Here is a 140105-nt window from a genome sequence, read left to right as displayed (position 1 = left end):
CAGGAAAAGTCTAAAGTTATGGCTGAACTGTCCCAGGCATCTTCTGTTGCCCTAACTACAGATGGGTGGATCTCCAGGGCAACATAAAGCTACGTGACCGTGACCGCACATTATATCACAGCGGAGTGGTACATACAAAGCCCTGTACTGCCCTATATTGCACATTAATTTGTTTTATATGAGTTTTTATATGAGTCTTACGTTGAATGTTTTTCAATGGGCAAAAAATACGTAAATAAATAAATGACGAGTTACATTTTTCTTGTCCTTTTTCTTTTTTTGCTGATCCGAAAATTGATTCGATCCATGACTTAAAACCGTGATCCGATCCAAACGGTGAGTTCTTTGATCCGTTGCACCACTAATAATAATAACAGATAATAGAAGACTGAATAATTGTTGCTTGCTCTGGTGACTCTTGAATTGTGCTCCAACATTTGGATGATAGGTCAGAATTTGGCATAAACAACATCAATGCACGGATCAAAAGCTACTGTTTAATGGTGTCTTCTTGGCATACATCTGAGCATTATTTAACACTAAAGTATTGTAGCTGATCATGTCCATTCCTTTATGGCCAGAGTGTACCATCCTCTGATAGTGGAATCCATCACGGTGATGTTCAAATGCTCCTAATTTTGGCCTCCACATTGACCAAATACCAATCCAACAGAGCACGTTCTGTGATAGAACAGAAAATGCCCATCATGGATGTGCAACCAACAACTGCAGCTGTGTGTTGCTATCATGACAATATGGTCCAAAATCTTTGAGGGATGTTTCCAACATGTTGTTGAATCAATGCTACAAAGATTTAAAGGCAAAACAGGGTTCAGTCCTCGCAAGGTGTACCTAATGAAGTGGCAAATGAGTGTATAGTCGTGTCTTCAGTTTATCTTGGCTGTTTACATCGCCTCTTCAATCTCCTGTTTCTCTTGCTGTGCTTTAGATTTATCTATGAGTCTTTGACTTTCTGTAGCCACTGAAGTTCATCGTTTGTTAAATTATTCTGACACCCCATCCTGCATGTGGGACTTTTTTATTTATGTGTCGAAGTTCTGGCGAGCCTCACTGATGGGGAGGAGAGCCAAACGTAAAAGAGCACTGGAAAATTGGCAAATTGGTGTGAAAAGGGAAAAGTTGTTTGAAATATAGATATGGGTTTTTTGTTCTTTTTAAAAACATTTAAAGCTTTGTTTTGCTAACACTTTCCATTTTTCTGAGCCACTATACTGTGTTGTTTTGGCTAACAGACATTTAAGGTTTCTGCAGAAGCCTTGAGACAGAGATTTGATGCCTGAGCTGATCGGGTTGAGCTAAAAATTATTGAGAAACATAATTAATGAAATAAGAACATTTTTAATATCTCCCTTATCAAAAGGAAACAATAGAGGTATCATAAATCTAAATATCTTTGAAATAAATTATTCCTTTAGCTCCCACCTGTGTGTGTGTGTGTGTGTGTGTGTGTGTGTGTGTGTGTGTGTGTGTGTGTGTGTGTGTGTGTGTGTGTGTGTGTGTGTGCGTGTGTGTGTGTCTCAGTTAAATTGCTATACAGAAGGGTGCACTGCCACCTTCTGGTTAAAATTCAGTAAAAGTTTTGATTCTTTTTTACCCAGAAAATGAATTTGAGTATCTGCTCTGTTTCATTTATCTACTCCAGTGACCCATATTTTAAAATGTACTAATGTTGTTTTGGTTTGTTATTTTTATACATTAAGAAAAATATTATTTAGCCAATTCTCTTTGGCTACTTCTTACAAAAACTGTAAGTTATTTCATTCACATTAGGAAAAAAATGGATTTAAAACTTGAGTGTGTTTGAGTGAACGATACATTGCAGTATGTTAATATCGCTCTTATAGGTTATAAGTTATAACTCTGTAATACTCTCATCAATAACAAATGATAACGAACGCCATCATAGTCAGGCTTTTTTATCTTTTGTTTCTAATTAATTCTAAATAAACATCTAATAATTAAAATATTTATTTTATTATATCAGAGACAGATAAATTAGGTGAAGGTAAAGGGCAGTATTCCCTCTAACGTTGCATTAAGGACCCCCAAAGTCACATCATATACATGCTTTTACCAGTGTCCAAATGTATCTGTTTTACCCTGAAACTGCCTGTGCGTGTATACCGTGTAAAGTCATACTGAAGAAACTGTTTTATGATACATAACAGGAAAACCACACTCACTGTCTCTGTGGGTTAGGAAGTCTTTAAATTATTTTTCTTCTCTTGGGTTCTGCCTATATTTGAAGTCTAGACACGCAAAACGTGCATCTGAGCGAGAGTGTGTGGGCTGATGACAAAAAACAAGTAGTGCATTCTTCTTTCTAATGAACCCCCAGCTCAGAAAAACAAAGCCCCCCACTGTGGTCCACATGACTCAAACTGAGCTTATCGCACTTTTCTGTTTGTGTATGGCTGCTGCAGCTCGTCTCTGATATTAGGACGGTCTGTCTGCAGGTTAAGCCTCCTGCAGACTGTGCGAGTTCAGCAAAGCAGATCATAAGTCACTTTTACATTGATAAATAGTAAAGAAACACATTTCCAGCTCTATTTTTTTATTCTTAGATTCTGCTAGAGTGGCTTTTCATGATTATCAGTTTAAAAGAATCCTTATTTATCTCATGCTGGACTTTCCAGAACAAATAAAGCTTCTGACAAAAAGTTTCATTTTTAAAATTTTAATCAAGTATTTTGTCTTCAAGTGGTATTAAACAACATACATTTGCATCACATAAATATTGAAAGAACATTAAAAATAAGGTAAATTATTCAGTTTTTCTATAGCTTGTTAAACATCAGAACTACATATCAGTTCACAGTAACAGTGCTAAAAACACACTCATGGCTTACAAATTACACACTCACTGATTCTATGTCAAAATTCTACATTAACAGTAACCGAGCACTCAGCTTTCCAGCATTTATTAAATGTAAATATGATAGTCAAATGTACATATTCGTCTCCTTTTATCCATCTACCTTCAGTCTGAGGCTAACATGGCTGAAAATGCATTTGAAAAACAGCAATAAATTATAACCCATTTACTAAAAATAATCCACAAACCTTGTGTTTATTCAAGAACAAAGGATGGTTCTGGGTAGATAAGCTTGTACTTCCTCTGTAATGTTAGCTGGCTCCACACTTCTATTGGTTAGTAGATGTAAACAGTAGAAAGAATATAGTTCCTTTATGCAACTGCTCGCAGCAAGGCTTGTGTTTTGTTTCAGATAGTTATTTTAGACAAGACCCAATGACTTACTAAACAGCTTGACACTACTGTATTGTAAAATTACTGAAACATTGAGCATGAGGTGCATTTGCTGTTTGTGCGGTTATAAACACAGGCTGAACACAGATGTGTGACCATTCAGAAATGCCTTAAATGTGAGTTCTGTGGGGAAACAGAGATTGGCTACTATAAAACCTTTAGTGATGAGCTTAGCTGGTCGTTTTGACTCTTATTGAACAGAACATTGAAAGTCAGTCAGATCCATAAAAGTCAAATTTTCACATTTAACAGACTACTTTCTCTCGTGTTTGGTTGCCACAGTACTGTCCAAAACTCTTGAGCCACCCTTCATCTCTTTGTATTTTGATTCCAAGGAGCAAGGCTTTTTTGTAATTTGAAGTGGTGTTGACCGATAGTTCTCCAGGCTTTTGTATTTTTCTTCAGCTGCTTTTTCACTCATTTTCAGTCCAGTTTAGTATTTTCGCACGGACAAAGGGATATCCAAAGAGTTATTAGCTGAAAACCTGACATATCTTGTCATGTTGTGCAGTGTGTTCTTAAAAAATTTGAAGAAACTGGGCAAGCGAAGACAAACAATGAAGTATCAGACCTAAAAATCTATCATCAGAAATGGTCCCAAGTTGAAGGGTGGCTGTTAAGAAGCCATTTACAAGGACGGGAAACAGGGAGAGAAAGCTGACGTGTCCCAAATTACACAAAAATTAGACGGAAAATCAGTGGCAACTTTTGGTTCTGCTGTAAGTAAAGAAGGGGATGTGGAACGAGGTAGAACAGTGTCTACAGCCAACTATAAAACATTGTGGAGGTACAGTCATGGGCCTGGTTTGGGGCTGCTATAAGGCAGGCTGTATATATTCTGTATTTTCATTATTGTTTGCACATTTCACTAAGCTTTTGATATGTCCCTAGCAAAATATGAAGAAAATCTGACTATGAAATATTTCTTTTCATAGTCATATATTGCTCACCATTGGAAGTTTAATATTGCATCACTTACTTTGTATTAGCATTAAGTGACAGTGACAGCACCAGAGTGATTTGAATCAAATAGACAGTCCTAAAACCTTTGTATTTTATGGAACAGGCCAAAAAGCCAAATGCTCTGTCCCTATATGCAGGATCTTTGGAGAATAAGTTAGTGTAAGGTTGTTTTTTTATTGTGTTCCATATTTACTTTTTACTTTCCATCCATCCATTTTATAACAGCTGGGGCCAGGTCGTGGTGGGCAGAAGCCTAAGCAGAGAAGCCCAGACCTCTCTTCCTAGCTACCTCCTCCAGCTTGTCCAGGGGAACATCAAGGTGTTCCCAGGAAAGCCAAGAGATATAACTGCAACAGAATGTCGTGGCTGGCTTTGTTCATTATTTGTTCCTTTTAGGTAGCAGTAAAGAACGACTAACCCAAGAGAAATCTTGGGTTAGTCGTATGATTGGGTAAAGACAAGAAAAATCTAGAATATCAATACAACGTTTTAATTGAATCCATCTTCATTCAAGGAGTCACTCTTGCTTTGGTTTCCTCCTCCTGCACATTCGAAGGCACGTGAATCGTATGACTGCGACTACAAAGGCTGTCAGCATAAACAAGATGGCCAACAAAAAGCATATAACATCCACAGAATGATACACATACCAGGGCATCTTATAAGACTCGGTGCGTAAATGTGCAGCTCCTCTGTGTCTCATAACAAACTCAATCCAGTAAACTGCAGCATCCAGAGGATGCATTGGTCTGTCTCGGTGGAGAGCAGACAGACGCTTCATGTTGTTTCTGTAGGAGGGATTGTTAAGAACTTCTTGTAGGACTTTGAGGAAATTCTGCTGGGTGATTTTTGTTACATCCACCATTTTAGCAGCTCCTCGAACTTCCATTCGCAAAATGTTTTCAAACTGGTCAAACATCAGGGGAATGCCAATAATTGGCACACCATGGTACATGGACTCATAGATCCCATTGGTGCCACCATGAGCCACAAAGGCTTTTATCTTTGGGTGACCCAGCAGGTCGTTTTGGGGCATCCATTTCACCAGAAGGGTATTGTTCCCCACATTGTTGGGGCGTTCACCAGCGTGCCTCCATACGACCTTTTGAGGAAGCTGAGCAAAGGCAGCTGCGATTTCTGAAGTTATTTCTATTGGCAGACCATTCACCAATGTCCCCAGAGACATCAGGATGAAGCCGTGTTCTCCTGAGCTTTCAACAAACTCCTCCAACTCTGAAGGTAAGGCCTCAGCAGGCTTACACTGAAATCCTCCAATGTAGACCATGTTCGGCATGGTAGGCCTGGGGAATTCGAAGACAAAGTCCACTCTCATGAGCCACAGGTCTACTCCTTGAAGAAGCTGATAGAAGTTCACATCTGGGCCTAAGTACTTTTCTACCATTCTATCATAGGGAGGACACACTATAAACTTGTCAATGCAGGTGTTGAGGAAGTAGTGGAATGTGTTTTTGACTCTTTCAAAAAAGGTCATCTTATTAGAAACGGCATTTCCAGAAGTTGGGACATATGACGTTGGTGATGGAGCAACCACAAAATGACCTTCCCCACTGGTGATCCATCTGACGTTAAAAACAACTGGAAGCTTTAGTTTGTGGGCCACTATAACTCCAACAGGAAGTCCAGGGTCCACAAGAACCAGGTCAAAATTAGAGTCACGTATCTTCGACATTAGAGTCTTGTTCTCAAATATTTCTACACCTAACAGACTAGCTTGTTGGTGGATTTTTGATAATGAACCTATAATTTCCCAGTAAAACTTCATGAAGGCCATCAAAGATGCCCCTTGTTTTTTGATCTCCAGTATCTTGACCAGGAAAGTTACAAAGAAGTCCTGCTCCTCTATGCAGACAGCCTCTGGTAAGGTGACAGTGATGGAGCTGTAATGTGGTGCCTCTTCTTTGACATACCAGCTAGTGGCTGTGCGGACCACAGTGACTTCATGGCCTTTGGCGTGGAGGCTCTGGATCAGGAGCTTCATGTTCACCCAATGGCTGCCATCAACGGGGAACACCAGAATCTTTCCACCCTGGACAGGACTTGGAAGTAGTGACAAAGTCACCCCCAGAAGAAACAGAGAAACTCCTTGAATGCTCCCCATGGATCAAGTCTGAGGAAAACAATATAACAATTATAATTTAACTTTTAAGTTTGCAGTCAATGTTACAAGTATGATTTTATAAGTGATGCATAAATTACATGTTGAATTTCTTCCAACTGGCAAACCTACTTAAGTTGCAGGACCCACCAGATCACAGAATTATTGATTGAGTTGAAAGGGTTGTCTTTTTGAATGGAGCTACTTAGATAGCGTTCTTATTTCTAAGCAGGTAGTTAAAATTGCCTAAACTTGTCAGGTGTGCAAAAATAAAGGTAAAAAGTAAAAAGAGAAGAAAAACAAATACTAGTTCAAAACAAAAAAGATCCCAACAAGACTCTAATCACAGTGGCAGACAATACCATGTCTTTACAGGTGTGCAAATATAACCATATAATGGTAAGACATAGGCATGCATTGTGTCATGACCTGATATGAATGAATGCATCCATGTATGAAGGTTAAATACTTCAAGTCAAAGTCAACTTAGTTGTGAGTTCTGCTCTATGTACAGGACATACACAGAAATGAAATGTCATATCCTCCTGATCCACAGTGTGCATACAGATACAGATTTGAAATTACCTATTAGGTCTCAGCATATTAAACTGAATTACACAAGATACATTAAAGCCTAGATTCTATTATTGCTTTCTATGCACAAATACATTCGAGGCTTACAAGAATTCTTAAAGCTATATACGCTATTGCATTTCTTTATGTAAAAATATAAAGTATCAATGAATTATTAAAAGCCTCCATCCATTATTGCAAGTGAGGAAACATCAGAATGAAAGTCCTTCATGTAAAGTAAAGGCTAAGACATGGAGCATCTTTTTGAGAGCAGATAACTCTGAGTGGGTAAAGAGGTGAGGGAGGAAGTTCACTATAATGACAGCCTGGCTGATGAAACCTGGTGGAACCTCCCATAACTTTTCTCTGGGGTCACGAGACTAAAAAAGCTGTGTGAGGGGTTTGTGGGATCACCCGCAATACTAACAGTTTTGTAGAGGGAGGGAGAAGATTGAGGCCCCAGTTAGCTTCCCTGCTCCATTTACTATATTCTGTGGTTCAAGGTGGTTGAGTCTTCAAACCACACAGAGATGCGGCTGGTGAAGATGCTCTCAATCATGCCTCAGTAGAAGGTGCACATGATGGGTACTAGGGCTGTCACTTGTCTACATTGTTTTCACTGCACCACATACTAATTGAGATACCTCACTTCTGTAGTATGTCTCATCATTTTTGCTGTTGAAACCCACCATAGTTGTATCATCAAATCAAATCACTTTTAGTGTCACGTCACATCACTGGTACACTGGTACAGCACATGTGAGTGAGATTCTTTTCTGCAAGCTTCACAAGTAACAGTAGTGTGCAAAACAAAGAAATGTAAGAAACAAGCCAGTTATAAGAGCAGGAATGTGAGAATTATGAGAATAAATATATGTACAATTTCAGGATGTGCACAAAAAATGTATGTATGTGTGCCAAACTCTTACTGGATTAGATCGTGACAATATCCCTATAAAGTTGCATCAATGCATATTGTTTAGTTTGGACTTTGTTACTTTGACGCCAAAAATAAATATAAATAAACCATAAATAAACCTGCAAATCTAATAAAGAGGTTATTGCTGTAGTGTGGGGTGTGGTTGTGGGTCAGCAGAGTTAAGAGAAGAGGACTCAGCACACATCCTTGGGAAGCTCTGATGCTGAGCGTGATGGTGCGTGATGTGCTGTTGTTGAGCTGAACTGCTGGTGGCCTCTCAGTGAGGAAATCCAGCGGTTAAATACAGGGGGAGGTGTTTCCAAGTGTCTATTAGAGACCCAATACTGTACTTGTGTCTTGGCAAAGACAAACACAATAAACTATTACTCAAGAAACACAAAAAAGGACCGAAGGCTCCGTATAAGCAGGACAGAGAAGAGCCATTGTGTCTAAATATGCCACTTTCTTGGTGTGTGTCAATCAGTCCATGGTTGTTTTTGCCCTAGGCCAAAATAAAATGTTGGAGTATAAGAGTAATGCATCTAACTAGTGCACTCAGTGACTTTCCACTACAGTTGGTGTTTTATGCACATTTTGAGTCATCTGGAAGATCTGCATAATATCAGTGGAAAATCTTCCAGAACACTTAATGTAGGATATATAGTGTGTCACTCCTTACAGAACATTGATAGCGTAATAATGCAATGACACAGTCACATCCAGCAACAACTCATTTAAAAAACTACATGGAAACGATATTTGTAAAGTGAAATATGTCCCTTCAGAGATAACCCAATCAATAATCAATTGGTTTCTATGTAAACGTGTCTTCTTTTCTAAATGTCTTTTCCACAACTTGAAAAGATCTCATTTCACCTTGAACATTTCAGCCAACTTTCTGAGGTTGTGAGCTGTCTGCCAAAGCTGTCTAAAGTTTTATTTGTTTTGTTTTTGTGTTTTTTTCAGGTAGCATGTACTTCAGACAGCTCCAAAAAGCTTGACTTTGGCCAAACAGGACCAAATCATAACATTATTTAGTCCAGAAAACAACATCCATGGACAATTGATGATTGCTGGTTTAGCGCCTGGAGGTCCCTGTCATCATAATGGTGGTCTATTTGTTATTAAATGACCATACTATACTTCAAAGGTTGTATTCAATGTACAAAGCACCTACAGCGTGCCACTGGCGAGCTCACACTGCATGTATTCAAAAACATTGCATTTAAAATGACTTGGAACAGTTTAATAACATCACTTTCTGAGCAACCAACAACAACAAGAGAAGAATTTTTGCCAGATGTGAGAGATCAGTGGAGCTTTTTACTCTGTGTACATGTTGGATCACTTTAAAACTCGAGCAGTTGATTAATATATGTCTGTTTCTCTTTCTCTGCAGTGACTTTGTGTCTGCAGCAATCATGTGACATAAAGTCGCAGAATCTTAGAGGCATGTAGCTGACATCATAGTGGAGGCAGATGCCCTCACAAGATCTTCTCTGGTTATTAAAATAATGGTTTGTCACATTCTGCTCATAAATGCACACTGTGTGCATTAACTCTAAATATACAGTTCTATATAATATAGCATTTTAATTCTTCTTTAAGCCACATTTCCTGTTGTTTTCCGAGGCTATCGTTTGTAAATTAAACCATACTAAAAACCACTAAATGCCCAACCTGTGCTCTATTTATTGCTACATTTAACAGAGATTAAGTAACACCCACACCTCTTTGAACTCTGACTGGATTGGATCATGACATTATCCCTATAAAGTTGCATCACTGCATATTGTTTAGTTTGGACTTTGTTACTTTGACTGAATCTGTCCAGGCACACATAATACTTGCAAAGAACTCAGAGCTTTTTGGAGTAGTTTCTGCTATAGGAGCTCCCTCAAGGATCACTTTGCCATAATGAGATCACACACAGGCTGACCTCACTGTGTAACATGAAATGTTGCAACAAATCAAAGTTCAGGGGGTGTATGTATGTCCTGAGTAATGCCTGCAGTCTCTAATCTCGTCATCGACATTTAGCAGGGATTTTCTAACAAGCTAAAAACACCAAAGAAGAAGAAACATGCCTTTGTATTCAGTTTCTTTTCTAAATGCCAGTTGCTGAAGAAAAAGCAACTAAGTCTTCTGAGTTTATTTCAGAAGTGCTGAGTAAGCATTTGTAATCGTTTAACTGTTACTGTGAAGGATAGAAAGTGTCGTAACCTACCTTAAATGCCTAAGAATGTGGACAAAAGTACTTTAGATCCTCTCTGAGAGAAGGGAGCTCAGCTTCAGAGTGCAGAAGAAAAGAACCCAAATCCTAATTACAGTGTTGCATAAGGTGGGAGGAGTGTGTAACCAGTGGGTTTCATACGCATGTGTGCAGTTTAGGGTTGGGGGAGGAAAGGGAAGCAGTCTTCCTACAGAGCACATACTCTGTGGCACACACACAAAAACTGTGGAGTAACACAATATCTTCTTAAATGGAATAATAAAGCCAGTGTGGTCTTGACCTGTATGAGCTCAACCAGTGAGATATCCCTATTCCTAGAAAGTAAGAACATTCCAATGACAAAAGAAAAAACCTGGAATTGCAAATTCTGGGAGTTTGCAAAAGCTCTCTGCATTCTAAGGAAATATCCTTGAGAGAACCGGTGGGTTGTCACTGGAGTAATGCACACAGCAGCCCTCACAGCTTCCTGTGACCTTAGTGGAACAATACAAAAAATAACATTTTAAAAGAGGTGCAACATTGGGTAGCCATCAGTTTATTTAATCTTCATTTATACAGTTTTTAATATGATTGCATTTGTATAGTAATCAGTGATAATCCCAACACCACAGTGCTGCTGATATACAAGGTAAAGACAGAATCAGACTCATCAGAATGAATGCCTGTTTAATCTAGAAGAAGTAGTATAAATATATAACCTTTAATATCTGGGAACATGTGAAGCTTTTTAGCTCTCGAAAAAAGTGTAGAAAATTACTAGAGGTCAAATAATTAATTACCCTCATAATTACTTACACACAGCCATGGCTAATGGATCAAACCAAAGACGATACCTATGCCATAAAATTTGAGCATAAATGTGATTTATTTGTGTGCATGATATGGGAGACATGATCTTTCTTGATACTAGCAGCAGGGGCTGAAAGATTCACGTTGAATTTTGACTGCTATTAGGTGTTGCTCTTGCCATTTTAGTTTCTTGGAGTCAGAAATAATCATGTAGTGGATGCATCTGTTGGTACACGTGTCAAAAGGCAGCCACTCTCCAAACTTTGAGTCTTAAAAAAATGTAAAAATACAAGTTATAGAAAACGTCTCCCATGATGCAGTTGTTATAAAGGTAGACCTTACCCCCAGAAAACAAAAAAAGGTTTCATGTATCAAGCTGTAAACATCTTTATTTCTGCTGTAAAGTCTGTGAGGACTGGCTCGCTTTTGGAGACAGCAGAGGAACTGCAGAAGTTGCACATGTAAACATGTAAACACTTTCTTATTCATTTTTGAACCTTATAATCCTCCCACTCACCCACTCCTGTAAACCACTATTGCCCATTGATTAAAATATATCTAAAGGATATATTTAGTTTTCGTTTTAATTTCAAATCAAAACCCACAAATGAGCAGTCAACACCACCGTTTAGGGTTTTTCCCTTGTAACTGCAAGATACCAACTTCAGTATTCGAAGCACAGATTCAGACCACCAGAGTTTCATATGAAACAAATGACATAAAACAGCAAAATAATTTAAAGTTTGGTTTCTTTTTCTCTAATCAATAAGGTACCAGGTTTTTTAGGGGCTAAATGTTGATCTTGTTTGTAAAATGGTGTTGATAGCAGCGGAATAATCAGCTGTAAAACTCTGTAGATTTGAGGGAACTGTGGAATAAGGTTGAAATGAACCAAGGGAGTAAAAGTTCATTCAAACAATGAAAGGGTTTCCTCTTATGAGCTGTGACCATGTAGCTGGTAACATTCATACTTTTAGAGTATGTGTGTGAAAAATGACAGAATGTGGTCTTAGAAACTGAGGGCGTTTCCAGGATATTTAAAATGTGTAGCCATGAGCACAATGCTCAGTCTAAATGTAGAAATTATGACACAAAATTTAGCTTTAGCAAAATGTTTATGACATACCCACAGTAAATGTTCTTTAAGTAAAAGAACTCCTTGTGCTGCTGATAATTATTGATTAATTGACGTGTATATCATGTCAGTGTTGCAGCTGGAGATGATTACAATTATACTGCTGTTTAGCTTTGTCTACAATGTTACAGCATCATATATTAGTGGCTTTATGTTTCAAAATCTGTTAAATAAAGTGTAACTGATGCTTTGAAATAAGTTCAGATTAGACACTTGTTTTAATTTTATGCAATTATATAAAAAAATGAATTACTGTTTTGGTAAAACACCAATAAAAAATACTCCGTGTAAAACAGTAGGTTATAAAGTCAGTAATAAACTCAAATCATATTGAGGAGAAATGTAATAGTGCTGAATTAATAAAATAATAATACAGCAGTAATTGCTTATGAAAAGCTTCTTATGATGCTCTTGTTCAGCAGCCTGATTGATGTGAGAATGTATTACCTGTCCAAGCCTGCAGAGATGTGTCTAACATTTTCTGCCTTTTTCTCTATCCTAACCGATGACTGTAGTCCTAACTGTCTTTCAGAACAGGAACCACGGGAGGATTCAGCCTGAAGACTCACTCTGTGTTTAATTATTAAGCATTAGGCTTCCTGATGGTTTGGTCCTTTGTTTATAAGGTTCAAATGCTGTGCTTAAAGCTTAGTCAGACAAATTAAGCCAACCTTTATCTCCTCCCACTATCAATGGGATAATTGTATATGTTTACTCCTGCATCACTGTGCAGCACAGCACATAACAGCAGACAATCTACGCAAGGATAACACAAAAACTGTATGACATGCTATTCACTTTTCTTAAGTTTATTGGAGAATTACTTATTGAACTCATTTTGGTAGCTAACTGCAAGGTGAAAGACAAAACATACAAACCATGTGTGTTTATATGTGGAAAACATAAAAGTGTTCAATATGTAAATAAAGGTTTTTAATAAGAAGAAATGTCTTATAATACCTGTTAAAATCCCATGCAACACATGCAACAATGCAACCTCAAACTTCTTAATGTGTTTTAATTTCATAGACTACACATGCAGAAATTCCTGCCCCGTTCACACAAAATGTGGAAATATTTTGTTTTGAATTAAAGTTTTCATGTTTAAATTATTAAGTCTTCTTAGAATGTCTTCCTGAATTTATTTTCAATCTATTGCACCTGTCAGTCACCTGCTGTCCTATCTGAGTCTTAAAAGTAATTTGTTATTTAGATATGACTGAAATACAATAAAGAAAAACTGGTACATATTAGATAATTAATTTTGAAATATTAAATCTGAAGAAAGAGAAGCTATTTTGACTGCTCTCTTTTTCACAAAGGATCACCATAGCAGGAAGCTCCCCATCTTTGATTTGGCACATTTCTGTTACAGTGGATGCTCTTTCTGAAGCAACCCCCCCAAAAACTTATAAGCATTGCAGCAACAATAGTATTCCAGGACTTTCGAGTTCAGTATTTTAATGTGATTGGTTAAAGACAAGAAAAATCTAGAATATCAATATAACGTTTTAATTGAATCCATCTTCATTCGAGGAGTCACTCTTGCTTTGGTTTCCTCCTCCTGCACATTCGAAGGCACGTGAATCGTATGACTGCCACTACAAAGGCTGTCAGCATAAACAAGATGGCCAACAAAAAGCATATAACATCCACAGAATGATACACATACCAGGGCATCTTATAAGACTCGGTGCGTAAATGTGCAGCTCCTCTGTGCCTCATAACAAACTCAATCCAGTAAACTGCAGCATCCAGAGGATGCATTGGTCTGTCTCGGTGGAGAGCAGACAGACGCTTCATGTTGTTTCTGTAGGAGGGATTGTTGAGAACTTCTTGTAGGACTTTGAGGAAATTCTGCTGGGTGATTTTTGTTACATCCACCATTTTAGCAGCTCCTCGAACTTCCATTCGCAAAATGTTTTCAAACTGGTCAAACATCAGGGGAATGCCAATAATTGGCACACCATGGTACATGGACTCATAGATCCCATTGGTGCCACCATGAGCCACAAAGGCTTTTATCTTTGGGTGACCCAGCAGGTCGTTTTGGGGCATCCATTTCACCAGAAGGGTATTGTTCCCCACATTGTTGGGGCGTTCACCAGCGTGCCTCCATACGACCTTTTGAGGAAGCTGAGCAAAGGCAGCTGCGATTTCTGAAGTTATTTCTATTGGCAGACCATTCACCAATGTCCCCAGAGACATCAGGATGAAGCCGTGTTCTCCTGAACTTTCAACAAACTCCTCCAACTCTGAAGGTAAGGCCTCAGCAGGCTTACACTGAAATCCTCCAATGTAGACCATGTTCGGCATGGTAGGCCTGGGGAATTCGAAGACAAAGTCCACTCTCATGAGCCACAGGTCTACTCCTTGAAGAAGCTGATAGAAGTTCACATCTGGGCCTAAGTACTTTTCTACTATTTTATCATAGGGTGGGCACGCTATGAACTTGTCAATGCAGATGTTGACAAAATAGTGGAATGTGTTTTTGACTCTTTCAGAAAAGGTCATCTTGTCAGATACGGCATTTCCAGAAGTTGGGACATATGACGTTGGAGATGGAGCTATAACAAAATGGCCATCCCCACTGGTCATCCATTTAACATTAAAGACAACTGGAAGCTTTAGTTTGTGGGCCACTATAACTCCAGCAGGAAGTCCAGGGTCCAAAAGAACCAGGTCAAACTTAGAGTCACGTATCTTCGACATTAGAGTCTTGTTCTCAAATATTTCTACACCTAACAGACTAGCTTGTTGGTAGATTTTTGATAATGAACCTAGCACTTCCCAGTAGAACTTCAAGACAGCCATGAAAGACGTCCCCTGTTTTTTGATTTCAAGTATTTTAACCAGGAAAGTTACAAAGAAGTCCTGCTCCTCTATGCAGACAGCCTCTGGTAAGGTGACAGTGATGGAGCTGTAATGTGGTGCCTCTTCTTTGACATACCAGCTAGTGGCTGTGCGGACCACAGTGACTTCATGGCCTTTGGCGTGGAGGCTCTGGATCAGCAGGTTCATGTTCACCCAATGGCTGCCATCAACGGGGAACACCAGAATCTTTCCACCCTGGACAGGACTTACAGTTAAGGACAATGTCACGCCCAGAAGAAGCAGAGAAACATCTCGAAAGCTCCCCATGGATCAAGTCTGAGGAAAACAATAAAAAAATAATAATGATTATTTGAATGATGCCTAAATTACAACTTGAATTCCTTCTAACTTATTTAATGGGCTTGTCTTCACTCCTGGCTATGCTACAGGACCCACCGGATTACACCATTATCAAAAGGGGGCTGTCACGCCCAACTTTTCTGTACAAAAAGAAAAAAAAACCCAAGCTCAACACAGGACTCTAATCACAGCTCCGAGGCATATAATCCCTCATCTCTACATGAATTTTCAACGCACTGTGGGGAGAAATTATTCCTCAGCAGCCAAACTGTTCTTCAATAGACAAAGGTACATTATGACGGAATATGAATTCAGGTATGAATATATTAATTAACTACTGGGCAATCATTAGGTGTACTAATGACCCGGCCCCAGATAAGCGGGGGCGGGTCGCGTGGGCAGCAGCCCAAGCAGAGAAGCCCAGACCTCCCTCCACACGGCCACCTCCTCCAGCTTGTCCGGTTAAACACCAAGGTGTTCCAAGGCCAGCTGAGAGATAAAATCTCTCCAGGATGTCCAGGGTCTGCCTCGGGGCCTCCTCCCATTGCAGAACACCTCACCCAGGAAGCGCCCAGGAGGAATCCTTGTCAGATGTCCGAACCACCTCAACTGGCTCCTTTCGATGTGGAGGAGCAGCGGCTCTACTCTGAGCCCCTCCCGGATGGCTGAACTCCTCACCCTATCTCTAAGGGAGAGGCCAGCCACCCTTCGGAGGAAGCACGTTTCTGCCGCTTATATCCCCAATCTCGTTCTTTCGGTCACTACCCACACTTCGTATCAATAGGTGAGGGTAGGGACGTAGATCGACAGGTAAACTGAGAGCTTCGCATTTACGCTCACCTCTCTCACAACAGACCGGTACAGCGTCCGCATCACCGCAGCCACATCACCAATCTGTCTGTCAATCTCCTGCTCTCTTCTCCCGTCACTCATGAACAAGACCCCAAGATATTTAAACTCCTCCACTTGGGGCAAGAACTCCCGGGACGAGGTCAGGGACGCTTTTTATTTTCATGTTTCTACTCTTCAGTTTTTACTTTTGGGTGTATTATTGTTGGGTCTACCTTACAATATAAAACACCTTGAGGTGACTGTTGTTGTGATTTTGTGCTTCCAAAATAAATAGAATGCTATAAAAGCTATAAAAACAATGCATCTAACTACTGCACTCAGTTACTTTAAAACCATAGTTAGTGTGTTTCTATCCACTTGTTTTATGTACATTTTCACTCAGCTGGGAGATCTGCAAAATGTTAGTGTAGGATATCAGTGTGTGTGTTATCTAAAAGAACATAGAATACTTGTTTCCAATAATACTTTCACATCCAGCAACAACTCGTCCAAAAGACTGCACGGAAAACACGTTTGAAAAGTGAAACATGTCTTTTAATCGGTTCCAGATAGCGACAGGATGTCCTTCGCTTTCATTTCTGTTGATCACAGATAGGGTCAAGTTGGGTCATCGCTTACTCAGATAATAAAACCAAGAATCAGTGGGTTTCTTTGTAAAGGGATGTCTTTTAACATTAGAGGTTCAATCACACCTCTTTGAACTCATTGGTTGATTGGATCTTGACAACCCTTGCAGTTGTCAAGATCCATCATTGCATATTGTGTAGCTTGGACTCTGTTTCTTTGACAAAATCTATTCATAGACACGCAAAATACTTGCAAAGCCCTCAAAACCTTTTGGTGTGGTTCCCGCTGCAGGAGCTCTGTTAAGGATGACATTTTGCCATAATAAGACACATACACACGCAGCTACACTGTCCAAACCGGTTAACATGAAATGTTGCAACAAATCACAGTCCAGTGGGGGGTATGTCCTGCCTGCAGTCTCTAATCATCTGCGTGTAGCAGGGACTTTCTAATAAGCTAAAAGAACACCAAAGAAGAAACACACCCTTGTTTTCTGTTTCCTGTCTGCATGACACTTGCTAAGTAAGCATTTGGACTCAATTAACTGTTAATGTGAAGCATAAGGAGTATGAACCTACCTTCAATCCTCGAGCGTGTGGAGAAAAGTACTTGCAGACTAGTGTGGAAGAGGGGAGCTCAACTTCTGATTACATAAGAAAAGAACCCAAATCCTGATTATTGTGTTACATAAGGTGGGAGGAGTGTGGATCTTAAATATATCCTTAATTTTAATTTGGACTCACAGTCACAACTCACAAATGAGCAGCAAACAGCCACAGCTCTTCCAAACATCCAAGTTTTATTTTGGATGCTTATATTATTTAACTTTGCAGACAGAAGCTAAATTATTTCACAAAAAATACCAGGGTCCCTATTCTTAGCCGACCTGCTGCTAATAGTGAGTTGTGTAACCTTTTTACTGGATAACAGCCCACAATCATTTGTTGTCGTTTTCAGCAAGTCTTACACACGCCTCCTGAGCAATCCCAGCCTATTCTTCTTTGTTCAACCTCTCAAGCTCCTCCATATTTGAAGTTCTTATGGCATGGACTTTAGTCACCCCACAGTTTTTCAATAGGACTCAGGTCAGGGCTTTGTGTAGCATAATATTTCCACAATCGTGTTCCAGTGTGTTTTTTGGCTCGTACGCCTCTGCCTTCTTCCTCCAAGCATAAGCAGCAAAGGTCTCCAGTTTCACCTCTCTTCTCCAGGTTGTCTTTAGCATACTTCAGTCTGGCTTGAAGGTGTCTCTTCTACAGAAGCTGAGTTTTTCTTGACAGCAACCTGACAGTCTATTCCTGTTCAGGGTTCTAGTCATTGTCATCTTTGAGGCTACAGCGGGCTAAGTCATTCACCATTGTCTCTGAAGTTGTTCTGGGGTCTTTAGACACATTTCTCACTAATTTTCTTTCCAGAGTCTTTGAAATCGTGTACTTCCTCCCTCTGCCAGGTGTGTTCTGTACTATGTGGCTCTTGATTTTGATACATCTTATTTCAGTTCTTGACACTTGGAAACACTGAGATAATTTTTATATATCCATTTTCTGCTTTGTGGGTGTCAACGATTCTTTTTCTTGAGTCTAAACTGATGTCTTTTGTTTTTGGCATAAAGCTTTTTCATGTTATAGCTCAAACCCTTGGTGGTTTTTTTATTCTGTGAGAACATTTTTAGGTAACGCTCAGACTGACTGATTTTACAAGCTTTGAACATTACCAAGTCAAAGCATTTTGCCATGGTTCAGTTAAAAGGTTGTTTTTTTAGAGGCCTGATTATATTGATCATGGTAGTTTTTGTTTTTTTCTGAAATAATTCTGTTATTGTGTATAAATAAATACAAATTATTGAAGTTTTTGAAAGAAAACTAGTATTTTTAGAAGTGCTGTGTTGAAAATATTTTATCAGTTAACGAAGCACTTCATTGGAAGGGTTGATAATTTTGTCCTCATTTGTACTTTATATATGACAGTGAATGCTGAAGTTCTTATTAATAGCCTGTTATTGATTATTAACAGTCTAATGGAAAGAAAGCACAGTTTATTGTAAGTGGCTGCAGTCAGAAAAGTTAGCAACACGGCAGATTTGGTTGGATGATCTTATAACTGAGCAGCTCACAGCATTAATAAGGTCAAGGTAATCTGTGTCCATTCACTCTTGTCTGTTGCTGAAAGTGAAATGTAAATGAGACCTGCCCTGACTGTTTAAGGTTTCTGTTAAGACTTTCACAGAATAGTGCCCAAGGTGCTCACTCAGCCATGACATCAGCCATTTTGACTCCCACGGGGTCAAATACAGCTGCTCTTTAACACTTGCAGTCCCTGCTGAAGACTGGGCTCACTCCATAAAATATTTACGTTTATCTTTTTATGAACAAATCAGAAATCACTCTGAAGAGCTGATCACTACACATCAATCACTTGCTGTCTTGAGGAGTTGTTGACTTCTTTGCAAAGTAAAGTTCGCCGGTTTAACTGTTGTTTCTACTGTGTGATGGTGGCTCTAATGAGACTTTAGAATTTGTCCTTAAAAAAATTTTTTTTTGATGTGCCAATCCAACATCCCATACCTCCAACCCAGACACACTTAAAACTATTACCTGTGTTTTTACGCTTTTATGAATTTTTTTTTTTGGACTTCTGGTTAAATACAACGTCACAAATTAACGCTGACATGGTTGAACAGATGTTCTACATCAGCTGGAATTTACTGAGATGGCGCTGACACGGTGGACAGATTCAGTAATCCTATTTCCTTCTTTTTTCTCACTGAAACTGTTTCTGCTTTAAAGAGGTCACGTGTTGATCTAAAGGGAAAAAACATGAGTGGATTCCGGGCATCGCGTCTTTGTGTGAAGGTATGAAAAGGCTCTGGGAGTTTAAAGAGACGCGCTTCGCCACCGGTAAAATGCTTCGTTTGTGCGCTCTGCTCGCCCTGCTCTTTGCTGCAGGCTGCTCGCTGTGCGCTGCGGATGTCGGGACCTTCACTCCGTGCCTGCAGTTCTTTTACAGGTCTTGGCCCCCTAAAGGTCTGGCAGGGACGCCGATCTGCCAGCGTTTTATCAACAAGTATCGGTTCGCCACCCTGTACAGCCGACCCCGCCGCTCGCCCTGGTTTTCCGCCTATTTGTACACAGTACCTGCGGGAAAGAGACCCTCATCATCCTGGAAGTTTGAGCCACAGGTGAGAGTTTGAATAATCCGTGTGTATTTATATTAAAAAGAACAACAAAAGTAATAGATAGCATGCACTATGGTGATTATTGAAGCTGGAATGGAAACAGGCCAAAGTAAAAAAAAACAAAAAAACACAAAAACTAAACTAAACTAAAAAAAAAAAACCGAGTTTAAGCAGAACTTAGACTTTGTGCTGTGTCAGCTCTGCGTGCAAACACGCCGCACAGTTCACGTCTCAGAACTGTTAACCGCTCCAAGTGTGTTGACATGCCAGCGAAAATCATGTGATTTTCGAGCATGTGCGGCAAGAGGAATTTGGTTTATGGGAGGAAGTTGACTCTTGACATAACTACTATAGCGCAGGCTGGCTGGTACACAAGATTTTTGACACTGCATGTTTGAACGAGGTAAAAGATGACTTGGTAAATCCTTTAATCCTTTAATTGTCCCACATTGAGAAAATTGGTAAAAAATTTACTGGAATACACACAAAATGTGTGTTCCACTACAAAACCCCAAAATATAAGCGTCACACAGGAGTTAAATGGGGAAGGCAAAGTAAGATGACTGTGATGGTTTGGTAGAGTTGGAGTGAGCAGAAGCAGAAGAACAAATATTTCATTTGAATTCTGCTTCTCCCAACTTCCTCTTGTGAAGTTTGTTTTTGTCATGTTATGTGATGATCTTTGTACGCTTATCTAATCCTATTTTCACTTGCAGTAAAGTCAAGGCGAAAAGTCAAAGTTTTACTGACAAATAAATCAAATTAATGCAAACAGTCAGCATTTGCAGTATTGACCTTTCTCCTTCATCGCTTCCACACTTTTCTGTGGCATTGCTGAGATCAGTGTCAAGGGTAAACCCTGATTGAGAAATAAATGAATAAAAACTGAAGTGTTAAAGTGTTTGGAACTCAAATTTTGTGCCACTTCCAAACTTTTGGGCCATATCTGTTTAACGGTCCAGTTAACAGGTTGAAAGGGGGATATAACACTTCATTTTTTTCTTTTTTTTTGTGCCGCATATTTCTTGTAGGACACTTTCTCGCTTTTATAATGCAGACTATGTCAAAAATATCCAACACTGGCTCAATATGTGAGACTGTAAGGAAGTGGGGGTGGTTGTAACCCTTTGACTGTTTATATCAAGAAAACTTTCCACGACATCCTGTTAAAGGCCGTGTGATATGAATAAATAAAAGTGTTAAGATTTCTCATCCCAACTAATAAAATGACAAAAAGCCTGAAAGTTCTTTGGACGATAAACATAGTAAGCACCACATGTGCGGCAGGAGATACCTCACTCCCCCACCCTAAACGGAAACCCCCCTGCTCCTCTGATTAGTCAACGGCGGAAATGAAATTGTGACTCTATTTGCCTAATTTATGTCCCCACTTTTGATTTCAGTGTGATGATCTGCTTTGCATTTCGCACTTCTGAATGTACAGAAATCGACTGCAGTTTATCCGGACAAACAGCAGAGGGCACTAGCAAGAGCACTTCTCAATGAGAAGGAGCGATTGGAGCTAAATATGTAAAATAAGTTTTTACACCTGCTTCTAGAAAAAAAAAAACTATCTTACTTTAGTAAATACAGCAATGATAATAATATAAAGCAATGCTTCTGTAGTTTCTCTAATTAGGAAGATGATAGTGCGCAAAAACCCTTGATTAATGCTCAATCATCCAGGTAAGTAAATCTCCAAAAGTTGATTCTGCTCATCTGGACGTAGCGTTTTCAGTGGGAGAAACAATGGGCTGGACCTCCCAGCCCATTGTTCCTTCAGTGGGCTGGTTTCAGTCATTGTGCAAATGTACTGTTTATAAGATTGGGGAAACCTGCAGTCAGCTGAGACTGAAGAAGTCACTTGGATGAGTGACGAAACGTTTCTCCCACTGAAAACGCTACGTCCAGATGAACAGAATCAACTTGTGGAGCCTTAGCTTTCTGCTAATTTCTGCTGATTGGTCAGTTTAAGGATTTTTAACAGGACACTTGCTTGATGTCCTGTCTAGTCCCAGAGTAAAAAAAGTGACATATAAGTGAAGGCCACACTGAAAACATGTTTATAGTCTTGGACTAAAGGCAGTATCAAGTGGCAATGCCAAAATAAACTTCATAACTTAGCATCTTTTATTTTATGAATATTTGCTTATTTAGCATGAGGCTAGGACAAATCCCTCTCAACCGTAGGTGGACTGGTAATGACCAGGTGGTTAAGTTTAAAGCATAGTCCTGGTACTTCCATTGAAGCATTGCTGATAATAGTACAAATGCAGCTTTAGGAGTGTCGACAACATTTTAGCCGAACAGCTTAAAGTCATTTGTGAATTCCGTGAAGTGTAAAGTCTGTAATAAAACCCTGTTTCTTCCTTTGCTGATAAACAGTTAGCCTACCCAGGGGGAGATGGCAACATGGAACAGTTCCCCCCAGGCCCTCTGGATCAGAACATCGTGGAGAGCCAGGCAGTGCAGCTGGACTACATCAACTCCACCTACTCCCGTGGCCACTTGAACCCCAGCCTCCACCACATGAGCCATGACACCCGCTCTTCCACCTTCACCCTCACCAACGTGGTTCCCCAAAAGAAGGGCTCTAATGATGGGCCTTGGGAACTTCTGGAGCACAGTGTGAATCACACCTTAGCAACCTACTGTCTCGGAGATGCCTACGTCGTGACGGGCATCATCCCCTACCGCAATGACGAGCACTGGCTCAAGAATCACCGCGTGGCGGTGCCTGAGTATATGTGGTCTGCCTACTGCTGTCCAAAGTACAACCAAAGTCTTCCAAAAGAGCTAACCAACGCCTTTCCCACGTACGCGGCCATCGGACGCAACGACCCCAACAGCAGCGAGGAGATTGTGCCTGTTGATAAGACGGTTAAGAAACAATTCAGGGGATATGATGTGAGAAAAATGTCCCTGGAAACACTTGAGATGTACTTGAAGGACAGATTCAATACTGTTGTGAGTGTGTTTTATGAGCAGTGCACCGGACCAGACCGATCAGACCTCACAGAAAATACATAAATGATACATAAATGTTGTTTATATACACATTTCTGTGAGGAGAATGACACAATGTGCAAATATTAATGACCACTACTGAAATGATTCATACACAGTGCGCTGCCGCTGAGTTGAAGTATGCACAAAACACTTTAAACCACTAGGTGGTGTCCTTGTGCAATACATGTAGCTGCACATTTCGGCTGAAGTTGTATGTATGTATCAAACTAACTCATTTTCTGATTCTGATTCACTAAATAACTAATAATGATCAGTGGTGTAAGAACTACTCAGGTACTGTACAACAATGCACAGATGTTTTGTTAGCCAAATATACTTGAAGTATCAAAGAAAACATTTCATAACCTGATCTATAACTTCTATATCTTTGCCCCAAAGGGAAAAAGTGGCAATGACTCCAACTCTTACATGCAACACCTATATTACTACATATCGTTCTTTTATTTTTTACTATTGAGAAATTGGAATGTCCTAATTTTCCCTTTTGGATGCATAAAGTATATCCGATTTATCTAACAGCACATAGTATGTGTTAATATGTGCACCTGCAAATGACAGAAACTATAATAAATCGATATAGAAAAGATTTTCATTGCTGCAGTGTTTGTGTCCTAAATCAGCTTCCACTGTCTGAATCAAAATGTTGTAAAATTCCACAGATGATTAAAAATGTAAAGCTTGACTCTTAAAATTATATTCTAACACAGTACTTGAGTAACTGTAATGAATTACTTCCCAAACCTGCTGGTTTTGTTTGTACTTCATGCCCCAATCAAAGTAATGAGTAGCAGACTCAGTCACCTGCTCCACAAGTTAAACCCAACTGGTTTGTCGTTGTGTGTATTTCATGTCAAATGATCACTGACACTTGTGTTTTATCACATCAGACTAGTAAGAATTTATTGCATTTACAGGTAATACAGTAGCACAGGTGTACAATTGGCTACACGGTGGCGTTTCAAGCAGGTTTACTCTGACAAACATGAATCAACAACTCAGTAAGATTGCTGCATGTGGGGAGTGAAGAGCTTGTCCCAGATCTCCACCTTCATGATGGCCCTGCCCAGGGGGGACATGGTACCCTTGATGTCCAGGCTCCCGCCCTCAAAGGTGAGGTCGGAGCCTTTGGCCTCCGCCCGCACGAATCCCACCTGCTCTTTGTTGTAATACATCTCTTTGAACAGGCTCTCATTGCACTCTTTGCCCTTCTTGTAGATTCCCAAGGCAAACCAGTTCTTGTACATGTTATAGTCATATGGCACAGAGAACATTATAGCGAGTGTCTCATCGGCTCTGTTGAGCTCCCTCTTGAACAGGTCGTAGGTCAGCACGCCCACCGCCCCAGTGGCTTTGGCTTTGCCCTTACCGAAGTTGCACATTTCAGTCTTTTGTGGACGTACAGTCGGTTGGGGGGGGCTGCGGCAGTTGCCACTTTCCAGGAAAAGCCTTTAATTTTTAACAGCAGCAAAAGTGAGGAAAAAATGAAAGCAGGAGGCAAAATGTGAAAAAGAATTTTCCTAACTGGATATTTGTCAAGCTGCACCTAAAGCATGTTCTAACTTTAATCTGTACAGACAAAGTGAGCAAAAGTGCATTTATTTTGGACTTACTTAGGGTCAATCAGGCAGTAGTTGTTGGTGAGGTTAGTGATCTCAATGGTGACGTTCCTTCGGCTTTCGACAGCGACAGCCAAAGCTTCTGCAGATTCACTCATGGTGTTTGCTTGTAAAGACTGTGACAGACAGAACAGAAGTGTAAACTGCAGATCTGTGAATGAGTTTAACCAATTGAAATAAAAATGCAAATCCATCTGGAAACCCTCAAATAACTGAGCAGGAATGAAGCATCTTACCTGTCGGGATCACTGGTACGTAGCTGACTCTTGCTTGGACAGATTTGAGACACTGAGTTCAGCTCTTACATGAGTCTCGTTGGGGAATGCGTTGCACCCAAAGGTGTCTCCACCCATAAGCATGCATCCAGCTCCCATGTCACTTCCCATCGCATGTCTGCAGAGGTGTAAAGCAAAGGGTGTAGCTAACAACAACAGCACAGGATAACTGTAGTCTTTTTGTTCTCACACTGCTGTCAATTTGTGAAACTACGAACTGGTTTGTTGAGGTTTGTGGGATTTTTCTGCACTACACCTTTTCTTTCTGCGTCTGTGATTTTGTTTTTCCATTGTCTGCACGAAGAAACAAACATGCTTCGTCTCTGCAGAGGGCTTAGACAGTTTTAGGATTAAAACATGTCTGTTGAAAGGTTGATGAATAACCTATTCCCCAAACCAAACCAACAAGAAAATTAACTTTAAACTTAAAAAGTTCCGATAAGGAGAGGTTATAGTACTTTATAATAGACCCTGCACTCCTAATAGTACTGTGTAATCGCATTGGAAGAACAGGAAGAGTCATTCATCCTTGTCAAGATAAGAAAAGATGTGATACACCGTGGCAATAGGCACTAAACATTAAACATAACTTATTAAAAAGATATATTAAATAACTCAATAAAATTACATGCAATGACAAAACAAAATACCACAGCAGGGTAATGTTATTGGTCTGTATTTGTGTGACTGTGCAGAGCAGATTACAGGAGCAGCATGTCAGAGATAAACACCTGGTGATTTTACAGGGAAATAGCGTTTAGATTAGAGATTAGGATGCTCTAGAAAAAAGCATGCACCCCTAATACTTTTGGGGAGGTTAGGACACTTATTCAATACTATATCATTTGAAAACTTTTATATTAGCTTCATAACGATGGCTCACAACAGTGAAAACGACATCTTAAGGATAAGATAATAAGTTAGATAGTAAGATAAAAGTAAAGACTACAATTTGAGAAAGAACTAATGATGACCACGACTCCCTTTTCCTCTCTTTTAAAACACTCATTGTTTTAAAATACTTATAGTATTTTTTGCAGTTTTATACTCTTTTGTTCCGTCGTACCATTAGTAAGCAGGAAGTGTTGTCAGCAGTGAACTTAAACCCTAACTTTAGAAGAAATTCCACAGTAAATAACTGGAAAATAGTGGGATAAGTCACAGGCTGTGTTAAGGGTTGAGAATGATTAGATACATTTTTATTCACTTTTGCATGCAAACATTTGAAGTCATGTCCAACAATTTATTTTTAGATTAAATAAAGAAACACAGAGGACAACAACTCAGTTGAATTGTTTTTTATTTGTTTAAAGCACCTCTAAATCATAAGGATGACAACTTGCACTTTGGTTTTCAGGAATATCAGCAAATACACTCGACACATTTGTTTGTGAACATTTTATTCTCACACCTAATACAACCAGACTCTTTAGCCCATCCTGTCATACAGCTCCAGTTTAACAATAGCTTTGCCCTCATCGGACATACATGCCCTCACATCCACCGTCTTGCCTCTGTACACCAGCCCTGAGCCTTTGGCCTCGTAGCGGACAAAGTCGCTGCAGTTCTTGTCGTTGTACATGTAGTCGAACAACTTACTGTCGACGGCTCTCGATTTATCAAGGACGCCCACGCCGAGCCAGTTCTTGTAGAAGTTGTAGTCGAACGGCACGGAGAACATGATGGCCACAATGCCATCGCAGCGGCGGTTGCGCATGTCAAACAGGTCGTAGGTCAGCACACCCGCAGCACCTGATGCTGTGTTGTCATCCTTGGTGAAAGAGCACACCTCTGTCTTAGTGGTGCGCACGGTGGGCTGCGGAGGGCTGTGGGCGAAGCCACTTTCCATGTGAACCCTGAAAGGCAGGAGGGCAGAGGAAATGATCAAAGGTTTATTAATGCACTCGATGTAAAAACAGTCAACTGTGCAATATCCTCCTGACTGTTGATGCCATCAGACATTTAACACTGGCGCTGCTGGAGGTGGTGCAAGCTCATCACCTACAGATTCAACAGGACTAATGTTTAAATATCAAAGGACATGCAAATATCATTCTGGCCATTTTTTACACATCAGTAAAAAATATTGGTTACAATTAAAACACAGACACAAGAAACCACAAGGATACAAAGTAACAAATGATGGATGTCATAAATAACTTGTGTGTTAAAGAGTGATAGACGGGTCTTTTTGTCTGACGTTTGATAATTTTGCATCACACGGGCATTGAAACTGAGGTTTTAAAAGATAAATGTCTTTTTTTTTTGTTTAACTGCAAACAATAAATGCTCTCCTGCATAAGCAAAGAAATCAAATACTTTATGCTGGAGTAAAAGAGAAATAGTTTGGGCTCTGTTACTTTGGGTTGACGAGGCAGTAGACGGTGCTGATGTTGGTGATTTCCATGGTGCAGTTGCGATTGGTGGTAAGAGTGGCGGAGTGGGCCTCTGCATTCTCGGGCATGGTGGCGGCTGCTGGTAACGGCTACAAGAAAAACAGGTGTGAGCCATGCAAAGTGCAGCAAAGCTCTGTCATGAAATGCTTTAGCTGTCCTGCTGAAATAAACACTGGAATATGATCTGAAGATGAAGGTAAACAGTCACTATTAAATATCTTTATTGACTAATTTCACAAATTGACAAAAACACCTGCAGAAATGAGCACTTACTTCGCGTTAGGTGACACACACAGGATGGCAGAGAGTCCTCTGAAAACAGGTTGGACTTCGATTTGGAGATGAGTTTAAAGTCACGCCCTCTCTGTCACACCTAACACATGAGCTTCAGTTAAGTGGGCGTGCCTTTCTCTTTCTCTCTGCTTTCAATCATACAGTATGTGATCACTTCACATGTACCTGAGAGTCTGGTAACGAGTGAAGAGTTGCACCCAAAACCTCACGATCCTTAAACCACCCAAACCGGTCCATCTTTGCAGCTGACGTGAAATTCTGCTTTTCTTTGTTTTTTTTTCCACAGTCTGTCTCTTCACAGGAGATTTAACATTCTTGCAACAGTTTCATGATTCATGGTCACAAATGAATTCAACACACCCTTTTTTAAAGGTCTGGATGTTTAAATATTTGTATGTCCTTGCTGTTTGAATCCGCAGCCTGTCCCAACATGCAAAAACTAGAAGTGGCCTCTTCATGGTTCTCATTTGCATGTGGGATCCCCAGGTACATGTAGCTGTCCTCTATGTCTGCAATGTTGCCTTCTGGTAGTTCAGTCCCGTCAGTTCTGACTACCTTCCCTCTCTTGTTATCATCTGAGTACACTTCTCCAGTCCAAACGACATTCCGATGTCATTGGTGATGTCATCTATGTACAGGAGGTGACTGACAACCGCTCCGTTTCGTAGTCAGTATCCATTGCCAGTCTTGTTAATGATCTCACTGAGAGGGTTCAGGCCTATGCAGAACAGCAGCGGGGACAGAGTATCTCCTTAATAGATCCCACACTTGATGGTGACTTGTGCTATGGGCTTGAAGTTGGCCTCTAGTGTTGTACGCCATATCCATTGAGTTCCTGATGAAGGCTCTTAGGGTCCTGTTGATCTTGTATAGTTCTAGGCATTCCAGGATCCAGTTGTGGGGCATTGAGTCATAGGCCTTCTTGTAATCAATCCAGGCAGTGCACAGGTTGGTCAGCCTAGTCTTGCAGTCTCGGGCGATTGCTCAGTCTACCAGTAGCTGGTGTTTTGCGCCTCTTGTATTCTTGCCAATCCCTTTCTGTCCCCGACTCATGTATTGACCCATGTTCCTGTTCATATTAGCTGCTATGATGCCTGACAGGAGCTTCCACGTTGTGTTGAGGCAGGTTATTGATCGGTAGTTGGACAGGACCGGTCCCTTCTTGGGGTCCTTGAGGATCAGGACTGTCCGGCCTTTGGTTAGCCATTCTGGGTGTCTCGCGTCAACTAGTAGCAGGTTCATTTGTGCTGCCAGGCGCTCGTGGAGTGCAGTCATCTTCTTCAGCCAGTAGGGGTGAACCATGTCAGGGCCTGGTGCTGTCCAACTCTTCATACTGGAGACTCATTCTTGGATGTCTGCCACTGTGATGGTTACTGGACGCTGTTCAGGGAGGTTGCTGTGGTCTGCCCTAAGTTCCACTAACCACTGAGCATTGCCGCTATGGGTTGCGTCCTTCTCCCATATGCTCTTCCAGTATTGCTCTGTCTCCAGCCTTGGTGGTGCTGTTCTCTTATTGTTCCCTTGCCACTGAGAGTACACCTTGGCTGGTTCCGTGGAGAACAGCTGGTTTATTCTCCTGCCTTCTATCTCTCTGGTGTACCAAGCGGCTGGCCAAGGCTGTGAGTCGTTGCTTGGCAGTTTCCAAGGCCTCAGGTATGGACAGCTTCCTGTACTTTTTAGGCACCTTCTTCATCGCGCCTTTCTGCAACTCCGATAGTTGGCTAACCTCCCTCCATGCTACCTTGATCTTAGCCTCTAGCCTCCTTCTCCATGGAGGGCACTGCCCCTTGTGGCTGTTCAACTTGTAGCCAAGCATCTCACTGATCACTGCTGCCGTATTGTAGATCAGCTTGTTAGTGTCGGTAATCGTGGTTGTAGGTATCGTCCGTAGTGCTGCATTAACATCATCTAGCAGACCTTCTGAGGGTACTTCCTGTAATCTTGGTAACCGGCTACGGGGGATCCAGGTTTCAAGTTTGGCCATGATCCTATCTTTCAGGTCAGTTCCTCTCGCACTCAATGATCCTTCTCCTATCGCACTTGGGGCTATATATATATATATATATATATATATATATATATATATATATATATATACATATAATTTTTAGTGCTGTTAATAGATTTAAAAAAAATTAACTAATTAATCTCACAATTTTCTGTAATTAATCGTGATTAATCGCAATTACTTGATCAATAGCCTGGCTGCAATTACACTTTTTCAACTTTATATTTAAGCTTGTAACGGACATTTATGCAATATAATGAAGTAAATGGAGAATAAACACAAAGAATGTATGCTTAAATTCAAATTTGAATAGTTTTCTTCAGTCTTTTAGCACAGCTTCTCTCCTGTGAAATGCAATGTTTTTTTAAAAAAAAACCTATATACTAATAGATAAGTATACACTTATATATAATATATATTAGTGCTCTCAAACAATTACAATTTTTAATCAGATTGATCACAGGGTTACTGTGGATTAATTTTGATTAATCACGATTAAATATTATTCATTTTGAATCTATATTAATCGCATTTCATTTTGCATGAGCAAACAGACTGGGGGGAAAAAAAGGAAAATATACGCTATTAACACGTTTGAACATATTAACATTCATGTTAACAAAAAACTGTAAACATTTATCCACTCTCTCTCTGTCACTCTTGGGGAGGCACTTCAAGTCCTTGCAACGAGGAACCAAAGCTAAGTAAAGTACATGTTCTCAACAATATTAATAGGTCTGCAGTTTGTTGCAATCCATTTGGCATTGTGTCAATCAATATGTCCGAGGTAGACTTACTGAGTCCCCGATGCTCTGTGAGTGGTTTGTCGCAAGCTGGGTGATGCGTTAGCCAAAGTGCTATTAGCATCCCTAGCTAACATATGCTTCGCATGAATGTGATATTTTAAGCTGGAGGTGCTTCCATGAAAAGAAAATTCCTTCTTTATCTTTTTGATACATGCTCAATCATCCAGGTAGGTAAATCTCCAAAAGTTGATTATGTCCATCTGGACGTAGCTTCCTTCAGTGGGCTGGTTTCAGTCATTATGCAAATGTACTGTTTAGAAGATTGGGTAACCCTGCAGTCAGCTGAGACTGAAGAAGTCACTTGGATGAGTGACGAAACGTTTCTCCCACTGAAAACGCTACATTCAGATGAACAGAATCAACTTTGTGCAAATGTGCATAATACTTTTTGTCGGTCGACTGTTCCACCTTGTTATTTTTTTAATACTCAAATTTCCCATCGAGAGGGCTAATGTGCGTTTATCATCCTCCATATTGAGTTGATTGGTTCAGCTGCCCGTCACTACCAGATCAACTGCCCATTTGCGCATGTGCGAAGGTAACTCTACGTGGACAAACTGCCCGAAATGCGTTGACAGAAACATTTCAGGGATTTTGAGTCATTCTGCACTCCAGATGCGTTAATAGTGTTACATTTTTTGTATCGCGTTAATCGTGATGATGGCTTAATCTGCATTAATGCATTAATTTTGACAGCACTATTTTTTTCTGCATAACGAATGCTACAAGCATATTTCATATTGAGCATATTTTTAACTGTTACTTAAGCATCATGATGCAATTATTACTTTACTTTAGTAACCTTTCTACAGTATCTTGAAAGTATTTATAACAGCACCTTTCATCAGGGCTGTGTGAATGACTAAATGTGGCCAGTTTATCAATTGTATGCATGGCCAGAGAGGTGCAAAATGATAAAAACGCCCAATGCCATTAATGTCTCAAGCTACAGTACATGTTTGCATGTAGTTTGGATCAATGGCTTTTGTTTTGCTGCATTTTTCTTTTCAGTTATGTTGCATTTGGGCTTTTTTATGAATTTGTCATGTAGTTTCAAGTTTTTGTGCGACTGAGAATGAGTGATAAGATGAAGCACACAAAGGGCCACGGTGACTGAGACTCGTGAGTTGTTTGATCCTGTTTGGTCAGTTTTCGTCTGCAGGGTGTTACCTTGACTACAGTAAAGACTTTGAGCGCTTCCTGCAGACACATTTGTATGACTAATTTAATGTATTGAGTCAGTCGGGGTTATACTGTGTGTGTGTTTTTTTAAGCAATGACTGGTAACCAAGAGAATGAATATTAAATCCTGTATACTTTACCCTGACAGTGGTTGTAAAATGCAGGAAATTTTGTACAGTAATAAATGGTAAAAATGGTAAATGGCCTGTATTTATATAGCGCTTTAATAGTCCTAAGGACACCAAAGCGCTTTACATATCCAGTCATCCACCCATTCACACATACATTCACACACTGGTGATGGCAAGCTACATTGTAGCCACAGCCACCCTGGGGCGCACTGACAGAGGCGAGGCTGCCGGACACTGGCGCCACCGGGCCCTCTGACCACCACCAGTAGGCAACGGGTGAAGTGTCTTGCCCAAGGACACAACGACCGAAACTGTCCAAGCCGGGGCTCAAACCGGCAACCTTCCGATTACAAGGCGAACTCCCAACTCTTGAGCCACGATCGCCCGACCCGCCCGAATACACTATTATTTGTTATGACAGTTGTTTCACAGCAAATACAACTTACCAGCGTTGGGTGTAAAGTATTCCAAAGTAATGCAATACTAAAATCACGTTCTCTATAATGTGGTAATGTAAAGCATTGTTACTAAAGTCTTTAATACTTGTTACTAAATATCTAAAGTGGTATGTCTTTTCTTAGGTTTTCTACCACAGACAGTGGGGCGGTCACCACTGGTGGGACTACTGGATTTAAGATAGTAAAAGAACCTATCAACTATTTTAAACTAACACTGCAGTGCACCGAGACAAGTGTGACCTAATTAAAGGACAAACTAATAAAAACATTAAAACTAGAACTAAAATATCTGAAAGAAGCACAGACCTATTGAACTGTCAGTAAAACACAGCACAAGCAGAGTTGTGAGGTTCAGTTCAGTGACTTCAAATAGCGAAGGTGAGGCCTAGCAGGTCGAGCAGGTGGAAGCTAATACTGAACTAAACTAAAAAATGAGCCTGTTAGAGGTTTCAGGGGACACCTTGAGCCCCAGATGTTGCGTTCTTTGAATGACTGATAAGGTGTGACACATGAACATGTAGTGCTTTCACCAGAAAAAAGTTTAATAAATGATTATTGTTCTATAATAGGAAATCTGTACTAATAGTCTTTTTTTAACGTTCCTATAATCTATAGTTGTTTTAATGCTGACTTGTATTGAGTTTCTCTGTGTGCAGTTGGAGGTTACATAGCTATGTATTTGATTATAACACACAGGAAGGCAGGTGGGACTGATAAATGATAACTGCGTTGCTGCCAGTCTTATTTGTGTGTGTGTGTGTGTGTGTGTGTGTGTGTGTAGCACCATCCTGTGGTCACTGTGTGTATAAAGTCCTGAAGTAAGAAGTTTTTTTAAATGATAATTTATCATGTTTGCAGTGTCTTTCTGACAGTTTCACTTCTGTTCCTGACACTCATTCTATGAACTTTAATGACTTTATACTATATCCATTAATTCATCCACGGGGGGGGGGGGACACCAGTGTACTCTCATTCCAGTTCGAAGCTAGATCATATGGGAAAGGTGGCAGAAGATCATCAGGTGTAAAATCGTTCCCACTGCACCACGATGCCAACCACAGGAGCTCTGATTCAAACCAGTGTTTCAATTTAAATTCAAATCAGTTACGTTCACTGACGCTTTGGCCTCTTTTTGAAAGAGAGCTGCTGTTCCAGGTTTCCCACACCTGACTGCCACAGCTGAACAGTATTCAGATCTTTGTGTGTAACTTTGTATATAGCTCCAGTAAAAAGTGTTCGTAAAGTGTTTTATTTGTTAGTGGCAGCTGGATGAGGAGTTCTCTACCGTTTTTGTTTATGTATATTTTTCTCCTGTTTTGTGGCCAGCCGGGGAGTTTATCTGTATTTAGTATTTTTTGGTTTTAACCTAGAAATATGTGTTTCTTTACTCTCTAAAGAGTCGGGTTATTTGTTGCTTATTTTGGTCTTGGAGACCCTGGCCTTAACTTCTTTCCTTTCCCCTGCCTATTTATGTTAAATAATGTAGTATAATTATAAATACTCCACCGTAAATTTGTAAAATAAATTCATTTGACACATGGTTAGGTTTGTTCGGAGGCTCGGTCTATAGTTAGTACTGCCTATACTTTATCTTACACTCACTGTGTCCCCTAGGCTTTTTACATGCAAGGGGCTTGTAAGATAAGTGGGGGCTCATCCAGGATATTCCCTGAATCATAGTTCTGTTTAATTTTGAGACCTCCTTTTTCTTAACTGCTTATCCACTTCAGGATAAGCAGTTCAGGATCACAAATCTTAGCATCTTCGTGCTTGCCATACTCCCTACCTTACTTCCTTCTACCTAGGCTCTTGCCAGCATGTTCTCTCACTAGTTCCAAATATGCCATCCCCCTCTCCTCCTCCTGTGTCTTTGACCAACTGGCACCCTGTTGGTGCCAGCAGTTGTTGTTGCTAACTTAGACACTGATCGATCAGGTGATCCCATTCTTGATAATCCAGATGTTTAATTTGGTAAAGATTTTATGCCGATGCTCTTCTTGGTGCAGCGCTCCCCATTTATCAGACTTCAGACCAGCACTAGGAGTACGCTGGCTTATACCCCCTCACCATCTGCAAAGAAGCAGTTTTAAATTGCATCTTTAGGCACTTTGTTACTAGCTGTCTGTTGGAAAAACACAGCATTTGTTCCAATTTCTTTGATTGAATCTATGAAAATGTTAAAGATAACAAAGTTTGACAGACAGAAAGTTGTGTTTTTGCACCAACAGGGAAATTCCCAAAGTTCAATAATATCCAGTGAATAATGTTAGAAAAACAGTAAAATAAAGTTTATTTCATTTAAAGAAGAAAATATCTGAAGAAAATCTGCAGACGAATCCATAAAAATTCAAAAATATGTCTCAAGATGATACAGTACCGGGTTTGGGCAGACCTGCTTATTTCAGACTCGTGTAGAACAAAGATGAAGACTTTTGAATTACAAAATATATATAGTATAACACATGGATGTAGCCTGCAGCAAGTGTAAACGAAGCATTTTAGATTCCTGAATTTTAACAGGTTTCAGCTACTGGATGAGCCTTGTTCAAATTATTCAAGGTATGATCTCATGAACCTGAGCAACACACCAACAATAGTGTCCCGGTCTGTCATCGGTATCTGTGTGACTACATAGTTTTGATTTCTTAACTTCTACAATGAAACCAGTGAATAAGTAGGTGTGGACCTGACTAGATACAGACACAATAACCATCACACAGCATTACACATTACTCTGTTTCTAAGAACATCAGCATTTCATTTAAACACAGCAGATTTAAAGTTTCCACACAAAACAAGTCCTGCACATTGTCACTTTACTAGCAGAAGCACAGGAGTGGTTTCTAGTGTTTAACTTTGAGCTAAGGTAAACCTGACTGGAAGATGATAAAACCAGCAAAAACACTGGTAACACTGGTTCTTAAGATAAGAAGGAACTTGTTGAATTCTCATTTTAATACTAACATTAACTCAGCCTGAAGCCCATTGCTTACTCGTGTGTTTGTGAAACAGTAACATGTTTTCATATTTGGAGACTCAGAGTGTGTATTCACTCTATTGCATGAGACACATCAGTCAGCCACAACATTAAAACCACTGACAAGTGAAGCAAGTAACACTGCTTACTGGTGTTAGCTTGTGTACTTGTGTGGTGCTGTTATGCTAACTTAACCGCTTAATGTTTAATTTGTCTTTTAACCGTTTCATGCATGAATTATGACGACCTCAATCAGGATTTTTTACTTAAGTATTTTTAATCATCTTTAGGCATGAAAAGATGAATAAAAATACTTAAGAAAAATCCTGATTGAGGTCGTCATAATTCATGCATGAAACAGTTAAATAACAATAATTACAATGAAACACGTCACACATCTATAGTAACATTAAATGACCAGTGGGTAGCAGGGTATGGAGTGACACATCAGTGTCCAATGTAGTGGTTTATGTGCAAGTATACCATCAACACTGACACAACTACAAGAAAACAGCCTTTGAATAGCTGTCCACTGTAGTGACCACTATGTGTGAAAGGATTAATTCTTATATTTGTTTCTTTTATTCTGTTGTATGGCTTAAATCATGTTTTTCATGATGTGTTTCATTTTGTGTTTAATGCTAACATCCATCAGGTCACAGGTGTATGGAAGCCCGTTTCCGCCAAAAAAAACCAACAAAAAAAGCATCCATAACTTGACATTTCGAGTTATTTTCTCGAAATTTTGACTTGATAAATTTCAAAATTCCAACTTATTAACTCGAAATTTTGAGAAAAGTAGCTCGAAATTTTGACTTACTTTATTCAAAATTTCGAGTTAACAACTCGAAATCTTACTGAAATGTTGCTCTGTAGCTGATTGTGTCTTATTTTAAGTGTAATGAGATAATTTTGATGAGAAATAAGACAAATATACTTGGTAAGGTTTTGAGTTATTGCAGTGCAGGCGACCTTTCCAAGGTTAGCACTGGATTATGTTTAAGCCACATGGTAAATGGCCGAATTTTCAGAAAGATGTTTCGCAGCGATGCGGACGCTGTACCGGTCCATTGTGGTGAAGAGAGAGCTGAGTGTAAAAGCGAAGCTCTCAATTTACCGGTCGATCTACGTCCCTACCCTCATCTATGGTCACGAGCTGTGGGTAGTGACCGAAAGAATGAGATCGCTGATACAAGCGGCGGAAATGGGCTTCCTCCGAAGGGTGGCTGGCCATTCGGGAGGGGCTCAGAGTAGAGCCGCTGCTCCTCCACATCAAAAGGAGCCAGCTGAGGTGGTTCGGGCATCTGATAAGGATGCCTCCTGGGCGCCTCCTGGATGAGGTTTTCCGGGCATGTCCCACCGGGAGAAGGCCCCGGGGCAGACCCAGGACACGCTGGAGAGATTATATCTCTCGGCTGGCCTGGGAACGCCTTGGTGTTCCCCCGGAGAAGCTAGAGGAGGTGGCAGGGGAGAGGAAGGTCTGGGCTTCTCTGCTTGGGCTGCTGCCCCCACGACCCAGGATGGATGGATGGATGGATGTTACCATTCAAATTACGTATCAAATTATCTCTTTCTGACTGAACATCTCTTGGTCGGAAAACCGCAGTCAGTCCAAGACTTCATAGGTCCTCTGACCTTTGATGTTGATACTAATACTGTGGCTTACTCCCACAGATTTCTGAGTGTGAATGGTTGTCTCTCTGTGTCAGTACTCTGACTGGCCACCTGCCTGGAGTGCTACATATTTACACCGATGCTGGCTGTGTTAAAGCTACACCACAGCTACAGCACTTGACAAATGTGTTTGATCTCTTTCTGACTGAACATCTCTTGGTCGGAAAACAGCATTCAGTCCAAGGCTTCACAGGTCTTCTGACTCCATGTTTTGATGTTGTACTAATACTTTGGCTTACTCCCACATCTCAGACTAAAATACAGGGCCGTAGGCTACAATTACCGCCTGTTTTTGTTCTGTCTTGGGATTTGTTCATACGAATAATAAACATATTATTGCTATACAACTACTAGAACAATAAAAACAGCACCACCACCAACAATTTGTACTGCAACCAGTGGAAACAAAACATGAGGTTTACATGCACAACCACAACCTGAAATATTCACCAGCAAATGCCTCTACATGTGGGCGGGCCTTAAAGGTCATTTCTGAGGAAACATGGCTCCAGCGGTGATGGACCCCAGGTGAGTCTTCTCTTCTATCCATTTGTTGTAATTGGTCACTCTGGTGTAAACACCGGGACGCAGCTCTTTGGCGCAGCCGTCGCCCCAGCTGATTATTCCAAACAGGAAGAGCCTTCTTCCGACTTCGCACACCAGAGGGCCTCCTGAGTCTCCCTGCGGGGGAAGAAAAGACAAGCAGTGCTGAAGGAAACTGACAAACCGACCTCTGGAATCAAAGTCGAGACCAGACGTGTGCAAATACCTCGCAGGCATCCTGACTCCAGTCGGGACGAGCGGCACAAAACATGTTATCAGTAATCATGTTATCGTAATAATCCTTCCCTCGGCACACGTCGTCGGCGAGGAGGTTCACCTGAGCCTCTTTTAGGTATTGAGACCTGTACCACAAAGCTGGAAAGAAGAGGAGTGTTAAAGCCCTGAAGGGTGAAGATAACTATGTGCTGCGGTTGCAGAAATTTAAGATGTAGGCGTTTTAAATGAGTCTCTATTTACTTCATTTGTTCTGCTACACTGATAGCTGGTGACTTGTCTTTGTAAGGCTTCCAATAATATTCCCATAACAAAAGAAAAATGAGCACAAAGTTCAGAGTGTGTCAATGATTCCCGACTTTGTAGCCGGTGTGCAAACATTCAGTGGACAGATCAGCTCAACTTGAAACAGCACAAAAGTTATTATTGGATCAAACACATAAATCTGCAAGTAGTTAATGTTCGATTTGCTTCAGGCTTCACTTACAGGTGTAATATTTTAGTGTAGACATACTCGATATACGTTTGTTTCTGTCAGATGTAAGAACAATGCTCAGAGGACTCTCCTCACCGTGACTTTCTTTCCCGTATCCGGCAATGTCACAGGTGAATCCTGGCTGCAGGCTCTGCTGAGGTGGCGGCAGGCAGACCGTCCTCACAGTGCTGCTCTCCTTTGCACATTTACCAAGTTTGGTCTTCAGCTTCACCAGAGCTGCAAGACAGTTAACAACAATCACACCTTTGATTGAATTACAGCTTTAAGAACAAGGCCTCTGAAATTCAAGAGAGTTCTAAAATCTTATTGTAGAATGACTAAATTTGTCAGGTAACTAGATCCTAAAATCCATCTAATGTGGGATGTTGGTTTAAGATTCTTCTTAGGGTCCGAGCGTTTCCATAGTAAAGTAAATAAAGCCACAAGGGGTCACCAAAGTGCTCCACATTTGATTTTGGCAGAGTTTTTACACCAGCTGTTCTTCCTAACACAACCCCAATGGAAATTTATGTCTCAGGCAGGAATCAAACTGTTAACCACAACACCATTTGAAACACTTGATCACATGATTCCCTTTGAGCAGCACTTGCTGAGAGTATGGAGGAAGAATTCCCTTTTAATGGGAAATGATCTGAAGCAGTATCAGCCTCGATGTTAAGCAGCCAAGTATTATTTTAAAGACATTAACCCTAAACCAAGGAGTTTTCGTTAACTGATAGAGGCAAACAGACTAAAATCTGAACATTCTTTTCAAGTTTTTTGAGAAAAAAAACCAGCACGTATTCCTATAAATATTTTTTTTTCTATATTTTAAATTATAGTCAAAGATAAGTGTTATTTCTAACTGTCGTAACTTCTATTTGGTGGATTGACTGTTTTGGCACCTGACAGTAAAACGCACAGAAAAAAGCACAGAACAACAGCTGGGGTGGAAGTGGGTTGCAAAGCAGCTTGCAGATGCATTGCAACTGTGGGCAGGCTTAAACAGTGAGGCTGGAGTAACGCTCTGCTTGATTAAAAACTTAGTTTCAAAAGATGTTTTAATTTGTGTGTTCACACCAATATCATTGTTGAAGTTCCCCTCGTTGTTATCAAACCCTTCGTGGATGAAGATTTTTTCCACCCTGAATTTTTGCTCCACGGTCGGGTTGCTCTCGTTCAGGGCGTTTTTCCCCAGGGTGACGGTGAAGCGCTCTGCTTTGGTGTTATTTCTGAAACACAAATTCACAAAACAAGTCCAGTCACAGCTATTTCTCAGCACCTGCTGCATTTCCAGTAAATGGTCTCACTTCCTACCCGTCGGGGAAGCAGTGGGCAGCTGTGAGGACCCAGCAGGCGGAGATCAGACTGCCCCCGCAGCGGAAAACTTTCTCTCTGGATTTAGGGCGCCAAAATATGGCAGCAATCCATGGGTGGGATTCCACAGTGGCAACTGTTCCGCCGACGATCTTCAGCTGCTTTCTTCTGATGCGCTGGCCACATGTCGTCATCTCTGCAACTGGAAAATGAATAAAAGTTGAAAAGTGTCGCTGAGAGAAGCGAGGAATGGGATTCACAAGCATTAGTGAGGACTCACCGTGCTCTGGCTGGGTGGGGACAGGTGAAGCCACAGGTGGAACTATAAGACAGAAATTGTTTTTTTTAATGCTAAAGATTTGATTTTCCCAGAACATTTAACCCTTTAAACTCTGGGTTATTTTTTAAATTCTCATTGGAGATTTTTTATATACTCTAAGTCTCAAAGTCTCCAGCACCAGAGCAGAGTGAGACTTAAAGAACTGCTGAGAAAATATATTTACGCCCTTCTAAACAAAATAAGAGATTATTTAGCATTTGTGTTTGCCAATTTTCCAAAATTCAGTTACATTTTCATCTGCATTTGGAAAAACCCCTATACTTTGAATCCATGGTGGATTTTGGACTTTTATTCTCCCTCCTGGTCCCCATGAATTTGGCTCCTTTTGCTCCAGTGACTGATGCACCATCAATGAAAAATGCTTCACTGACTTTAATAACAGTCCCATCAGAGAACACACTTACGTGGCTTGAAATTGCAAAGCGGCATATCGCAGTATTCCCACACCAGCTGCAGGTTTTTCCAAACATAACACCACGGACGACGTCTGTAGTGAAGATTTCTGAATAAAAAAAATTAAAAAACAAAACATCCATCCAAGTAAACAAACAGTCCAGCCTGACAGGATTTCAAATGAAGAACATATGCAAATGGTTGGAGTATAAATGATGGAATCTGGCCATGAAAGACCTGAAAACATTTTCTAACCGTCTCTGCTAACACTGACAGGTTTGATATGAGCACTGTCTCTGATTGCTGAGACTAGTTGGTCACAAAACTGGAATCTGTAGCATGAACTGTAATGTTTGGTGTTCAGATTATTCGATTAAAGATTATGGTTTATGAACGCCTGAATTAAAAGAGCCGGACTGCTAGAACAGCTAAAGATAAAGTGCTGTGGTTTTTACACTCGCTTAAAAATATGAAGGAGCCCAGCTGATTAGTGGGAGACACTGATATTTTTTTTTCTTCCAACTATCCAACATTTTGCAAAAGGAATGTGAAACTTCAAAGATCCAAACTCAGACCTGCAGTAGTTGTGCTTCCCGGCGTTGATGTCCAAATGCAGGTGCTGCCTCCTGGTCTCCTCGTCCCACTGCAAACATGTTTGTCCGCTGACTGTTTTAGATGCTGTGCCTTTGTAGTACAGTCCCACTCCCTCATAGCAGTGACTCGCTTTTACTGAAGTAACAGTACGACAGGTGAGGGCGATTAGAAAATCTGAAAACTATCAGTAACGTTTGGTTTGCTGTTGAGCTGCTCACCTGTTTCACAATGTGTGCCTTCAAAGCCATCAGTGCAGAGACAGAACAGGTGTGCACCAGAAATCAGCGCTGGGACCGAGGTGCCGCCGTTGAGACAAATCTCACCTACAAAATAAGACGAAAGCTGACGACACTTTTGAAACCCACATCGACAGCATATTTTGTGATTATGAAATGTGGCCGGGAAAATAAGAGGTCATATAATACAAGGTATAGCAGTAAAACTGACTGGCCAGTTCATTAAAAGAAAGAAGAAATATCTAATCAGCCAATCACAGCAGTTTCACAGCCTACCTGACCATGTCCATCCCTTTATAACCACAGTGTGCCCATCTTATAACGAATGCCTCCAGGGGGATAAGTTGCCATATCACAATCCTCAGATCGAGTAGATAAAATTTGGGATGTGGTGGAACAGGAAATTTGCACCATGATGCTATCATGTCAACACGGACTAAATCTCTGAGGAATGTTTTTAGCGCTTTGTTGAATCTTTGTCAGCAAAAATTAAGGAAGTTCTGACGGCAAACGGGAGTCCAGCCCAGCATTAGTAACCCTGGGCTTGACCCTAACCCTAACCTGACTCAGTGCGTGACCTGGATGTTACTATCTCTCTGATACGTGAGTAAGCGGTGAACCAGCCACAAGTAATCTGGAACAGCCTGTCTGGTTATTCCCAGGTGAGTACAGGTGAAGCTGCTGTATGCTCCAAACCACAGGAACGACCTGGTGACTCACATTAGGTGACTCACCTCTATTTATGGGTCAAATGATCATTTTATTTCTGCTGCTGCGTGCTTTTATTTATTTTACTTTGTTTGTTTTTTATAACTTTATTATAATTATTTTAAAGCTACTGTTTCATTTGTTTTCAGTCGAGTCTTTGTAGCTGACAATGTTCAGATAAATGCTGTTGTTCGTTAAGCCCCTTAAGCCACTGACCTACATTCACATTCTTCCTGTCATACAGTCATGGATTGGCCTCCCACAGAGCCCAGAATGCAACATTACTGAAGCAGTGTGGGATCATGAAACAGACAGCAGCCAACAGCCACACAAAAGCGCTGAATCTCCTACATTAAGCTTGGAGAGCTAATTCAGTTCAGGCTGTGCTGAGGAAAACAAGAAGTCACATCAAATATTGACTTTCAAGCTGTCAAAATATAAATAAATACAGGTGGCTCAAGACTTTTGCACAGTATTGTAGGTAATCATAGGAGCAGCACTTTGTGCTTCCACCTGGAATGAAGTGTGTTGTATAAATACAGCTTTGCTTATTTGCTGCCAAAGTAAATTACACATTTCGTGCTCAGGAGATGAATAAAAGCGTCTCACCTGAACCCTGAGAGGACGAGGAAGAGGAGGAGTGGGGGGGAAAAGCTAACTCACGCCTTCTCCTTTCATCCAGCAGGCCCTGAAAATATTTTAAAAAGTTAAATAAAGCCTCGTGAAAGAAGACTAACATAAAATTGGAGTTAATAAAAAAATAAAAACAGATAAAAATAATTGTCCTCACAGCCTGAGCTGCTGACAGGAAGGCCAGCACACAGAGGAAAAAGCTTCTCATTGTTTTCATGCTGCTTCTCGGCTCGGTTTGAAGGCTTTGCATGAGCGTGCTTGCAGAGTGGAAGCCTCCTCGGGGTTTATTCTGTTCTGTGGAGGGAGGAGTCCTGATTGGCTGACAGCTGGCTGGCTGACCCACTAGATGTAGAGTGAAGAAATAGCTGTTTACAGTACATGTGAATGAGTCATCACTGGTAATCCACACCATCAGTTTTCAGGGAGCATATCAGTATCTCTGGTATGTCAGCCAGTCTAGAACTGCAGGTGTTTACATGCTGAAGGTAACTATAATTGGATTTAAATGAATCATGATGTTTGATTAAATAAAACATGTTCATATTTGTCTGAATATCACATTTCTGCACTGTGTTTGCTTCCATATAGCATAATCTGTTGGGAAACTCACACTACTGATGTACCAAGAAATGGTTTGGGGATTTTAGTGGGTGTGGTCTGACACAAATATGTATATATGTGTATACAGTGCTGTGCTGTCTTGAGTCAACCCTCATTTCTTTACATTTTGCTTCCAAGGAACAAAAACTGGGAGAAAAAGGCTGACGTATGCCAAACTACACAAGAACTGGACTGAAACCCGTGGCAGCAGGTTTTATGGAGTGATGAATCCAAATTTGACATTTCTTGGTTCACAAAAAAAAGTAAAATTTGTAAGGATGAGGTCAGAAGAGAAGTACAACAGTGTGAAACCTGTACAACATGGTGTAGACTCTGTCATGGGTTGAGTCCACATTTCAACGAGTGGTGCTTAAGAGCTTGATGGGATAATTAACAAAAACCACCAATGTCCCAGGAAGAGCTTTAAATGTCCTTCAAGAAGCCTGGAGAACTATTCCTGAAGACTACGAATTTTTTGGGTGGTTCATAGGTCAAACAGGTCGTGTTTTATAGTTTATTTGTTGTTGTCTCTTTTCATTCTGGTTGCAGACCGCAGACCTGCTGTATTTAGCAACACCTGAAACTAGAAAATGTCCAAATTCGCCCCATGTTACAAAGTTAGACTTAAACATGCATTACTTCTGACGCCCAGCAGGGGGCGATACCCATTATTGCAAAAAAAAAAAAATAAGTCAGATTTCACTGCGCTCTATCTCAATTTAAAATAAGTGATAGCACCAAATTTTACTTGAGTACCATCACTGCAAAGTGATTGACAAAAACACAGTGGTGGGCTCTGTACCAAGCTGCAAAACTGGATCATACACAACTAAATATATACGCATTTTTTATACGCATTTTTGCTATTAAATGTAATAATGTGCTGTTAAACTTTAAGTTAAAATAACTCGATATATATATAAACAGTACTGACATTAATTGTAAGTGATTGGCCTGTTTTTGCAGTGAAGTCACTGGATGTCGCTGTTGCTCCATAAACGCCAGAACTCATTTATCCTGACTGGACCTGAAGGGGCTCTGTGTGCGCTAACGGTGCACGTTAACGAGCATCACTTTCCTGCCTTCAGGTGACATGAAGATGCAGGTGACTGTGGCGTCACGATGACGTATTTTCAGTGATCTCTTGAATGTTCCTGTATGTAAACGAAAGCAAACTGAAGAAGAATGAGAAAAGCACGAAGGCAAATATGTACATTAGGATCCCGGAAGTCGCCTCGTTTGGATCCTGTTAGGCTGATGTTGCCTTCAGGGACTCGAGGTAATCGCTACAACTCTTATTGAGACAGATGAGCTAATTAACGATTCTATTAATTTAGGAAAATCCTGATTTTAATTACATATCGCAATAATAAACAATAATTTGATTGATACCGTTTTAAATATGTATTTTTTCCAGGATGGTTTAACATGTTTTATCCGTTAAATGTTGTTGAATATCTTTTATTTTACTTTGTGATATTCGGTTGGTTTTCTCTTATTTTATCTACATATATTTCTATTTATATTTGTTAGCATATAAAACCCTTATTGTTTTATTGTTTTTTTGGTATTAATAATGTGCCTTTAATTCGTTAATACTGAATTTATTTATTTGTCTGTTTACTTGTTTTGTGGCATTTTTTAGCTAACGTGCTTTTAATGCATTCGTAGATATTCGGATAATTTCCATATTTCACATTTCCAATTCTTTCTTTGTTTAACCACAAAACTTTTCATTGTTATTTTATTCATTTTTTTAAAATAACTTTTTAAATAAAGTATTTTATTCGTTTGTTCAGTTTGCTATGAAACGGCTTATAGAAGACTTTGTCTTCTCGTGTCTGTCCTACAAAAACTCTTCTTTTGGGGAGGTTTACTAAATGTTTGGGAATTTTCCATGAAATCATAAAAAAAAAAAAAAAATTCCATATTGCAATATTCCTACGAAAATGCATACACGGATATTACAACATCTCCCTGTTTCTTCATAAAGCAGCTTAGCTTCTTTATTTAAGATTTAAGTTGAAGCTTTAGTGTAGGTTATTTTATTCCACTTTATTGTGCTTGGGTTTCTTTGAGGGGGGTTTATACGTGGCTTTAGCTTCCTCCCAGTTTTGCACAGGCTCATCTTTACTTTGGATTTATGTATCATTTATTTTCACAAATATTCATACTTGTTTTTAGTACAAACAAATAATGAAATGTGTGTTTGAATTAAACACAATCGCGACGTGAGAGTTGTTACGCTGGAAGCAGCATGAGCGTGAGTTTTCCGAGCTGCACCTGAACGCAGCGGCCGCATAGCGCTGTGGATGAGGCAGATTATCCTCCCTGTGGATCCAGGCAGGCAGGCAGCAGGTGGCTGGAGACAGAAAAATGGGAAACGCAGACAGCAAACTTCACTTCAGGAAAGCGGTGGTCCAGCTGACAACCAAAACTCAGGTCGGGGTTTGTTTTCTTTAAAAGGTGACATGAGGAAACTTCCGCTGAGCGTTTGGCTTTTAGCGTTAGTGGAGATGTGGAGATAAAGTTGGAGTGCCAGATGGCAGCGTACGTCACACAAAGTGGAGAGAAAAACCTGAAAAAATCATTGGAGTTATTTCATAAACGAGGATTTTTAAACAGAAAGGAAGCTTGCCTCTCAGAATACGGATTTTTTCTTTTTCTTATGCAGTTTGAGGGACTCCAAACAGTCGTTTTGGACTTTGTCTGTGACGTGATCCTTAAACGGCTTTAATGTGCAGATGGAAATATTAAATGCTGAAGGAATATTAAAGATTGCGTCAGTTTTTGGCCAGCAGTCGTTTCTCTGGCTGACAGGTGCGTTTAAAGGTAACAGGGCTGGACGGGACAGCTGCAACGTTAATCGATTGGTCGAGTGATCGAAACTGCTCCAGGTGGTGTGTGGGTAGTGGTTTGCTGTAGCATGAAACAGATGTTAGGTCAGCTGCTGGTAAAGCTGGAATCAGTGTGTTTATGGGCTCATATGGACTCTTGTGTTCGAAGCAGAAGTGATTGGTTGATTAGCTAAAATAGACAAATCAGAATCAATTTTCAAGTATATTTATCCTGGGTTAAACCTGCATCATCTTTATTTTTCAGTGTTGGTCAGACCGAAGGAGATCTTTAAAGAACTTACTTTGTCTGATTAATCGATTGTTTGCTTAGACATCAGAGTCCACAGACACTCCTGCCTGATCTCATCTGTCAGCCTGGGGCTCAGAGCACATCCGTGATCAAATCCCACCTCGATCCCACCTCTCGCTCCTTCAGCACACCTCACCACTGTCTCACATGACTTCCTCATTCAGCTCCACAGTTCCTCTCTTATTCTTATTCTTTCTCTGATCCACAAAGACACAGTCTAGCTCCTTGTGACCTTCTCTCTCTGCAGCGCTCTTTCTCAGCATTACTGCTGCTCACTGATCATCACCTCTCTTCTTAACCTAGCTTCAACAACTCTGTCCCATATCTTCATGCTACGGCTCATCAGCTACATCCCTCTGTGGTGTTGTACACTGAGAACTGAGAATTTATGAGATTATGAACACAGAAAAGTACATTCTGATTGGCTAGACTATCAGTGATGGAGTAGCCTCCCCAGAGCTTGGAAAACTTGGAAAACTTGACAGAGGATGGAGCAAAAGAAGATCTTTTGGGACGCAAGAGGCTTAGAGAGCTGTTCCTGAAATAAATTACAGAAAGCTGCCTCAGAGAGTTCAGGCTGTGCTGAGGAATAAAGCCAGTAACACCAAATATTTACTGTCAAACTCTGTTTTTGCCTCTTATAACATGTTTGCAGATGTTTCCATAGGTCACTGCTCCTATTTCCTATGGAAATTATGAAGAAAATGAAGGGTGACTCAAAACGTTTGAGATCTTTTTATGTTCAGCCTTTTTTTTATTTAGCTTTGAAATGGTTAATTAGTTAATGGGAAAATAAAATCACTAAGTTATCAATAATGTAAATGATGTTAATTCATTCAGTTGACTGACAGAGAATTAAATGTGTTACTCTATGTGAATAATTTGGATAAGCTTGTTGATCCTTGGTTATGTTTTCTGTGGGCCATGAAGCAAAAAGGAAAGATCGTACCTTCTCATCAACACAATGTATTTAGCAGCAGATGAGCCACATGCGCGCACACACACACACTGATGTTAGTGTGCGTTTCCTCTCCTGCAGCCCGTCGAAGCCTCAGACGACGTGTTCTGGGATCAGTTCTGGGTGGACTCCTCCGCCACGGCTCAGGATGTTTTCGCTCTGGTTCCTGCGGCAGAGATCAGAGCCGTCAGAGAGGAGTCTCCGTCAAACCTGGCAACGCTCTGCTACAAGGTAACCTGACATCCTCAGGACTGGGGCAAGCGTGACTCAGTATCAGGACTGAGGGTGTAATCGTCTTGTTTCTGAGTCAGTTTAGAGTTTTTTGCGCAGAGTTACTTTCAGCCTTAAACTGCTGTATAAATCAGTTTTACTCCCACATGGAATGAAACCTTAAACACACTGCCCTGTGTTGGCCCTCTCTCACATGTTTAAGGCTTTTTAGGACGTCCTCTGTCTGATCTTAGTTGCCACCAGCTGCGAGGACTTCTGTACGTAGCTTTAGAGCAGCTTTTGTCCATCCTGGATACAGTTGGAGACAAAGGAATGCAGCTGTTTGTTGTTCCCACAGTTTGATGGCAAAGGTCAAACGTCATTTATAGAAATGCAGAAAAACAGAGAAACTAAGTCTGAAGATTATTTGGTAGTTTAAGGTTTTAAAGGGCAGAGAGCTGCTTTGGTGACTGGATGAAGGTCATGTGACAAAAAGATGTGCTTTTTAAAAACTCCCGAGGTTTTATTTGGTTCATGTGGAACGACCCATGCTTTTCACTATAACCTCAAAGAAGTAGCTGCTGGACAGAAACAGCTGCAAGTATTAATGTATTTTAGTGCAGCTACCAAGGCTAGCTGGTCATGCATGATGGTCACACTGATTGGGGTTGGGGTCCAAACCCAATTTGCTGACATAGTTTTACACCTACAAGTATGATGAAGTCACGTAGGTTGGTAATAAAAGAGTTTAGAAGAATGAGTCGCTGTAATAACAACAAAGCTCAAACTAATGAGTCCGCTCACTAATCAGAAGCTTGATGCTTCAGTCGCCTGGTGAAAATAGAATTTTCCAACACTTTTTGTGGCCTTTAAATAAAATTATTTATCGGGTGAATAAATAAGAGCATACTTTTTTCTGTCTTGGTTATTTCATCTCATATTTGCACGATACTTGTGTTGCTTTTTTCCCAGGCGGTGGAGAGGCTGGTCCGGGGAGCAGACTCCGGCTGCCCCTCGGAGAAGGAGCGCCAGACCGTGTTGAACTGCACCCGCCTGCTCACCCGCATCCTGCCCTACATCTTCGAGGACGCCGACTGGAGGGGCTTCTTCTGGTCCACCATCCCCGGCAGAGCGGGGGTACGGCGCTGACATCTTTTAATGTATTCATCTACGTGGCTGTTTTAGTCTTACCTATACTGGCCATTTCATTTCATTTATTCCAAGTCAAAACACCAAATATTTGCAGCTTCATTGTCACATATCATTGAAATGATGATATTTATATGTTTTACAGGTATTAGTTGTTTCCACTGGTAGCTGATTAAATGCTTTTAGTAACTTTTCAATCAAAAGTAGAGACAAAAAAGTCAGAATCTATAGTTCATAAAACCGATCTTTGCAAATGAGGAAGAGGAAGAACTCCTGCCACGTCTCAGAAAAAGCAGTTGGAGGAAATCTGTTAGCTTGCAGACAGTTTGTTAGGTTTAATCTGTCGGCTCTGCAGATATCTGAGGACTTGAGCCTCTCTGATATCTCCACCCTTAATAATCTGCGCCGGTTCAAAGCGATGGTTCCAACTGATTTTCAGAACAGACTCTGCAGTGTGAGATGAGATTGCTGATGCTTTGACGTGTCTGTCCAAACCCCTCCTCTCCCTGCTCTCCCCCCGTTTCCCACCTAGGGCTGCTGGGTCTCTGGTTACCCGGTCGACAGGGGACCGCGTCCAAACACTGCCCATATTGTGTCTCCTGCTCTTTCTGGCCAGCGGTTGAATTTAGAAGGGATTGAATGTCTCTTAATGAAAGTGGGGGACTGAAATAAAGTGCAGAGCAGCTGCAGGTTGGAGCAGGCTGATTACTCTGCGTTGTATGAATGAAACGACTCTGTGTGGCTAATGGATGGTTGAACTCTTATATTTGATGATGGATTTATGCTGTTGAAAGATACAAGTGGACAGTGTTTGGAAAAACCTGTGTATGTGGTTTAGAGTTAAATGTGATGACCCATCCATCATTTTCTTGTCTGTTTGCTCAACATGAAGCTAAAACCAGCAGCTAGGTAGCTTAGCCTTGAATAAAGTATAGATACAAGGGTAAAATGTCAGTTTAGCTCATAATTTCTCTTTCCAGGACACAAAATGAGACGTAATAAGAATGACTTTTGGTTTATTTGGGTTATGTCCATTATGCATGCTTTTTGGAGTGACAGCAGCTACACTCCAGGTGTTTCCTCCATTTTCAGGGATCCTGCTGAGCCAGCCAGTGACTTGAGTTAGCGAATAGCAGTACTCATCTTTTAACTCAAGACATGACAGAAAAAAGCACATTTTTGGAAGCTGGTTTGGTTGTTTTGTCCACCAAATAAACAAAAAAAATTAGACCTTTTTTGACACTCACGGGCTAATGAGCTGTCTGTCACACAGAAAAGCTTTACTAAGCTGTGCTTATGGGGACCATAATTTCAAAGATAATCATTGTGCTATAGTCAATAAAATGTAATGCAAGCAATTAACCCTATAATGTCATCAGGAATAATATTGCTGAGTTGATATAGCAAAGGAAATGAGGGTAATTTTCCCAAAGATTTCTATAGAACTAGACTTGACCGGAGTATTCGCCCCTTGCTGGCCATAATTAAGAATAAACTTTAAGTTGATGGGCCATTGGCTTTACGCTACATGTTACTTTCTATATACAGTCTGTGATTTAAAGCAACTAATTGGGACTCAAATGACATAAAAAACAATTCTGAAATGGATCCAGAGCAGCACAAAGACAACAAATTGACTTACCAGCAACGATACAGTAAAAGTACCATAAGAGTCACAGCCTCAGCTCTTCTCCCTCCAGCACTTGGACTGCGATGTTGATGATGAAGGTCGGCCTCTGGCTGAGTCCCTGCTGCTGGCCATTGCTGACCTGCTCTTCTGTCCAGATTTCACCATCCAGAGCCACAAGAAGAACAGCCCGGTGAGTCTGGCAACCCCCCGCAGCACTGACCATGCAAAAGTAGCCTTACTCATTATGTAACTGGTCACAGCTGCCCCCTCCGTAAGCCTGGTTCTGCCCTGTGTTTCTCCCTGTTGAAAGGGTGTTTTTCCTTCCCACTGTCACCGAGTACTTGTTCGTAGGAGGTTGTTTGATTGTTGGGATTGTTGGGTTTGAAATATTTAATTTCTGGGCTTTTAGGGTCTTAACATGGTATTTGTTAATTAACACTGAAAACAAAAAGTTCAGGTAGATAAAGGATTAGACATATAAAAATATTGACCTGAAGGTGGTTTGGAGTTATGCCTTCCAGAGTCGTGGTTTGTTTGCTTTGTTTTAGCTATGAATCGTCAGCCGTGTCAGCACTTTACAGCTCATATAAAAGAAGTAAGCCTGTTATTTACTCCTGTGGCAGCACCTCTTAGCGCTGTTATCTCTTAACACAAGCTTCTCGGGCGGTAGCTCAAGTTAATGAGTGACTCTGTGGGACGCGAGGAGAGGGGCCATGTTTGGAAAGGGTGGAAACGTCTTTATTGTGCTCAGCAAACATTCAGACGTTTGAGAGACTGGGAGGTGATCTCATCAGATGACTCCTTACTCCTTGCTACCTCACGAGGAAATGTTAAAATCAAGGAAATTGTGCAGGAGAAGGTGGAAAATAGCCAGCAGCTGCTGTTTGTTCCCACCTGCCCCAGTGACCTCTGAGGCGTGAAGCAGGCGTGTGCACAAAGAAACACATGGCTGGAGGGAAACCTCATTTGGGCCTTGAATTTCAGCTTTCACTTCCTGGTACGGATTTAGTGATGCAGAGGTCAGACGCCCCTGCTTGCATCTACAGACCCTCCTGTGTGACACGAGTGGCTAAAACATAAAATCTCAACACTGCACAGCACGTAAATAAATGTACTCATGCAGAAAGCTCGCTTGTCTTGTGACCTAAGTAAACACTTTCCTAATGAGTTTATGGTCTCCATTATGAGTTTTAAGCTTTATTTATTAGAAGTTAATGTTTTTTTTTATTGTGGTTCCTTTTAGAATAAATGAAAACAATAAAGGAAGGTCTGCATTACGGTATAATGAGCATGCAGTGTCCCTCGGTCTCACGGGTTTCAAAAAGAATGAGATAGCAACACTGCTCAGCTCAAGGCTTCTCACTGCATACACTAGTCAGTGGGTGACGTGAGGGCTGCTATGTCCATCTTTCACATACAGTCTGTGTGTATCCTATGCTCATCAGAGGAAAAGGATTCAGTGACCTGCTTCCTTTTTGTTTCACTTTCAGATGTTTGGTGTAGGTCCCCGTCCCGTACTTGGTTTGGACACTTCTTCAAAGGTCTAAAATAACTTCCTTTCGTAAAGAAAGTGACTTGTGCTGAACGGCTATGCAAAGCTTTTGCTTTTAAAGAGTATCCCACGCTTCAAGAAGCACATCAGAGTTCACTGCGGCTGGCGTTTGACACCAGTGAACTTCGCTGTGTGGCGTACGTGGCACTGTCAGTTCACTTACAGCGTTAGCACCTTGTCACATCTATTCATAAAGCTGTAGTTATCTCTGTGGAGGTGTTACATGCAGATATTGTCAGCAGAGGGCTTAGCTTAGTCCATTTTTTTGACTTGCATGGTAGAAGTAGGTGTGAACACAGTCCCGGAGCTCTGTTTAGACCTCCAGCTGTGGACAAGAATCCACGTCTGTGAGTAAATGAGCCTAACACTCCACACACCGCCTCTCCCTCCAGGTGTGAGGCGGGGGGAGGAATGCCAAGTGTGTTAGAGAAGCTCTTGGCGTCACAAACACACAGACAGTACATTCCTATGAGTCAAGCTCCACCTTTCAGTGACCTCTGTGGCCCCGCCTTGAGAACGACCGTTCCTGCAGAGGTCACGTTTGCAAAGCTGATATCAGAGAACTTTCAGCTTCAAGTCAATTCATAATCAATTATCAAACCTGGCATCAGTTCAGCTCATTAGTAATTTCAGCTCTTGGGGACCTTCGGGAGGTGAATCAGGCCCTGATCACTGAATGTTTTACCTGTTGTCTCTGCTGCAGGATACAGCTGATGACATACGAGCCATAGACAGCTGTGAGTACATCTGGGAGGCCGGCGTGGGCTTCGCTCAGGCACCTCCTCTGAACTACGTCCACGACCTGAACAGGTGAGACTGCAGCATCCTTTCAGTGCTGGTTATCGCAGTGTTGGCTCATGTCTGAGCTTACATGTATGTAATCAATACTGATTTGGGCCCCTGCACATGTGGAACTAATGCAAAAATGTAATCAGAATTAATGTGCCTGGGCTGAGCGTCTCGGTGCGGGAGTCTTTTTGAAATTTTGGAAGAATCTGTTTCATTGAAGTCAGTCACATCCATATCCAACCAGTCTTAGCTCCACCTCTGCATCCACACTCGCCCCAAAGAGGCCGTTGCTTTGGAAAAAGCACAAGTCAAAGTTTTTCTCTATTTATACTCTGTTTTTGTCATCTGATCCAGATTTGTTGGTTTCAGCAGGCCAAGTGAAGATTAAAAAGATGAATGTGACCAGCCAAACAGAAAAAAACCTCACGTGAACAACAAATCAGTATTGAGCGCTCCTGCTTGCGCTCTAACAGCTTCAGCCTGGACGACGAGCCGTTTCTTTTTAATTGCCGTTAATAGAAGAAACGATGTGTTTGTTTTCTGTATGCAGTAATAAGTAAAGCTGTGCTGCTGAATTTAATCTTCTAAAATGATGAACCTTATTGGAAACCCCCAGATTAGACATCACTACAGATTCCTGATTATAATCATTCTTTTTCTATCTCGCAAATTCAGTTTGTATCAGGCTGAATTCACCTACTGACATCCCTCCATCCTGTGCTAACGCCCTTTCCAGGACAGAGCTGCTGAAGTTACTCCTCACCTGCTTCTCTGAAGCCATGTACCTTCCTCCCTCCGCTGAAAACAAAGTCCTCAACCCCTGGATCTCCTTCTTCTGCTCCACAGACAACAGGTGACTTTATACCTGACAACACCTCACCAGACGCAGTGAGATAACCTCTCTCCTGTTGAATTGCACTCTCTGCTTCTCTGTTTTAACGTTGAATTTATTAGAAAATCCAAAACCTTTGCGACAGTGAATTCATCCGTCTTAAAAACTAAAAACAGGGAATACATTTAAGGAGTGTTTGTAGGTCTGTGTACAGTAATATTTGACATACAGAGCGGGGGTATACATCACTACAGCCTTTCATTCATCCTCGTTAAGCTTGTGCAGACTCACCTCCACCTGTTTTTCGCAGACACGCCCTGCCTCTGTTCACCTCCCTGCTCAATGTGGTGTGTGCCTACGACCCCGTGGGCTACGGCATCCCGTACAACCACCTGCTGTTCTCAGACTACCGAGAGCAGCTGGTGGAGCAGGCGGTCCAGATCCTTATCGTCACCCTGGAGCACGAGGCTGGCTCGGCCGCCAGCGCCGCCCTCCAGGCCCTGGACCCCTCAACATGCCCCTCAGCTGAGGAGGAGCAAGAGGTACATACAGTGAGTAATTAATCCACATATATACAAGTATATTTTTTTTAGTTTATGATTTAAAATATAAACACTGATGTTGATTTATTTTTCAGCCTGGTGGACCTGACAACCTGTTTGTGAATTATCTCTCCAGGATACACAGAGAGGAGGTACTGAAACATCCAGCCGTTCAGCAGCTAACAGCATGATCCTGTGGGATGTTTATGAGTGTGTGTTCTCTTTGTTTGTTCATCAGGACTTGAGCTTTGTCCTTAAAGGTCTGGCTCGGCTGCTCAACAACCCTCTCATCCAGACTTATCTGCCCCGATCCACCAAGAAGATCCAGTTCCACCAGGAGCTGCTGATCCTCTTCTGGAAATTCTGCGACTTCAACAAGGTGCGAGCACGAAATGCAACAGGAAGCCAAGGGATTCACAGGAAATGAGAATATTTCATCAACAAAAACAGCTGCTTATGTGCAACCACGATGGTTAGGTCCTAGTGAACTGAATGTGGAGAGCACAGTGTGTTTGTATGGGACATTACTGATACTGACTGAAGTTTTTACTGCTAAATAGATAAACAAGCGTAAGTGTGGCCCTCACATGTAACCCTCATTCAAAACAGTGTTTAAATGGCAGAATGGGGAAAAGGAAATAATCAGGAGAAATGAGAACATTTCGACACAGTCTGTGGTAAAATGCTGCCCCCTGCTGGTGAAGGCTTTGATTACAAAAACACATCATGGTTCTGTGTTTTTCCTTTTTATGATTGGTGTTCATTTTGGGAGTAAAGTCAAAATTTCAAGATAAATTTTGAAGTAGTAGTTCAAGAATTAACTGAAAATATTTTTTCTATTTTATTTCGTAAAATACTGTTACGACTTTAATCTTGAAGTAGCACTTTAGTATAATGAAATTAACAATAGTAGTAATAAAAAATAAGATCCTAGATTAAAGTCGTAATTTCACATCTTTGTGAAAAAAACTTTATTCTCAAAATAAACAAGAATAATCAAAGTATTGGATTCTTCTCAGTTTTTCTTAATGTGGACTTAGTCCTGGTTCATAGGTGTGTGCGGGGCAGACAGAATGGAGAATGCTGATGAAGTTGTATGTGTAGTGGAGTAAAGTGGAGCAAACAAGCCAAACCTGATTTTGTTGTTTTTGTGTTTTAGAAATTCCTCTTCTTTGTCCTGAAGAGCAGCGACGTGTTGGACATGTTGATTCCCATCCTCTTCTACCTGAACGATGCCCGAGCGGATCAGTGTGAGTCACGTCTCCGTGCGTGTGAAACATTAAATATAAATCTGTATAAACTGTCATCGCTCCCTGTGTTACAAACAAAACAAAACATTTCCCCTGTGCGCGTCTGCAGCTCGGCTCGGCCTCATGCACATCGGCGTCTTCATCCTGCTGCTATTGAGTGGAGAAAGAAACTTTGGCGTCCGTCTGAACAAGCCGTACGCTCTCCGTGTGCCCATGGACATTGCTGTGTTCACAGGAACCCACGCCGACCTGCTCATAGTGGTGAGACGTTATGGCGTGAAATAAATGAGAGACTCTATTTCTTACATATATCCACGAATGAAGGCAGAAAATCCTGTGTTTGGCAGAAAGAAACCGAGGGATGGAGCGCACTCTTGGGTTAGCGAATTATCAGTCACCTGGTAAAACATGCCCGGCTTTATTGGCTTTCTGGATAGTACTGAGAACTACAAAGTGCTAACTGGACATTTCAGTCAGGAAAGTTTTAACCTCTGTAGTAGATCAAGAAAGACACGGTCCGTTTTGTGTCTAGACCAGGGGTATCAAACCCCAGTGCTTGAGGGCCAGTGTCCTGAAACTCTTCCATGTGTCCCTGCTGCAGCACACCTGAATTAAACTGACTGCATGCTGAGGTGGCAGCACCCAACCCTGCTCAAGTACATTTAAATAAATGTAAGTGTTTGGAAAAATGTACTTCTAAAAGTACTTTTATTGCACCATGTTCATTCACTCCTGGGCGTCTGTAGCATGAATCAAGTGGCTGAACTGCATCCTCAGCATGCAGTCAGCTTCATTAGAGTCTTGCTAATGACCTACTAATTTTAGTAGGTCATTAAGGCGGCCCTCGACGACTGGAGTTTGACACCTGTGGTCTAGACTGGATATAAAAGATGGATGTGTGCAGGATTCTTATGCAGTTATCAGCTAACGATAGCAAACTTGGTTAACGATGCACATTTACAGATATTTAATTGGTGATAAGTGATAGAATAATAAGATTCACACAAAGTTCAGAGGCTCCAGTTAATGGTGCTGAGGCCTTGCAGGGAGGTAGATCGCCTGATCCTCCAGCTTTCAGCTTTACCAGTATCTGTGGATGGTTCCTGTTACTGCAGCAGGTATTTAATTAACGCAGAAAGAAATTGCAGCAACAACCACAAAAAACAAAACAAAAACTTGGATTAATCTGATTTTTTGACTTTGTATTATAAATACATTTTAATTTGACCTGGAATAAAACGTTTTCCCTCTTTTTAATTGTAACTAAATGTCATGTACATTCTGGTCTTGCATTTTCAATTAAATGCTCTCCTAAAGATCTCAGGACATCATAGTTTTTTGCGTTTTTATAAGACAGGATATGTTTTGTGGTTTGACCTTGTGATGGAAGCTCGAGTGTTTTTAGTTTTGTTTTCAGTCTCCACTGATTTTGTTCCAAGTACTTTGTCATGTTTAGATCTTCCACAAAATCATCTCCAGCGGACACCAGCGTCTCCAGCCTCTGTTCGACTGCCTGCTCACCATCATAGTGAACAGTGAGTATTACAGTGCAAATGCTGCCCCCTGGTGGAGGAACAACAGAGCTGCTTAAGCCTTGGGATGACCTTTTGTGCTTCCACAGTTTCACCTTACCTAAAGAGCCTGTCCATGGTGGCAGCCAACAAACTGCTTCACCTCCTGGAGGCCTTTTCCACGCCCTGGTTCCTCTTCTCCTCGCCACAGAACCACCACCTGGTCTTCTTCCTGCTGGAGGTCTGCAACAACATCATCCAGTATCAGTTTGATGGTGAGAATGCAGACACGGGCTCATCGGTTTGCAGGTCACTGCTTTTGCCCAAATAACAATCTGAACCCTCCTTTCACAGGTAACTTCAACCTGGTGTACTCCATCATCCGTAAGCGAAACGTTTTCCACCAGCTGGCCAACCTGCCGTCCGACACGGCGTCTATTCAGAGGGCCCTGCAAAAGAAGAAGAGGACGGGAATCTCTAGGACGAACTCTGTAGAGAATGAGTCCATGGAGGGCTCCAGACCTGCTGTACCCGCCGAGCCCGGCACACTCAAAGCCAGCTTAGAGGCCACTCCAGGTAGGAAGTAAGATTACTGAGAACTACCAGTAGAAATTCAAATAACGAGGATTTTTACTTAGTCTATATCTGGGGTTTCCAAAACGTCGAACTGTTCCTTTAAAGGCCTTCTTCATGCCATTAGGTGAAATTAGTCCTTGCAAAGTGAGCTGGATTGTGTTATGTGTTGTAGGAATCGATAAGATAACAGAGAAGTCTCAGGTGAGTCAGGATGGAACGATGATCACTGTGCCGCATTCGGACTCTCCGCACACGTCTAAAAGCAGCATCGCAGCCGGAGCCAGCGACAGCGAGTCTGAGAGAGATCACGAGGTGAGCAGATGGCTCGTCTCTCACACACACACAGAAGTTTAGTTGCTGCAGTTAAAGTGTTTTATTTTTTGGTGTTAGGTTAACCGCGCGCAGTCGGAGTCGGCGAGGAGTCGACTGTCGAGCGTCTCATCAACGGCTGCGTGGAGCGCTAACTCCGACTGGGTCAGAACAAATCCTTCATCTGCTCACATTTACCTTCCACCTTCTGTTCCATGGGTGTATATTCTGTCATGTGACGTCCTCCATCATTTAGGTCTCCTTGTGGAAGGCCAAACTTCCCCTACAGACGATCATGAGGTTGCTGCAAGTCCTGGTTCCTCAGGTGGAGAAGATTTGCATCGACAAGTAGGAAATCCCTCAGATTTTAAACTAAAAGATGCATTATGTGATAACTAATGAATACCTGTATTAATTAATGAGCAGCACCAGGCAGGGTTGGAAGAAACAAACCAAAACTGTCTTAATGCAAAGTTTTTGTCTGAGACCTGGAATGTTATTATAATAGATAACATGAGCCCGCTCTACAGTTTAACAGAATTCATTCAAAACTTTTTGAGCCATCGTGTTTACAGACACAATGAATCACACACCTGCAAACACAACCTCCTTGGTGGAGGTAATTTTTGAATCATAAAGCTTTAGTTTCTGCCTGCAGTTGTTTTGTTTGACCTGTAAGCTTCACTTCTATATTTAATCTCTGAAAACATAAACATAAATAACCTCATTTATGTGTCTGTATGACGTTTATTACAACAAACGTGCACTTTTCTTTGAAGAAAGAAATTTGTTGCACGTCTGATTACAAACAGTTATTTTTGCGTTCACTTTAATAAACTCATTTATGTGGAGCATCAAACATTTTGATAAATTTAAACAGTAGCACTTTTTACAGATTTATCACATAAAAGTTACTATTGATTCTTCACATTTAGACGTCAGATTTATTCTCAGTGTCTCGCGGTTTATTGTCGTCCTCAGGGGTCTGACTGACGAGTCGGAAATCCTCAAGTTCCTGCAGCACGGCACACTCGTGGGTCTCCTACCCGTCCCCCACCCCATCCTCATCAGGAAGTACCAAGCCAACGCTGGCACAGCCATGTGGTTCCGCACATACATTTGGGGCGTCATCTACTTACGGTAAATAAACCTGCCTGTATTCTTTGGGATGTGTTCAGTGGACTCCTTTATTAGCGTTTTGTTTTTTCTTCTTCTCGCAGTAATGTTGACCCTCCGATCTGGTACGACACCGACATCAGGCTGTTTGAGATCCAGAGGATTTAGAGGAGCTGCTGGTTTATCTTCCTCACACCTGAACTGTTATTAAAAATCAGGACGGCTCATTCTTAATGCCAAGTAATGTAAAGATGAAGAATGTGTAAATGTGTCCAATTAAAGGAAAAATGACAATATCTGGCAAACTCGTGAGTTTTGTAGGACATTTATTTATTTTGCCAAAAATATGAGTGCTTGTTGCTCCGATGTGTGACGACAGGAAGGTAAAAATCTTTAAAAGAATCTCATCAGAGAGCCCGGGGTCCTGAATTTGCTGCTCTACCAATATATCTGCCTAAAACTTTAAAAATGCTTTTTTAAAAACTTGAATAAAATCAGGACGCACAGGCCAGAAGACTGCGAGGTACTGTCATCTCCATATTTTAAACAACATGAAGTTCTATGTTGAGGGGCGAGCTTGTTCTTGAGTTGGTTTGTGTATTCAGTAATCCAGTTTTTGGTTCGTGTAGTCTAAAAGGGATGGAGTCTGTGCGTGTCATGCAGAGATGAGCAGCTCCGTTAAAGCTGCCACTGAGTGCATCCTGTAGAAGACGCTGAGCGGCTGACCCAAATTCATCATAATAAACCAAGTGGTGAAGCCGAAGAACTCTTTTCCCAGCCCGTTCTCGAACTGCGGGTGGACTCCAAATGCAGGAATCAGCCACAGCTAAAGAAGAGGGAACATCTACGTGTTATTCAAATACTGAACATTTTTAAATATTCTTTCAAAACGGGTTCATAAAACACAGTAGTACCATGATATTTGAAAGAATGAGGAAAGCGCAGATCTCTTGTCTCACTCTTTTGGCCCAGGGTTTTGTTGGCTCCTGCTCCTGGACAGTAGGGGGCGCTGATATTTTGGCCTCCAGTAGAGAAATATCTGTCTTTTTGTTCTCTTGTGCTTTTTTCTTCAGCTGTAAACGAGTTTTAATATAAATATGAAACATTTTAATGCCTCTCAACACATCAGTAAAATATACAGGGGCTCTGAGGTGCACAAAAAGAACCATTTCAGAACATATTAATAAATAAAATAAAAAAAATGGAAAGAATGAAAACATGAGATTTCAGAAAACGTAAAAATGAAAAGAATTTTTCTGAAAAGAAAAAGCAAATCCCAAAACACAATGTTTCAGGAAATGTAACAAACAATGAAAATCCAGCTACATCTCAGAAAACAGACTAAAAAAAAACACTCTGAAACAACCTGACAGAAAACCAACAAAACTGCAATATTTTAGGAAATTCAATGACATTTTAGAAAACAACATTTTGGGAAAAATTCATTTCGGACAAGTTAACAGTTATATTACAAATGAAACTTCAGTATTTCTGAATTGTGTTTTGAAAAAAAGAATGCAGCTACCTTGAAAATACTGCTCATCTGCTTCTTCTTCTTCTTCTTCTTCTTGATGCTGAGGTGTGGGTGTCTGTGGAGGCCTTCAATGATGAAGATGTTCTGGAGGATGAGCTCCAGCAGACTCAAGAGGGAGTAGGACAGATCCAGGTCCCCCAGAGGGCCATTGGTGCCCATACCCAGAGCTGCCACCACGGCGAAGTAGCACAGAGCCAGCTTGCCCAGAGCCCCCGCCATCAGGAGGACCACATCCAGCCTACGAGAGGGATTAGGCCCCACTTCATGCGCTCTCCTCTCTAACCTTTGGACTACTAGCCCGACCAGAGAGCAGAGAGACATGATGGGCATGACGACTAAATGATAGCCATAAAATATGAAGAAGGCGGTGAGGCGAAACTCCGGCTGGCTCACATAGACCTGATAGAGAACGAAGGCAGTCACTCCTGCAGCCAGAACCAGGCCCCCAAACACGAGGCCCAGTGTGATCCCACCTGTGCACACAATATATAGCGTCTTCTTCTCAGTGACGTGGTGATCTGGACCCGTTATGCGGCCCACGTTCTTCCACATCACATAGATCAAGCAGCCTGCCATCAGGTAGTATTCTATGTTGAAAGGAAAAAAGATTTCGAAGCCCTTCCTGAAGGCGAGGCAGGCTGTGCTCGCGTTGCACTGACAGGTTGAATTCCCTGCAGGAAGGAAGAGAACTTTAAATACATTCCTTTTAGTTTCGCATCCATCTTGCAGCTACATTAGTAAGTCGTATATCATAATTGAATAAAGTGAGCTCAACCATACAACCTTAGGATCCTGAGTGAATGTGGCCTTTCTTGCAGTATCTACCTGCTAAGTCTGAGCTGTCCCCATCAGGTGGGATTGTGTCGTCATCAGCGAGGCCGTTTCGTTTTCCCAGCTCGATCTCCACGTGGATGCTGTCCTCTGTCACGGCGTTCAGCCACAGCAGTAGATCAGTGGAGAGGATCATCATCAGTCCAGACCTGCAAACCTAAAGTTAGAAATCTCTTTCTCAAAGTAACACATGTATGAAAAAAAAATGCATGATTTATAAAGTAAATTTAGTAATGTGCACCTTGTGATTATCTTGTGTCTGTGAATGCAGTCTTTGGAGTGAGCCCACAATAAATATGTCTACAAAAGGAACAAAAGTTCAGTTATTCAAAAAGGACACACCCGAAATGACAGCAAGCCTGTTTTCATCAGGGAGGGTGGAGAGGAAAGGTGAAGTTATGTAACAAAAAAGAACCGACATATGATCTGAAATCTTAACATGAAAGGGACAAAGATGAGCCTGAGGAGGAGCGCCTGACTTAAAGTGAACCGCAAAAAACGAGAAAAGTTTAGTCAAAGCTGTCAAAGCTGCATCCTTCTACTAGGATACTCAGTGGACCCAAAAGCCTTTCTTTAAAATAAGGATTATTTTGAACTCAAAATCATGCAAAGCTACTCTAGTAGAGTTCAAGAGTGAAAATATGGAGCTAGAAATTAGCAGAATAAATCTGATCACAGAAATAATTAGATGATGGTTCTTAGCAATATCTGCTCACTCACTGGAACAGCTGCAGTCTCCTACAGTCTGGGACTGCACAGTAAATTACACAGATAAAGTACATAAATGATTACTCTAAATCTAAGGCAAATCCACTTCTCCTTTATTCCCTGATAGAAAAGGAAGTCCATCTGCATGTAAGAGAAAATGAGCATAATGTTCACTTCATGTTGGACCTGAGATCAAGTTTTAATCATTCATTTCATCAGTTTCAGGTCCTAATATCTAATTGAGAAGTTCCTAATCTCTGCATTTAACAGAGCTGCATCTTATACCACACTATCAATAACTATAATGTATTATTTGTGTAATAGAAACAAACAAGGAAAGAACACCGTTGAGATTGTTAAAGAAAGCAAGCTGCAACTGTCAGTAAATATTGCTTAGCAACTCAGTGTAAATATCCTCATCACTTTTCCCCTCTTAAAATTCAGACTTGTACTTCGTTTATGTATTTCCATGCACTTTGTATTTTGAGTGCAATTAATAAAATATTTAAGTAATGAAAAATCCACAGTTGCAACATGAAAGATATATGCACATCAATAAATTCATAAATTTAGCCCAATAACTGCCTATCGTGTGCATGAAGTGTCATTTCACGAGTACAGTCACTTTCGACATACAACCCGTGAACTGCTACGCTACTTAAAAAGGATTTTAATGTTTACTTGAGTAAAAGGTCCGAGTACTTTTTTCCACTTTGCAGAAGAACTGTGCATCACAAGATTATGTTTCACTTTTTATGAGCTCCACTTTTCACCGCCTATCGTGAGCTTGAAAACTGTGGTTTGCGCACCATTTCTTCCCACTTCTTAATAATCTGACTAAATATTAAGACTTCCTGTGCCCCCTGGATGTGCTGGGCACCTCCCCGGCATTGATTCACCTGTCGAAACTCCAAAGTCACGTGTCGTGGGCGTTTTGACCCACGCGTCGGAGCGGTGTTTCGAAACACCTGCGCTTCTAAACTCGATAACCCTGTTGTCGAAACGTGAATATCCCATCCCTGTCCATCGCCAAGGACACAGACTTAAGCACCAACAGAAACACCTTCCTTAATGTTGGCTTTACTTTTTCTGGAGAAAGCTTGCTTTTTAAATGCTGTCCAGTCGTCCAATATTTGGAATATAATGACTAATCTCACCATTTTCTTGATTTGGAGTCAACAGGTAAAATTGGCTGAAGCGCAGGTGAAATAATCCCTGTAGTAGAATGCCTGCTGACCAGTGTTGCCTTGGCCACAGAAATGTGAAAGTCTTAGAAATTTGATCCTTTTACTCAGTTTCTCTTCATCAAATGACTTGAACATCTTTGAATCAGATAATGAAATAAAATATTCATTTTCATGAGATGACTGATTGGTCTAAGTGTAGAAAAGAAAAACACTTTTTTCTGTTTAGCTCCAGCACTTAGCTTCCTGCACTCTCAGTAACAACTTGCACCAGTTCTCCAGCCTGCCTTCGGATTTTACCTGCAGAGTGAGAAAAGGAGCCTCCATGAACGGTGAAATCAGCGTTGCAGCAGGCTTACACTCCCTCGTACTCATCAAATAACCGACCCTGAAGACAAACAGCAGCAGGCTGAAGGCAGCAAAGAGCAGGAGAGCCACTGTGACATGAAAGCGCTGTTAGAAAATCCAAGCACACCTTGTGAGCAGTCTGCTTTAAAGATCGAACACGGGAACTTACGGATGACAGGGACCCCCCCGGCGTGGTGGTCTCTGTGCGGGCTTATATCCGGATGTCTCCTGGCCCACAGCAGGTACCAGAACATCCAGATCAGGCTGATTCCCATGAGCACCAGCAGGAACACCTCAGGCTCCTGGTGGCTCAGACCCTCAGGGTTGAAGTTTTCGCCGACCACCAGAGCGGTTCCCAGCAGAACCACATTGAGACCCACCAAACCAGAGATTAGACGTCTCCCACTGGGAACCCACAGCAGCACCGGGTCCAGCTCCTGTTCATGAGTCTGATGATGGTCTGAGCTCTGGAGCGGTTCATCACTAGTGGGATTTTCAGGTGTCCCACAGACGGTATCCAGCTCTAAGTCTCCAGCATCCAGATCCGTGCTCATGCTTTTTCCTCTTGTCTTCAAAAGACACTTGTTTCCTTTCTTTTCAGCTGAAGTTCAGCGTGGAGACATGCGTCCGACAGGGTGCGACAGTCCTCTAATGCGCCTTCCCACGGCTCCCACACGGCTGTAGGTGTGGTCATGATTATAACACTCCTACTCAGGAAATGCATCATATTTACTTTGCAAACTGGTCCTTTATTCACCTGCTGAGCAATTCGGACAAAGTTTACTTAATAGAAAAATTAATGAATTATTAATTAAAAAAAAACTAACAATCTAATCTAAAGGCTTGTAAGTGGTGTTTGTAAGTACACAGCATTACAGAACTGAAATGCATGAACCTTCAGCCCTCAGCCAACAAGTATCAGAGTTTACAAACAAGCCGCAACAGGACCTGACTTACGTGTGTGACGTCATTCTTATCGCTTCGCTGCTTCAAGCTGCTGTAATGGTTGAGCTGATTATTTTTATTTTCACTCTTTAATGACACAAAGCTGTCTTCTTGCTGTGTATGAAGGACCAGTACAGTCATGTGAATCAAAATACAACAAAGCATATGCATTAGTAAATACACTTTTTAATTCTTTATTTAGACATTAAATATGTATTAATTAACCCATTAATAAATATTTCAAATCACAAACGGATTTCACAAAAAATAATTAAACTCTCCACAAAAACCTAATTTCATAAACCATTAAAAAAAAACAGACCTTCAAGATCTTTAAAAAAAACAATTTAAAAAAGAGAAATAAGTAAATGGATTTAAAAATCAAAGATTTATTTGTGACATAAAAAATGGTGAGTCCACTCCTCATTTGCAAATCCATTTCCTCACTGCGTTTCCCTTTCCTGTTAGCTCATGCATTAGATCATATTAGCCCTCTGCCAAAGCAAAGAGCAGAGATGATACAAGTGCACACATTTCTGGCCTCTTCAAAATCCGATATCTTAAGAGTGATGAATATAAACAATTAATGCTTTCGAAGCAGGAGTGCTGTAAAGATTTGCAGGGTCAACCAGCACACAGGAAGAAAGTCTGCGTTCTTTGTAAAATGCTGGATCATGTATGATTTGTCTGAGACCATGTGTCATCATATGGGGATATTACAATATGGCAGCTTTGCACTATGCTGTAAAATAAACCCATTGTCCTCATATGAAACCACTTCTTTGTGTTCAAAGATGATTCCGAGTTCTTATACTTACAAGGTCCAACTAATCTCAAGTAGCAGAAATTAAAAATACAAACAGCAAACAATAATAATAATAATAATAATACATTTTATTTGAAAGCGCCTTTCAAAACACTCAAGGTCACTGTACACAGTAGAGTAAAAAGCAACATAAAAGCAAAGAGTTTACACAATCATAAAAGCATAAAACATAAACAAATTTAAAATAGCCGAATGGAGAGGTTATGTGGGATAAGCTATTTTGAACAAGTGGGTTTTGAGTTGGGACTTAAAGAGAGAGAAGGTAGAGATATTTCTTAAATCAGGAGGTCGGGAATTCCAGAGTCGAGGAGCAGAGCAGCTGAAAGCCCTGCTCCCCATGGTGACAAGACGGGGGGAGGGGACGGAGAGTGAAAGGGAAGAAGAAGATCTGAGACAACGAGATGGGGCGGTGATGTTAACCAGATCAGAGAGATATGGAGGAGAGAGATGATGAATAGCTTTAAATGCGTACAAGAGTATTTTGAAATTGATACGATATTTGACCGGGAGCCAATGAAGCTGCTGCAGAACAGGAGTCAAATCAAATCAAATCAAATCACTTTTATTGTCACGTCACATGTGCAAGTACACTGGTACAGTACATGCGAGTGAAATTCTTGTGTGCGAGCTTCACAAGCAACAGAGTTGTGCAAAAATACAATAACGTAAAACAAGCAAAATATAAGAATGGCTAAATCTGAAAGTAATAAATATATGTACAATATATAAGAGTATATGCATTACTGGTGTAATGCATAGTGATGTGGTGGATAGAAGGGGTCCTGGTGATAATACGGGCAGCAGAATTCTGGATGTGTTGAAGCTTGTGGATGGATTTTTGAGTAAGACCAAAAAGAAGTGAATTACAATAATCAATCCGGGAAGTAACAAGGCTATGGACAAGAATGGCAGTGGCATGTGAGGTGAGAAAAGGACGGAGACGATTAATGTTGCGCAACTGAAAATATGCAGACCGAGTGACATTATTAATGTGTGAATTGAAAGATAGAGTACTGTCGAGGATGACACCCAAACTTTTCACAGAGGAAGAAACGGAGACCGGCGAGTTATTGATAGTAATAGAGAAACTGTTGGTTCTGGATAATGTTGATTTAGTGCCGACCAAGAGGATCTCGGATTTATTACTATTGAGTTTAAGAAAATTAGAAGAGAACCATGAATTTAGTTCAGCTAAGCAGAGGGTGAGGAAGGATGGGGGAAGAGCAGAATCAGGTTTAGTGGACAGATAAAGCTGGGTGTCATCGGCATAACAGTGAAACTGAATATTGTATTTGTGTCCAAGCGGTAGAAGGTAGATAATGAAAAGAGAGCCCGTTCTCACTCCCGAGGCGTAACATCCCGACGTTTTGTCACGTCCTGCGGCGTTCCTGAGGAACGCGAAAGGTGACCTTCCACGTTGTTATGGTACGCGGCGGTTTCCAGCCCTGTACTGCAGCCCTAAACTTAACCTTATCACTAAGCCTAACCATAACCTTATGCCTAACCTTAACCATAACCTTATGCCTAACCATAACCTTATTCCTAACCTTAACCATAACCGTATCCCTACGCCTAAACCTAACCTTATCCCTAAACCTAACCATAACCTTATGCCTAAACCTAACCATAACCGTATACCTAAGCCTAAACCTAACCTTATCGCTAAACCTAACCATAACCTTATTCCTAACCTTAACCAGCACTTTAATGAGGTGAAATAGTGTTTTCTAAAGCGATTTTAAGGGAAAAAGCGAAGATGTGTAGATTGAGTCCAAACGGTTCTCATGTGTCCGCAGTTTTCCGATGTCGTGACGTAGGAACGCCTTGGGTGCCCAAAAACGTAATATGTTGACGATTTGTCACCTAGCGTAAAATGTTACGATTTGGGAGTGAGAACGGGTTGTGAAAAGAAGGGGCCCCAGGACAGATCCCTGGGGCACGCCAGTGGTCAGAGGAAAGGGCTGAGAAGTAAAGGATTTGAGTTGAATGAACTGAGTGTGATCAGACAGGTATGATTTAAACCAGGCTAGTGGAGTATGGGAGAGACCGATGGAGGCTAGCCTACTGAGAAGAATGGAGTGAGAAATAGTGTCGAAGGCAGCGCTCAGATCGAGGAGGATAAGAATGGAAAGTAAACCGGAGTCAGCTGCCATAAGAAGATCATTGGTTATTTTTATAAGTGCTGTTTCAGTGCTATGGGAGGGGCAAAAACCAGACTGGAACTGTTCATACAGATTATTATTAGTTAAATGTGAGTGGAGTTGTGTGGCAAATATTTTCTCAAGAATTTTTGAAAGGAATGGTAGATTGGAAATAGGCCGAAAATTCTCAAAATTATTGGGATCTAGACCAGTTTTTTTTTAATATTGGGGTGATGGCGGCAATTTTGAGGGAAGCAGGAACAGTTCCAGTGGTAAGTGAAGAGCAGATGATAGAAGATATGAGGGGAAGCAAAGAAGGTAGACATGCCTTAACCAAAACTGTAGGAATGGGGTCTAGCTGACAAGTAGAAGGTTTTGACTTACAGATGAAATCTGAAATATCAGTAACCGAGGGGAGCTGGAAAGCAGAAAAACAGTGTGATGGGAGAGGAATTACACAGGAAGAGCTAAATGGAACATCGGAAACCAGGTCTTGGTGTATTTTGTGAATTTTCTCGATGAAAAATAACATTAAAGAATCACAGAAGGAAGACGAGTAAAGGTGAGCAGGTAAAAAATCTGGTGACCTGAAAGAAAAGTTGAACAGTGAAAACAGTATCTTGGTTGAGTCATCTTTTGAACAGATAATGGTGGAGTAGTAAGCAGATTTTGTTTGATTAATACACTCCTTATAATACATAATATGATTATTAAACATTTCCTTGTGCATATTCAGACCAGTTTTCTTATAAAGGCGTTCAAGTCGTCGTCCTTTTGCTTTCAGGAGCCTGAGTTCAGCTGTAAACCAGGGTGCTGACTGAGAAAATGATACAGATTTGGTTTTGAGTGGGGCAACAGAGTTTAGGATACTATTGAGACTAGAGTTATAATAGGAAACTAAGTCCTCTTGGGTGAGCAGGTTATGAAAATGCAAATGACTAGAGAAAGCAAAAGAAAGAGTATCAGGATTGATTTTCTTAATATTCCGAAAAGAAATGGTACGAAGGTTCTTGGTTATAGAAAAGGTCATTTTGACATTGAAAGAAAGAAGCAAGTGGTCAGAAATTAGCAGTTCATCAGCTTTGCAGTTAAAAGGAGTAAGTCCAGAGCAACAAACTAGGTCCAAAGTATGGCCCTTAGTATGAGTAGGAAAGTTTATGTGTTGTTTAAAGCCAAAACTATCGAGGCAGGATGAGAAGTCTTTGGTGAGAGGATGATCACTGTTATCCATATGAATATTAAAGTCTCCCAGGAGTATTATATTAGGGGAAACAGTAGCTATGTGAGTTAGCAGATCAACAAAGTCACTTATGAAGACAGGATTAGACTTTGGAGGGCGGTAAATAACAGTTATGACAGTTGGAACAGGTCCTGACAGTTGACAAACGGGGTTTAGCTGTTAGGAGGATCTGTAATCGGTGAAAGCGGTGATTTTCACATATATTGCAAGAACCTTAACTTTCCCTCAGCTTTAGGCAACATTTCAGCATCTAACAGCTCTTTCTTTAGTCTCAAATAGCTGATTTAATTCTACTGGAGTCAATGGTTATCATTGGGAAAAACATTTAATCACTCATCTTTGATGAGTGATCTCTCCCATTGACAAAATGTCCAGAGGAACTGAACTTTTGGGCATATCCTTACCTAGAAATTAATTATTTCAATAAGACATTTGATTTTTTTTTTTCAGTTGGCATTTCTCTGGCATTATTTTCAGCCTTAGCAAGCAGAAAAACAAACACTGTAAACTATCTACCAATCATCACACAGAAATTATTATTCAGCCAGGCATTATTCTTGGGAGTTTGAGAACATAAGCTGAAAAGAAATGCCAGTTAAGCTTGATAGCGGTGTTCTTTGATGTCTGCTGAATATAACTAAAGTTTAGTATTCACATTCTCCTGCTCTGTACATTAAAATTCAGTATGTCGATCTGCACATGTACGATGTAATGCAAAATGGGGAAAAAAAAAAAACCAATCATTCATTTATGTAAAAACCATTACTTCTCTGAAATATAACTCATGAAACAAGTTATAATTTTTGAATGATTTTTAATTGTGCGTTAAAGCAGAAAGACATTAGGAGGTAAAGCAGAGGACGCAGAGTCAAACATGACTGAGGCGGTCTCTCCTGCATGAAGTCCAGGTTGCAGGTTTTCCTGTGTGGGTGGCTGATGCCAAAAAGCTAACACCAAGTGCTGTCAAAGCCATAACATCCTCTATGAACATGATATGGAACAGATGCAGGTGTTTCCTTATCACCCAGAGGAGTCCAAGTTGTCAAGAACAAACAAACCTACACACACAAATCAATTGAAAATGTAAACATCAGCCAAAATATCAGCAGGGATTTAATAACTTTATGACCTCTGTGAAAATTATTTCCACATCATTTATTGTATTGATCTCAACATTCAGGGCCTTTATTGGGACAGTCCCTACAGAGCATACAGAGAAAATTAATAAACTGAATCAATTTCAGCCTTGGTTTTCAATATAAATATATTTTATTAATAACTACGTTTCCCCATGTGTATTTTTGACTGCATGTAGGTACTGTAGGTGCAGTTAGTCATTGCAATATACTGAATATTCAATGCGAACATTTAACATACTGTGTCAGAGAGGCTGGGATTAGGTAAACGTGGCTCTTGATGATCATCTATGTCCAGTTTAGAATGAATGTGTGCACTCGTCTAATTAAAACAAATGAACTTAATTCAGCAGCCTGTCATCTCTACTCTTTGCCTTGGCAGATGTTTCAGTTCTATTAACTTCAACTACCAGAAAGGTGTGTGGTAACATCTGGGCAGACAGCATTTTAATCACGAGTTTAAAGGCTGTAGGTTGCCGCCATTGCTCTATATATGTGTATAAATGTAACAGGGCTCAGCGCTTGCTCTGAACGGTGTCAAGCTTTATTTGTGAAGAGCATATTAGCTTACTAAAAACGTACCTAGCTAGTACTGCTGGGACGTAATATTTTCATTAGCTAAGGTGATGCTAGTGTTAGCCATGTTAGCATGTTACCTTCTTCGACCGGGGCACACTCGGAGCTTCGGCTCTCCATTTCTCTGCAGAGTCCCGTCATATACTTCATATCTCCGTAAAATCCATTTGAATTATTTATTAATGTATCAATAATTCTTTTTGAAATACTGATTTATAGTTATTGTTGTTATTTCACATTAAATAAATAATACATTACTTTTGTGATATCTAAATAAATAAAATAATAAAAATTATTTATTCTGAAGCACATGTGGAGAAATATTTTAAAAATGGGGGATGATGAATGAGCTGAAAAGGCAAAAAAAAAAAATGTATTCAAAATTCGATCCAAAAATAAATAAATTGCTGATAATTGCCCCAAAGCCACGTCTCTGGGGCAACTATTTTCTCGCAGATTTCAGTTTTAAGTAATTCTATGCTCGTAATGAGCAATGAGGAAAGGCGGTGTGTAGGATCGTCTGGGCCACGCCCCCTGCTTGACAACCAGCACGCCTGGTGTTCGTCTCCCAGCAACCAGTCAGTCCGCCGTTCCGTCCGGCTGCAGGCCGTCCGGACTCCCGGAGTGACAGTTACCTCCACACCCAGGCTTCCATGGAACCGGACTGGGACTGAGCCGAGGTGTCGCCATGAACGACCGGTATCACCGGGCGGCCCGGGACGGCTTCCTGGACGTGCTGAAGGAGGCCACACGGAAGGATCTGAACGCCCCGGACGAGGATGGGATGACACCGACCTTATGGGCCGCTTACCACGGCAACCTGGAGGCGCTCCGGCTCATCGTGAGCAGAGGGTGAGTTCAGAACCACAAGCACCAACACAGAGAAAAGTACTCTAAAAGTTGTATAAAAAATTCTATATATGTGAAAGATAGATTCGTTATGTATTTTGGAAATATGGAAGTCATTCATTTTTAATTGTGATTTACAATATTAAAAATAATTAAATAATAAAAAAACGACACAATTAAAATATTAAAAAAACACTTAAAATAATGGATGGGTGAATGGAAATATATACTTCATATGATTTTTATACTTTAATAAAATTCAAAATATTATATGATATTGTATGTTTTTCTTTCTTGTATTTTACCTACCTCGTGGCAATGAGTTGATGCTGAAGCACAGCGGCTAATCATCCATCTGTCTATCTTAAATGAACGATTTTTCCATCCTCATTCTGGTCATTATGTAACTTACCCATGGGCTTCAATTTGATTCAACTCTTTTTTATTTATTTAGCTCCAAATCACAATAAGGTGAAAACTATAGAATTATTTGACCCCCTTATGAGCAAGCTCTTTGGCGACAGTGGGAAGGAAAAACTCCCTTTTAACAGGAAGAAACTGGCAGAAGCAGGCTCAGGGAGGGGCGACAGCTGGGGAGTGAGGGTAGGAAAACAGAACAAAAAACACACTGCGGAAGAGAGTTAGATATTAATAATAGCTAATGATTACCTAATGGCTTCAGCAGTAAATCTTACTGCTTCAAGTCTGTTAGCCAAGGTTCACTGTAAAACACCACAGTCCAGTGGCTCAAAGTAAGAAATTACTATAAATTACTGTAAGAAAAATATGAAAAGTTGAAGGAGACATAGTCCCAAATCTGAGGTAGTAAATATTTAAAAATGGGTTGCTCATTTGACAAGATAACAAACCTTACCTGATAACTTCTTGGTCTCCAGGTGTGGATTCCAGCCAGATTTCTACCTTTATTAAAAACAGTGACTGTTGATTCAGTATATACACAAGAGTGCTGCAACCTTCCACAAAACTCCAGTGTAATCTAAAGTTATTTCTGTATTATACTGGACAAAATGGAGTTAGTTTCTTTACAGTTTACAGAAATATCTAACCGTGCAGAACGTTCTTTAGTTTGTGTTTAACTGAGAAAATAAAACTGCTCCAACCCCCGTCACTAATCTAATCAGCACTTCAAGAGATGGAGGCTGTACATTTAAACAGCCTAATTGCATACAAAGGTCACTTGTGTGTGCTGGCTATATATTAAATTTGACAGATGAAGCTTGGGCTGATCCGTGACACAGCAGAGCCTTAAATCTGATTGAGCCATTATACACAAGCCATTTTTACACAGCTCAGTTACTGAAACTGACTGGAAGCTTGGAGAAAACAGAGACAATCACAAACAGGTTTTAGGAGTAAGGCTATATTCAGGGCAGATAAGTTACAGATAGAGTAAGGTAGAGTATCAGAGAGCACCGTGTGGAGGTTTTAGGGCCCAAACAAAGCAGCGTGTTTGCTTCCTGCTCTCATAGAAGGAGCATATTAACAGCAGGGCGAGGTGCAGTGTGTCATGCAGCTGGCGGCAGCTTTATAAAGCGTGCAGTGAAGTGCAGGGTACTGCAAAGGTCAGAGTGATGGATCGAGTGCATGCGAAGCAGAGACAAGAAAGCTGAGCAGCAGAGCGGGCATTACAACAAGAGCGACGCTGAACACAACAAGAGGGCAGTTTAAGAAGCAGGAACAGGAAAGGTCATAAAGCTACACTCATCAACCCCACTGACACTGAACTTACAAAAGAACTGTAACTAAAAGTGGGCAAAGTCATTATTTAAAGAACAAATATGGCTCCGATTACAGACGCAGACCTGACTGTACTGCCCTGACTGGCCCAGTTTGTGCTATTCAAGCTAAAACAGCATTTAAGCCTAGATGTGATGTTTTTGCATCATTTTTCAGATTTAAATGTTCCAAACAAATACATTTTAATAACATGAGTAAACACAACACGTAGTTTTGAAATAATGATTTTATTTATTAAGGGGAAAGAAGTTATCCAAACCTAGTTATCCCCTTGTGGGACAATTAAAGGATTATTCTATTCTATTCTATTCTATTCTATTCTATGTTGGGCTGTGTGAAAAAGTAATTGTCCCTCTTCTTAAATCATGAGTTGACTGTGATTAACAAAATTTTTTGAAAGCTGAGTTCAGTTTCCCTGCTACGCCCAGGCTTAAAGGGTTACAAAGCCATTTCTTTGGACAAAGCCAAAGCTTTCACAATGTGAGCCCTTATTCACAAATGGACAAAATCTGAGTGGTGAACCTTCCCAAGAGTAGTTGTTTTACCACAATTACTCCAAGAACACATCGATGACTCATCCAGGAGGTCAAAAAAGAACCCAGAACAACATCTGAACAACTGCAGGCTCCACTCACCTCAGTTAAGGTCAGACTTCATAAGAAAGAGACTGGGCACAAATGGCCTCCATGGGAGAGTTCCAAGGAGAAAACCACTGCTTCAAAGAAAGAACACAAAAGCCAATAAAAAAAAATACCCTCAAGACTTTTGGGGGATCTAAAGCTGACCCAAAACATACCAGCACAGGCAGCTCTGAATGTCAAAAAAAATGAAGGTTTTGGAGCGGCCTGGTCAAAGTCCAGACTTAAATCTGATTGAGAGGCTTTGGTATAACCTTAAACAGACCGTTCATGCAGGAAATCCATCAAATGTGACTTGATTAAAACAATCCTGAAAAGAAGAGTGGGCCAAGAAAGACAATGAGAAAGACTCATTACCAGTATATTGCACTTCTTGCTGTCAAGGGTGGAACAAGCAGTTATTAGAATTGGGGAGCAATTACTTTTTCACATTAGGCCAGGTAGGTTTAACAAGAACTCCCTTCCTGATTGTAAAATGCAACACATTTCTATAAAGAAACAAAAAACATGTAGATGGTTATAACATAAATCACATACAGGACTTTCACTCAGGAAGCCTGGGCTCAGGCCCCTTTGAGAGTTATAGGTTCATTTATGTTTATTGGCCAGGAATACTTGAGATAGGAACATTTTTAATTCCATGCATTTCTTTATATATTAAAGACTGAGACTAGTCTTCAGAGACCAAGAGACTCTTCACTAAATCAGATGCTAGAATCAAAGAACTGAAAAGAATATCTTCTGTAGAAAGTCCAGATTTTTGTTTGGTTATATTGTCTTTTTGCTTTTATGTATTTTTTTTTTACTTTATTTTGTTGCCTTTGCCATTTTACAAAAATAAAGAGAAATTTGTTCACTTTATATTTACACTTGATAAATGATAATGATACTGTATTTTTTAACTTGGATCTCTCTCTGCTGAGGCTTTTAGCACTACGTATTCAGTACTATGTCAAAGCCCCTTTGGAATGCGCTTCTGTTTCTTGGGCACACGGAGGTTTGCACACGGATTTGGGGGCTTTATTATTTTATTCCTTACCGATCCGTTAAAGCTTAGAATGGATGAGAAGCATCTGTGAAGTGCCACGTTCAGGTCTCTCCACAGAGGTTTGTGGGATTAAAGTGTGGATATTTAGAGACTTGTCCTGGAACTGCTCCAGTGTTGTCTCATCTATTTGCTTTGGGCTGTTGTGCAGCTGTAAGGTGAACCATCCTCTCAGTCTCAGGTCTCTGCACCCTGACATAGAGCTTTCTTCCAAGGACCGTCACTTCACCGGCCTTCTCTCAGTTCTGACCAGTTTCCTGTCTCTGTTGTTGCGGATGCTGCCACTGGCTTACCTTACTGTCAGGATGGAGTTAGCAGATGAAGTGTAGAGCCTATTGTTCAACAGACACAGACGCTGAATAGTTCAGCACAAAATGCTTTTCCTCATCCTCTCAGAGTCCTTTAAATCCTTTAAGACAAACTCTAAGCAGGTTGTGATGATTTTCAGACATTGCATATGAAGAATTTAAATCAATTGTTTAAGTAATGGTGGAAGTCAACTTTCCATTGTTGAAAAGGGCTTTTTAAAGCCGTTCTTTTGGGGCAAATGTAAATATAGTTTTATGTTCTGGTAACCTGTAAAATGAAAATACAGGGTGGGCCATTTATATGGATACACCGTAATAACATGGGAATGGTGATATTAAAGTCCTGTTTGTGGCACATTAGTATATGTGAGGGGGCAAACGCCTCAAGATGGGTGGTGACCATGGTGGCCATTTAGAAGTCGGCCATACAACTTTTGTTTTTTCTTTTTTTTTTTTTTTTTTTTTTTTTTCTTTTTTTTTTTTTAACCTGTCCCGTTTGGTTCTTTTGCCATCAGAATTATTGTCTAAAGGCGAAGAAAGATGCCCAACGGATTTACTTTACCAAATGGACCATCCCAGCCTTGCCGTAATGGTCCATTTGATTCAAGTTTTTATTGTTTATTTTATTTTCACTTGCTGAATACGGGACAGACTTGACTGGAGGAGAGAATGTGGAGAAAGAAAGAGGGAAAGAAAAAAACCTGAGAAGAGGGACGGGGAAAAAGGGCAAAAAACAAAAACCAACAGAATAAGCAGACAAAAAATACATATATCGATCACCTGGATCACCTGTTGAGAAAGAAAAAAGAAAGCAAGCAGAAGAAAACGAGAGTAATAAACAAGATCACAATGATATATGAGAATATGACAGTAAATACTAAATATTAAACATTATTGTGCAGCACGTGAGATCGACAGCGCACAGTGTGCTTTGAGGTAGGAGCCAAAAAGGGTGTAATTTGTGTGTGTGATCACCCGTGTGTACACCTGTGAGCATGAACGCGCTTGTTTTTAAAAGGTTCCTTCATGTAATGATCTGCTAGAGGGTGTGGAGGGCCACTGCCCCGACCTCCAGGGCATGAAGCAGGTATGGAGGAGATCAAGACTCCAGACATCCAGAGGCCCCCAGAACACAAGAGACCAAGGAAGACCAACAGAGGGGCAGCCGCGCCACTATCCCAGAAAGAGCTGAGGAGAGTCCCAGATGAGGGGTCACTCAGCAGCCGCGGAGCAGAAGCCAGGGGGGGTTGCAGTGACGTGCCCGTGAGCTCCGCCGGCAGCCAGCTGTGCCTGAGTGGCCGAGCCCCGGGCCGTGAGGCCGAGGGCACCCCATCCCCAAAGTGGCCCGAGCGAGCCCCAGGCTCCAGGCCCCAATAAGCAGCCACCAAGGAGTGAGCCGGTGGGTACCTGGGCGCCCACCCCCGGAGACAGAGAACCACCAACGCACCGATGTCTGAGGGCGTCCGCCACCGGCAGGGGAAGTGGTGGGGGGAGATGGGCCTCCAAACCTTGGAGGGCCTGAGATGTCCTCAGAGAGGTGGCGTCTGATACCCAACCTGACATATAGACACAGACAAACAGGCACACTCAAATACAAACATCCATTCCCACCCTCATGCTCTCATATACAATTGCTCAACACTCACCCAACGTGGAGACAGACATAGAGAGACGCTGTACACACAATCACACTCCCCAAGCGTACTCTAAGCCCCGAGTCTAGGTACCCTTGCCCCTGGAGGGGGAAACTGCACCCAGACTCAGGTGGTGTAACCCTTTTCCCTGCGGTGGGGAGAAGCAGACCGCCCCGACTCCGCAGCAGCAGGGAGGCCCCATACACCAGACCCCGGTCGGACGGCCAACTCCTCCTCCTAGCCCCCCTGCTCCAGCAGGCCGCAGAGAACGGGGGTGTAGGAAGACTCCAAACCTCCCTCCGCCCGCTCATATGTACTGTTGATGTATGTGTGTTCTAAGGTGCATTTAAAACCCAGGAGGGCATGGAGCCACCTGCCAGAGCAGCAGGTAAGCATATAGCCCCTCCTGCTAGCCCTCAATGTCTACATGTATTTAAAATTGAGAGGTGGGCAACGACGCCAGGGGTGAGGTGTACACCCTGATGGTAGTTTGGAATCCGTGTAGCGTGCCCACCTCCAAGATCCTATATGTATGTGTAATGAGAGTGTGAGTAATGTGAATGTCTAAGTTGTGGGATAAAATTGAGGCAGAGGCAGCCAGAAGGGGACAGAGGGGGGGATGTCTCCTCTGCACCCTGGTGACACACCCCTACCCCAAGGCCCTGCATGTGTGGGTGATTGTGGTGGAGCGGGAAGAGGGAGGCCGCTGGAGATGGGGAGGGAAGGAAGGGAGGGGCAAGTGACCCCTCCCTGGGGCTTTTGTTTTTTCAATAGGAAGAGGGCTGTGTGACATATCAAACTTGTTGATAATGTCACAAGAAAAACAATGGTGTGCTTGGTTTCAACGTAACTTTATTCTTTCATGAGTTATTTACAAGTTTCTGACCACTTATAAAATGTGTTCAATGTGCTGCCCATTGTGTTGGATTGTCAATGCAACCCTCTTCTCCACTCTTCACACACTGATAGCAACACCGCAGGAGAAATGCCAGCACAGGCATCCAGTATCCGTAGTTTCAGGTGCTGCACATCTCGTATCTTCACACCATAGACAATTGCCTTCAGATGACCCCAAAGATAAAAGTCTAAGGGGGTCAGATCGGGAGACCTTGGGGGCCATTCAACTAGCCCACGATGACCAATCCACTTTCCAGGAAACTGTTCATCTAGGAATGCTCGGACCTGGCACCCATAATGTGGTGGTGCACCATCTTGCTGGAAAAACTCAGGGAACGTGCCAGCTTCAGTGCATAAAGAGGGAAACACATCATCATGTAGCAATTTCAAATATCCAGTGGCCTTGAGGTTTCCATTGATGAAGAATGGACCCACTATCGTTGTACCCCATATACCACACCAAACCATCACTTTTGTTGTTCCAACAGTCTTGGAGGGATCCATCCAATGTGGGTTAGTGTCAGACCAATAGCGGTGGTTTTGTTTGTTAACTTCACCATTCACATAAAAGTTTGCCTCATCACTGAACAAAATCTTCTGCGTGAACTGAGGGTCCTGTTCCAATTTTTGTTTTGCCCATTCTGCAAATTCTGTGCGCCGATCTGGGTCATCCTCGTTGAGATGCTGCAGTAGCTGGAGTTTGTAAGGGTGCCATTTGTGAGTAGCTAATATCCGCCGAAGGGATGTTCGACTAATGCCACTCTCCAGTGACATGCGGCGAGTGCTACGCTGTGGGCTCTTGCTGAATGAAGCTAGGACAGCCACTGATGTTTCTTCATTAGTGACAGTTTTCTTGTGTCCACATTTTGGCAAATCCAACACTGAACCAGTTTCACTTAGCAAGCAGTTTGCTAACTGTAGCATGGGAGATGGGTGGTCTCGTAGGGTGTCTTGCATTGAAATCTGCTGCAATGACTCGGTTACTGCGTTCACCAGATATCAACACAATTTCGATCCGCTCCTTACGTGTTAACCTCTTCGACATGTCAGTGGCTGTGAACAAAGAGAAACTTGTAAATAACTCATGAAAGAATAAAGTTACGTTGAAACCAAGCACACCATTGTTTTTCTTGTGACATTACCAGTAAGTTTGATGTGTCGCATGGTCCTCTTCCTATTGAAAAAACAAAAGTTGTATCCAAGATGGCCGACTTCTAAATGGCCACCATGGTCACCACCCATCTTGAGGAGTTTGCCCCCTCACATATACTAATGTGCCACAAACAGGACTTTAATATCACCAACCATTCCCATTTTATTACGGTGTATCCATATAAATGGCCCACCCTGTACATTTATAGACAATAACTGCCCAAGTAAGTGCCTAGGGGTGTTTCATGTTGCAAGATTTGTTTATAGAAATACTTTGGATCTTGCAACACTGGTTTCTGACTAGCTGCTTTAAATGAGTGCACAAGGAGGACCATCGGAGGGGCAACTGCACCACCCTCCTGGGAAGAGCTGAGGAGAACCCCATATGTGGGGTCACCCAGCAGCCACGGTGCAGAAGCTGGCAGCCAGCCACGCCAGAGCAGACCGAGCCCTGGGCCCAGAGGGCCAAGGTGCGAGGGCCCCCACCCCCGGAAGGGGCCCGACCGAGGCACGAGCGCCAGGTCCTGCCAAGCAGCCACCGGGAATGAGACGGTACATATCTAAGGGCCCAGCCCCAGACACCAAAAACCTCCAGCGCACCGCCAGTTGAGGGCCTCAGTCACCGGCAGGGAGTGTGGTGGGGGGAAACAGGCCCCCACATCTGAGGGGGCCTGAGATGTTCCCAGAGAGGTGGAGTCTAAGACCTGACCTGAAAAATAGACACAGACAACCAGGCACACACAGACGCAAACATGCATTCTCACCCTCATGCACACATGAGGGTGAGAATGCAGCAGACCGCAAGCAGACCGCCCCCGGTCCTGCAGCAGCAGGGAGGCCCTGCATCCCAGACTCTGACCAGACAGCCAACTTCTCCTCCCAGCTCCCCGCTCCTATGGCGAAGAGAGAAGGGGTGAAGACCCCTTACCTCCCTCTGCCTGCTCATATGTGGTGTTGCTGCATGCTGTTCTCAAGTGCATTTAAAACACAGGAAGGGCATGATGCTTTCTGCCAGAGAGCAGCCGGTGTCAGCACGCCCCAAATCCTGAACAAAGAGTCTTCTGAATGTCCATAATGATTGTCATGAGTTGTCATTGTCTGTAAAATGGGACAGTTATTGTTCAGTTCCCAGTATTACTGCTGCTGTGTGAGAGCACCAATGACAAATGACACCAAGAAGACAAAACATGTTATATTAACTGCCAAGATGTGAATGAGTTCTACGTTCTGAACTAGTGGTACCTGTTTGGAGATGAAACCTGACTCTTCTTTGAGGGATTTTCCCATTTGGGTGGTTTTTCTATTATGCTTTTCTGATACTTGTGACTGCTTGCTTCAAAAGACAAGCCAAGGAATATAATCTCTCCAGCATTTGCAGGCTAAACCCCTGTCCCAGTAGGACATACCCAGAACTCCTCACCCAGGAAGCATCCCTGTCAGATTCCTCAAGTGGCTCATTTCAATGCAGCAGAGTATCAGCTGTACTCTGAGCTTCTCTCAAATGACTGACCCCGTCACCCTTTATCAGTCTCTGATATTGTTGTGGAGGAATTCTGGCCCACACTTCTTTTTTTTATTACTTTTTGAGCTTTTCACCTGTGATAGATAATTATTAAGTGAAGATGGAGACAAAAGCCGGGAGAAGGAGAAGACACGGAGCAGCAGCAGTCAACCTTCTCAACTATGAGCTAAAACCGGCACCCTGGCCTGACCTGTGCTTGTTTTCAATGTTGCTTCAGTACATTGATGTATGCAGACACTCATTTATGCACAGCTCTTTTAAGGTCCTGCCACAGCATTCAGTGGGGTTGAGGTCTGGACGTTGCAGCATCTCCATTCGTTTCTTTTTTTAGTGATTCTGCTGTAACTTGCTGCTGTGTTTGGGTTGGTCTTGTTGCATGACCTGGTGTGGGTCAAGATTTAGCAGTTGAATAGATGGACTCACATTTGACTCTACAATACTTTGGTATAGATAGGAGCTAATGGCCGACTCAGGCACTGTGAGGTGCCCAGGTACAAACAAGCTCAAATCATCACCCCTCCACCATCGTACTGACACTTGCTGTGAAACACTTGCTCATATGATGTGATTGGCTGGAGTCCACATGACTCTACCTTAGTATAGTTGTTTTTTTCTGTCTAAACTTGATAAAAAACATAGTTTTAAAATGAAACTGTGCTGGTGTAACTTCAGCATTTGCTGGACTTCCTTAGACTTTGTAGCAAGGGAAAGTTTGTGTAGCAGAATTGTTTTATCCTGTCCTTTCAGAACAAGTTAAAACATTCTCAGATAAAATAGCAATGTGTGTTTTAAATCCTGACTTCAGGATGTGGAAACCAGTGAGGCAATGACTGTGATGGTCCAGACAAGAACGTTAACAAAGCAAACAATCTACATAGATATATGCAAAGAAACAAGAAGTGGATGTTGTGTCAGCTGTGTAGGCAATCATTTAGTTACCAAATTAAATGACAAAGAAATGTATTTTTTATTAACAGTAGAGACCAGGAGAGGTCTGACTGGTCCACGGAAACATCAACATCTGTCCATCAGCAGTGCAGTTTTTGCCATCGTGTACAAACCAGTTGTGAGTGGTTGATAAAAACATGTTTCAGCCACGTTTGCTGGGCTGTTTCTAGGAAACATTGTTGTCATCTCTGACTTACTGCTTCAGACAGTCCAATTACTATTTTGAGTTACTTTAGTGGGATTCTTCCTGTGCGTTGAGTGATATAGATTTCTCAACCTTGTTATGTAATTGGTCTTTCTGGCAGGTAAATAAACACCCACATGGTTCGTCTCAGATATACGTAATTTCAAGTCCACACTCGTTCTGTCAGGGTGCAGCACCGCAGACGTGAACTGAAATCAGGGTTGGTGCCAATAAAGGTGGTGACCCTGCTGTGGTGTGTGGTAACACTGATGCTGGGTGTCTGCGAAAAAAAGAGCCTGGGTGTGGGAGATGAATAATGCAGAGTCGCCTCTGTCATGTTTAACCTGCTGCGCTTCAATTATTGATCAGGACCCGGCCATGTGGGAGGAGGGAAAACAGGAAGAGGAGGAGAGTTTACAGCAGATTAACACGAGTCACCGTTGCAGCAGCTGCAGGAGGTGGAGTTGCTGTTGCTCTACATTAGAGTTGTGCTTTTCAGATGCTTCACTAATATCTATATGACAGCTGTTTTCCAGCGAAATACTGGTACAGACTTAAATATGTGTCTTCCATATGCACAGTTACACTGGTGGATACTCATAAAAACACCAGGTGTATGTGAGTAGTCAAACTCCTCTAAACACTTGGTTTCAGCCTGTATTTTTTTACGCATGGCTCTTTATGATGTCATAAAGAGGTGATATCCATAATATGGTCATCTTTGGTGGAAATGGATGGAACCTGTTCTAGAGTGGGCACCAAAACAAAGTTAGAAGCTGTCTAAGTGTGCAAACTTTGTGTGTAAATTCAACATGGCGTCTCCTCTGTTGACTTCCAGAGGTGACCCGGACAAATGCGACATTTGGGGGAACACGCCGCTCCACCTGGCAGCTGCCAATGGCCACCATAACTGCCTGTCCTTCCTGGTGGCTTTCGGTGCCAATGTGTGGTGTCTCGACAACGACTACCACACACCACTGGACATGGCTGCCACCAAGGGCCACATGGACTGCGTTCGCTACCTGGACTCCATCGCTGCCAAGCAGATTACCATCAACCCAAAGCTGGTCAGCAAGCTCAAGGATCGGGCGTTTCGCGCCGCGGAGCGCCGGATCAAAGAGTGCGCAAAGCTGCAGAAGAAACACCACGAACGCATGTCAAGGAAGTTCATGAAGGAGTCTGCGGCCTTAGACAACTTGGACGCTATTAGCTTTTCTAGCTACACCAGCAGCAGCACTCTGAGCCGCAAGTTTAACACTGTCACCTCCAACATGCCATACTCGCAGGTGGTTGGTTTTGTGTTCAAAAGCCCTGATTTAGTATTAGCTTCTGCTTTATTGAGCAGGGAACATTTTAGCTAGTATTTAAAGCTCTACTTTAGATCAATAACTGTCCCTGGACTCAGTTGCAGTTGATGGTCAGCCTTTTAACCCCCAAAACCTTTTAGTCTTAGTCATTTGAAAACAACGTACTTAGCTTCCCAAATGGCACTGTTAAGCTTTTTATTTTTAAAAGAAGATCTATTATCAGCTCCATGTTTTCACTATTATACTCTACTAGAGTAACTTTGCGTGAATCCCAATTCAAAACAACCTTTATTTATCTTTTGCTGTGCTTTAATGCAACCCCTGTCAGAAGAAACAAAGCTTTTTAAGCTAACTTTCCCCAATTGACTAGCCAATTGTAAAGATTGAGATTTCAGCGGGAGGGTGGGTGACCATAATTGACCACAGTGAGATCATACAGATACACGAGTAGTAAAAAACTTGAAAACGTTGCAGGACTTTGTCTCTGTTTGAGTTGACATTTGCAGTAATTATTTACACCATCTAAAAGACCCCTGGGTGATCCACAGTGTCTGATTTGTCACTTTCAGGCCACCGTGCTTTCAACAGCCAAGGGCAAGGCCAAGATACAGAAGAAGCTCGAGAAAAAGAAGCAGGTTGACGGTACGTTCAAGATCTACGAGGATGGGAGGAAAAGCGTGCGCTCGCTGTCTGGCCTGCAGCTCGGCAATGACGTGATGTTCCTCAAACAGGGCACCTACACCAACCCCAGAGAGCGGTCGCGGCTCAACATCCGTGATATGTTTCCCCGTGACATTGACGACGATGCTGACACCATCTCCCGTGCCATGAGTGACCCAGGCCTCCACGAGGCGGCTTATTCCGAGATCAGCGCAGACTCCGGGCGTGACTCGCTGTTCACTCGACCGGGGCTCGGGACCATGGTTTTCAGAAGGAACTATATGAGCGGAGGCATGTTTGGAATTGGGGTAGAGGAAAGCGTTGCAGGGAGTGAACCTGTGGGGAGAGCGCCTAACGTCCGACTGCGAGGAAAACTGCCTCGACACTTGCCCAGCTTCGATGAGGATAGTATTGGCAGCGCTTTGAGCCTGCAAGAAAGAAATCTGCAGGAGCTGCCCTGGGAGGAGACTGAGCTCGGGCTGGATGAGGACATGGAGCCAGAGAACAATCCTCTGGAGACTTTCCTGGCTTCTCAGAGTCTCAGTGAGTTCATGCCCATATTCAGGAGGGAGAAGATCGACTTGGAGGCTCTGTTGCTATGCTCTGATACAGACCTCACCAGTATCCACATCCCTTTAGGGCCCAGGAAAAAACTGTTGGATGCCTGTAAGAGACGTTTGGATACTCTGGATGAACCAGAGGCCATTGAAGACACTGAGCTGTGAAGCTCAGTATCGCCCATATGTCTGAAATCAGGACCACAGCTCTGTGAATTGAATGCAATTTGCTGCTCAAAATACAAAATAGCAAAAAGAAATATAGAAAATATTTTGTGCAGTATTAATAAAATGTCCGAGCTTTTAATGAGAGCAGTTCTCTAAGTTGTGCATTTTTCTTTATATTTTCACCCCAGATCAACCTGAGCAGAAAACAGCATTTTTATGCCTGAACAGCACCATCTAGTGGTGACTTATCATATCAATTTAAAATTTAAATCTATGGGCCTGTAAGAAATATTAGTTAGTGGCATTACACATTACAGTTATACATAATTTTATTTTACCTAATTATTCATGTAATTGAATAAGAAGATGTATATGGCAGTGATGCTGTACAGTTGGTGGAGTAGTGACAATTTCACGGGAAAGCTGCGACACCTGTATGTACCTAAACCTCAACCCTAATATGTGTGTTTTTTTTATTGCACACTTTTCTTACATTTAAATGTTATTGTACCTCGTTGCACATATGCAGTGGTGACTGAACAGTATGTTTGTGATGTATGAATGTAGCCGCAGACGGAGTGACAAACAGTGTTGCAACAGTAAAACAATGAGGTGTCAGAGCGAGGTTATGCGAGTGCTAGATAACGCTGCTATCTCAGGTTACTGCAGGAGCTATTTGATTACTCTGAAGGTCTGCTGCCGGCTGCGCTCCACAGTACGACTGTGCATGAATGTACCTTTTTATGTTGGCAAAGAACTTTTTGTAATGATGCACTCACAAATGCTATTATCTTTTCTTAAAATAAAGGGGAAATTCTTATTGCCTTGTGCTTGAATTTATTCAGCGTTAATGAGTTTATTATCTCAGGAACTCTGTCAGGTTGATTATTATGCAGCACATATAAAACTTCTGTTAAAACAGCTGATAGAGGAAGTCTATCAGCTGGTGTCGAACCATTTCATTTCTGGTCCTCCATCTCTGCTGACGTTTTGTCATTTTGTTTCTTTATGTTGTAGCCTCGTGCCTCTTTGCAACACTAACATTTTTAAGTAATATGACTTATCATTGTGGATGCATTGAGCCACTTTCTTGCTGTTCTTTATGCATTTTTGGTTGCTTTCTATCTTTGTGTAGCCACTTTGTCTGCACTGTATCTTCATGATATCTCTTTGCAGTTCCTCTGTCTTTCTTCATTGTAAATTTGTGTCTTTGGTAGCTGTCCAGCACCTCTTTTTAGTCACTTCCTGTCTGTAACTTTAACTGTCTGTGTTGCTTTATAGTCTTTGTGTCATTTCTTGTGGTCCTTTTATCAATTACTGGTTGTTCACAACTGTTTTTCATCTCTTTTGTCTATTGTGTCTTTTATGTCTGGTTGACATCTCTTCATAGTTTTTTCTTCTGTCTCACCGTAGCTGATTACAGCCTGTTTGTAGCTGGTTTTGCCACTTTATGATTGTTTTTTTTGTCTCTTTGTGGTCACTTATGTGACAGGTTATTACATGAATCCTCCTGTTTGTAGCCACTTTGTCTGTCTACAGCTTTTGTCGCTGTTAACGGTCCCTTTGTTGATATTTTTCTGCATCTTGTGGCCATTTCTTGCACTCTGTAGTCATTCTGTCTCAATGTGGTGATTGTGTTGCTTTTTAGATTTTTGCTTATGGTTTTCTGTTTGGATGGGTGGTTTAGTCCAGCGGTCCCCAACCTTTTTTGCGCCACGGACCGGTTTATGCCCGACAATATTTTCACGGACCGGCCTTTAAGGTGTCGCGGATAAATACAACAAAATAAAACTAGTACCGGTACCGAAAAAAAGAAGATTTATTCATAACACACGTGAAAAGACCCAGGAAAACCGAGTTAACGATAAAAACCATAACAAAATAACGCTGAAAACCGATAAAACCCCTGAAAACAATACATTTCACACCTGAGCCTCAACTCTCGCGGCCCGTTACCAAACGACTCACGGACCGGTACCGGTCCGAGGCCCGATGGGTTGGGGACCGCTGGTTTAGTCCATATGAAAACGACGCATCAATTTGTATCTCATTTATCTCTTTGTGATTGTTTTGTATACCATTCGTGTCATTTTGTTCTCTTGGGAATGTTTTGCAGTACTTTCTTATTGTTGTCTACCAATTCATAGTTGTTTTCTGTCTCTATAAAGGCCGTTTGACTGTTGTTTAACCTCTATAGCATCTGTTTGTAGTTGTTTTGAGTCTTTTTGGAGATATTTTATCTCCTTGTTTTAGTCTCTCAATGGACCTTGGCATCTCCATGTAGTTTTATTTTGGGTTTGTGTAGCTGTTTTTTTTTTTAAAACATATCTATGGTTGTTTTATTTCCCTGTTTATCTGCCTTTTGTACCTACACAGTGTCTAGTTAAAACCGCAGAGACTACCTTACTGTCTTTGTGGTTTTATTTCTTTCCTCTATGTTCATGTTCTCACTTTCTAGATTTCTTAGTTTGTTTTATTATCTCTTTGTGTGTGTTTGTATCTCATCTTTTTGCAGTTTGTTTCTGTGTATTTGTAGTTGTTTTTTGCTGCTTGGTTGCTGTTTTTCACCTTTTTGTGGGTGTTTTCTGTCTATACGCAGGGTTCTTCTCCTAGTTTGTCTCTCTTCTTTGAAACTGTGGCTCTTTTGTTTCTCTTAAGCCAGAAAAATGCAATATTTTGCATCCCTAGACAGTCCTTTGCATGTGGACCTTTAAAAATGTGTTCTTCTCTGGTGTTAATGGATAAAAAGCCTGACTCTGATAAGTGCTTGAGTAAAACCAACAAGCCGAGGCTGTGGGAGGATGTGCGTGAAGCTGTCAGGCGGCCTGGTGCTCTTCTGTTCATCTCTCTTAAAAATTACTCACTCTGTATCTTTTAAAGAGCACACTGCAGTCAGCGTGGCTTCAAGCTGAGAACTGTGGCCTCTCTCCAGAGGACAAAGAGGCGCTGACACCAGATATATGCATATAACTCACTATTCTCACCTTTGCCAACACTTAAACTAGTCACAGAAATTCTCGCACATCAGCATCTTCTCCTTTTCATGCTGAACATTCGCCCCCTCTCTGCTGTGGAGAAACAACTGAACGGCCCCTGTTAATCAGCCCTCCTTTCTCACTCTGCTTTCCCAGGACATTTGCCAAGGTTACTGTGATGGGAGGGGAGGAGGGAAAGGAGCTAACACAAAGAGAGAGAGGAACAGAGCAGGGGGTGAGCGACATGCAGAATATATGAGAAACCAGAGATGAGCAAGAGTTGACTGTGAGGTAAGCAGCCGCAGCAGTTTTGAGTTGCTGCGTGTGTGAGGAGGATTTTTGGATCCATCCCATCGCAGGCCAACCTTACATCTTTGGGCCGTGGGACAAGAAATTCCTCTGCTGCTGGACTGCCCAAGGAGTCAGCTGACAGGGTGGAACAAGAAGAAAGAAATGAGGAGGAGGAGGTAGGAAAGGAGGGTCCACAATGCTCTTGAAGCAGCAGGAAGGGGGCTGGGCTTCTCTGACAATACACACTGTTGAAATGCTAACTTTGACCTGTGTACTGTGTGCTCAAGCTGCAGGGTTTATCAGCAGCCGCTCACAGGAGAATACAACCTGCATGGTGACTTTGCTCTAAGCCGGTGATCAGGATGCAGAGCGTACAAGATGAACGGAGGGATGAGAGGGAAAGAGGAGGAGGAAGAGGTGATGAGGAGATGTTAATCAAGATGAGAAGGGAGCCAAAGATTAAGAATGGAGGCGCAGGAGCTGAAGAGGTGGAGAAGGAGTCTCTCATGATGGAGCTGACGAGGCTGGTTCAGAAGGTGGTGAAGGACAGCAGCTGGTGGGAGAGGAGGGGGGTCGATTGCAGTATCCTGGCAGCAGCGTTCCTCTGTCTGCCACCTGGTGAGGCACAACTTCATAGATGTGATTGCACCTGCATAGATCTATAAGTTATTGTTTTGGGGGGTTTTATCAATCATTTAGGAGACAATTATTTGTGTCCGTTTGTGTTTCTGTAATCGACTCAACCAGAAGCTCAAAGCCTGGGAGGCCTCTCTTACTGCAAACTTTTTTGTTGTCATAGACAGTAAATAAAAGATGGACATAGCAGCTGTGATGTCACCGATTGGTTTTTAAAGTTTCACATTAAACCCTCAAATTGGGCAGTTTAGCTATGCTGGAATTTTTTTGTTTGTTTGTTTTAGAGAGCAGAAGTGCTAAGTTTTCATTTTACCTGGTTAGCAAAGTGCGCTCACACAGACAGAGATACAGAGATAGTATTTTAACATACAATTAAAATACTATAAATTTGCTCACCCAACCTCAAGGGAAGAATTTTTGACTTTCTCTTATGGCTTGCTCTCAGACAATGCAAGGCGTAACATTAGCCGTGTATAGTAATTGTACTGAAAATGCTCCAAAAGGAACCAACAGAACAAACAAAGTACCTTAGAGGTCCGATGTTTTGACTTGACTAAGAGGGGGTGGAGCCTAGCAGACAGCTAGCAGCTACATCCACCTGTACGGGGATGTTGGCCTGCTACAAACTTTTAAGTGTTAACAAAAACAGGTAACTTTTTTATAGATCAGCCTGTAAACATGTTGGACATTTTAACTGTGGGGCGTTTGTGGAGACTGAATCACTTTTGGAGCCGGCCTCAAGTGGACATTAGAGGTACTGCAGTCTTTGGGGACACTTCTGTGTTGCTTTAACATTTTAGTCCTGGACGTTGCTGCTTGTTTTTTACTTGGTTAACTTTTTTTTGACAATTTCCCTAAACAACGCTGGCTCTGAGGACCAAATCTGGTGTTTTGCAGTCTCCCTGCTTTCAAGTCTGTGATAAACATCGGATAAAGTTTTTGAAGCTTTACCTAAAAGTTAATCTGTCATATTTTGGTGAAAAATGACATAAAGAAGAAAAAAAAAACAGACTAGATAAATTTTAATAATAGTGGGAAATGATTCCTCCAAATTTGTGAGAACAATGTGTCATCATAATAGTAAAGTTCAGGTGTTTTGCTTAATTTTGTCTGTTATGAAAGTCATAGTTTTGAAAAGACTGGTCATAAAATAGCAGCAAACAGACGTAAATCACAAAAGTCACAGTGATGGCTCAATATTTACAACTAAAATTGTCTCATTAGTTAATTTTTTATTTTCCGGAAATACACAGCGTAGTGTTTTCTCACCGTCACCCCTCAGTCTGGCTTTGCACATTCATGGATTCTCATTTTATGTGGGTCACTGGTGGTCAGCTACTGACCTCATTTTGGACTGCTGTCTATTGTGACTCACGTCACTTGATCATTGGATCTGACAGCTTTAAGGTTCAGGCTTGATTCCAGACTCATAGATGTAGCAGTAATTACCACGGATTAGTTCTGCAGCAGCAGCAGGTCTTTGTAACTGCTTTGTTGTGAGTTTTACCTAAAATATAAATCATTGCCAGTATATTTCATATGTCGAAATGATTCAGAAGTAGATGTAGTTGCAGAATGAGGCCGAGGGGTTTTCTGTCACTGTGTAGCACCGAGCTCGTGACTTATCACCTCGAAATAGGCTGCTTTGAAATAGAAGGTGCGTCATATTAGCAGTTTTACTGGGTTAAAAAGGGAATGTGTCACCTAAACTCTGCCATCAAAGGCAGCCAGAGAAGTATCAGCAGCTACAATGTTTCATGTGTCTAATTAGATGTAATCCATCCATGCTGTTAACATTTGTGACAAAAACAGAACTGACTTTGATTAGTGGATTTAAAGCTTCGTCTCATGTTCATCATCAGCCTGCTTCTACTTTATGTAGACACTAAACTATAGTAAACAGTACACAGTGACAGTGGAAGGAAGCCGGTTTGGTAACAGTGTCCGCCTCCAGACTGTCATCCTTTCACCTGAGCTTCCCGCCCATCCTGCTGGCTTCACATTAGATAGTTTGACTCATGGCAAATGTAAGTATTTATTATGATAGCTTTTCATTTCCAGTTCTGTGTTTTTCCAGTTCTTGGAAAGGTTTACTCTGATCATGTGACTCATCACTTGAGCCAAAGTGTAAAACCTTGACAGAGCAGGGAATAGTGAGCAGATTCTATTTAAAAAGGGTCTCAGGTGCTCTGCCAGCAAAGGAGATATAAATTAGAATCTAATCCAACAGGGAGATATCAAATTTATGTTTTAGTGAATTCGACTTGGAAGGAGCTGGATCAGCAAGTGGGGGAATAGGGGGAGAGCGGGCAGGCAGGTGGAGTCCTGGTAAGCAGTTCCTCTGATTGCTGAGGTGGTGCAAAAAGGTAGACAAACAGGGTTCGGATGAAGTTTCGAAGTGAACCACAAAACACAGATTTTAAACAAAGGTGGCCTGAATGTCACTACGCAGACAGAGATGGTGCTGTGACACCGCCTGTCCTTGATATACTCCTGATGACTTCGTTGCAAACAGGTGCAGCAGTGACTCACACCCAGAGGCTCTGCCCCAGGGTGGAAAAACCCAACAAAGCCAGGCCGTCAACCCCACCTGAGAATAATGAATCAAACCAGAAGAAAACCCAAACCAGTCATGCTGAACCGTAACAGGCAGCTAGGAAAATTTTAGAATCACAATTTATTATTGGTTACCTGTTCTGCTTTATTCAACAATAAAAACAAAAGTAAATCTTTAAATAGTCGTCTGATGTCTTCCTGTTCATGGTGGCTATGAGAATGTTTGCTCACTGCAAACATTCAGTGACACTGAGCCTCAGCTGTCTGCTATCAAAGGCTGAAAGAATGCGTGTGAGCGATAACAGTAGATGTATACAGTCAATGCAGCAGTAATGCAGTGTGTGTCCTGCTGCCAGTCTAAGGGTAAAGAGTCAGCATCTCAGGATCTGTAGCATCTTTATTCCCTGCGTTCTGTCTTGCAGCCTTCCTGCTGCTGGGCTCCTCGAGGCTTCTGGGGTTTTCTGCGGGCGTCCTGCTGATGGGCGTGGCTCACGCCGTCATCACCGTCAAGGGGACACATCTGGCCAGCCACGGGGCGCTGAGCGAGTCGCAGGCCTGGGGAAGGTTCTGGGCCGTCTTTTTCATCGAGGTGAGATGTGCAGAAATAAACTTGAAAGGCTGTCATTAAGTACCTGCGGGCAAAGCTTCTGTATTCTCACACGCAGCTCTGTAGCTGTGTGCTTAGAGCAGCAGTTGGACATTTTGGGACATTTGTTTTTTCCCCGCTGAGGGTCATTATCATGAATATGAAGCTACAGCTGCTGTGTCTTGTACTGCACCAGGCTCCCAGTATAAGATAATGGATTATTTTACATTGTGAATCATGTAAATCTACTCTAGTAGAATCTAAGAACAAATACAGTTGTGGGAAATAATGAATTGACAACAACCAAAGATCCATAAAAACATGTTACATAAAAGTTTTTAATTGATTTGAATGTCATCGAATGACGCAAGTATTTGATCTCAGAGCAAAACATGACTTAGTACTTGGTGAAGACACCTTTGTTGACGCTGGTCACCAGGTTTGTGCACATCTCAGGAGGGATTTTAGCCCACTGATGTGGGCTAAATGAAACTGTGTGAATCCCTCTTGGCTGCCGCCTGTCATCTTGAAGCTTCAGCTCCCTCTGCAGATCCCTCTGTACCCTTAGCAGAAAAACAGCCCTAAAGCATAATGTTTCCACCTGATCCAACACATTTCTCATGATCATCCTCACCCCATGAGCAGCAACTGTTACCTCCTCACCAAGCTTCTTGCTGATGGTCTTGTTGGCCATTCCACCCTTGTGCAGCTCTACAATCTTGTCTGTCTCTCCATTAAACATGAAACTACCATAAAAGTTAGAGACTCTTCATCTCTTTATAAGTGAAATTCAGCAGGAGATCAAATAATAATTTCTCTTACTGTATGTAGAGCTAGAAATGAGAAGAAAACATCACCACTTAATTTCTAAGTGGTTGTATTATTCCAAGAAACTATGTAACAGTAAATAATTGCATCATTTTAAATGGATGCAGCTCTGAATCACACCCTCCTCATTCGGTGATTTGCTCATTTACAACAGATTCATCAGATTAGGATTTCATGACTCTGTTTTTCCAGGACTTTTATGGCTGGATGAATGTAACGATATACACACTGAGCTGATAGCAGTGCTCTGATTTCACCAGAGCTCCCAAAACCTTCACAGTATATACTGTTCATTCTGAAGAGCCTCTGTGAAATTCATTAAAAAAATGCTAATGTTTTTCTTTACACATTTTAAACACATTGAGCATAAATAGTTCACTAGTCTTTACAGCGCGTTGTTGCATACATCTCTGAGTGCCTGTGCAGCAGTGTCCCGCCAGTATCCTCCCAGTCTGGTGTGTATTTCAGTGCACTCTTCATCTCCACATGGACACAGACCTTGTTTTATTTAGGATTTACTGGGTTAGCCATCACTGATCGCAGGAAACACCACTGGTGTAATTTTGTCTATTAATGTTGCTCGGCAAGCTTCTGACTTAATTACAAGCTAAACTCCCCCAAACTGCTGTTTTTACCATGCTGCAGGGTTTGACATGAAAACACTGCAACACACGTATAAATTTACCTAAATTAAAGTCATTATGAAGGTGGTGAAGCAGGCAGTTGATATTCAGATATTCAGTTATTCTGAATATATCACCACTGTTGTTGTTGTGGGTGCTTATCAGGCAGTATATGAATGAATGTATGATGATTTATGCTGTATTTGGTCCTTTATACTAGCTGCTGTAAGACTTTATGATTTTTAATGATTTTCACCACATGTTTGCATTAGTTGTTGGCTGTTTTTAGTTCTGTATTTAAGTTAAACTTTATTAGGAATTAATATTGTTTTGCTGTATAGGGTGTGGGGTGGTGTGTGTATTAAGGCTGTCATGGCAACGCCATTTCCTGCACAGGATTATTAAAGAATCTAAATATCTGTTTGCTGAGTTTGTGCAGCTGCTACCTTAGCTAGGTCTCTCTCAGTCTTTGAGATTTTGAGGAGAAGGGAGAAGTTATGACCAAAATGCTAATTAGCATTTTGGTCATAACTCCGTCTTTAGCAAGCTGCATCAATACAATCTACAGCTGCAATGCACGGACACATATAGCTGCTATTAGTGTATTAAATAAGTAACAGACTGACAAAATATTCAAATTTTTCTTAACAATATTGGAGCACAAATGTCTTGGACCACCTGTGTTAGGCACACAAAGCATGTTTATTCCTTCAACCCCACCTGCTATAAACAGCAATGTCTGCAAGAGTGAATGAAGCAATGCACGTTATAAATGATATGATTAATAAGCCTTAATGACCTTTGGTTGATTATTAATTGCTAAGAATATCCAAATCTCTTCTGACCATTGCCCTTTCCAGCTGTTAGCGGAGCTTGATAATGTTCATTGACTGTTTCATGTGCTCCATCATTGCTGGTTTATTGAACACCTCCACTTGTTCTTCATCCCCTCAGATCTGTGGCTCATTCTCGGCACGAGCCGGCATTCAGGGCCACATTAAGATGCATCACGCTCACACTAATGTCATTGGACTGGGTGATTCCAGCGTGTGGAAGGTGCCCTTCCTACCTCGCACCATCTACCTGTTCATAGCCCCCCTGGCCGTGCCGATCATCACTCCGCTTGTTGCGCTCGGTAAGAGGTGCCAGAGGATCAAAGATGAGCCGTGTTTGCTTCAAGGTTAAATGTGAAACTCAGCATAAAGTTGAGACACTTTTTAAACCTCGTGATCCTCCTCGAGTCTCTGTCTTACCTCGTCTCTGCCACTGCAGTGCAAGTTTACTCTCATGCACACTCTCATGGTTTTGCAGCTCAGCTCAAAGGACAATCTTTGGCCCACATCCTTAGGACCGTCCTGATGGTAACCCTGGGCCTGTATTCACAGTACTGGCTGCTCATCAGTGTCTCCGGGTTCACGTCACCTTACGGGGCCTTGCTGTGTATGCTCGTGTGCAGGGCGATGTTCTCCGTGCCGTATATCCACGTCAACATCTTCCAGGTGAGAACACGGTATCTGTAGCTGAGAATTCAGCCTGCTGACACCTAAGATACGGTTACAGTGAATTTTGTTTGTGACGTCTTGTATTTCATATTCAGCTCAAAATTGTGTCATTTTGTAGCTAAAATATTCAGATAGCTGTGAAGCTCTGATGTATGTAGTTTTAATTGGATTATGTTGGTGTCCAATTAGTTTCCAACTAGTTTTATATAAAAGTTTTCATGTCTTTAAACATTTAGAGACCAGTAAGATGACAGATATTAAAATAATTGCCAAGCTTTAAATGATCCTCCTTCTGAATATCAAGATCAGTAAAAATGACTCAAAGTGGCCGACTGGGACCATAATCTCATCAAGAAAATGTCTAAGCGATTGCCCAACTCCCTGACCGATTTTCCCCTGCAGGAAAAAAATGTATTCCTCATCTGGGTGTCAAGAATGCCGTTATGACTGCTTTCACAGCATATTGCTGTGCTGATCATTTGAATTGAAGTGACACTCTGCAAATAATCTCTGTGCAGTAGCTAAACTGTGAGAACAACCTAAAAATGCAGACGGTTTTCCTTCAAAGTAAAAGTTGTGCCTTTTGAAACGGTTGGCTGAGGTGCAGCTTTTATTTTTTTCAAGATTTGCCACCACTGGAATACCAGCAATACCACTTCATCCAGCAACAACCAGCCTCCAGGAACTGCTGCCACACAAACGGTGGCCCTGTCATGCCCAATGTGTAATAAAACTCTTGAAAAATGTGCGCTTGAGAAACCTCGCTAGTGTCGAATATTGCTCCCTAGTGGTCATTAAAAAGAATGCACACACTTCTGTTACCCAGGTTTTGTTAATGGCATTTTAGATGTTCCTACTTCCAGTTAGATTCTGGATTTGTAACATAACTGATAGAAGCACTAGATCCAAAATAAAACAAGAATTATGCTTTTTTTATTTTTATTTTTAAATAGTGTTTTAAATGGCCACATTTTAGAGATCTTTAGATGATTATGAATAGATACATGTATCTCATCAGTATCCATTAATAGCCACACCACATACTTTTATACTCTTTCGTCATTTTTTCTGCCTTGGAAAGGTCTTGAATTGGGGAAAACATAAGTCATTTATGCACATGTATTCTTCACTTCTCACAGATTTATGTGTGCTCGGTTCATGTGAAATGATCATAAGGGTGTTTTTTGCAACAGGGTCTTTTGAGGGGCTTGAATGCAGCATTGTGTTCTCAGACCAGGCAGTGGACTAAAGGGATAAAAAGAAACAATTCATGCATGATTTTCCCAGATGGATTCCTGCAGGTCATTGTGTATTGTTCGGATCAAAGTGTGTGAAGGTGGATTAGAAAACACAGGTTCTTGAAGAGAAGTCAGCAGTGTAACAGTGGAAAGTGTTTGTTCTCGCTGGGGGGTTCGGATTGAAAATCTGTCCTCCCAGCTCTCCTGGGGTGTTGCTGGCCGACATCCAATGCTAACCTCCACCCCACCCCCACCCTGCTGAACTCCATGATCTCTGTCTGACGATATTCTTTGAGACTACACAGAAATCACACTAAACACTTTGTGTTGTAATACAAAGAATCTGAGATTAATTTAAATATCTTTTAGTGTTCCCTAACCATCACACCCCTACCAGCAGTCTGAACTGTTGATAGAAGGCAGTATGGATCGATGCTTTGTGTTGTTCATGCCAAATTCGAGCCCTACCATCCAAATATTGCAGCAGAAATCGAGACTCATGAGACCAGGCGACGCATTTCCTTCTGTTGTCCAGTGTTGGGAAGCTTGTATGAATTGCAGCTTCAGTTTCCTGTTCTTAGCTGACATGTCTCCATGCCTAAATTTCAATTCAATTACAATTCCAGGTCTTTTATTACTGACGAAAAAGAAATTTGGATTGACCCGTAGTTAAACAGGTGTACCTATTAACATGGCTGGCAAGAGTACAATAGACCACATAACTTGTGATGACAAACTGTTTCTAATTGCAGCATATCGGTCTGCCGATGTTTTCTCCAACTCGTCGACCAAAGAGGATTCACCAGATGACCCACGGAGTCCTGAACCTGCCGCGAAACCCTCTGCTGGACTGGATCTTTGGACACTCGCTAATAAACTGTCATGTGGAGCATCATCTCTTCCCCTTTCTGTCAGACAACATGTGTTTAAAGGTGGGACATCACAGATGAATATATTTACCTGCTTGTTGCAGAACTGTTGGATTCTTCTGCAGAGCAAAGGGCACAAACAAAACGAGAGCACACAGTTTAAAAAGTGACCATCACAGAACTTTGGATAATTATTTAATTGCTAAATGTATTTACGTATTTCCCACTATGGTTACTTTGTTCCTCTTGTGCAGGTGAAACCTGTTGTGTCCAAATACCTGACTGAAAAGCAGCTGCCATATCAGGAGGACACCTACTTGTCCCGCCTGCACCTGTTCTTCCACAAATACCAGGAACTGATGGTGTTTGCCCCACCCATCACAGAGCTGGTGGGGGTGCAGTGACAGAGGGAGGGTGAGCAGAAAAAAAAACCTGTTCGGACTAAAGACCTCAGCCGCTCAAAAGCACAAGCATTTCTGCTGCCGCAGTTTGAACCTCTAACACACGGAATAGGTCCTGAATCGATGCGTAGTTTCTAATCTTAGGAAATTAACCCCACGTCTTAACGATCATATCAACTGAATGAATATCCTACACTTTTAGAGCTCATTTAACACAAAGAAGAATCAAACACTGACCTGACTGTAGACATTGGGAGCTGAATTAAACAAAGCTGTGAAGCTGACCTGGGGCCTGCCTCATGAACAAATACAACAAAGTGAGCATTGTGTGAAGAAATGGTAGAGTCCTGCTTTGAAAATCTGAGAAAACCCGAGCACTTTGGCTAGAAATAACTCCAAAATAAGAATGTTTCCAAAAGCAGAATAGAGGAAAATACTACTTTTGGGAACATCAATGGAGGGGTGACGACCATTTGTGTTTTTAAAAAAAGATGTGACAAGAAATAACATAAAATGTTTAAACTGAGGTTTAATCTGCACCACATTTACTCTAATATTTAGGCTATTTAACCAAGTGTGCAACTCCTTGCTGTAAAAGAGACCCAAAGGGGAGCAGAAGCAAAAAAAAACGTCATGAAAATACAACCAGTTTAATAAAACCACAAAAAACTGATGACCACGTACTCAGGGTGGAGGTGTGGTCTGATACTGTGGGAAAAGTCTTTGTGTGCAACAGGATGACAGAGTCAGAACAAAATCATTGACAGATTACAGCAAACGCCTCATCTCTTAGTACTTTCACTGGTACATTTCTATTAGGTGTAAAGGAGACAGGTGTAATTACATTGCATTTGGGTGCAGTGGCCTCGGGACAAATAAATCAAGACTTTTTGTCAAATCTGTAAAGAGAGCTCAGCAGAAACTGTTGAATAAGTTTCTTTTTACCTACAGGACATCAGTGAATTCAGTCGAGGCTGTTCAGAAATGGTGGTTAAACCCGTAAAGTTTTGCTCATAGAGCACTTGACCCTGACACTGCAGGGAAATCTGAACTTGATAACCTAACTTAGCCTTTTTTCAGGTTCCGGTTGTTTTCCAAACAGTGTAGTAGACCTGTGACTGTCCTACCCAATGACTAAAGCACTGCTTGAAAATAGCTTGTTCTATTTTATTATTCTATTTTATAATCCTAATAATAAAACGAAGGCAGCTGATGTTATGAAGCAAAATGACGCCAGGGGAGGAATTCATTCATAATCTGTCTGCATCATGAGGCAGGCCTCTGATCTCATCCACTGACCGATGGCAGAAATAATGACACTGATATTTTTGGTTTTTCTTTTTTTTTAAAGAGCATCTGTAGCTCCTGGACTTAAGGTCAGAGATGTAATTGTGTGTGTGTGTGTGTGTGTGTGTGTGTGTGTGTGTGTGTGTGTGTGTGTGTGTGTGTGTGTGTGTGTGTTTCACAGAATAAATTCTAACATGAAGTTACTGAAATGAAAATCATGCTATTGCTTTTTATTCCTGTAAACGAATGAGCTGCCTGTCACCCCTGCTGTCGCTCTCCTGTTTGTTTAACATTTAGGCTGTAATTGGGGTGAAAATGTGACTTAAAAATAGACGAATAAAGGCTTTGTTTCATACTCTGACACAGAGAATACCTTAAGCAACTGTTTGAGACACTTAAAGTGTAGCAGAAGCAATCAGCCAGCCCAATATTCAGTTTTAGTAAACTCGTAAAAAATGTGCATTTATTCAGAGATACTCTGGAACATGTTTTATCTCTGTGCTCTGATCATAAGGTAAGCATTTGCAGGTAACTGAAGATGATTTTATTCAAAGCAGCGTTCGGGAAAGCCCGGACCTTTATGACTGCTAACAGAGATGTGGGACATCCCAGAGTGCTGCCTCTCAGAAGAGAAGCTGATACACGAGTACAACAGAAATCCATTAGTGCAACTTTAAGCCTAATAAATAAAACATTATCTGACGAAGAAGGAAAAAGAAAGGAGAAAGGGGCAATGGAGCACACAGCTGCAACAATGCAGCCCTGTTAAAAGGCTTATTTATCGTAGCTGAGGCTTCCCCGAGCGACTATAGAGTGCTTTTTTTTTAGGTAGATACAGAGCCGGTAAAAGGGATCTTAAAATATCCAGATTTCAGAGGTTACTCAAAAGTAAATATACCATGATGAGTTTGTAGCTGCTTCTTAAAGGCCACCTCAAAATCCATGCATTCTCCAAGTCAGAGTCTGGGGATGCTGTTCCATCGTGTTAGTACCAGGTAGCAAAACCTGTCACACCATGATGTGAAGAGCCGATGTTTAAATAATGCAGGATGCTTATGAGCAAGTGCATCTCACTCTGATTGGCCCTCGAGGCAGGAACTCGTCACTGTGTACAGAGACAATGAGACAAACAACAGGACACAGTGTTGCTGTCTCTTCCCCCATCCCAACTACAGCAGATGGCCAACCCTCTCTGAGCCTGGTCAGCTGAAGATTTATTCCAGTTAAAAGGGAGTTTTCCCCATTTCCCAGTGTAGGGAAAATCCTAAAAAATGTGGAGACACCATTAGCTCAGCTGGTCTCTTCTCTGGATTCTGAAGGCAGAAACTGGGAGTTAATATGAGGGGGAAAGACAATGGGCCTTATTTACTAATATCTCTGTGAAAATGTCCTTATCTGAGCAAAAAATGAGTTTTCCCTCAGATTTATGACACAGCCGGTCAGTTTTGTTCTTAGATCTGTGCCTATTTTGAGACTCAATAAACTTAAATAAGAGTGTCTGAGTTCCAAGGAGGAAGCCAAATAAATTAATATTATTTTTAATTTTGTTTTTGATTTTTTAAGTGATGCTTGGGCTGAAATAGGGGTGCTGAACATCGTTTCCTCTGAGAACAAGATGAAAACAGGTTGAGGGTGAAGAGCTTGTGATGAGAAACTCCAGATTCTTCAGCATCTGTGGGTTAAGATAAAATCATTTAAGATGAGATAAATCATACAGGAATATGACCTTTCCTTTCAGTATTTTTGTTTTCTTTACATGCCATTTCATTTAATTAAAAACAATTGTGAATGCCAAACTGTTTTCTTGGACAGGCTTTTCGATAAATATCACGTTAATATCACAGCACTGTCACTGAGACACAGGAGAATCTGATGGGTTATAATAATAATTCTTTATTTAAAAGGGACAGTGCTGTTTAACATAGTCCAAATATGAAACATGAGGCTGATGCACTGCACATAGGTTTATAGCTATTGCTAATTTCTAGCTATTGTGAATGTATGTTCTAACATTCACAATACACAAAGTTAGAACATACATTTACATGAAACCAAAATACACAAAGAATACAACTACAATTAATAAACAATGTAAAAAAAAAAAGATTAATGAAAATGACTATATATATATATATAATATATATATATATATATTAGGGGTGCAACGATACTCGTATCGATATTGAACCGTTCGATACAGTGCTTTCGGTTCGGTACGCATGTGTATCGAACAATACAAAATTTTTAATTTATTTTATCAACTTTTCTTCTGACGATGCTGTGGATCTGCGTTCGACTACTCCGCCTAGGCTGCACTGTCGAGCGCAGATCCACTGAGTGCAGCGCAAGCTAGCAAGACAGACGCTTAGCTCATTGCAGCATGGCAAATTGAACCTCCCCCACCCTCATTCAGACCTGGCCTTTGGAACTATTTTGGTCTTCATGTGAAGTACGACCCTGAAGGTAAGCGCATCATGGACAAAAGTAAAACAGTATGTCGGATGTGCCACGCAATGCTCAATTACATGGGTGGGAACTACTGCGTTAGCGCAGTTTGCTCGTTAACGTGTTGACGCCGTCCAGCCCCACGCACGGGGAACACAACGAATATGACTGCACATTTACTCCGACATCATCCTAGTGCGAAGACAAGTGGAAGCAGACAAAAACAACAAGCACGCATGCTACAAACTTTACCCGAGTCATTTAGACAGCTGTTAGCACATGATTCTCCTTATGGGGACCTGATATGTTTAATATGCTGCTGAGAGTATACCCCAGAAGAAGCGTATAGTATAGCTTTTATTTTGGAAAGAGCCATTTCTCTGTAATAAACTCTCTTTTCCAAAGATGAGGGATTTTTCCATGAGATATTTATTTTTTTATTACTTTGTCATTTCAGCAACATTAAATTTAAAAACTGTACTTTTGAGTTAAAATATATATTTATAATTTTAATAAATGACAAATTAAAAAAGCATGAACATTTTTTTGTATCGAAAAAATATCGAACCGTGACACCAAAGTACCGAACCGAACCGTGAATTTTGTGTATCGTTGCACCCCTAATATATATATATATATATATATATATATATATGTATATATCAAGAGCTGCAGATTTAAAACGAGTCTACAATGCAACATGGATGGATGTGAGGTCAGCAGGTACAAAGAGCCGATTTGTTTTAGGATCATAGGGTTTGAGGGATCGTCCGGGAATGACGACGCAGCTTTCAGGACACTTGATTGGTCAGTAGGCGGTGCTGTCTCACCTGTTGATCGGTTACCAAGGCGAAAGTCACCTCCCCTCAGCCCCGGAATGATGAACCTAACTGAAGGTAAATCTTAGTAAGACTTTAAAAAGCGTCAGACACGAAGGCTGCTGCGCTATTACAGCTAAGGTGCTTTCAAACACCACCTACACCTTTACCTTGAACTATGATCAGGTGGTGTTTGTTTAACCCGGACAAAGGTGCGCTGACCGTGGTCACATGTGCACATGTCTACGAATCTGTGTGAAAAACAGGAACGGGCATCACAAACTTTAGGAAACTGCAGTTTAGCAACATTTATTCTCGATAGAAGGAACAAATCTAACAGTTTGTGAGTGTTTGTGGAACTGTTGCTCTTCACTATCGTAACTTTCTATTCCCTGAACTAGAAGGTTGGCGGATTGATCAAAAGTATTAATGCAATTGTTACCTACGCTGATATTGATATCGATACTGTCGAGATGGGATCACTGCTGTGTTTCTATCCTCCCTTGTGTTAAATAATAATTATTTTTTTAATTAAAAAATGATACCTCACACTCACACTGGGAACAATGTCTTGAACCTGTCATCTCTATTTTATTTACAGCCTAAAGCACATTTAAACAACACAAACTGACCCAAAGGACTGGCACATGTACATTCAGAACAGAGGTTTAATGCTCATTAAAATGGGTTCAGAATTCACTGATGTGCATCTCAAGTTTATAGGTCAGAAGTATCAGTATCAGCTTTACCGGCCCTGTATTTACTGGGCACATGGTATTGGATTGATACCAACATTTGCAGTACCTGCACAGCACTATTCTGGACACTGGGTGGCAGCGTCTGCTTTTGGCGCTGCTGAAACCTGATCCTATCAGCATTTGCTTTTTCCTCTTGCTTATCTTCAGAAAAGTGAAAGAGGAAGAGGGTGAGTAAGCAAAAGGCTGCAGCAGTGATCACCTCTGTTTTATCCAGACCAGTTTTCAATTTAATAGTGTTGGAGCAAGGCGGGAAAGCAGTGAGTGGCCTCATCAGTGTGTCTATAAAGATAGGAGATAGGTCAGTTGTTGCTTACTGATAGCAGAACTTGTAAGTTTCAGTGCATATTCTAACATAGTGCATGTGGGAGAATGCAATCCTACCCCTCTGTTCCTGGTTTTCATTGTGGACTCCACCCTGCACCTCCTCCCTCTTTCAGTGTTAAAGAGGTGGGTGTGTATCTGTTTGCATGTGAGCGCTGAAGGGGCGGGTTGAGTTCTGACTGAAACTATGAGTCCTGACCGTCTCTCACATCATCTAGGTGTGGCTTTCTCTACTGCGATCAGATACTGCCGGCTGACAGAAGTGGCCGAGCCAGTTATTTCCACACAGCTTTAAAGAGTGGAAGTGACGCCAGGCGGTCAAAGAAGACCTGAAGACATGGCAGATACAGCAGCTGTAGAAGTAGCTCCTCTCCCCAAACAGCCACAACAGCAGCAGCAGAACCTGTGTCATGTCTGCTCGGGTAAACTGAGCGGAGAGGAGCCGGCAGCTTGTGGTCACTCCGTATGCGGTTCCTGTCTTGGAGACAAAAGTAAAGGATGTCCACAGTGTCCCGTCAAGCCTGGCAGTCCCAAACAGAATGGAACAGCTGACGCTCATGTTCATAAAAACAGTGAGAAACAGAGTCAAGAGTCAACGACAGCAGAGGAGACCGAGATCCAAAAAAACCTGAAGGAGTCTGAGGACCCCAAGAAGCCTGAAGAGGACAAAAAGGAAGCAGAACCACAGACAGAAGAAGGACCAAAAGAGGACCAGGATAAGGAGGAACCTCTGGGCCCCGACGATGTGGTATGTGACTCTTGCATCGAGAGTCCCCGCAGGGCCCTCAAGTCCTGCCTCACCTGCTTGGTGTCGTACTGCGAGGCCCATCTCAGGCCTCACCTGGAAAATCCGAAATTTCAAAACCACCGGCTGGTGGACCCGCTCAGGGACATCGAGAGGCGGACCTGCGAGAGCCACAAGTGGCCCCTGGACCTGTTCTGCTCCACCGACTCCTGCTGCATCTGCCAGGACTGTGTGAACGAGGACCACAAGGGGCACAAGACCGTGTCTGTGGTGGAAGCTCGTAATCAGATTGAGGCAAGTGTTTCCCTGTACTGTGTGCACATTCCTTTGAATGACCTCAACACATCTGATATGAATTTTCAGGCTTAACTCAGTGCTGAATTCCCAAATGAAAATATTCCGTTTTTTGACACATTTATATTCTTCAGTTTTATTTTGGGCCTCCTTAAGAGTTCCTGCTGCCTTAAATCTTTTATTGTGAGCATGTCAGCATGTGAGAATCAGCTGCTTTCATTGCTTTAGGGCACTCTGAACTGAGACGCTTTCTTTTTGGAGATAGAATGAGTCAATTAAACACTCATATTTTCAGCATTTTTTTAAATAAATATCTGAGTTTTGTTTAAACTGAACTGTCAAAGAGAGACGTTATTAATTAAAATAAGTCCATTATAGGAATTTACTGTCAGGATTTCTTATCTCATATTTAGCGTTGCTGAATGTGTGGCAAAGGTCCCGTAGATGGCGGGTAAAGTGTTGAATAAATAAAAGATTAACTATCAAAGGAACAGACTGTGACAGCAGTTGTGTCATTAATTAGGAATTTGAGCTCATAAATAATCCTTTAAATCACATCGGAGATTATTGCTTCCCTGCACTAAAGAGGAGACTAAATCTAAAGTGTCTAAGTCAGCAGGTCGGAGCAGCACAGTTGATCTCAAATGTTCCTCTGAGTGCTTCATTCAGTCAACAGTACTTCAGATTCAGCGTCCACTCTGGAGGTCATCTGCTCACGTTTGGCTTTGCAGTTAAATCTGAAGCCCATCTGTCTTTGTGACTGCCCTCAGGTTCAAACATTCCAGCTTAGATTCATGCACAGATCTGCAGTCAACACCAGTTATTTGAAGAGCGCTCTCGTTACCAAACCTTTGACTTCTTTGTTAGAACTGCAGAGAAAACACTGGTGGGAGGAATGCCTTTTTGACGCGTAGGCGGAAATCCCACCACCGCTGATCAAATACAGTGGAACCCCGACTTAAATTAATTCGTTCCAGAGGGTCTTTCATAAGTCAAAATTTTCGTAAGTCGAAGCACCTTTTTCCATCGCCTTTTGAGTGAGGCGATGCTGGCTGCAGACGAAGTTCTTGGTGGAGGAGGAGGTGGCGGAGGTTGAAGAAAGCATGCGTATGCATGCATACATACGTACGTGTACATGTACATAACATTATGGAATTTAATTAAATTTTTTTTTAATTTTCTATTTTATCTATTTCGTTACGCGGGCATTTTGCCGTACCACGGGCAGAAATATTGCCGTTAAATGCCTTCGTAACTTGAATTTTTTGTTAAATGGGGTCTTCGTAAGCCGGGGTTCCACTGTATTCTTTATTTGCTGACCTGCAAAACATGATTTTAAGTATTTAGTTTTGAACAAAAAAACATGGAGGTCATCATACACACACACACACACACACTGGACAGAAGAAAAACAGAAAGCACAGTATGATGAATTCTTCCTCTTCCTGTTGAGAGCTTTCGTTCCACATTTGAACAATAGAGAATTATTATATAAGTCACTTCTGTTTAGGTTGACCCTGCTGTCCACCCTCCTGGAGTGGGAGAGCAGGACAGTCTCGTTTTACAGCACAAGAAAAGCATTAAAACATTATTTTGTTTGAAATGATTCAATGAAACCATTTTTAACATGTTCTTGTCGTACAGAACTCAGTAGGAGTTGCGGGTTTAATGATTATGGAAAAGACTCTTCAGATGTTTACCTACCTGTTCAGCAAATATTGTGTGGATCAAAGTGGAACTAACATAAACCACTGGAAGTATTTCCAAAGATTGTTTTTCGCGTAATAACTTATGACAGATATTTGTCATGGTGCCAAACAAATGGTCAGCTTTGCTTAACTTCTTCATCAGAATAATGTTTCATCATGTTTGACATGATGTAGTCAGGGAATAATGAAAAAAATCAAAAGCATTGAATTGGTCACAAATAACACATCAAAGTCTTATTAATGGTAAATGGACTGGTTCTTATATAGCGCTTTTCTACTCTTCTGAGCACTCAAAGCGCTTTTACACAACTTGTGCATTCACCCATTCACACCCATTCGCACAAGCACATTCATTTAGGTGCTTTCTAAGTAACATTCACACACATTCATACTCCGATGGATGCATCGGAGAGCAATTTGGGGTTAATATCTTGCCCAAGGATATTTGGCATGCAGACTAGGGGAAGCCAGGAATCGAACCACCAACCTTCCGATCAGTAGATGACCTGCTCTACCACCTGAGCTACAGCCACCCTTACAGATTAATGATCTCTTGAGGCAGTCACGGGTCTGATTTTGTGAAGACTGTGCTCAGTAGTCATGTTAATAGTTAGTATAAATGATCTTTATTCATTTTCACATCTCTTTCACAAACAAAATAGATAACAAATATATAAAATATTGTAGAAGTACCACAGCAGATGAAAAAATGCGTAAAACAATACAAGCTTGAAGTGGGGATTTTAAAATGAACATCGAGTTAGCAGGGACAGTTTCAGCTGAGGACTCTGAACCTTGATGTGAATCAATTTTAATTCGTTTTAATATAAAACAGCCACTATGATACGGAGACAGCTATTTCCAAGTTGATTATATATGACAAAAATGTAATGCAACATGGACTAGGAGTTGGGAATGAAATGATCCTCCACCTGTAATGTAACATCACAATTTGGGCACACGTGTTATCATGTGAGTGTATTCTGGTGCACACAGGCACAAAAGCTCCCAAATATTATTTTCATTAATGCTACACAGCAGAATTGTCCTTCACACTTTAAGTGAGGTAGGTAGTGGCTTGTCCAAATAAATAACACAAAGTATCATCTGCCTGACACAATAATTGGCAACTTAACTAACACTTGTAACTTGGTGTCATGTTTCAGGAAGTGATATAAAAATGAGTCAGGAAGTAGGACATCCCTGTCCTGGCAGTAAATGAAATATATTTTTTAAATTAATTTCAAACCTGCACTTGCATGCTGACTCTTAAAAGAGAGAGAGAGACGCTTGTAGCGCTTCCCTCTGGGTCTAAAATTGTGGGAGTTAATACCGAATGGCTGCTCTGCTTCAGAGTTGCCTGGATCTGCCTGAGGAATTTAGACTTGACTTGACAGATTGAAAAAACAGCCAGCGCTTTGAAAACCACAGATATGCAAGCCTAGGGTCAGATATCAGACCCTTTCAGAATAAAAGGAACCAGAGAGCAAAAGTTTTCCCTGAAACAATCTAGATATTAACATTTACACATATTTTCTATGAGGAAGCAGACTGACTCTTGCTCTGTTAACAGAACGAACTGAGGGAGAAACAGATTGAGATGATGAAGACGATGACGGCGGCAGAAAATGCCATCAACAAACTTCAGCTCAACACAGTCTCCATTGAGGTAAACAACATTAGAAATGATTGACTGTGAGTCACACAGAGTCACAACAGTTAAATAAAATGAGTCGGTTGCAGCTATTTCTGGCTTGTGAACTCAACAGTTTGTAATCCTGGACATTTCGGAGTCACCCAAATCAAACTGGTTTCTCTGAGGTGTGAGAGGAAATCCATATTTTCATGTAGTAGTAATGAAGAATTCCTGCAGTGAGTCTGCAGTTATGTAATGTTATGTGGCTCTGACAGATTCCCTACATGTTACTTACTGTAACTTTTAAAGTAAGTCCTTATTATGTCAGAATGTGAACTCTGTTCACTCTAAGAGAAACTAAAGGCAGTATTTTACAGCAATCTGTGAAGGATGTACGAGCAGTGATCGAGAGCCAGTTTGAGGAGCTGCAAGCGGTGGTGGAGAAAGCCAAGAAGGAGGTGACGGAGATCTTGGAGGGTGAGGAGAAGCAGGCACTGCAGCAAGCCGAGGGCATTCGGGTTCACCTGGAGCAGAGGTGCACAGATCTGAAGAAGACTCAGGTGCAGATGGAGAAGATTTCCAAGAACAAAAATGATGTGGATTTCCTGCAGGTACAAATTCAAGACAGCAGTGTCATAACTAGTCTTTGTCCCGCTTATGGAAGAAAAGGTGTAGCAATCTGTCCTTAGGCTTGTTTCAAGGTAGCAGAGCTTGTCTTGATCCAACCTACTTTTCATGTCAAGGTGAAAGGAAACAAGTTGGGCTTTTTGAATATCACCTGTCACCTAATGAAAACAGCAACAATGTTAATGGAACTGTTGGAAATTCAAATGAAAAGTTTCTAAGTTAAACTTATAGTACAAAATCTTTGTACACCTGACTGACGGACAGGTGTATCAGAGAGGAAGGAAACTTCATAAAGACAACTAAAAAGACATCGTGTACACTACTTATACGCCATTTTGCTTACTCGCGTTATATTCGGCCCCTCCAACTTGACACATACACCTGCACTTGTGAGACAGTCTTTATGAAGTCTATGAATTAACTATATTGTTGTTTAACAGGCATCTCAGTTCACAATTTAATCTCAGTTAAAATTCAAATGTATTTAAAACTATATATATATATATATATATATATATATATATATATATATATATATATATATATATATATATATATATTTCATTTGCAAATGATGAGATACTTCCACTGTTTGCCTTTTCCTTTACCTTTACCATTTGCTGTATTTCTCAACGAGACAGGGAGTCATTCGTGCCTAAAGGCAGCAGAAATGCCTCAGTTTTCATTCCTGAATGCCACCATGTTTGTTTCCTAGGAATACGCAGAGTGGAAGAAAGAAGCCACTGATATCTCCCTGCCTGGTGTCTACATCGGCCTGATGGACTGTCTGAATCACTTCAGCCGTGTGATTGTCGACTCCACGCAGGAGCTCTGTGCCATGCTGGTGTCTTCATACATAGGCAAAGTCAAAGAAACATGCAAAAGCGGTAAGAAAGTGAGCAGGGACAACACTGCCTGGAGAAGCAACTACATAGCAGCAGCAAGAGCACAAAGATCCGGACAGTTGTGTAGCTGCCGGGGCATGTTCAGTCTTGTAAAGAATTTTTAGCTGTGCTTGAGCAAGAGAAAAATGTATGATTCATGATGAAACTGCTTTGCTAGTCATGAATATGCCACCTTAAGAAATGAAACGACGGCACATACCTGTTGCCCTGGAGGACGTTTTTGTGCATAATAAAAACAAAATTTATGAAGAGAAATCTAAACATGTTGTCTTATCAGACACTAAAATATGTCTTCCTTTTTTGCAGACAAAGTGGGAATAAAGACAACAGTAAAGGCTATTGTTGCAGCAAAACACATCAAGTCTCTTCCAGATCCAGTGACACGGGCGGACTTCCTCAAGTGTAAGTATTTCTGTAGTTAAGAACTGCGAGTAGCAAACAATGTGCTTCCAGAACAAAAAAACAACCTTGGACGTGCTTATAGTCTGTCTTTTATTTTAAAACTATAATGAATATGGGGTTTTGGCAAGGATGGAAATTTCTGTCCTGGGTCTACCCCAGGTTCTCCCTCCAGTAGGAAATACCCGGGCGTGCTTACCTAGGAGTTGTTCAGAAGGCATCCTGAGCCGATCCCCAACCACTTTCAAGTGGTTCCTGTGGATGTAGAGAAATAGGGACTGTACTCTGAATCCCTCCGAAAATGACCAAGTCCCTCATTTCCACAGGTTTTATCCACGATCTCATTCTCTCTGTCACTGCTCAGAGCTTGTGACCACAGCAGACAGTAGGAACATAGAACAGCACCCACCGAGAACGAGTCTGGCTTTTTGCCGATAATGCGGACCAAGCTATCACAACAAATGTGCTGTTCAAAATACCGAATAGACCAACAACATGGGCGGAGCTTCTGTGGGCACAGAGTTGTGTACATGAGATGACCATATTAAGGGTATTCCCTTCCACTGACATAATACAGAGCCAAGAGTAGAAATAAAAGAGAACTGTGTGAAACTGAGTGTTCAGGGCAGGATTGGAACTTTTTCTTTTCCCTCATGGGAATTATGGAATTACATTAATGCACTGACTGACATCCACCATTATAGTAGTATGCATATGGCAGAAAATAAGGACAAGCCAGTAAACACAATGCAGTGTCATTTTATGGAAATCTGCTCAAAGTTTGGTTTTCACCTGATCATTGCATTATCTTTTCCTCATGGTTTCCCAGCATCCCAACCAGGTAACCCATTGCACTCATGGTGTCACAACTTTGCAAATCTACAGTGAGTCTACTGAAACATAAACTATAAATTAGCTAACACAAAACTACTTAATATAGCACAACAGCCATATTGTAGTGTAGTTTTGAAGTATCTGTGTTTACACTGTGATCTTGGGGACTACTCCTATTTGCTCTCCTGCCTGTCTTGTTGCGTAACATAAGTAAACTGACATGTTCAACAATCCTTTGCAGATGCTGCCCAAGTGAGTTTTGATCCTGCAACGGCTCATAAGTTCCTCCGCCTAACGGAGGATAACAAAAAGGTGACAAACACCTCGCCCTGGCAGCATCCTTACCCTGATGTGCCCGAGCGCTTTGAGAACTGCCGTCAGGTTCTGGCTGTGGAGAGCTTCTATATGGGCCGGCACTACTTTGAAGCAGACATCCAAGGTGAAAGCACTCATGTTGGCCTCACATACAAGAGCATCGACCGCAAGGGCAACGAGAGCAACAGCTGCATCACGGGGAACGGCTTCTCCTGGTGCCTTCAGTGGAATGGCCGTAACTTCTCCACCTGGCACTGTGATGTGGAAACTCCCCTGAATGTGGAGATGTTTAGTCGTATTGGGGTTTATGTGGACTATACGCGAGGCCTACTGGCATTCTACGGGGTGGGTGAGACCATGACGCTCATCCACAAGTACCAGACGGAGTTCCTGGAGCCTTTGTACCCAGCGGTCTGGCTGCCCAAGAAAGAGAACAATGTTCTCTTGGTGGCGCCTGGGGAACCTTTACCTCCGAAAACCCCATCTCCTCCCACCTCACCTACAACAGAAGATATTGCTTCATAAACCGCTTTTCTTGGAGAACTTAAGTATAGGAGAGTATTGTACTGATTCTGGAAAGTAAGAGATGAACTCTTGAACTGTTACAACTTGTTTACAGGAGATTTATTTTTGCTGCAAAACTAATAATCTGTTTCTCATTTGGGATCACGTCATGTTGATGCTCTTCACCGGTGTGTCTTTGGGACTACTGTTACTGAAAATGTTCTATATTTTCTGTATGCAAATAAAAAGGCGTATCTGCATTTGCAAAACAAATGCCTGGTTTTGTTGACAGTTTGAAACACTCCACGTCATCAAATCAACAGCATCCTTTAATCATTTGCTAATGTACATTTCTGTGGCACACATAAATATGATTTCAAAAACTAAGTGGATCATTTAGGATTCAAAATTTTTGTTTTAGCTTTTCCAGACATGGGTTATTCCTTAGCCTTGTTTAATACCTTCTTTTTTTTTTGGAAAGCCTCCTTGTTGTATCTCTCCGTAAAGCAGAGGCCACACTGTGGTGGTTTGTTCAAGTAAATCAACCTCGAGATTTGCTGGTGAAAAAGAAATATGACTGCACCAAGCTTTGGTCACTTAGGGATAAAAAGGCACATTTCTTCATTGATGTAAAAGTGAACAAAAGCTGCAAAACAAATGCAGACATTGACAAAAAAAAACTGCATATGTACATTAAAGAAATAAAGAGATGCAACATGAGCAGGAAGAGTCACAAACAGAGACAAAATATCAGACATGTACACAGGTGGAGAGACAAAGCATTACCAACTACATGGTTTGTAGTTTGTGTCTCTTTCTGTGCTCAGAGGCCTCTTTCATCCATGTGAACCATGTGTGCTGTTAAATTACCAAAGCTAGGATTTTAAAAAAAAATCAGTACATTTAAAATATCTTTGATGATTATTCTGTACCTAATCTCACAGCAAGAAGGTCTGGGCTTTGAATCCAAGCCTATCTATGTGCAGCTTGCATGTTCTCCACTTGTCTGCATGAGTTCTCTCGGGTACTCTGGCTTCTTCCCAGAGTACAAAGACATGCAGATGTTTGGATGACTGCCGATTCTAAATTAGCCATAGGTGCGAATGTGAGTGTGATTGACTGTCTCTTTGTGTCAGGACCCCTGGAGACCTTTTTGGGGTGTACCCCCTCCCCTGCCCTGCAACCCTGAATTGGATGGATTAACCTATATATACGACACTATGAACATAATATTTCTATACCTGTCATTTCTGAGTAATAGTATACAACAAATACATAATTTAATGAATCAATTAACACATTAAAAAAAGAAAAGAAATTGGAATAAAACAAAAAAATAGAATGCAAAAAACATATTATTGCAAATTATTAGTATAAAGATATATTAAATATATATTTAATGTTATGTATGGTAATCATTTTATGATCCAAAAAATGTTTTCAAAAATAAAATACTACATCAAACACTTTTTGATCGAGGAACCACGTGGACTTCAGTGACGTGGCGCGTTTTGGTCACCTGACTATAGTGACGTGTAACTGAGCATGTAAGCAGGAAGAGCCTGACCAAGTTTCAAGATGCTAGCCGTAAGTAAGCACATTTATTTCCTATTTTTTAAAATAATGTTTTAGTGTGGTTAACAGCTAGCGTGGCATTGTTTAAGCATTAACCGTCAGTAAAATTATTTAATGAAGCTGAAGAATGTTTCCCAGCTCGGTTGGACATCTGTGGTGCTAATATTGCTAAGTAGTTAAGACGCTAACATTTCTGCTCAGCTACCGTTAAAATAATGTTTTTAAAACGGATCAAACGATGAAGTTTTCTACTCGAAAAAAACCCACGATCAGAATGTTCGCTTTAAACTTGTATACGGCAAATTTACGCTAGAGGGCATCTGTTGTGTTTCGGTGTCAGCTAACGATTGCTAAAGTTAGCATTAGCCTGAACAAACATCAGCAAACAAGGTGACAAAACGTGAAATGAAGCTACATCCTGCTAACGTGGCAATGTTTGTGCTGTTTATAATCCGAGCAAACAAAAGTGTGAGTTTTAAATTGTCTCTAGGCACAGAGAAGCTAAAGTGACATCACTCCAATCTATATTATCAGCTGCTGTTCTTTAAGCAGCTGCTAAGTATTTGGTTTTTCCAGTTTACAGGCCAAAGGAATTCACTTTAAGTTATCCTGGTAACATTTCAAAACAACTTCACAAGCTTAATAAGATCTTAGTGTTAGGCCTGCTCTGTGTTTGAGCTGACAGCTGTTAGAGTGCAACAATAATGAAGAAATAGCATGTTTTCAATAATAATAACAACTATTGTGAAAGTCAGTTTTTTCATTTGCTCATTTTCTTGGTACTCTTGTTGGTTCTAACTTGTTAAGTGTCAGCATTTGAAGATTTCTTTTGCCATTTAAGTTAGTAAACTGAATCTCTTGATAATATAGGAATAAAACAAATTATTACCCCAACAAGAGGAGTGTGTTTGGAGGCATATGAAGTTGTACTGTGAGGACTTGGAGTATTTATTTATGACGTTAAAAGCTCAGAAACAACCTGTTACAGAATCGTGTATAAGTATTACGAAACCTCCAGATTTCTGTTTTAAACAGACTGTTATCAATCTTTCTCCTCTGATGATCCCTGACCACAGAGAGACGAGGCTTTTTTTTCCACATCGTTTTATGTTGAGGTTTAAGCCTCTTCCTTATTGATCCCTCAGGATACCAACGATGAAGACGTGTCTCTGTTTGATGCCGAGGATGACGCAGGGAAAAGGTCGAAGAAGTCGGGTGTTAAGTAAGTTTGCAGATCGCTGAAGGATTTAACGTTTTCTCTGCAGAGAAGATAGTTTATACTTCATTAAAGGATGTATTTACATTTCAAGGAAAAGCTTTTGCTGTTTGTTGTGCAAGTCACTACTTGATATCAAGATAATAATGGCTAATGGTTTGTGGGGTTTGTTTGGTATGTTTTCACACTTTTACAAGGACTTCACTGATCTGTCTGCTAAGTTATCTCTATCATCTGATGTGGGCTAGTTGACTATTAGAGACAATATTTTAGAATGAGTTTTGCTGTTGTCAGAGACCCATGTTTAAGTTTTACACTGAGCAAAAAGATTTTTTAAATGTTGTTATTATTATTTGTTCTTATTAATAATAATGATTATAATTGTTATTAATATGACACAATATTGGTTATTGATCTGTGTGGATACTCCTTGTCATATTAAATTAGTTAAAAATGTGTCACCAGGCATCCGGTAGCGGCCTTCTTCCACCTCTTCTTCAGAGTCATTGCCATCATCGTGTACCTGCTCGCTGAGCTCATCAGCGGGAGCTTCATCGCCTGCATGGTCACAATAATCCTTCTGCTCTCATGTGACTTCTGGACAGTAAAGGTGTTTCTCTTATCACTTTAATATCTCCACTGTAGTGATGGAAGGAGTTGTTCTATTGATTATAATTAAATATCTTGGTGGGCCTTTTTTGCTCTCAGAGGAAGAGTGGACCAGATGAGATAAAAGTTTTATCAGGAGCTTAAAAGCAAGATTGGAAATTGTCCTAAAAGCTTGCCAACTGTTCTCACTTTTTGGTTATTGATTATTAGTTTTGAATGAATTGTTGGTCCTCGGATGAGATGATGAGCAGTCGTGAGAAAAACATGGTGAAGGTTTTGGTCATAGATTCAACCATCGTGTTTTTTGACAGACAGTTCGGAGCCTTGGACACCTGATATTCTACAGCCAGTACTGCAGGCATCCAGTCATAATCATGATGAGTTGAGGCAGAGTTTACAGGCCAGTCTGACATTTGTAATGTGCTGTTTTCTGTATTTGATCACTGTAGCTTCACTACCTGCAGTGAGATTTAAAGACCTCTGCTTTCTGGACGTTTGTCATTCCCTGGTTCTTGTGGATGTGTTACTGTGTGCTGATGATGTTCACGTTGAATCAGTTTAAATAGCCTCATGGTAGTGAAGTCCACATAAACTAGTCCTTCTAAAAGCAAATCTCACAACAAAACTGCCTCCTTGGAATGAATCTGAATCCCTTACCAACAGAAATGAACGACTGAAGAGCTATGGGATTAATTTCAGTGGTCACTGGTATAGTGGTTAGCACACTTGCTTGGCAGGTTGCTGGTACGATTCCAGCTGGAGACGCAAATCCTTTTTGGGGTTAAATGGAAATCATCTGGTGGGAAACTGTCAAATCAAGCGTGCGGCGCTGTGTGCTGTGGTGACGCCTTGGGGCAAAGGAGCAGTTGAAAGCAGCATTTAAACTTTTACTGGAATAGAATAAGTGCATGTAGAAAATCATCAGCTAGATCTGACATCTTTACTGCAGTATCAAGTGTGTGGTGCCTTTTACCACACAGCTGAAGCTGTTGTGACCCTTTAGTGCGTACATGTGCCGGCCAGGGTTGATGTTTTTTCTGTTTGGCGATCGATTGGCTCATTGAGTGCCATTTTTTATATTTTTTTAGGCTTGCTTAAATCTGCTGTAGAATCTTCTTGGATAATAGCTCTGGTTTTCCTCTGTAAGTCAGATGTGCAACTGGACTCGGTTTCCAGAGTCACACTGTTACACAAAGACTTGTGTAAATAATTAAACCTAGGAAACAGTATTCGGATCCAGCACCTTGTGAATAAGATTTGCCAGAATCTCCGTAACGAAGCCATAAATCTCTCCATCTGCAGAACATCACTGGGAGGTTGATGGTTGGTCTGCGGTGGTGGAATCAGGTGGATGACGATGGACGAAGCCACTGGGTGTTTGAGTCGAGGAAGGTGAGATGCATCTCTGCTGAATCTGCTCTGGCTTCGACACGGGGCTTTAGCTAAACATGACCCTGACCTGTTGCTCTGTGTGGGGTTGCTACGTCCAGGTGTTTACTGTCAACAGGCCTTATCGTGTTCGCAGATGTCTAACTGAGATATCCTGTTTCCTTCTTCTTCAGGGTACAGGGAAGCAGCAAGCATCAGATTCAGAGTCCAGAATATTCTGGCTCGGACTGATTGTTTGCCCCGTCCTCTGGGTCATCTTTGTCTTTAGCACCCTGTTTTCATTCAGGATTAAATGGATGGTAAGTTGTTAGATTTAAGTGATTGGACAAATGATGTTTTTCTTATTATCAACAAATCCCATTAAAACTCAGTTACACGTTTATTTTTCTCTCACCACTGAGAAAATAAAACCTAGCCCCTGGCTGTGTCTCTCAGCTCTAAGCCCACTGAACCCTATTAGTTCTTGGTGCTTTCTTAAGTAAACTTAGACAATAATTACTTAGTAAACATGTGCCAGTGTTTCCCTGCTCTCACCCTGCATCTCAAGCTTGCTTTCAAAGTTTTCCTGCTGCATGAGGGGGGACGCAATTCTGAGTAATATCTCTAAGTTTTAAGGTAACTTAATTGGTTTGTGGAAATTTGTTATAAAAGGAATCACTTCTCACTATCAGTTTGCATCTCACAGACGATGAGACTCGTTGGCTCCTTTGTGGGACTTTTATTTGCATATAGACTGTATATGAAAGATGGGCATAGCTGTCCTGTGGTTTTGGGCTTCACAGTTTGAAGCCTCAGTGTTTTTGTTTTGGCTAGTAGATGGCTAGCAGCTACGTTACCTAAAACATCACCTAAGAAAGAAGAAACGGTCCATAGAGGGCAAAAAAGTTCTCTGTGGAGTTTAAGATGAGAGTCTGTGGGGACTAACTCACTTTGGGAGACACCTCCAAGTGGCCCCAAGAGAAACGTCACTTTTAAACTACAGGTTTTATCCCTCAAGATTGTTGTTTGGGAGTCAGACACAGGAACACAGTGGACTCTTTCAGCCTGAATGCTCCATGTCCGAAATGCTCACAGTGTGATTTGAACCTTTATGTGGTGATGTGTCAGACATGCACCCAGTGTTTTCCCTGGAGGCTCTATGCTTGTTTGAGGTTCACATGACCTGATGCAGTAAGGTCCCAGTTAAGGTTAGAAGTCGTAACTTTAAAAAAATTAAAACTGAGATCAAAATTTTTGCAAGGAATCATCATAGAAAAAGACCCTCTTACACACTGATGGTTCCAGCTGTTGGCCCAGACAACAACTGCAATCATAAACTCCCTGTGACTGTGAGTTAGTCCCTTAAAAAGATCAGTGCATCTCTTTAATAACCAAACTGCATGTGAGAAATGTGGATTTTAAGAAGGGAGCTGCTGTTTTTGTGTATTCAGCATGTTCTCACATGTTCTGGGAACATACAAGCAGTGAAGAGGATACACGTGGTTCACCTTCAGCCTTTTCGTGGGATTTATTGATAATAAGGGGAATATGAAATATGACCAGGGTTTATTTCAGAAAACTGTCGTCTTCCTCACAGCCCGTCGTGATCATGGGCGTCGTGCTGCAAGGCGCCAACCTGTACGGATATGTGAGGTGCAAAGTGGGAGGGAAGACCAGCTTAAAGAACATGGCTACCAATTATTTTGGACGACAGTTCCTCAAACAGGTGAGTTTTAAATAAAACACACAATAAATAGTCTTTTAATTAAAAGTATTTGTCCTGTTTCTAAGAAGTCCTTTGTGTTTTTCCTCCTCAGACGCTGTCCAAGGAAGAGGAATCGTAGAGTGCAGCTCTGCGGCGTTAACACATCTGCATTATTCTCAATGCTCTGATATATAAACCTTCTTTTTCTCAGTGGACATGGGCAGGAAAGCGTTCTCAGAACTGGAAAGGGCAGTTTTTAATTGTGTGCTTTCTTTAAATGACTCAGTAGAGTTGTCTGTATCTTCCACACAGAGGTCAGAGGTGTGTTTTCACTACCTGAGGTCCAGCAATAAATCCTCTGATTACCGAGAACTGCATGAGTGTAAAACAGCTGACGCGTCAGGGTGACTTTAGTTTGTGTCGTAGTCTCACAGCTCCTTCAGATTTCTTCTTTTAGTTAGATTTCATTGTCTCTAATAACTTTATAAATTAACAGTAATTAAAGAACCTTTGAGAAATGTCGTACAGACATTTTGGTTTGTATGAAAGTGTGTAAAGTGTAACAGGAGATTTGTAAATATGTAAGTGAACAAACTGTGTGAAGCATCTTCTTTTGTGCAAATACATTTGTAACGTTTTTCCGAACTGGGTGCTCGTGTTTATTTATGCGGAGAGTCCAGAAAAAGTTCCAACTTTTTGAAATGCGGGAGCCTCTAAGAAAAGAAGTGTCGAATAAAAAGAATCCTGTTAGAGATTCAAGAAAAAGGAATAAATATAAATAAGATTTGTTTCCATTAACCAACACTGTTCCAGGGTTTTGTTTAAGTTCAGAAATTTATAGACTCAAAAATAAAAATATTACTTAATGAACTGAGTTTAAACATTTAGTCTGCTAATTCCACGGTCTGTTATTTATTTATGTAATTAGTTATGACTGTGTTCTTCATGCTTTTAATGTGTTATTTTAGTACTGAATGACACAGCGACCCCTAGGAGTTGGTTCTCGACATTGCATGTAATGGCATCTTTCCCAACATTTCTTTTTCTCAAAAACTCTTGATTACAGTTCACAAATAACATAAACATTTCGGCGTTTGTCTAAAAGTGCCTGAATAACAAAATATCAGTGTTGAAAAGTTTTCTTTAAACTCAGAAATCTTCTGATTTACATTCTTAGACAATTACCTGTGTTTGTCTTTTGTAAATAAAGTTTTTAAAAAAGATGTCCGGGATAGGCACCCCTTACCGGAAGTTGGTGTATTTGACCTCCATAATAAAGGTGACACATTATCTAGCAAAAAGGGCTACTAATTGTGATAAATGTGGGGACAAAAATCTTATATTAAAGGATGTAAAATTTTTAAAAATTTAAAAAGAAAATTAACACTTTTGTGGGATGTGCACTCCATACTGCTTTACTCTGTTCATTTTTATTGTCATACAAACAGTAAATGCATTCATTTCTAAAGGTTTTTAGGTGTGTGGGACACAGGCTTCACAATTTTAGTTAAAGACTATACAGAGAAAAATTACTGTGCTCCATAATAAAAGACAACTGAAGAAGAATTGTGTGTTTACTTTCATTTGCAGTTACAATAAGATATTAAATAAACTTAAACGTAATCTTCATTCATTACAAACTGATTGGGGGGAAAAAAATCGATGAGCATTTTTTTCACTTTTCAGTTTAGTTGCCGATGGCTATTTTATTTTGAAATCCTAACCGGAAACCATTGCCCTCGCCGCTTTTAGCTATCCATGACAGCGGCTCAGGGGTGTCGTTGTTGTTGTTTTTATTATCTAAATCGGTAACTTAGTCGCGTTTTAGCCGCCGAGGAGACTCCTTTGCTTTAAATTTCCTCCAGGATGATTCCTACGGAGGATGCGTCCGCCAGGAAGCGGGAGATCGAGGAGAAACTGAAGCAGGTCAGACAGCTGGAGGCTTGAGAGGAAGGAAGCTTCCCTTCGAGCTACAACCCACCAGTGTAGCTCAACAACCGCGTTTAAAATGATGCTTATTGACCGAAAGAGTGTCTTTAATGTCTTCAGAGTGAAATGAGTGAGTGGTTGGTTTTCTTTCTGCTGTTACAGGAGCAGGAGACGCTGTCGTTCATCCGGGAGAACCTGGAAAAGAGCGATCAGCTGACCAAAAACATGGTATGACGGTCCAAACACACCCAGGGACAGCTCAGGCTGACACTCATAATTCTCATAATTAAAGGCGGTGGACTGATCTCCATTCGATAGTACTTTAACCCATAATTAAAAATAAAGTATCTTATTCTTGTACTTGGATTGAAATATTTACTTATAGTTTCTATCATTTCTATTATGAACATGAAGAGTGAGTGAGATGATGAAAGCAGCCGGTGATGTCATTTTTCAGCTTTCACCCCACTTCAGCTGAATCTCTTATAGGACTCATTATTTAGGGTGCTATATTTAAGCTGCTTTTATAGCCCAACTGGTTTTTGACCTGTATTTCTTTCCCAAAAGGTCTCCATTCTGTCTTCATTCGAGAGCCGCCTGATGCAGCTGGAGAACTCCATCATCCCGGTTCACAAGCAGACAGAAAACCTGCAACGGCTGCAGGAGAACGTGGACAAAACTCTGTCCTGCATGGATCACGTCATCAGCTACTACCATGTGGCCAAAGACACGGACAGGATCATCAGAGAGGGGTGGGGATGACCTTTGTATGCAAATGTTTTGTGGTTACACAAACTGTATGTATACTAATTTTCATTTTCTGTCTCAGACCTACGGGCAGACTGGACGAGTATCTTGCTTGCATTGCAAGAATTCAGAAAGCTGTCGAATACTTTCAAGACAACAACCCAGACAGCCCTGAGCTCAACACAGTGGTAAAGTATCTGCCTCTCTGAAATTACAGTTGTGGTAAAACATTTTACAATCCACTCATCATAGGTGCGAATGTCATGGAAAATTTGGGCTTTTATTAATTCCATTCCAAAACCAGTTTTGATGTGTTTTCCGGTTTGAACACTAAGTTTTAACAGTTTAGTTGTTGATATGAGGTGAAGTAATAATTTGGAAGTAGTCCTCCTTTTTCATTATTCCATCCAAATGTATGAGCACCACTGGGAACAAAACAGCCCCATAGCATGATGCTACACCACCATACTTGATAGCCAGTACAGTGTTCATAGGTTAGAAAGTGTCATCTTTAGTCCTCCAAGCATACCTCTTGTCATTGTGGCCAAAGAGCGTCAGACTTTTCTACTTTCTAAGGCATTTGGCTCGTCCATGCGGGCAGATGCAAATTTCAGTCAAGGTGTGTTGATTTGGGCTTCTTCATTGGTTGACACCCTCTCAATCCATGGTGATGTAAAACTCGCTTCACGCTGGACAGTGATGTGGTGTCCAGCTGACCCCGGTTCATGCCAGGCTTGAACCTTGGTGGTTTCTGTGAAACACATCTTTTTATGCTGGCAAAGAGAAACTACCAGTCGTAGTTAATCATGAGAAACTAATAGGTTTTGGCCTTGTCAATTTAAAAGACATTATTGGACCTTCATCACTGCTTAGTAAAAGCTTTAAGTGACTGTATTTATATATTTAAGCCTGTATGGACTTCTTGGAAAGAGATGGACCACCCTGGAAATAATTAAAAGCCCCAAATAACTGTCACATTTGTGCCTGTGATGTGATTGACTTTCTGTTTTTGGAGATCTAACGAGGTCGATCTGCTGTCATAACATTTCAATCCCGACAGATTCTGTGCCCTTGTGTTTTTTCTAGCAAAATACATAAAATGATCCGATCGCAGCTTTTTCTGAGAGTTCAGATTTTGGTACAGTATTCTCGACCATTTCCTGTTTGCGTCCAAATGTGTCGTGATTCTCACAGTGCTACAGTGAAAATATTTCTTTTAGCCACTTGTGTCTGAAAGAGGAAAAGCTATCTGAGGCACATGAAGCCATTAGTTCCACGTATTTAGTGACTGAACAACATTATACACCGCGTAGCTCTCTGAATGAATCATGCTGTTATTCCTACATCCATTTATGTGTAAATTTCATGCACTTTTTCCTCAATGCAGACGTTTGCTTCAGTCTCCGTGCCGTTCCGAGTTGGAGTCACTAATTCCATGACCGTATCTTCTTCTGCAGAAAGCACGCTTTGAGAAGGGGAAGGAGCTGCTAGAGGGCGAATTCCGCAGCCTCCTGACCCGCTACAGCAAACCCGTTCCCCCCATCCTCATCCTGGACGCCATAAGTGTGGATGAGGAGCTGGAGGTCCAGGAGGAGGTGGTGCTGGAACACCTGCCCGAGGCCGTGCTCCAGGACATCATCTGCATCGCCGGCTGGCTGGTGGAATACGGACGTAATCAGGGTACAGCTGTGTTTGTTTGTTGGAGGTCTCTTCCTGTTTAAAGGAAGTTCTTTACCACAGTTGCAAAAATCATCTGATTGTTGGGGTTTTCTCTCTAATATTGGAGGTCCTCTACCTTACAATCTATAAATCATCTTACCACCAGAGCTGGGATGATGTAAATGATCAAATTGGCTTTGAAATGTGCAGGCGGTGTAGAGAAACTGGAAAGTGATGCGTTTGTGTGATTGTCTCTAATTTTGCTCTCCTCTTCCTGCAGACTTCATGAACGTCTACTTCCAGATCCGGTCCAACCAGCTCGATCGCTCCATCAAAGGCCTCAAGGAGCATTTCCGCAAGAACAGCGCCTCCTCCGGTGTCCTCTACTCGCCTGCCGTCCAAACCAAGCGCAAGGACACGCCAACTAAAAAGGCCCCGAAGAGACCAGGTCAGCAACAGATGCGCCTCATGCAGACCGAATCCACAATCACGCCACTTCAGTCTGTAATCACAACTCGCTGTCCAATCCGTCTTCCATAGATCAACCTAACAAACACGCATGATCCTACATAGTGACGGATATTAAATACACTCTTCACTACATCCACAGTCTGTTTCTGTCTCAGGTTATCCTCCACAATCTCTCTGTAATCACTCAGTTCACCGAGCTGTAGCGCACTTCTACCACACACTGTGTTTCTCTGTGATATTACACCCTGCTCTAACTAATCCTTCATCCTTTCCTCTTCCATAATCCCTGTGTTGTGATGACAGTCTACATCCCAGGTAAACACAAAGCTCTAGCGTGTGCCTCGTGCTTGCTTCTGTCCATCAGATACCACATTTCACGGCAAATCAGAGACAGCGTGAGGGTTTGTGTCGTTTTATTAGCAGCTGAGACAGCAGAGGTTTATTTGTCGTGTTGAAAGGTGTAGTAGGTGATCCAGTGGAGATTTTAACCTCTAGTTTCACGGCAGAGCGTTTCGGTGATGGGATGAGTAAGGTCGAGGTTGCCACCAAACCGCTGATAAACAAAACTTATAAAATGTCTTTACAATGTCACTAGAAATGAATAATTTATAATTATATAGCATAAAAATTATTATTTATGATTGAGACTGCCTCTGTAAAATGATGTGTAAGGATTAACTGTAGTCTATTTTCCTGAAATTTAGTTGATTAAAAAAACCAAATGGATTGCTGTGTGATGGAGAAACAAAGACTTCATCATCAGAGTCTAAGAGTTACGTAACAAATACACCTGTACAGTGCATGTACATGCATGCATATGGAGAAACTGCTGTACTAATAACAGGCACTCACTCATTTTAACCCTCAGGCGACCAAGCAGAGTTAGAGGATAATGCTCACAAAATTAAGGGAACACTGAATAATGTTCATAGTATAAAGTTGGTGACAGAACTGTAGAATGGAAACAGCAGGGCCGATATCTGCTCCTTTGGTTAGGGAGGAAGAGGAAGAGCTGGCAGAGCGCTACAAAGTGACCTTCAGCGGGCTCCTCGTGTACATGTTTCTGCACAAACTTTCAGAACAGACTGTGTGAGATCCTGACGTCCTTAAATGGGGCTTGTGATCACAGCCAGAGAGCAGCAGAACTGACAGGTCTGTTACTGGTGCCCTGTTCTCCTCACACATGAAAGCAGGTTCACACTGAGCACTTGTGGCAGACACTGTGATGTTTCCAGGCTCGTTCACATCAGATACCAGTCCTGTCGCAGGACTGATGCCCTCCTACGGGCCTGTCCAGCTCTCAGCCTGTCTCCTGGTAACTCCTGAGACCTCCTGGAGGAGCTGGATGAACATGAATGGGCTGTACTGTCTCATGTCACCAACAGTGACATGGACGTGGGCAAAAAGCAAAACTAGAGTCAGGAGGGAGGAGGAGAGAGCAGCAGTCTGCGGTCACCACCTGCTCAGTCCTTTTAGGTTGTGTCATTGAGGCCTCTCCAGGGAACCTGGTTTCACTTTGATTTGGACTTTCAGAGCAGCAGAAGTAGATTCACAGGGTTTATGATAATAACTAACTGGACATTCCTAAAGTTTACCTGTCTTTGTGTTTCTAGTGTGATGATGGAGTTTTAATCTATTGTCCTTACGCTCACTGCTGCCATGAAACTAAAGGCTGGTGTGTGTGTGTGTGTGTGTGTGTGTGTGTGTGTGTGTGTGTGTGTGTGTGTGTGTGTGTGTGTGTGTGTGTGTGTGTGTGTGTGTGTGTGTGTGTGTGTGTGTGTGTGAGAGAGAGACATCGCTGTGCAGAGCAGACGTGTGCTGTGACAGGTTTACAACACAACTGTGCGTAGTGTCAATTCAAGGAGTTTGTAACCAGCTGATCACCTGCTTTACCTGCACACACCTGGTTAAAGAGCGAGCTGAGGTCAAAGGTGAAGCAGGTGAACGCTCTGACTGGTCTGACACATGTGCAAAAATACACACACTTCCTGTCACTGTTATGGTTTAAGAGGAGTTTTCTCTAGCGCCTGTATGAGGGCTGCGTGATTAAGGTGTTTGTTTTAGACAATAACTTTAATCTTGATGACTTAACAAGATACAAATATTACTGAAACTGAACTTTTAAGAAACCAAAGAACAAAAGTGCCAGTTTTAGTCATCTTGGGTGCGTTTGAGTGTGTTTGATTTGTAACAAAAAAGAACAATGAAAGTGAGGATTAAATGATGATTATAAGCCAAAATTTAAATTGAAAGTCTCTTAATTTAGTGAAGACTTAAGGTTTTGATTGTTACCTTATATAACTAATGCAATATCTTTGACAGCTTTTGGATTCAGCTTCATAGACGATGCTCGTGTGCGTATTTGACAAGAAGAATTGATTCTTTTATTTTGTTGCTTTTATATTTTTCAATAACTGAGGAAACAGTGGAAAAAAAATATATATATGTATATAACTAAAGAATAATCTAAGAAAGAAAGAAAATAAACTCTTCTGTTGCACAAGTAGTCAAACCAAAAACAGGATTTTCTTTAAATTCCAGATTCGACTTTTTGCCTCTGTTTTTATTCAGTTGCTTTTTAACAGGAGTTGACTCTCCTGCTCTAAGAGTTCAGAAGTTTGGTTTCCAGGGCTTTAACTGTGAAAGGTAAGGAAAGGAAGAAGCGTTTTTTTTGCACATGCAGAACAAATCAGAGTTTTTGGTACGACTTCCACTGCAAACAACCTTATTGGACTCTAACATGATGACAGTGTTGCTCTGCGACTGCTGCACATCTAATGAGGCAAGTGTTTGCTAACACGCTAACCTTTGCAACTGTGTGAGTTTGACAAATATGTGACTAATAACCTTTCATGCACAGAAAAATTATGTAAAAAAAAAAAAAAAGCTGAATGCAGCTTTAATTGTGCTGCTTGCTTACTAACTCACTAACAGGCCAACAGTTTGTGTTTTAATGCTGTAAATATGAATAATCTGCAGATTTTTGCATCTCTAAACCATGTGACAGACTGTTTATTATTCGTAATAGTAATAATAATCGTAATGATAGATATGACTGTTAATTGTATTAATTGTGATGGCTGTTTATAACTGATCTAACCTGTTTATTCTCTGACATCACCCTGGCAGTGTGTGTTTCAGCACACGTGCCCTGTAGTGCTGTAGTTTGTCTCTTGTGGTGTTAGGCTGTGCCTCCCCCTCCTCCCCCACGTACAAACCTCTGCTGGCTGCCTCAGTGGTGGAGGGATGTGGTGTCTGTGTTTCATCACTCACTTTCTAGCTCTCCCTTCTTTTTTCTTCTCTTTCTTCTTCTTCTTCTTCTTCCTGTTTCTGTTTCTGGGCTGTCTGGACCTCGCTACCCTCCTCTGGACTCTGTCTCTGTGTTTCTGGGACCAGGGACCATTCGCAAGGCTCAGAACCTTCTGAAACAGTACTCACAGCATGGGCTGGATGGGAAAAAGGGGGGTTCTAACCTCACTCCTTTGGAAGGTAAAGCACCTCGGTCTTCTCTATGCTGACAGTGTACTGTTGTTTCAGGCACACAGAACGTCCCCTCAGTCACAACAGCTAGTCGCTGCGCATGTTTAATAAGTCAGAAATAATCTCTAATCAGTCTGGAATAAAGACAGCTGATAATACAGCTGATTAATTTCTACATGCAGCCAAACATTAAGAACAAGCGCATCCATCCTGATAAACTTCTTCACTGTTAAAGGTGAAACTTGGCTTCAAGGTTTCAAACTGTTGTTTGACAACTGAATGCAAAGAATCACTGCTATCATTTTAATCCTGAAACATGGATGTATTATGGTGTAGAAATTCCAACTGATGTTTTACTAGAGACAGGCTGTGCGCCCATGTAATACCACTCTGTACCACAAGGTGGTGCAAAGATTACCTTAAAGTATTTCCAAACTACCTGGTTTTTTTTGTTTGTTTGTTTTTTAACTGCAAATAATATTTGATGAGGAAATTTTTGTTTATTTCTGCACAAACAGTTTTATAATTAGAAAATACAATAATAATATACAGATAAAATCTGCTAGGCTGATAATAATTTGCCATAGATTGTACAATAAGATTATACATTAATCTTATAACGTAATTAAAACGTGGGAGCGGCTCACCTGTGTGGAAGTGTGTCAGGATGGTTTTACTTTGAAAAACTGCGATCAGTCGAAAGCTGTTGTGATTTCTGTGCAAGCTGATTTCTGTCTCGTAGTTTTAACACACTGACTGATTCAGACATCAGTCGATGCAGAAAACAAACCCCTCTGGGTCTTTTGCCCCCTCCCCCCAAACTTGTGGGCGTCCCCTGCTTCTTTCCCCTGCCCCCTCCCCGGCTGGTGCTTGCTGGTGGTCGGTACAGCTGCTCCAGGTACAGGTTTGTCTCCCCCCACACTCTCACCCTCCGGCCTAGTCACGACCCCCGGTGGTTTGACTTGGCCTGTCTCCTTGCTGTCCCGCCCCACCCACCAGGTTACGATCACGACCTGCGGGTCAAACACCTCTCTGACGCCCTGACCGAGAAGCACGGGGCCGCCACAGGTGAGTGAGGGCACCATGTGGGGAAAAAGAAGGAACACAGATGATTTAAAGAGGCGGGCTTTCCTGTAGATGAAAGCACGCCGACTGCAGCTTTAGCACTTCATATTTTCTTTAAATCCACTTGCAGTCAGAACACATAGGTTTACTTTCAGCCACAGACTCCACGTCTGATGTTGGATGGTTTGATTTGCTGGCTGACTGAGCTTTTCCACCCAGGAAAGGATGATGTCCTGGATATCGAGATCGACTCTTACATCCACTGCATCAGTGCCTTCGTCAAGCTGGCTCAGAGCGAGTATGTGCTGCTGGCGGAGATCATCCCCGAGCACCACCAGAAGAAGACCTTTGACTCCCTCATTCAGGTCCGGGAGACAAAACTGTGACATTTTTAGAGCATTTGAAGGTTTGATCGGGGTTTAATGGTGGGATCTGAGCCTGACATTAGCTTACACAGGTTAAAAGATTTTTAATAAATTGGTTTAATAGCAGCTTCAGGATCCTGGAAATCTCTTTTCCGTGTTGTATATTGAATATTTTGGGTTTTTTGGTCAGATATACACTTATAATATATGATAAAACAGTTCATGCTCCTTAACAGGAGGCGCTGGACAACCTGATGCTGGAGGGAGAAAACATTGTGGCTGCAGCTCGCCGGGCCATAATGCGCCACGACTACTCAGCCGTCCTCACCATCTTCCCCATCCTCAGACACCTGAAGATGAACAAGTCCGAGTTTGATACCACGCTGCAGGTCCGAGCTGCACCCAAAAAAACTCCAAAACGTCTGCGTATGACAGAAATGAATTACTGTAATGATGTGTTGTGCTGTCTGCAGGGCACGGCGGCGAGCACCAAGAACAAGCTGCCCACCCTCATCACCTCCATGGAGACGATCGGAGCCAAAGCTCTGGAGGAGTTTGCAGACAGCATCAAGGCACGGAGCTGTCATTTCTGTGTGTCACCACTCACTGCTCAGTAACTCATAATTCATGACTTCTTTCTCCTGTGGCTGCAGAATGATCCTGATAAGGAGTACAACATGCCCAAGGATGGAACGGTTCACGAACTGACCAGCAATGTAAGCTGATGCTCCGTTTCCTCCTGGGTTAAATAACACCACTCATTTATTTGCTCTTTCTACACTTCAGAGTCAACACCTTCCTGCGAGGACTCTGCTGTTCGTCCTCCGTGGGGACAGCCGACTGCTCAGAGCGGAGCGTCTCCGTCTAATGATTAATCTGAGCCGAGCTCACCTCCCCTGTCCTCTCCTCTGCAGGCCATCCTGTTCCTGCAGCAGCTGCTGGACTTCCACGAGACAGCCGGAGCCATGCTGGCCTCACAAGGTGCAGTCACTACGACGGAGGCGTTAGCCTCTCGTTAGCATAGCCGTCCTGTTGCCTCGCCAGGCTGTGATGTTGTTACGCGCTTTTTTTTTTCTTTATCTCTCATATAAAACCACAAATGTAATTACTTTAATTCCTTCACCCATAAACACGAGATTTGATGACCTCCCCGGTGCCCTTAATGATGAGTATCTTCAGTATTAATCTATTAAGACATAGTTTGACAACCATTAAAATAGTTTCTGCATATTCAGGGACCACCATCAATAAGCTTTGATGCAACCCAGTGATTTGGTTCTTCAAGTGTCTGAAATGTGACAGAAATCCTCAGTTTAGAAAAGCTCTTTAAGGGGATAAGAGTTTGAGGAGTTATGGCTGACATGCTGAAACTGTAGCACATCATTTCACACTCTGACATTTGGTTTCAGAAAACTAAACTTGTAATGGTGAATATACTCAGCTCAATGCTTCAGACGCAGGGCTTTTCACACCAGTGGGTGACATTAGAGTGGCTGCAGCCGTCTTTTATCTACAGCTTTTTTCAGTAGTCTGGTTGTCCAGATTCTCCAGACTGCAAAGTGTTTGTTGCTTAGGGTTAGGTTTGTAGGTTCATTTTAAACTGACACTCATTTATGAGGTGAACAGACTTCAAATATATAAAAGCAACTCAATTTCCACACTGTCGGGCTCCCAGGTCGTCCCTTCACTGCTCCTTTATCTGAGGCTGTTTTCACCTTCAGCCCTCTTCCTTTTCCCTTCCCCTTCTAATTGCATCTCTCTCCTTTCACACGGAGCCTCTACACAGTTTAATCCAGCATGTGTTCAGGCTTTTATAAGCGAGTGTTTGTGGCTGCCTCCTGTGCTTTGATTATCGCAGCTTCGCTTCGCCTCCTTTTCCGTCATCCGGCTCTTTTCGAGCCCTCGACCCCTCGCTGCCTGGCTGATGACTGTTTGCTTACTCTGCACTAACTATTCTCTTCTAACCTTTTTGCACTTGTGCCTCTCTCTTTCTCTCGTCCTCTGCCTTGCCTCGGCCCTTTTAGTACTGGGGGACACTTACAATATACCTTTAGACCCCCGAGGTAAGCATCAAAAAGAGACTGTGTAGGCCCCTCATGAGGTCAGCTTTGAATGTTTTCAGTTTGTTTTTGGGTTTATTTTAAAATAAGAAATTAGCCGTCACATGCATGCACTCTTTCAGAAGTGCATCTGTAGCTTCTGCTGCTAAAATCTTCTGTATTTCTTACAGAGACGAGTTCGGCCACCAGCTACACCTCCGACTTCAACAAAAGGCTCCTCAGTACTTACATATGTAAGCAGAGATGCTGTGCACTGCCTCTGTGTAAGAAGTCCTTGTTTTAGCTTGTAAAGTCATTATTCTGTGTTCTTTTGTTCTTGCAGGTAAGGTTTTGGGGAACTTGCAGCTAAACCTGCTCAGTAAATCCAAAGTGTACGAGGATTTGGCTCTGAGTGCCATCTTCCTGCACAACAACTACAACTACATCCTCAAGTCGCTGGAAAAGTAAGCATCGTTTCCGGTGTCTAATTCACCGCCCAATCTTGTGCAGAGAGCAAACACCGGCTTCAGTGTCAAAGTGGCCTGACTTTGGTTGCAGGATCACTAAAGCTAGTAATAACATCTGAGTCTGGTTTTACGTGCATCATATAATGCTCACGACCAGTAGAGCATGCGTGCGTTGGTCAGCTGCCCAGATTTGGGGTGGCCGTGGCTCCGGTGGAGGAGTGGGTCATCAACCAGTCAGAAGTTGATGCATCCTGAATCCAAAGTACTTTAACAGTACCTGTCCATTTACCCGTTACACCTGTGTAAAGACACCAGGCTGTGCCAAAATCCGTCTGTCAGTCAGATTAGTAGCTCCTGCTGAGAAACCTACACGTCAGCCACGTCATCACCTCCTGAAAATATTCAACAGAAACTAAAGTCTTGAGCAACCCTCATTTAAATAAATAAATCAAATTATATAAAATGTGTTGTTCCCAAAGAGAAGGACTTCAGAAAGGCTTCAGTTTTTCTGCTTTTTCACTCACTTTCAGTCCAGTTTCTGGACCTTTTTCAAAGGACACTCCTTCACATTGACCTGTGAATCATTCAAGCATAAAAACAACTGCAGACTATGGAGGAAACAAGCTACTAGTAAATTAGTTAAGATTCATAATTTTCTCCAGTTAGATATGATCAGGGTTTGAGGTAAAATAGTTTCTACTTTTCTTAAAGCTCAGTTTTTTGGTTGCCAAGGCGCCGACTGTCACGAATGGAGGAAAAAAGAAACAGTTTGTGTTCATAATGCCAACAAAAGGAATCGAACATACACGTGAAGGAGGTGAACACGGAGCGATCTAAGATGAGCTGCTCAGTGAGATCAGCTGTGAGGGGGGCTTAATTATATTTGATGGGGTCTGATTTCGGAGGTTAGTCCGAGGACAGACTGTTGACCTGTGCGTGGGTGTGCAATGGAGTAACACACACACTTTCTTCTTTGCTTTTATTTTTTGGGGTGTAATGTCCTAATAAATCAAGTGATCACTGACAGCAAGTTAATTTGGGATAAATGCTTTCCTTCGTCCTCAGGTCTGAGCTGATCCAGCTGGTGACGGTGACTCAGAAGCGAGCAGAGACGTCCTACAAAGAGCTCATGACTCAGCAGATCGAAACGTACCAGCGCAGGTGAGCGAATAAAAGCTTCACGCGTCAAACTCGAACACGATTCGTGTCTTTTTCTTCACGCCCGTGCTTTTTTTTTTTGTTTCCGCCTCAGCTGGCTGAAAGTCACCGAGCACCTGACAGAACGGAACATGCCTGTCATACAGCCCGGCACCAAGGTCAGCATTTCTCCTGTGGGGTGTTTAACACTTAGCAGAGATTTTAGTAACGAACGCAGCGCTCAGTGCGTTTGATCAAATATATCCAGTATCTAATGACGATAATAAAACAGTGGTCGTTATGGAGACCTGTTCTGCTCATCCTTATTTTTATTCTTGGACTTTATGAGAGTAGCTTTGCATGATTCACCGGTCAATATAAGGCTTATTTATCTTATAGTTATACTAAGCCTTGGTGCTGCCTCTCGTCTGTTTTGTGTAACTGGAGCTTCTGGCTTAAACACATGTGTGTTTTGTCTTCCTCCAGCTGAAAGATAAAGAGCGACAAGTGATTAAAGACAAATTCAAGGTGAGGCTGTAATCAAATGAAGTAAAACGCAGCTGTTACTGAGTAAGAAACTGACGTCCGTCTCTTTGTCAGGGCTTCAATGACGGTTTGGAGGAGCTGTGTAAGATCCAGAAGGGCTGGGCCATCCCGGACAAAGAGCAGAGAGACTTGATCCGGCGCAATCAGAAGAAGGTGGTGTCTGATGCCTACAGAGCCTTCCTGCAGAGGTCAGAGACGCTCTCACACAAACAAGTCTGGAGTCGATGATTTGACCTTCAGTGTGTAAAACATCGTTTCGTCAAATATTCTGGAGGCAGATGTTGATAAGAACATTATTCAGGATGATTTCTGAGTGGGGCAGGTTTTTAGCTAAATTAAAGTTCCCACCTGACCGCCTCAGAATCAGCTTCGTTTTATTTTGTGTCATGACTTTAGTATATTTAATAAAGTCATATAAAATTTGTCCTTCACACTTTGAAAATTGTCTGAGAACAAACACAAGTACTCTGAATATTTGATCTGTTTTTAATGATTCACTGTAAAAACCTTCAAAGTCCATTTTGTTTAAACTTGTTTCGCCCCGTGGCGTGGACGGGTGGTCAACAAGAATATGGAGGGTCTTTTTTTTTAATACTAATCTCACCTTTAAGCTGTGATTCCTTCTGTGAAATGGAGAAAATAATCACAGAGCATCTCGGGATCAGTGAATGCTCTCTTAGCCTGTTCCTCTTTTTTACATAGCTTAAGATGGCGTGCCCCCTTTTAGTCACATTACTAAACTTTAGAAATTTAGTGCCCTCATCTGCTGCTCATGCTCAGATGTTCTGTTGATCCCGACACCCTCTGTGATTTTCCTCAAGCATGCTGAAAAATCTCTTTTTGCGAACCTCCTGCATGATCGGGGGGTGAAGCTGCCAAAACTGGTGCATCAAAGGTTCCTGAAGGTTCGAGATGTCACCTCGCATGTTACCAGCATGCATGCACCTGTGACACCTCATAAAAGCACTTTCTCGTTTTAATTTATAACCACAAAAATTACATTGTGAAACATAATGATGTTATGACATCATTATGTTTCCTGGCAACCACCTAACAACAAACGCTAAACAACACTGTAGCATGAGAGTCTAATTAAGTTATTAAAAGGCGCCAAATTTCAACCTGTTTACTGCCAGAAACAATCAGCTGATTCTGAGAGGTCTGCTGTTAGGCACCGATTTATTTTAACAGAGTGACTTAAATGTAGCGCTTGTCTTGAATTAGGAAAATGTGACCTAATAATTAATCCATAAGGCTGAAATGATCTGCTCGGATTTCTTTCACACTCATATTTCGTTGTTTATGTTTCTTCCAGATGTGCCAACATTTCCTTCACCAAGAACCCCGAGAAGTATCACAAGTATCGACCGGAGGAGGTGGAGGAGATGATCGAAAAGCTGTTTGACACATCCGCCTGAGGAGTCTCCTCTTCCCTATGCGCCTCCCCACCCCAAAGAAACACGGGCTCCTACGCCTGAAGGCCCCCCCTCCTGCCCGCGCTGCTCTCAGCCTTGTAGTGTCTAAACAATGTTTTGTACAAAGACGTGAACATACGTATTTATGTAATTTAGCCACTCCAGCTCAACATTTCAGACAAATAAAAAGGGAACTCTGACCGAACCTGCGTGCTGGTTTGTTGTGATGATGTCTGCTGACAGACACAGACATTCACACTTATAGAACCTCACCCACCTTCTGTTTGTGACAGGCAGCCAATCAGAAGAAAGCTGGGTTAATGGCAGAGGAGGTGAAACAGCTGATTTCAGACACAGAATGAACTAAAGACTAAAGAGCTTCTTGGAACATTTTAGCATCTTTTAGCTTCTTGTTTTCGGTTCTTCCTCCAGCGGGCAGCTAACAGCTGTGCTCTCACGTGCTGAGCGTAGACGAACATTTATCAGCCTGACGGCACCTTCAGAACGAGCATCAGCCAAAGTTATAACAGCTCAGATTCTTTTCTTATCCTGGAGTCTTTAAAACTAACAATCAAGCTGTGTGTGTGTCTGTGTGTGTGTGTTACCATCATTCCTCTTCAGGGTAAAGAGGACATTTCTCATCACCACAGCAACCAGACCTCAGTATCTTCAGGTCTGGTTTCCTTGGTGATAAAAAGTTTATCCTTGACCTTGACTTGTGCTGTTTTCCTGTCCCATGTCACAAATTGAATCAAGTCTATTTTTATAGCACGTTTTAAAATGAGCGCAGCTGATGTCATTTTGACTCGAGTCCAGCTTCAGATCAGCAAACGCATCTGCCCACACGCTCTTAAATTCTTTACTTTCTCAGTTAGAAAGAAATGAACGGGCTCGAGGAGGACCACGAGGTGGTTTTTATATTTTAAGTGCCGGCTGTGATGACGAGGGGAAGCTTCTTCCTTTCTCAAAATGATTTCACAGAGCTTTATTGAACACCAGTAGCAGACAGAAATACATGCTTTAAACCAACAAAGTTATTTACACAGACACCAAAAACAACATGTTCAGATGCAGCTCAGTGGTGTTATTTTAACAGCTCTGACGATGATCTCTACATCACAGCAACACTTCTGCATATGAAACACCGGGAACGCCTCACTTCACAGTAACAGATCAGCTTTCTGTTGGTACACTGCCAGCTAAATACAATCAACAAACAGCAGCAGACCAGTAATAGTATACGTACTGACAGCCTACATATATGTATTAAAACAAGAAGCTCTTACACCAGCCCTTTAAACATCTGACAGAAATATTTTTTGCCATTTTAATGAGCGATCTGTTCATAATGACCTGATGAGCAGCCTGAGATTAAAGAAAAGTGTGATTTCAACAAGATGTCTGACTCAGTGAGTCAGCTGTGACATGAAAATGACAATTTACAGACCTCAGATTGTATTTCACATCTTTATGATTCACAGCTTGCCTGTATCTAAAAATGTTATTTATTTATTGTTTATTACCACAAAAAAGCATTTAATAAGCAGCGCTTTATCTTTGTCTTGGTTTTTATGCATCCCTCTGTTTTTTTGTTGTAATTGGCTGACACACTTTTAAAAAATGCTTTTTACAGTCAAGTCACTAAATAAGAAATGCTAACATGGCCTCGCGCGTTAAAATGTTCTTTGTGTTTCTTTAGCACAACTCTGGGTCTTTTAACACAGCGTTTGCGTGACCTCTGAATCCTGCGCAGCGTCCTCATGCTGACTACATGTGCACACAAAACACCCGAGCTACATATTAATAAAAGCATCAGGTCATTTAGACACAGAGCTGAAATTAACCCCTTCTGTTACGGTCCTGAGAGAGAAACACTCCACACGTGAGAAGTAGATTCATGATATTTTGCCTTTTATGACATACAGTAAGAGTCAACGTGTGTATGTAGCTGAATAGTAGTTACAGAAACATGCAGAGCAGGACTGGGTGCATTAAACACACTTTTTGTTGTTTTAATGGGGCGACTGAAACTCTGTTACAACTAAAACCAAAACAAACGCACTGAAAACTGTTTGAAAATCTGCTGATTTGTGATGATTTTAACGTTCACAGATCTCCTGCCTGCACCAACATGCATTAGCAGGCGCAGCTGGCATGTAATAATGTAGCAGCTACACTGAAGCACAACATAAAACAGAAGTTAACGGAGCTAATAAAATATTCAGTGTCGTAATCAGACTTTATTGTTTAATTTCACCAAGTTTAAATATGTAAATGTCAGTGTCTCAATCAAATTTCGGGCGGATGGCGTGGAGGCTGAGCCTTTTCCAACTGTTTTTACAGCTTTATTTTCCAACTACTAATAAATATGTGAATATGAAAACCAAAATGTTGAATTCAAATCCCAAATAATCAGCATGTGCGTAACAGCTCCATTTCAACTGTAAATTTTCCATTAAATTTTTTCTAAAATAAAACATTAAAAAAATGAATTTAATGGAATATATTCAAATAAAATTTACTCGACTGGTACACATTCAGTTAATACTGAACACATTTTCCTTAATGATTAATTATTTAAATGAATAAAACAGATTTTATATATTTCAGTTGCATTTCACTCAAATTTACTGCTGTGTGCTTTTGCACTCTCACAGTGTAAAGCTCTGACTGCACACCTGTGCCACTTTATGTTGTTTATTCATTGTAAACTGTACTATGTTTATTTTTCATGCTGCTGCTTTAACACTGTAATTTCCCTTGTGCGATCAATCAATTATTTATCTATTTAATTACAGCTTTTTAAGAGATTAGCACTAATCCTGAGGTGAACTAAGGTGTTAGAGTGACGCCAGAGAACGAGTCAGAAAATGCTTGTCTTGGTTTTTGTGCCGTGCTTTGTTCTGCAGGAGCTAATGGGAGGATAATTAGCTCCCTGAGCCCAGCGAGCTTGGATATGAAAGTTCCCTCCTTTCTCCAAGGCTCTCTGTCCCGACTCTGACTTGGAATGTCTTATCTACAGCACAATTCCTGGGATTTTCCTTACTTTCTACACACTTTGTCACACATCCATGTGTGCTTTACACTCCTGACGAACATATTCTTTTGATTTAGTCATGTTTGAGTAATAAATGATCGTTTTCTAAGTCCCTGCCTTGTCTGGTCTTTCTTTTTTGAGCCGGGCTGTGTCAGTAGACAACCTTACATACACAGATTTCTACACTACATCATATAAACAGCATGAAATAAAAGCTATAGACAGTAACTGTTTTGTTCTCAAGCTCACACGCCCAGTGACAGAAACTACAGGTCACATCTAAGGTTTCACCTGCCTGGGATAGAGAGAAGGTCCGATTCATCCAGTGGGGACCATGAATATTCTCTATGTACAACAACTCGTTCAAGTACACTGATCATTTCTGGGACAATGCATGGACAGAAAAAAGTCGCAGTGGGGAACACCAGTGTCAGTCAGGTTTGACATCACATCGAACAGACTACATCAATTCACTCATAGGAACGCCCGTCATCAAATCCAGGATCCAAAGAGGCGATCACACCCAGTGCTGGCCTTGGAAAGCATTTAGTACATCACTGAGGGTGACCAAACATCTATTTGATCAATTTAATCCAAAGTTAGTATCTGTTATGTATTTTTAAATTAGCTGAGACATCTCAACCTTAAGATAGTTTTGTGAAGATCGTCTTCTCTCGTGCTGATTTTGACTTTAATTAACTGATCCGACTTAGTACATTTTAATTTATATGTAAATTGCGAAACAGTCTCGTGTAACAGACTCCTCGACTGAATTTGTAGACAATGTTGCCATCTGCCAGCTAAGTGCCTTTGATGGCTAAAAATGTCCTGGAGGTCAGGAGACTGTTGTGAAGACCTCCTTGATCTTCTGTGACCAGCTTTGTTACTTTAGAACTCAGCAGTTCCTTCTATGTGGTAGATGGCTGGCTCTTCCTCCAAGGCTGTTACCTTTAATTGGACACATCGATGCTGCTGACCATGTTCACTGCCTGAACATGCACCTTATTCACCTCCCTCCTCTTCAGCGAGCAGCTGAACACCTTCCTGAAGCCTTTGCGGAAATGCTTTGACACGAGGGCGTAGACGATGGGGTTGAGACAGGAGTTGGCGTAAGCCACAAAGTGTGAGAGGATGCGGAGGACATAGGTGGTGTAGTTGAGCGGGAATCGGCCCAACCACATGCAGAGGATTACCAGGTGATGGGGAAGCCAGCAAAGGCAGAAGAGAGCAGCGACTATGATGATCATCTTGGAGACTTTCCACTTGGCCCGCCTCGACTCGGACATGTCCTTCAAGGGGCCCACGCTGGTCCACAGGTATCGGATGGTGCGGGCGTAGGTGAGGCCGAGCACCAACACGGGGACGAGGTAGCCGAAGACAAACGTGCACATATCCATTATGATGCGAGGTTTGGACTCCCACGTAGGAATGCACACAACAGTGCCAGCCAGGTCCATCTGTGAGAAGTAGCTGAGATACGGTCCAGAGAAAACCAAGGCCAGGGCCCAGAGGAGGCCGATGGAGGTGAGTGCGTTCTTTGGCGTCCTCATCTCTCGGGAGCGGAGCGGGTAGCAAATGGCTAAATACCTGTAGGAGCAGAGGAAGACGCGTGATCTACAAATACAGTATTAATCATTGAAGGCGTTGGACAAAGATGAAATCTCAAAAAATAAAGATGGAGCAGAAACAGTAAAGCAAACCAACATAAATAAATAAATGATCAGCCCTCACAGCCCTCACTGTGCCATCATGGACACAGCACATGGATGAACCACTGTACCGCTACTGGTTTGTGAAGCCTTCATTTCAGCTCTGCAGCTGTCACGTTAGTTTTTTTTTTTAACCAGAGGTGACGATATTTGTGTTTATCATATTGTAATAGTCAGTCCGTTTAGCTGGGTGTATACACAGGTCACTCAGACACCTGCTTTTTAGTGCTTTTAAATAAAACACCAGAGATGTTAGCGTCTGTTACACTTCATCACACAGAAAACTGTATTATATAATGATAATCATAGAGCCATATCTGATAATGGCATTAAAAATCGACCATTAACATCATAAAAACAGCCAAAGCCTTTATACAATTTTAACTGTTTTTTAAAAATATATTTTGCTTCCAAGGATCCAGACTTGTCTTTTTTAAAGTGGTCTTAAACAATAGTTCTCGAGGCTGTTTAAAGGTCTTTAAAATTTGAATTGAATTGTATTTTTAGGGACTTTGATACTTGCAGAAACAAGCCACCCTCAAGTGGCCGTAATAGGAACTGCAGTTTTTTGATGCTTCAGCTTGCTGTGTGACCACAGCTGGCTCTATGCTGGGTTTCGGTTCTGGCACCAGATGTGAGTCTAAACTACACCAGATGTTAACCACATGTTGCCTCAAACGTTAACCAGGTTGGCCTACAGTTCAAACACTTAGCAAAGCAACATAATCATCACTCACTAAGAAACATCATTATTAAAAGAGAAACTCTAAATATGACCACTGAGCACACTGATTTTTGGAACTTGACCTCGCCCAGCTCTAATCTTGCCAGATAATTAAAGCTAGAAGATGTAATTTATGCCATATCTGCCACATCTGGAACACTGTGCTGCCTGTAAAAATAATGACACAAAGACTGTTTAATCCACCAGTTACCTTCATACAAAGTGCAGAACACAGAAATGAACCAAATCTTGCTGCTTGTATGTTTGTGCTACCTGAAATTTATGAAGACAAATGTCATCATTATCAGCTCGCCCCTGGTTCCCTGCACACTCTAACTCAATTTCTTGGCTCAGAGTTTTTATTTCCCTTCATTTTTAATCCTCAGATGTTGTGCAGACTCAAATTAATATGATAACACGAGTGTAAGTAAAGTTTTCGTGCTTTGTAGGCGGATGTATAGAGCGCCATGCAAAGGTTATGGATGTTTCTGTCCAAAGGAGACATTGTACAGAGTGCACAAAAATCCAGTAAAAGCTGAAAAATGTTTTTTTCTTTTAATTTTAGTGCCTAAAAACGTGCAGGAATTGAATATTTGAAATGACAGATATTTCAAAGTGATGAAGAAAAAGTGCAGCTAATTTGAAGAAAAGAAGCATTAGAATAAAAGTAGAAAACGTAAAGCAACTCTACTGTGAGCTGAGTTGGTAGTTCAGAGTCTGAGATTACAGATTCACGTGCTTCTGTAGCTGTGACTCTAACATATATATCAGATCAGTGCTTCGTATGTTTGTGTCTCAGTCTGGCCCAGGGTCGGCCTCACCTCTGTCCACTTGTACCCAGAGCTGTCTGCTCTCTGTAATCTGGACCATTCAGTTGGAGACTTTAAACAAACAAATGTTCCCATTAACATTCTCTTCTGTGACGTCTGTCTCGCTGTAACTGGGAGAAATCATTAAAAACAGGATGACTCCAATCACACTGCAATTTTAGTTGAGTTCTTATGAGTTTCGTGTTGGTTTTGGTCTTTTTTGATTATTATTGTACGGATGGCATACATCAGAGGAAACCAGTACAAGCTTTACAATAAAAACAGAACTTTGTAAAGATGTTGACTCACAGTCTTGCTGACATCCAGAGTCAAATCTTTTCAGTTGGTTTACATTTTTTTAAGAGTCTAGTTTTTATTTTTATTTTTTTTACTTCAGTTTCAGTTAATTACAATAACCTTGGGAACATCTAGACTCTATTCTGACCAGATTTCTGAGAATTTCAGAAGAAATGAGAACCTCCTTGATTTTTTTCCTGCAAATTAAAAATATTGTGACCCACAGTTTTTGAAACAATTGTTGAAAGTTTGCCTCAACACCGTCTTAATATCCTTGCTTTCCGGTCAGCTCCAATAACACGATTAGTTCCTGAGAGATATTTTAATTGTACAGAAAGTTTAAAACATGCGCAGACGTGCTGTAGAAATCAGTGGGTTAACAAACAGGTGAGACTTGAGGATTTAAGATGGTTTTCCATCTCAATCTGATATCAGATCAGTTTTAAAAGACGAAACTGATCTGATATCAGACAGAACTGTGAAACCATTACACTCCAGGGCTGAAACCTGTAATAACGCAAACACAACACAGATGGAAGAGCAAATCATGTCTGTGTGAGAATGTTTAGAGAATAACGATCTAAAAGTAAAACAGAATCCTCTGAGCTGCTCTCGATTATATTCCATTAAATGCTGAAGTATCACCTGTTGCCTAATTTGTCTATTTCCATTTATATAAAAGACATTTTTCATCATACATTGATAAAGAAAATGCACGAAATCCACTAGAAATCGGGACATTGTGACTTAATGCGTCACCCTCATGCTCAAAGGAAACCTAGCCCGACGGGTTGAAGCTGCCTGAGGTTTTATATAAAAAAGACATAAAGAATAATAGTTATTTAGGTGTTTTAGGTTTTTGTTTCAGTAATCTGAAAGTAGACACGCTACAGAAGCGGCTAACAGGCCAGAGCAACTCTTATAAAGTGCAGAGATCGCGCACCTGTCCAGGGACACGGCTGTCAGGGTGAAGATGCTCGCGTACATGGTGAGGAAGATGATGAAGTGCACCACTTTGCAGACCGCAGGTCCGAACACCCACTCATCCAGAGTGTAGATGGTGGCCTGGAAGGGCACGCAGAACACGATGAAGCACAGATCCGCGATGGCCAGGTTGAGGATGAACAGGTTGGTGGTTTTGGTGTTCATCTGCCCGCTGCGAAACAGGACCGCGAGCACCAGAGAGTTCCCCACCGTGCCGAGCAGGAAGATGACGGCGAATCCCACGCAAACGAGCGCAGACTCCGCTTTCCAAGTGGAGGAATTGGACACAGAGTCATTCATCGTTCACACGGTCACGCGTGTGTCCAGCAACGTTAAAGGCGAGGCTGCCTGCTCTGCGCGCAAACGTCTCCAGTAGGAAACAGACGCAACACAGAACCCCGCTCCAGGGTGAGGGGCTCTCAGCATCCCCGCAAAAATTTACCATACCCCGAGTGACACATACGCCACTTTCACACCACCGAGGAAGAAAGGTGGGACCTGTCCAGGTGTGACAGGGTCGACACAGAAAAAGAAGCCACGAGAATTCAGTGAGTTTTACAAAGAAACGCATTCAGCCAATGAGCAAAAGTCTGATTTGGTTTCCTGACACCTGAGTGAACAGCCGGAGATACTTTCACTGCTCCTGCTGGAATATTGTACATGATCGGTCACCTGTTGATCCTGTAAAACCTCCGCGTTGTTACCATTCGACCAGCACGCCCCCCTGTGGGCATTCTGAAACACTGCAGTGAAGTTTATTTATTTCTATCGGTCGTGTTTGTTCTGTTTGAAGTTTTGTTTGAATTTCCCTTCTCAGTATTCTGTTTGTGCTTGTCTGTCAAGGCAGTGAAGTTAATGGGGAATATATAAAAATATCAGATTTTTTTTTCTAATTCCCCTCTCACCCCTGCGGACGGTCTATCCTTCAAGATCAGGTCCTCTATCAGAGGCCTGGGAGCTTGAGGGTCCTGCGCAGTATCTTAGCTGTTCCCAGGACTGCGCGCTTCTGGACAGAGATCTCAGACGTTATTCCCGGGATCTGCTGGAGCCACTCACCCAGCCTGGGTGTCACTGCGAGTAGTGCTCTGATTACCACGGGGACCACTGTTACCTTCACCCTCCACATCCTCTCCAGCTCTTCTCTGAGCCCTTGGTACTTCTCCAGCTTCTCCTGTTCCTTTTTCCTGATGTTGCTGTCATTCGGTATCACTACATCTATCATTCCTCTGCTTGTCTACCACCACTATGTCCGGTTGGTTAGCCATCACCACTTTGTCT

At 41.6% G+C, this 140105-nt stretch overlaps 14 protein-coding genes across 20 annotated transcripts; 7 read left to right on the top strand and 7 right to left on the bottom strand.

Moving 5' to 3' along the window:
* Positions 1-2732: 2732 nt before the first annotated feature.
* LOC134633622 (UDP-glucuronosyltransferase 2B31-like) lies at positions 2733-10190 on the bottom strand. Its single transcript, XM_063482497.1, has 2 exons — positions 10088-10190; positions 2733-6380 (listed from the first exon to the last, which is right to left on the bottom strand). The coding sequence occupies exon 2, from the start codon at positions 6369-6371 to the stop codon at positions 4770-4772; it is 1602 nt and encodes a 533-aa protein (XP_063338567.1). The 5' UTR covers positions 6372-6380; positions 10088-10190; the 3' UTR covers positions 2733-4769.
* A 2061-nt stretch (positions 10191-12251) lies between these two features.
* On the bottom strand, positions 12252-17245 carry LOC134633620 (UDP-glucuronosyltransferase 2B31-like). Its single transcript, XM_063482496.1, has 2 exons — positions 17189-17245; positions 12252-15167 (listed from the first exon to the last, which is right to left on the bottom strand). The coding sequence occupies exon 2, from the start codon at positions 15156-15158 to the stop codon at positions 13557-13559; it is 1602 nt and encodes a 533-aa protein (XP_063338566.1). The 5' UTR covers positions 15159-15167; positions 17189-17245; the 3' UTR covers positions 12252-13556.
* A 2226-nt stretch (positions 17246-19471) lies between these two features.
* LOC134633348 (endonuclease domain-containing 1 protein-like) lies at positions 19472-23359 on the top strand. The gene is made up of 2 exons (XM_063482221.1): positions 19472-19788; positions 22171-23359. The coding sequence occupies exons 1-2, from the start codon at positions 19513-19515 to the stop codon at positions 22813-22815; spliced, it is 921 nt and encodes a 306-aa protein (XP_063338291.1). The 5' UTR covers positions 19472-19512; the 3' UTR covers positions 22816-23359.
* Positions 23360-23810: 451 nt separating this feature from the next.
* Positions 23811-24529, bottom strand: LOC134633028 (DELTA-actitoxin-Afr1e-like). Its single transcript, XM_063481886.1, has 2 exons — positions 24426-24529; positions 23811-24261 (listed from the first exon to the last, which is right to left on the bottom strand). The coding sequence occupies exons 1-2, from the start codon at positions 24527-24529 to the stop codon at positions 23811-23813; spliced, it is 555 nt and encodes a 184-aa protein (XP_063337956.1).
* A 1606-nt stretch (positions 24530-26135) lies between these two features.
* LOC134632826 (uncharacterized) lies at positions 26136-27170 on the bottom strand. The gene is made up of 2 exons (XM_063481642.1): positions 27067-27170; positions 26136-26562 (listed from the first exon to the last, which is right to left on the bottom strand). The coding sequence occupies exons 1-2, from the start codon at positions 27168-27170 to the stop codon at positions 26136-26138; spliced, it is 531 nt and encodes a 176-aa protein (XP_063337712.1).
* Positions 27171-37015: 9845 nt separating this feature from the next.
* plaub (plasminogen activator, urokinase b) lies at positions 37016-43374 on the bottom strand. Its single transcript, XM_063482284.1, has 10 exons — positions 43371-43374; positions 40747-40851; positions 40510-40663; positions 39946-40043; positions 39482-39523; positions 39202-39403; positions 38965-39116; positions 37981-38121; positions 37402-37550; positions 37016-37313 (listed from the first exon to the last, which is right to left on the bottom strand). Exons 1-10 carry the CDS (start codon positions 43372-43374, stop codon positions 37119-37121), a joined length of 1242 nt encoding a protein of 413 aa, XP_063338354.1. The 3' UTR covers positions 37016-37118.
* A 1679-nt stretch (positions 43375-45053) lies between these two features.
* hid1b (HID1 domain containing b) lies at positions 45054-58541 on the top strand. Its single transcript, XM_063482092.1, has 19 exons — positions 45054-45147; positions 46892-47041; positions 47993-48157; positions 49870-49989; positions 52055-52161; positions 52877-52993; positions 53283-53514; positions 53610-53666; positions 53753-53893; positions 54674-54764; positions 54874-55025; positions 56221-56299; positions 56386-56550; positions 56630-56851; positions 57024-57163; positions 57242-57325; positions 57417-57508; positions 58142-58300; positions 58381-58541. Exons 1-19 carry the CDS (start codon positions 45082-45084, stop codon positions 58442-58444), a joined length of 2403 nt encoding a protein of 800 aa, XP_063338162.1. The 5' UTR covers positions 45054-45081; the 3' UTR covers positions 58445-58541.
* Positions 58542-58685: 144 nt separating this feature from the next.
* LOC134633439 (proton channel OTOP3-like) lies at positions 58686-63435 on the bottom strand. Its single transcript, XM_063482283.1, has 7 exons — positions 63051-63435; positions 62834-62970; positions 60883-60941; positions 60636-60790; positions 59802-60481; positions 59191-59349; positions 58686-59102 (listed from the first exon to the last, which is right to left on the bottom strand). The coding sequence occupies exons 1-7, from the start codon at positions 63433-63435 to the stop codon at positions 58932-58934; spliced, it is 1746 nt and encodes a 581-aa protein (XP_063338353.1). The 3' UTR covers positions 58686-58931.
* A 6910-nt stretch (positions 63436-70345) lies between these two features.
* ush1gb (Usher syndrome 1Gb (autosomal recessive)) lies at positions 70346-84174 on the top strand. Of its 2 annotated transcripts, none has more exons than XM_063481949.1 (3): positions 70346-70597; positions 81519-81966; positions 82557-84174. In XM_063481949.1, the coding sequence occupies exons 1-3, from the start codon at positions 70434-70436 to the stop codon at positions 83370-83372; spliced, it is 1428 nt and encodes a 475-aa protein (XP_063338019.1). In that variant the 5' UTR covers positions 70346-70433; the 3' UTR covers positions 83373-84174. The 2 variants fall into 2 exon arrangements, with proteins under 2 accessions (XP_063338019.1, XP_063338018.1); XM_063481948.1 differs by having other exon boundaries at positions 81519-81969.
* Positions 84175-86626: 2452 nt separating this feature from the next.
* Positions 86627-97518, top strand: fads6 (fatty acid desaturase 6). 2 transcript variants are annotated; one of them, XM_063481907.1, is made up of 7 exons: positions 86627-86814; positions 86932-87256; positions 90253-90419; positions 92822-93002; positions 93179-93366; positions 95360-95539; positions 95731-97518. In XM_063481907.1, the coding sequence occupies exons 2-7, from the start codon at positions 87001-87003 to the stop codon at positions 95878-95880; spliced, it is 1122 nt and encodes a 373-aa protein (XP_063337977.1). In that variant the 5' UTR covers positions 86627-86814; positions 86932-87000; the 3' UTR covers positions 95881-97518. The 2 variants fall into 2 exon arrangements, with proteins under 2 accessions (XP_063337977.1, XP_063337976.1); XM_063481906.1 differs by having other exon boundaries at positions 86926-87256.
* Positions 97519-101745: 4227 nt separating this feature from the next.
* Positions 101746-109719, top strand: trim16 (tripartite motif containing 16). The gene is made up of 6 exons (XM_063481980.1): positions 101746-102545; positions 105828-105923; positions 106268-106501; positions 107233-107404; positions 107729-107824; positions 108897-109719. Exons 1-6 carry the CDS (start codon positions 101844-101846, stop codon positions 109493-109495), a joined length of 1899 nt encoding a protein of 632 aa, XP_063338050.1. The 5' UTR covers positions 101746-101843; the 3' UTR covers positions 109496-109719.
* A 1260-nt stretch (positions 109720-110979) lies between these two features.
* tvp23b (trans-golgi network vesicle protein 23 homolog B (S. cerevisiae)) lies at positions 110980-117315 on the top strand. Its single transcript, XM_063482495.1, has 7 exons — positions 110980-111061; positions 112195-112271; positions 112731-112875; positions 114177-114266; positions 114437-114562; positions 115840-115968; positions 116060-117315. Exons 1-7 carry the CDS (start codon positions 111053-111055, stop codon positions 116084-116086), a joined length of 603 nt encoding a protein of 200 aa, XP_063338565.1. The 5' UTR covers positions 110980-111052; the 3' UTR covers positions 116087-117315.
* Positions 117316-117690: 375 nt separating this feature from the next.
* Positions 117691-131497, top strand: exoc7 (exocyst complex component 7). Of its 5 annotated transcripts, none has more exons than XM_063482494.1 (21): positions 117691-117873; positions 118039-118104; positions 118444-118628; positions 118706-118811; positions 120081-120303; positions 120563-120730; positions 124150-124255; positions 125174-125301; positions 125518-125663; positions 125900-126052; positions 126137-126235; positions 126317-126379; positions 126578-126644; positions 127688-127726; positions 127894-127956; positions 128046-128166; positions 129235-129330; positions 129422-129485; positions 129793-129834; positions 129907-130040; positions 131168-131497. In XM_063482494.1, the coding sequence occupies exons 1-21, from the start codon at positions 117814-117816 to the stop codon at positions 131268-131270; spliced, it is 2232 nt and encodes a 743-aa protein (XP_063338564.1). In that variant the 5' UTR covers positions 117691-117813; the 3' UTR covers positions 131271-131497. The 5 variants fall into 5 exon arrangements, with proteins under 5 accessions (XP_063338564.1, XP_063338560.1, XP_063338561.1 ...); XM_063482493.1 differs by lacking the exon at positions 125174-125301 and adding an exon at positions 121057-121068 and having other exon boundaries at positions 117802-117873; positions 124150-124242; positions 131168-131492; XM_063482490.1 differs by lacking the exon at positions 125174-125301 and having other exon boundaries at positions 124150-124242; positions 131168-131490.
* A 3757-nt stretch (positions 131498-135254) lies between these two features.
* LOC134633363 (galanin receptor 2a) lies at positions 135255-139127 on the bottom strand. Its single transcript, XM_063482231.1, has 2 exons — positions 138787-139127; positions 135255-135891 (listed from the first exon to the last, which is right to left on the bottom strand). Exons 1-2 carry the CDS (start codon positions 139125-139127, stop codon positions 135255-135257), a joined length of 978 nt encoding a protein of 325 aa, XP_063338301.1.
* Between the last annotated feature and the right edge of the window lie 978 nt (positions 139128-140105).

This window comes from Pelmatolapia mariae, linkage group LG8, assembly GCF_036321145.2.
Source record: "Pelmatolapia mariae isolate MD_Pm_ZW linkage group LG8, Pm_UMD_F_2, whole genome shotgun sequence".
Lineage (NCBI taxonomy): Eukaryota > Metazoa > Chordata > Actinopteri > Cichliformes > Cichlidae > Pelmatolapia > Pelmatolapia mariae.
This window is presented reverse-complemented; position numbering and strand designations above follow the sequence as displayed.

Excerpts from the sequence above, each read along its gene's own strand:
- trim16 (XM_063481980.1), top strand. The coding sequence starts at position 101,844 with ATGGCAGATACAGCAGCTGTAGAAGTAGCTCCTCTCCCCAAACAGCCA. Across the intron at positions 105,924-106,267 it reads TCAACACAGTCTCCATTGAG|CAATCTGTGAAGGATGTACG; the intron begins GTAAACAACATT and ends AGTATTTTACAG. Across the intron at positions 107,405-107,728 it reads CAAAGAAACATGCAAAAGCG|ACAAAGTGGGAATAAAGACA; the intron begins GTAAGAAAGTGA and ends CCTTTTTTGCAG.
- fads6 (XM_063481907.1), top strand. The coding sequence starts at position 87,001 with ATGCAGAGCGTACAAGATGAACGGAGGGATGAGAGGGAAAGAGGAGGA. Across the intron at positions 90,420-92,821 it reads GGGCCGTCTTTTTCATCGAG|ATCTGTGGCTCATTCTCGGC; the intron begins GTGAGATGTGCA and ends TCATCCCCTCAG. Across the intron at positions 95,540-95,730 it reads CAGACAACATGTGTTTAAAG|GTGAAACCTGTTGTGTCCAA; the intron begins GTGGGACATCAC and ends CCTCTTGTGCAG.
- LOC134632826 (XM_063481642.1), bottom strand. The coding sequence starts at position 27,170 with ATGCCCGAGAATGCAGAGGCCCACTCCGCCACTCTTACCACCAATCGC. Across the intron at positions 26,563-27,066 it reads TACTGCCTCGTCAACCCAAA|GGTTCACATGGAAAGTGGCT; the intron begins GTAACAGAGCCC and ends CCTGCCTTTCAG.
- LOC134633620 (XM_063482496.1), bottom strand. The coding sequence starts at position 15,158 with ATGGGGAGCTTTCGAGATGTTTCTCTGCTTCTTCTGGGCGTGACATTG.
- LOC134633348 (XM_063482221.1), top strand. The coding sequence starts at position 19,513 with ATGCTTCGTTTGTGCGCTCTGCTCGCCCTGCTCTTTGCTGCAGGCTGC. Across the intron at positions 19,789-22,170 it reads CCTGGAAGTTTGAGCCACAG|TTAGCCTACCCAGGGGGAGA; the intron begins GTGAGAGTTTGA and ends GCTGATAAACAG.
- LOC134633439 (XM_063482283.1), bottom strand. The coding sequence starts at position 63,435 with ATGAGCACGGATCTGGATGCTGGAGACTTAGAGCTGGATACCGTCTGT. Across the intron at positions 60,791-60,882 it reads AGACACAAGATAATCACAAG|GTCTGGACTGATGATGATCC; the intron begins GTGCACATTACT and ends TTAGGTTTGCAG. Across the intron at positions 59,103-59,190 it reads TCATTCTTTCAAATATCATG|CTGTGGCTGATTCCTGCATT; the intron begins GTACTACTGTGT and ends CCTCTTCTTTAG.
- LOC134633622 (XM_063482497.1), bottom strand. The coding sequence starts at position 6,371 with ATGGGGAGCATTCAAGGAGTTTCTCTGTTTCTTCTGGGGGTGACTTTG.
- exoc7 (XM_063482494.1), top strand. The coding sequence starts at position 117,814 with ATGATTCCTACGGAGGATGCGTCCGCCAGGAAGCGGGAGATCGAGGAG. Across the intron at positions 128,167-129,234 it reads ATCCTCAAGTCGCTGGAAAA|GTCTGAGCTGATCCAGCTGG; the intron begins GTAAGCATCGTT and ends CTTCGTCCTCAG. Across the intron at positions 130,041-131,167 it reads TACAGAGCCTTCCTGCAGAG|ATGTGCCAACATTTCCTTCA; the intron begins GTCAGAGACGCT and ends TGTTTCTTCCAG.
- ush1gb (XM_063481948.1), top strand. The coding sequence starts at position 70,434 with ATGAACGACCGGTATCACCGGGCGGCCCGGGACGGCTTCCTGGACGTG. Across the intron at positions 70,598-81,518 it reads CGGCTCATCGTGAGCAGAGG|AGGTGACCCGGACAAATGCG; the intron begins GTGAGTTCAGAA and ends GTTGACTTCCAG. Across the intron at positions 81,970-82,556 it reads ACATGCCATACTCGCAGGTG|GCCACCGTGCTTTCAACAGC; the intron begins GTTGGTTTTGTG and ends TGTCACTTTCAG.
- plaub (XM_063482284.1), bottom strand. Across the intron at positions 40,044-40,509 it reads GGGAAGCACAACTACTGCAG|AAATCTTCACTACAGACGTC; the intron begins GTCTGAGTTTGG and ends TTTTTTATTCAG. Across the intron at positions 37,551-37,980 it reads ATACGGGAAAGAAAGTCACG|CTTTGTGGTACAGGTCTCAA; the intron begins GTGAGGAGAGTC and ends TCTTCTTTCCAG.
- tvp23b (XM_063482495.1), top strand. Across the intron at positions 112,272-112,730 it reads TCGAAGAAGTCGGGTGTTAA|GCATCCGGTAGCGGCCTTCT; the intron begins GTAAGTTTGCAG and ends ATGTGTCACCAG. Across the intron at positions 114,267-114,436 it reads GGGTGTTTGAGTCGAGGAAG|GGTACAGGGAAGCAGCAAGC; the intron begins GTGAGATGCATC and ends CTTCTTCTTCAG.
- hid1b (XM_063482092.1), top strand. The coding sequence starts at position 45,082 with ATGGGAAACGCAGACAGCAAACTTCACTTCAGGAAAGCGGTGGTCCAG. Across the intron at positions 53,515-53,609 it reads CAGCTGAGGAGGAGCAAGAG|CCTGGTGGACCTGACAACCT; the intron begins GTACATACAGTG and ends TTTATTTTTCAG. Across the intron at positions 54,765-54,873 it reads CGATGCCCGAGCGGATCAGT|CTCGGCTCGGCCTCATGCAC; the intron begins GTGAGTCACGTC and ends GCGCGTCTGCAG.
- LOC134633363 (XM_063482231.1), bottom strand. The coding sequence starts at position 139,127 with ATGAATGACTCTGTGTCCAATTCCTCCACTTGGAAAGCGGAGTCTGCG. Across the intron at positions 135,892-138,786 it reads ACAGCCGTGTCCCTGGACAG|GTATTTAGCCATTTGCTACC; the intron begins GTGCGCGATCTC and ends CTGCTCCTACAG.
- LOC134633028 (XM_063481886.1), bottom strand. The coding sequence starts at position 24,529 with ATGAGTGAATCTGCAGAAGCTTTGGCTGTCGCTGTCGAAAGCCGAAGG. Across the intron at positions 24,262-24,425 it reads TACTGCCTGATTGACCCTAA|GCTTTTCCTGGAAAGTGGCA; the intron begins GTAAGTCCAAAA and ends TAAAAATTAAAG.